At 35.9% G+C, this 126,457-nt stretch overlaps 5 protein-coding genes across 5 annotated transcripts in view; 3 read left to right on the forward strand and 2 right to left on the reverse strand.

Annotated features, from left to right (window-relative positions):
• The first annotated feature begins 254 nt into the window (after positions 1-254).
• LOC128998314 (39S ribosomal protein L32, mitochondrial-like) lies at positions 255-9,103 on the forward strand. The gene is made up of 4 exons (XM_054424402.1): positions 255-531; positions 3,217-3,462; positions 5,214-5,356; positions 8,742-9,103. Exons 1-4 carry the CDS (start codon positions 441-443, stop codon positions 8,859-8,861), a joined length of 600 nt encoding a protein of 199 aa, XP_054280377.1. The 5' UTR covers positions 255-440; the 3' UTR covers positions 8,862-9,103.
• Positions 9,104-15,313: 6,210 nt separating this feature from the next.
• LOC128998289 (uncharacterized) lies at positions 15,314-23,854 on the reverse strand. The gene is made up of 2 exons (XM_054424363.1): positions 23,763-23,854; positions 15,314-17,512 (listed from the first exon to the last, which is right to left on the reverse strand). The coding sequence occupies exon 2, from the start codon at positions 17,510-17,512 to the stop codon at positions 15,962-15,964; it is 1,551 nt and encodes a 516-aa protein (XP_054280338.1). The 5' UTR covers positions 23,763-23,854; the 3' UTR covers positions 15,314-15,961.
• Positions 23,855-31,485: 7,631 nt separating this feature from the next.
• On the forward strand, positions 31,486-69,059 carry LOC128998092 (protein artichoke-like). The gene is made up of 9 exons (XM_054424086.1): positions 31,486-31,586; positions 54,184-54,425; positions 55,821-56,056; positions 56,504-56,603; positions 59,801-59,971; positions 60,694-60,812; positions 61,651-61,797; positions 63,317-63,556; positions 64,213-69,059. Exons 1-9 carry the CDS (start codon positions 31,576-31,578, stop codon positions 66,934-66,936), a joined length of 3,990 nt encoding a protein of 1,329 aa, XP_054280061.1. The 5' UTR covers positions 31,486-31,575; the 3' UTR covers positions 66,937-69,059.
• A 462-nt stretch (positions 69,060-69,521) lies between these two features.
• On the reverse strand, positions 69,522-77,775 carry LOC128998128 (uncharacterized). Its single transcript, XM_054424127.1, has 6 exons — positions 77,698-77,775; positions 75,267-75,407; positions 72,988-73,084; positions 71,607-71,723; positions 69,976-70,117; positions 69,522-69,650 (listed from the first exon to the last, which is right to left on the reverse strand). Exons 1-6 carry the CDS (start codon positions 77,759-77,761, stop codon positions 69,522-69,524), a joined length of 690 nt encoding a protein of 229 aa, XP_054280102.1. The 5' UTR covers positions 77,762-77,775.
• Positions 77,776-92,770: 14,995 nt separating this feature from the next.
• The window catches only part of LOC128997925 (acetylcholine receptor subunit alpha-like), a 135,308-nt gene continuing 101,621 nt past the window's right edge, over positions 92,771-126,457 (forward strand). Inside the window, exon 1 of the mRNA XM_054423758.1 lies at positions 92,771-92,829. The gene's annotated coding sequence lies outside the window, so the exon portion shown is untranslated. The remainder of the gene's footprint in view (positions 92,830-126,457) is intronic.

Here is a 126,457-nt window from a genome sequence, read left to right on the forward strand (position 1 = left end):
ATTTCCTTTTAGAGATCCTTTTCTTTATAGCTAACTAAATATTACAGAACAAATCAGTGTTCACTGTCTACATTTATGTCTGTAAATAACAAAATGAAATGTGTTAATATCATTATCCTAATAAAAATATCAAATAAACAACAAAAAAAACTATGGATAACCACAAAAAGTTAACAGTGGGGCCTCATGACTTTTAATCAAGGCCACCACAATTGTTGTATGTAGAAAAAAACAAAAACTGCAAGGTGAGTTGTCTGCTGGTCTGCTTCCGAGTACCTCCTCAAAATTTGACGTTAACCTCAAAATCAAAATTTTAATGGGAATTGGAAAGGCGTTCCGGTTGAGTGTTAAGTAGTTTCTATTCTAGTTTAGTTTATTTTAGACCTAAACTTGTATGTGTTTCCACTCTTAATTCGCAATAAAAAATTATTACATTCATAATGCTAGCTAGGTCTTTAAATTACATGCGACAGTGCATTTTCAACTTTGAAAGCAATGCGTTAGCTTTACTAGGACTTCAGCGACCTCCAGGTAATAAATCTCAATCCATATTTGGGGTACAGTTTCTTAACTGGGCTATGCTAATATCGATTGAAACTATCGATTCGATTAGTAAACCTTCATGCGACTTTTTCATCATCAGCAAGTTTGGTTGGTTAGGTTAGGTTATAATAGTTTAATTTTATAATAGAGATATTAAAAAATATCGATTATTAATCAATATTTTCAATTCGATAGATTCAATCAATATTAGCATAGCCCAGTTAAAAAACTGTACCCTTAATTGGTTATCTACATGTGAAAAGGGTTCATTCAAATTCAAAGATTGGTAGGTAGTATTATAGGCCTACTTAGGAGGTTATAACCTTAACCTATTGACCTGTTCAATTCCTGCTCTGGACTACGGACGGAAACTACAAGTATTACAAGTAAGTTAGTAATGGACTTCTGTAGAAAGTGATGTGGTAGATAACTTAATTCTTCATCAGGTAAGTTAGGCCTACATTTCCGCAGAGAACCTAGGCTAGATATAATTTTGGATGGAATTTTAATTCAATATAACATAAATATTGGGCTGCACTTTACTTTAGGTCCTACACTCATTCGAATGAAAACATTGATCGATATATCGATTATTCAATATCGGTGTATCTTTTGTTTAGTTAGGTAAGGTTAACATAACCTATATCGACCTAATATCAAAAAATCAATATTTTCATTCGGTTGTTTGTGTAGGACCTAAAGTGAAGTGCAGCCAAATATTGAGTAAAATATTTTATCAGATTTCATTAGGCATTGATTTTCCGTTAGGGCTGTCTGCCTTTTTTTTACAGTGTGCTAGGGTAGACGTTGAGTTAGGCTAGTTTAGTTCTATTTGATTGGGGAAAGAGAAGATGAAAATGGGGTTTTATCCCCGAAACTATAGTCATCCACGACAATATAGGACTGGTTGACGACAGGTTAGTAACCTCATTTTATGTCAATAAATCAATCCTGGAGGCAAATTATCTAGCCTAAATCAAATCAAATCAAATCAAATCTTTATTGTCAGAACATTTTACAATGCATAGCAGTGTAAACTAGTTATAATAAATATAACTAGGCTATAAAACAGTCCACAGATAATCACAGACATTTTTAGTTATACTTTAGGCTACGGTCATTAACATTAAGGAAAAACTCATTTATGTCATATGGACTAATACTAATCAAAAGGTGCTTAACGTTCCTCTTATAACAGTTAAATTCTAAACATTTAGGCTATAATAAGAGGGTAGAGAATTTACAGTTTTTTACCATTTCAACAAAACAATTCAGAGCAATTTTTAACTTAAGTTACACTGGGAAATTCTAAGTGAGTTACAGTCTCTAGTGAAATATTTTTTAACATTTTTATTTGTAGGTATAGTATGTAAATTTCTTTTAATAAACAACAGACATTCAAAAATATGTTCGGCAAAAACTTCAGTGCGTGTGGACGGGTCACTACTAACCGAACTAAAGCATACTTGTACCGGCTATTGGCAGTGCTGAGGTAGGGGTGAGTGAGTAGCAAGACACAAATGTTTTCACAAAAGTACCCCCGCCAACCCCCTCGCCTAGACCCAACCAGATCTGGTCGCGTGCACGGAAACTTTGGCCGAACTGTACATTGCAGGTACAGTGAGTATGTTGAATTTCCTAAACAATGGCTTACTGTGAGTCCTCATGTCAACATTTACTATGTATGTATGTAGCCTTGGTAGTTATTAGTTATTATTACAAATTATGTGTAATTATGTAAATTAACTTAGTTAATTATATGGTAGGCCTGGCCTAGGCTATGTCAAAGGCTTCTAGAAATGCAAATAGGCCTAATGCACGTGTCTCATTGTTGAGCCTCCTGATGTTTTTAAATTTGACATACAAATATTTACTCTGCATCCTTTTGCCGCTTTTTGAAGTAAATAGAATATATGTGTTAACACACAGAACTTTCTAACTTCCATAACTTGTCTTTCTTATTTTATAGTTTAGGCCTACCTAGAATATATTATATTAGGTATTTTTATCAATCATTCTATAGAATTTATGAAATAGGCCTTCACACATAAACATGTACACGAAGAACCACACTTACCTGTAAATGTCACTCTTTTGACTCTGTGGTACTCAACTTATCGCTAAGTCGCATAGCTATATATTTTGACTACAGTATGTCATTGGGGACTACTCCAACTAAAAGTCAAAACATTACTGCTCAATGAAATGAAATGAAATGAATGAAATGAGGTTGTTGTTCTTATGACCCGATCATGCGGGTTCGTGAACTCATTCAAGTTTATTCAGCACTACACATTTATGCCAAATTTCATCAAAATTGGACCAAAATGACTTGAGTTATCATGTTCATGGACATATAAAACGATAACATCAAAATTAAAAAGTAAACCAGTCTTGGATCTAGATCTTTCCTTGCTGTAGGAAAGCTTCTTCTCCTTTTGAAAAAGATCTGAGGGAATAGGCCTAATAATAAGACCTGTCCTATTCTTTAGGGTATATGAATTAAAACTGGTTACATCTTAGTTGAAGCATTAGTTTTAATTTATTTAACGATATTCATTTACAACTATGTATAGCCTACTATGGATAATGATTCTTGACTATTACTATAGAGAAATTCACTAAAAGGTGTGAATGTCTAATGGATAATACTACAGAAACTTAATTTTTCAGATGGATTCAGTGTAGTACCGATTGGCGAATGCTATCCTCAAAACAACACTCAATCTCTGGGTTTGATTCATGACATCCTGAATGACTCTATTCTATGGGCAGTGCCGAAGAAGAGGAGATCAGTTGAAAAGAGGCTAAACAGGAAATATGGATGGCCCGACCAAGTTTGGAAGCCTCTGGTTCCCAAGAAAAATCTTTTAGTGTGCAAAAACTGTGGTAGTAATCATGAAGCTGGCTTTTTATGTCGTAAGTGCATTGATTAAAAATAATCTTAATAAAAAAATATTAGATATGCATAAACCGTACAATTGAACCTGTAAAGGAGGTTTTTATCTGAAGTTGCTGATCATTAGATTGTGTTTGGGCTATATGACATCTTTCCCACTGACTGGATAAAAATTACTCTGTGTACAGTAGCCTAACACCCATAAACTCGGCCGAAATTTAATCACAGAAAAATTAGAACTCTCAAAAATTCAGGGTAAAAATCTGCTCAGTCTGTAGGTTTCCTACACCGGGGGTATTTTACATTAGTGTCTGTTTAATGTTAACTTGTATTTGTTAACACTAAGGCACGTCGCACACTGAATCCACTCAGTTCAGTCCGTTCCACAAATTTCAAAAACCATGTAACGTATTCAAACGTAGAGCCGCACACTGTGTCCGCTTAGTTCGGTCCGCTCCGTCCGTCTCAGCCAGTTTTTGGTAAGCGAGCGTATTGGACGGAAGCGACGGATGGAACGGAGGTGCCGTGCATGTGCACTGCATAGTAAACAGCGGTCAGTCTTGTGCAACTGACCTCGGGAGGTCTGACACATGTTCGTAGTAGGCCTACTGTGTGATATTTATTAACGGAAAGTAAATAAAAGAAACGTCTTATAACACTTAATACATATATTTACGCTTATACTGTTACTCATAAGATGGTAAATATACAAAAAAGATGGTAAGTGGTGATCAATTTCGATGATTGAAGTGTCCAATCGAAATCGATCACCACTTACCATCTTTTTTTGTATACTTGTGAGTAACAGTATAAGCATAAATATATGTTTTAAGTGTTATAAGACGTTTCTTTTATTTACTTTCCGTAAATTTAATAACACGTACAATGCTGATCAAAAGTTATATTTATTAAATATGAGTTTAAGGATTACTACAACATTACAATGAAGGAGGTCGCGTAGGAAGAAATTTCATTGATACATTAAAAATATATTAATACATTGAAAATACATTGCTACTGTGAATCCATAATCGTCTCTTTTTCCTTACAACTTTATCATCCTCTTCTGCAGCTAGTGCTAATGTGATTACAGCAATTCCTTCGTCACTACTGGTGGAACTCATAACAACTAGGAAATCTCAACACAAATAATTTACTTGTGAACTATGTCACTGGCAGTTGGCGCTCAAAAACAACTGAACCGAGCGGACCGAACTGACGCAGTGTGTGGGAAAACTGCCGGAACTGAGCTGACTGACCTGAGCTGAGCTGAGCGGACTGAACTGAGCGGACTTAGTGTTAGGCCTATTCGTAGTTATGATGTCTGACAATATCATATGTAATATAGTTGCCATGTGACAATACAAAGCATGAATCTTAATTGGGCAATCAGATATTTTAGATCACAAAAACAATACTTTGTCTGATTTTGAAAAAGGTATGATATACCTAAATTTAAGAAAATCGTCAATGTCAATGATTACTCGTTAATCAGTCTTGTTCGATATTACCTGTAGATATTGACTAGAGTAGTGTTGAAAGCTAAGTATTGTATCAAACACTACCAAAACTTGCTTTTTAGTAAAGATATTTATTTAGAATCCATGAAACAGAAACTAAACAGAATTATACAGTCCACGGAACTTATTGTAGATGCTCTTTTCTCTACCTCCATCATAGTTCATGCGACCACTGAAAGCTGAAACCAGGGTCTTATTGTGAAGTTACCGAGACAGAATGTAGTTGCTACATTACATTGTTTCTGTTACAGCCACTTGTTATTCCAAAGTCAAAGAAGAGACGGAGGCGATTCACCAAGCAATTGAAGCTGAGCTAGGCTTGAACCCATTGGACAAAGATGTTGTTGTTCTATATCAGGGAGAGAAGGATGGAGTACCAGATGAGTTTCACAAGGTAAATGTCATTATGTTAATTTTTTATAAATTCTAAAACATCAAGTAGAAATACAAACCCCTAGGGCAGCAGTTCCCAAACTTGTTGGCCTGGTGACCCACCACCACCTTGGAATTTTTGGATCATCTTCAAATGGTCCAAAATTTTTTGGTCTAACATTTATATTGCCGTTCGTTTGGTCCAAAATCGTTTGGCCCAACAGTTAAAAATTCGTTCGTTTGGTCCATAATCGTTTTATCCAATTGCATTTGGTCCAAAATCGTTTGGTCCAACAGTTAAAAACTCATTTGTTTGGTCCAAAATCGTTTTATCCAACACTTTAATCCCGGTACGAGTTTGTTTGGTCCAACAGTATAAACTATTGCGTCCCTCACATTGAAGGCGTTCAAATATCTGCCGTCGTAATCAATAATAATATTAATACAATTTTTGCTTTAAACATGCCGACTTTCGATGTTTTAAAGGTTATAGACACCATGTTTTGTAGTATTCAAACCACTAAAGCGTACATAAGCAGACTTAAAACTCAATAGTGTATCATACGGTTGGAAATCTTATAAATTAACAGTTTTTATCACATTTGGCAACCTTCTAATATACAGAGTGTATAGAAATTCAGTAGACCAAAGTGTTTTAAATTTTTATCATACACCTTAATTTTTATTGTTGTATCTAGGTATTTACAATGCAGTGTTTACTATTGACCCTCCATCGTTGTCTATAATTCTTAATCAAATGTTTGAAATAGAATATGAAAATTACATTAATAGCACTCATATTTTCTGGGTGTCCACAATTTCCTGGTAAAATGTTGGTCTAACAGAATTATATATAAGGATCTTATTTTCTTATGTTAAAATTGATGTTCTTCTGTAGGGCCTATAATGTCATGTTTAGCAATATAACGTTCCATTACGAATTTAATTGTATATTCTTGATATTACAGTAACTCTTTCAATGATTTCTTATTGCATTATGCATTATATCTATTGTATCGGTTGGTGTCTGCCTTTTTTACTACTCTTGACTAGATGATATCGTTGGTATTCTTGGGACTATTTCTACTTCAAACTTATCACTTATGATTGTTCCTTCGATGTTTTTTATATTCAGTCTGGTTCCTTTGCACAGCTTGGGTGGACCTAAGTTTCACATTAGTATTATTGGCATTCCTTCTTTTAGTGACAGTAATGTGGTTGGTTTAGTTTATGAAAAATTGCGAGGCATTTGTATATCTGAGATAGCACGCACAATTATTTTTCACAATTTATATTACATTGTGTGGGTATAGAACAAAGGATAACAATATTAAAGAATTACCATCCCTTTCATTGTTTATAATAGTGCGATTATAAACATACCAAACTTAACACTAACTTGGCTTTTGGAATCAATAGGGTACATACATACATAAATAAATACATACCTCCTCTATTATAATTATAGTTAGTTAAGATAATACCATTGACAATACGCCACAACAAATACAAACTCTTTTCTTTTCAATAATTTATTCTTGGTTCTCATGGGGAATAAACATAACATTTTGGGAAGTTTTACAAAAAGGATATATCTTCACTAAAAATTCACGTTATATATTTGTATTATTAACTACATGATTGTTACAAATACCATGACAAACACACAACAATCATAGATTGAATTTAATATACAGACAAATTAAATAAACCATCTGTTTAACATTAAATGCTAACTCAAAGCAAAGTCAATGTTTATCCACAAATCTAGGGAATTAAAACGCGTTGTTTTAAGATTGACTGGGGATAAAAAGTAAACAGGACACAAGCACATAATATATAAATAAATATATGTATATGTACGTGTATATAAATGCAAATATCAATTATTTAGAAACATAACACAAAACAACAAATGGGCCTCGGAAGGCAGGCGGTTGGGTTGACGATGTGACTGCAATTATTTGAACGCCTTCAATGTGAGGGACGCAATAGTTCATACTGTTGGACCAAACGAACTCGTATTAGAGTGTTGGACCAAACAAACTGTTTTACAACTGTTGGACCAAACGATTTTGGACCAAATGAAATACTCCCCAACTGGAGGATAAAACGATTTTGGACCAAATGAAATACTCCCCAACTGGAGGATAAAACGATTTTGGACCAAATGAAATACTCCCGAATTTTTCTCGCGACTCTTAGAGTACACGATGTTTTTCACGTGTCCTGTAAGAAAAATCACTTGAAATTAGGCCAAAGTCTGGACTTCTAAGGCAAGACTGTCTTACCTTTGCAAAATTGTTACCTCCGATACAGGTGGTCTTTCTAAAGTCTTCAGTTTTAGTACTGATCCTGTTTCTACGAACTGTTTCTCCAACAATTGATGTTGTTTTTATGAAATGGCTTTGTTAAATAATTTTCTAAAAGTCCTTTGAACTAAAAATCTGACCTTAATTCACTTAACAATAGCATACAATAGCACTTGACCTTCTTTTGATCAGAAAACATGTTTTAGATAAAAATTAAAAATGTTGACTTTTGAGTAACAGCAAAGTGTCATGGACAACAATTAAATAGGCTAGATGTTTCCAAGACACTGTTACAAAACTATTAAAGCCAAAGAATTCAGTTGTACCAACCTAATTTTTCTACCTCACCTGTTCATTTTGGTCTAAAGACATTATTTAGGAAAACCCTGTATTAGAGCATTATTCACACCCAAAAAGTCCGAAAACTATTAGTATTTTAGTATTTAACATTTCTAATTTGAAACCAAAATAAGTTATTACGTTATAGAGTGAGTATTCTGAAAATATTTTAATGTACAGCTTAATGTTACAGCTTCGAGTCCTTAAAAATTTGTTTAGGCTACAGTATTTTTATTTTTAATAGGTAAAAATATGAGCCTTCATAAAGCCTAAATAAGGTAAATATATTTACCTTACGGACAAAATAGATGAAAATGCACATAAATAAACACATAACACATATACAATTCTCAGAGCTACAACTCAATCTTCAACAGTAGAGTCTTTTAAGTTTTTGTAGGTTGGCCTACAACATTACAGATATTATCAATCTACCAAACATATTTTTAGTGCACAACAATTTTTCATTAGTGGTTGGTTACATATTCAAGTGATTTAAAAACTAAGTTTGTATAAAAATCCAAAATAAACTATTGTTGTATTGTTCCATGGATGTACAATACATTGACAGTTAACTATTTTTTATTGTGATACTAGTACATACCTCTGGTTGAGAAATACCGGTATATTGAATTGAGCTAATGGTATCATCATATGATATTACTAAATCATTCACCAACTTCACATAACAGAAGTTAAGTAAGCTAAGTATAAAATCCACGTCATTGTAATTAAATTTTTGTTTTTTTATTTTAGGGGAAAAGAATCATTGAAATGAAAAAGGAACGTCCTCCTTGGTTCAGTAAAAATTTGCTTGAAAAGACCACCAAAGGCCTCGCCACCACTACAAGCGTGAAACCCACGGATTTGGCGTAGTTATACAGTTAGTTTAGATAGATTATGTTGCATTATTGTTGTTTTCGGTAATGATGATTTGGGAGCGAGCTGGTTTAGTGGTAGAGTGCGGAACTTTGGTCACCGAGGAAGTGATATTGCCGCGACCCCTTCTACACCTAGCCTGAAGTAATGGGAAAATTCCAGGCTACAAGCTAGAATAATAAAAATTATACATTTATAAATACATGCAGATTATCATTGTGAAAAAAACTATCTATTGTTTATCCTTTTCATTTAGTTTTTAAATTTTAATTTGTTGATAACTTTTAACACACTAAATTTGCAACTCAAGATTCATATAAAATTCTAGATGAAAAAAATAAACATATTGTTTTTGAAATGGGATTGAAGGAAGAAGAATGACAAAAGACAAAATATTTCAAGGACCAAGCTAAAATAAAGAATCTTGACCTGGGAGAAAGTTAGAAGCAGGAAGAGAAGGATCTCCCAACTTCTGTTGGTGTAGTTCTTATGACAAGCTGTGGAAGACTGGGGTTCTATTTTAACTTGGGAATCTGCACATAGGGGTAGTTTTGGATTCAGATCAGAAAGTAACAGAGATATTGCATTGGCGCCGATTAGGGCGTTGCTATCACCACCATCTTAGTTTTAGAATATTCCTACACTCAGTACGAATCCAGCTATGCTATCTCTTGCACTTTGTCTGCAGTGGAGTGTCATTGTAAAAACCCCCAGTTGTGAGGTGGGCTCTGTCATCAGATTTTGTGTGCGAATTGAAAATTTTTTTCTAGATTTGTGCTGTTTACGGGAAAGGAGTGATGGAAAGAGATTGAGGCTGTTTGTGAACTTAACAACTATCTGAACAAATGTTAAAGATTATGATCACAGTGTTAGGCCTAGTCTTAGTGGCTTTTGAACTAGTAGGGAAAGTCAAAGACAAAATCTGTGAAAATTCCCGTTTCACATTAAGGAAGTTGTGGAACATTTTCTCAAAATTTTACACAGTTTAGTACATATAATTATGCAATACACTTGGTGACCACAGATTTTGTGTCCAGTAGGTTCCTAAGATCTTAACAGACAATCACAAAAAACAGAGACTTGCACTGAGATTCCTGGAATACTGGCAAAAGTGAAAACCGAGTTTTAAGCCATTTTGAAAGTTACTGCACGATCTCTCACTCGGCCTTCACTCATTACTCCTTTGCTGTAAAAATCCCAAACCTGGTGATAATTTTTACTTTCTCCCTATACATAGTATATGGAGAAAGTATCATATTCTTTAAAATTTTTGAGTTTTGAGTGGATATATCCGTATAGGTCCCCCTGAACCCAAAAAAGTGGCTTGGATGTGTACAGAGCTACCACCAGAGCTTGGGCCACACCCGTAGTCCAATTTCAATGGAATTTGGTATGTAGATACTAATCAATTATTATCATTTTTCAAAATTTTTATTTTTAATGATAATTTTCCCATAAAATAACGAGAAATTGGATTTTCTCAAAATTGGCCCGAACAATGTTGATACAAATTTACTAATTTAGTATGTTATATTCCTTTAAATTCTGAACAAAATGGTACAGATCCCATTTCCACAAAAATTATGGTTTCAAAATTATTGTAACTCATGTTATTTTCCCATAAAATAACAAAAAATCAGATTTTAGAAAAAAAATAGTTTTGATTAAAATTAATGTGTTATGGTCCTTAGAATTCTAAACAAAATAGTGCAACCCCCCCATTGCTGTAGCAATCACGGTTAAAAAGTTATTGCAACTTTTATGATTTTAACCTATAAAATATCATAGTTACTCCCACCGCTTGCCCACGATAAAGGTTGTTGACAAGGGAGAAAGTATGTGTCAGATTGCTGATACCGTTTATTAATATTGTGTAAATTTCTGCAAACTAAAATCACAGAGCCCACCTCACAAATGGCAGTACGAGTACAGTACAACGAATGACTACACTCATCTGCAGACAAAGTACCAAAGATATGTTGCACATGCTCCAATGCGAATCATGTGTTACATTGTGGATGGCCCTCTTAACACATTCTCTACGGATATAAAAATTCTTTCACCACAGACCAGCGTCAACTATGGTTGAAGTTTTTAAGGGTTATTTATATTACGATTTATATAACAGTCTTGGTTGTTAGTTGTAGGTCTAATGGAATAGCCCCTAAATATGCTGTTGCCATGGTTTCCTTCCTTATAGGTGATTTTTTTCCATACAACTAACAGCATTTCTTTTTTAGATATAAATATCTAGAGGTCTTGATTCCTTAGTTGACTCAGCCCTCTTCAAGTGCTTTGGCGTGTGTTTGTTTATTATAACATTTTTTGTGTTTTATGTCATGGATAAAGATTGACATACTTCTAATGGATAACGACATCAAAACAGAACGAAATAAGTGATGGATTGATGTCAACTATACTTGTCATAAAACTTATAAAAACAAAATACATGATTGAATTTATTATTGCAAATTTAATGTAAATAAATATTATTTAGACCCTAATTGATCAGAAAAACTAATTGAAAAAAACTGGTCTGTGGGTACGTTTAGTTCGATAAGCTTGGTCCAAAAGGGAAATATGACCTGCAAGTTAGAAAAAGGACTTGGGAAAGTCTGACGTCAAATATTGTTGTCAAATATTGTCAAACTTTCATTGTTTTATTAAAACAGTTCTTGTTTTGTCCATCAGATGCACAGTTCAGGCGGAATTCAATGTTTTATAACAGATGCTAGACCATAAATTACAACGTCATGTTAGCCGATAAGTTAGTATAAGCAAACGGGTTACACTACTGGATCAAGTAGCCAGTCATATTTCTCTACATCTGATGTATTGTTACATTGTGGTTTTTTGTGGGAAATAAACTTCATTATTCATTTATTCATATCGGTGATGGGTAGTGAATGTGAATAATTATTTTAAAACTGAAATAAATCAAACTGGTATTATGTTTTTTGTGTAAAAACTAATAAGAAACGGATGACAAACATAGATACTTGGTAGGGTTGGTCGGATCACAAAATTTCAGCAAATTTTATGTGAAAAAATGTATATATGTGTTATTCTTAGTTTGTTGGCTACTCATCACTAAATTAGAACTAAACACAATTTAATTAAACAATTTGGAGGTATATTTTGAGTTTTCATCAAAACCCATCTTCAGCTCAAAGATGGGTTTTGATTAAAACTCGAAATATTCCTCCACATTCTTTAAGTAAATTGTGAATAATTTTAATTTAGTGATGAGTAGCCAACAAACTAAGAATAACATTGAAAATGCCATCACGAAAAAAACATACCGGAATGAATTAATATATATATATTTATATATTAGTGCTGGCATTACATTTGATTTGGGATTCTATTGGGACTGGATTCGTTCCCACTGGCAAATGTGGTTATGATGTCTTGGGAAACTATAATATATCCAGTGCCAATAAAATCCCAAATCATTTTTGTTCACCCATTGTTGGTTATTACTTAAAGAACTTTGCTACAAAGACTAGGAGAATTGATTCTGTTTATCATCATTATTGCCATCTGCAATGATTTTCACTCAAGATAAAAAAAAACAAGAGGCTAAGTTTCCCGTGGGAAGAAAATCCCGTCCCAAAAATGAGGAAACAAAGAAACATTTTGTCTTGTCCCAATTTAATGATACAATACCATCCATCCTTAGATAGCATTGATTTGTATGTGTGCTGTGTGATTTGGGTTTATTCTTATTTAGAATTTGTTTTCAATTCTTAATGTAAGTGAAAACACCTTCTTAAATAAGTTTAAAATGAGCGATTCCAAATAAAATGTGGTGCCCTGGATGTGATTAACCTTTCAAAATATTAGCCATATATTTTGGCAAATTAAAGTCAAAATTAAAGGCAAAATATTAGCCACTCTAAATAATGCAATCAACGAAACTTAAACTTTCAACCACTTAAGTGAGTATAACTCATCAAAACAACTGAAAGCTGTACTTGACATTTGCTAGGAGTCTACTACGTTTGGGCTTAGGGTTGGACGGGTGTTACTACGGTAAACCATCAGGTCTTTTGAGCTGAAGACAACACAACTGTCTGTTAAAGAGGAAAACAAACAATAAAGACTCAGGTGGAATTTGACTAGTTGGGTGAATTGTTTGGGAGTTACACTTTTAACAAGTTTTTTGTATGAATTCGGACTTAAATACTCGCAATATAAAGGAGAGGCATGATAAAGGTAGTAACTTGATAATAGTTATATTTAAATCATTAATAATTTTACCTTCGACCGTTTTTTTAAGTAGCCGTTTCAGTTCAGTTCTTAGAATTGAAAATATTCACATAACAGCATTTTTTTACTTACATAACAGCATAGTTTTATTTAACAACACGGGTAACGGACCAATGAGGTTCAAGGATTGAGAGAGAAGAAGTAAAAATGTAATGCTTCAAACTTCAGCTAATCAGCTGTTTACCAATTTAATTGTTAACAAATGGTGCAATTAATTAGTGATTGGTACAATGAGTCATCGGTTGCATCAATGTCAGTGGTAATGTGAGGTTATAAACGAAACATAACCTCTCTCAGATGTTTCGAGTAGTGATTATTAGTAATTTAAAACTGGTTGTAGGTAAAGTAGTGTACCCAACTCGCATACATAGTGTTAACGACACTACAACATTTTAACTTGCTGATTGAAAATTACATTACAGGGTTGTTGTTTACCAAGTCCTTTGCAGTGGCCGTTCTAGGACCTTGTCAAGGGAGGGATACCCAGTGCTTGGGGGTATGTAAGAAATGAGGGGGAAAAATTTGGTTTTTTTAAAGCTGTTTGGTGACTTTCTAAAGCTACTTTTAACACCTAATTAGTAATAATGTATAAAAAAATGTCTGTTTATATGACAAAGTTTGTGTTTAACTTTTTTCCAGGGTCCAAAAGCCCCCCCCCCCACCCGAGAACCGTCACTGTCCCTATGTATTATGTAGGCTCCAGTAAGTAAGCAGCCAGGATTGGTCGAGTCACGCCACAGATATGACATTATTTCATGGGGAGGGAGCAGCTATTAACATGGTTTCTGGACTTACCTATCTACTCAGAGATACACCGAATGAGGCTCCTCAGGACTTACTGGCATCATTTGTTGGTAAACAGAATTACACCATTTTCAGCCCTTTAGTATAAACTTTAGCGTAATCTTCAGTCAACTTACGATGAATGTCAGCATCGGATATATGTTTCTTGTAGTCAAAAATGTATTTCTGACTATATTTCACATGCGGGTAAAGATTCAATTGTATAAAATTGTAGTAAAACAATTTTACTACAGTGAAATGTCAGCTACAGAGCTGCAAATGGTGTCATTCTGTTGACAAAAGATGCCAGTAAGTGGCGAGGTACCTTATTGCAGTGTACTCTCAAACTACAGAGCTATACACAAAAATATCCCCCGTAAAATGAACGACCTGTAGATAAAAAAATTGTAAATATATCAATTGAGTGACTAATAAGATGAGGATGAAATAAACCAAGCTTATTTTGCTTATGTGCAATATTTGACTCCCTTTAAAAATATTCGCTGGTGCAGGGATTATCTGTTTGCTGTTAGCCACTCTGGAACCTTTGAACGTAATTCAAACATAAATTTTAAAAGTACTCCACTGAGGATCAATTTGTCAATGTTGTCAGGATCAATTTTACCACAGATATTTGTTCAACCAACCACATATTTTAAAACTCACGTGATTTTAACAACAGTTGCACATCAGCATTTCACAAGATGGACAAATTTGGAACATCATGACCTCAGCTACATACTGTAAATCACTAATCAGTAATTACTAAAAAAAAAAAAAAAAAACGGTAACAATATTCATTAAGTGTTTATTTGACCTATTATGTTTTAATTTTGATTTGAAGCCAAAACAGGAGAAGGAGGATATTCTACAAAGTACATGGTAAAATTCATGTCTTCTGGTGTGGCAACTTCCTGTTCTAAAACTGCATACTTTTGCCACTTAAAAAGTAGTCACTATTTTTACTACATATGGTAATTGGACTGTTTTCTCCTAAATGTATCAAAGGTGTAGGCTATTCTCAGAAGATCTAGACAAAGTATTTATGTTCTAGTTCATAAATTCTACAAAGGTTATTTTTACATCTTCAACTTTTTTTGTATTGATACCACCCATATGATCTGTGGACGGATTCAACATGGTTTATTATATATTTGAGTGTTTGCTCAAGTAACCAAACTCCACGGACTCCACTTGTCTTCGGCAATTTAATGTTACTGTTTTCCTAGAAGCGGAGCGGAATGCCATGTTAATTTCAATTCCGCTCCCCGCGTTCCTCTCTCCGCTCGCCGACTACGCACCTAGGAAAACCCAGCTTTAGAAAATGTGTAAAAAGTTAAACATTGTTGGATTTTTTAAATTTAATTTAATCTTTTATAAAACATTATCAATAGAATAGTTTGTATCGTATCTCAGTTGAAACAGCCACAATGGATGATATTTCAGGATGATGTATTGAAACCCTTAACACTTTCTTGATCAAAGCCTTTAAATGTAGTTCTAAATTATTTCATTTACAGTAGAACCTCATTAATCCGAACCTCCGTAATCCGAACGCCTTATTGTTGTACTCTATACACAGTACAGTTAGTAGTTCTTTATTGTATACTGTATTTAATATACAGTAATGTTTATTCACTATGTTTACTACTGTATTAAATAACCAATTTATTTTACTTTATAAAGCATTTTTTCACTTTTCCTGTAACAAATTACGATCCGTTTTAGCTATTATTATGTAAAACAACAATGTGTTCTGTAATCCAAACTATTCAATAGTCCAAACTACCCCCTATCCTAATTAGTTCGGATTAAAGAGGTTCTACTGTACAAGTACCGTTGGGATTACTTAAGGGGTGGGTTCAAAGAGTAGTAGTTTTTTTTTTTACTGTATGCTTTATCAAGTTTTATAGTTTGTAATAAAGTAAAAATCACAGCTCATATCAAGCGAATTCGTTTAACCACTAGGTTACTTTTAATCACAGTTGTGTTCTGAACTTATTACAGACTTGAGCGAGATTAAAACTTGCCAAACTTATTGGTCACCAAAAACTATCAACGTATATCATATTGGGTCGGTACAGTGGGTGTACCAAAGTAAGCAGTTTTGGAGGAACTCTACAGTCTTTCATGAATGTGAATTTTGTTCGTCTCACTGATCGAAAACATCTGTCCAATCTTACAGGTTTAGGTTTATTTAAAAAATCCCAGATTTCATAAGAAGTTATAAGTACATCTTCAAAGCTCCTCTTGGTACCTTTATATTTGCTTTCCAAAAGTAAAAGATGGTCATTGACCAGAGTCAGGGTTTTAAGACGATTTCTAGACGGGTGGAGTTTACTTGCAAATGACTCTTGGGTCAATATATCAAACACTCTCACTTCACTGTTCAAATCTATAAAAGCAAATTTAGATCCCGAAGAGGATATTTTTTCAGGATCATAAATATTGTAGGTACTTGTTTGTAGAAGGCACTTATTTGAGTGTAAATCATAAAAGTGAAACACACAATCTCTTTCTTGAGAACTAAGAAGCTCACAGAACACCAAAACTTCTCCTGCAACTGCGCTCCAAATTACCGGAGACATTGTTTTTACATAAAAATTAGAGTATTCGAACCTCTTCATGTCGAAAGCCCGTACTCTTGACTTCTTCACAGTTACAGAAGTCATAACATCATAAGTCTGAGTAATGATCAGGAAATCAGATATCCCGTGAGTCAAAGAAATGGTCCCGACAGTTTCAAAAGGACTTTCTTTTGATTCAAACACACAGTGATCATTGACTTTAACAGATTTCTCCATGTCCCACACATGAACCGACGGTGAGAACTGTTGAGACACATGGATGGCCATGTAAGTGACAGCGAACAGCAGGTTTTCTACGACTCGCACTTCACACACACTTCCTGATGGTAACTGAGGTAGTCTTTTGGGAACAAAGAACGGATGAGTATGCACGACCGAGAGAGTGCATAAGAAACTGATCTTGTAGTGGGGAGGGCTGAAGTCATAAACTGATATCAAATTGTTGACGATGAAAAGAAGTCTCTGACCACTTAGGTGAAGATTGAATCTCACAGCCTCGTTTTGCACAGCTTCTTCAATGAATTTAGAAATATCGTACATTTTCATACTCGTCTGTAAACAGGGAAAGTCTTTTAAACTCCACACCTGTAGTCTCAGCCCTTCTCTGGAGGTGCAACAAAGGAACATCCAGTGATTACCACGAGTATCAACGCCTTCTTTCATATACAGGCAAACATTGCCATGTATTTCTGCTTCTTCGGAAGAGAATCTGACTTTTTCCCAATTCTTCATGATGTAAGACTCCTTCAGGAAGTTGACTCTCCATTCGCAGAGAGGCTCGAGATCCACACCTTCTACGAAGGGAACCTGAAAGCTCGGTTTGACCGTGTTTGATTCATCCTTGTAGAACTCAGGGCCGAAGGAGCAATATCTTCTCCACACTCTGTCCAGGTTGAAAGCCCTTCGCCAGCTGCGATTGACCCCTGAGCAAGCTGCTATGTCCCTCGCCCCCAGCAGGTCTGCGATGGCAGCAACCATCTCTGAGGGTAGCTGACTTAGCTCCATCTACAAATAAGTACAGTAAACAAAGTAAGTTTGATCTGTACCAAGTGAATAGGTAAATAGTCAAACATTTATGAAAACCAAAATCGAGTAAATCTTTGTAGTACGTAATTAAAAATGCCCTTGCTTTTCCAAAAACACTGAAGAATTCATAATGAAAATATTAATCAACATTGTTCAGTGGAAGTAAATTGTGCATTTTCTGAATGGGAATATATAGTTTTGAGAATATTTTGTCGCACGTTTTTTTGGGCAACATTTTATATCTTTTTCAATCCCGTGTACCTTTTTTTTTGTTTGGATAACCTACAGCTTAAAATGAGCTCCAACCACAATACTTCCTATTAAATGGTCGCCGGTTCAACCCTGAGAGAAAGTCAGAACAAAAGTCACCTTCACCATTAAGGGGGCACTCCACCTAAAAAAATGTTCTGTTTGCAATAAATAAATTTATTTTTATATTTAAGATTCAAGTATGGTTAAAGATAATTTTATATGATGATCGCCTCCCCTCCCTTGGGGCGGGTTTTTTTTTCTAAAAACAGACGTTTACAGGAACAGATATATCTGGATATAGGTGTATGATAATTTAGTAATTATTTTTTTAAATGTAATGAGTACATGTACATCTACAAACTGTAATATGTGAATTGCCAAACAAAAAATATTTCTATAAAGAAATCTTATTGTAATTTTTTTTTCACAATTGTTTATTTGTCACAACATTTTTCCCCTGAACTTGTCTTATTCCATGCTACAGTTTGTATAATAAAATGTCCCCTTAAAAAAAAAAAAAATATATATATATATATATATTGTATTATGTATGGTATATCAGAACTTGAGATATGTCTTTTTCCGGACCTGAATACATAAAAAATCTAACTTTTGGCACTAGCCATGGAAACATATAATTATTACAAAGTTTAAAGGGGGAACTCCACCAAAATAAAATAATGATCTATTACATAATATTTAAAATGTTTTTATTGAATAAAAAAAAAATGTAATACAAAATTTAGCCATATCCCGCAGTGGGAGGGGGATCGTAAAAATGGGAATTCTTTAATGAGTGCTATTTAGTAAAAAAAAAATTATCTGTCATACATGTAAATGTCCAGGAAAAACTGTTGCACACCTTTGTGGTAAATAACTGAAATTTGATAAATTTTGTGGAATTCTTAGTTTTTTGGGTGAAGTTCCCCCTTAAATCTCCATTTTGTAATTAAACTAACCGTTAAGTGGTATAGTGTCCACCACCAAATTAGAATATTTAATCATCAGTAGTCCTAAACGTGATCAAAAACAGTTATTTAAAATATCACTACCTAAAGATTATATACTATTACTTTCTCCCCCTATACCATAGTATATGGAGAAAGTATTATTTTCGTCAAAATTTTTGAGTTTGAGTTTTGAGCGGATATATTCGTTCTGGATCCTCCTGGACCCAAAAAAGTGGTTTTTGAAGTGATGTCTGTGTGTGTGTGTCTGGATGTGTACAGAGCTAGAGACTACACCTCTGGTCCGATTTCGATGAAATTTGGTATGTAGGTTCTAATCCGTGGTATCTCCAGGCATTTTTTTGAAATTTTGATTTTTAATTGGGATTTTCCCATAAAAAAACCGTAAAAATCAGATTTTCTTAAAAATGGCCCGATAAATGTTAGTATGTTGTAGTTGTAGCCCTTTAAATTCTGAACAAAATGGTACAAATCCCATTTCTGTAAAAATTATGGTTTTAAAGTTATTGTAAATTATGATATTTTCCCATAAAATAACGAAAAATACGATTTTAGAAAAAAATCTGGTTTTAATTTAACATAGTATGATGTCGTACACATAGTATGATGTCATGGTCCTTACAATTTTGATAGTTTTTTTTTAATTTTTTAGAAATTTTGATTTTTAATGGGGATTTTCCCATAAAATAACGGAAAAATAGGATTTTCCCTAAAATGGCCTGAACGATTTTGATAAAAATTTATTATGTTATTTTCCTTAATATTCTGAACAAAATGGTACAAATCCCATTTTTGTAAATCTCATTTTTGTAAATATTATGGTTCAAAAGTTATTGTAAATGATGTTATTTTCCCATAAAAACGCAATAAAATAACGGAGAAATCGGATTTTCCCAAAAATAGCCAGAGCGATTTTGATAAAAATGTTTATGTTATAGTCTTTAAATTCTGAAGAAAATTGTACAAATCCCATTTCCGTATATTTACTCTCACCGCTTACACATGGTAAAGGTTGTTGACAAACTTATGGGAGAAAGTATGTGTCAGAATGCTGATCCCGTTTATTTTTACAATTGAACTCAAATGAATACCACTGTGTAAGCACAACTATAGTGCTCAATAATGTTATTAAAAGATGGTAGCCTTCTTTCTAAATCTTCAGAAATATATTTGAAATATTTATGGACTACCTGTACCTCTTCTTACTAAATATAGATTACATTATTTCTTCATAGGCCTATCTGTTTTAAATATACTATAATATGTATAAGGAATATATTATACCCCCAAATATATTATACAGGGTGAGTTTCTACTTAGCGTGTTAACTTCGCCAGTAGGTTCTACTCACTAAAAGGAACAAAAAAGGTCCTATAAACCCATGTCCGGTTTTCAACCGTTTGGCTGTAATAGGGGATTTTGTGTTTTTCTTATTTTATTAGACTTTGCTCCACAATTTATGTAATAAAAACTTAACCAATTACTTTAGAGAGTTATAGTTAAAATCATTGGAAAGAATATTAAATTTGCTATAAATCAAAGGTTTCATTCAAGAATTATGCCATTACATAGTCCACGTTATATCCAAAATAAAGTAAAAATGTCATTAAATTAATTAATTACGATAATTTTCATGAGCCCACTTTGATACATAAACCTTCATCTATGCAATGTTGAAATGCATAAAAAACTTGGCCATTTAATAATCTTTCAAATGATCTGCTATTCAATACTATTATTGATATAAACCACTGAGAAATTACTAATAAACTACAATAAAACACGGTTTACAGATTTTGTTTTTGCACAGTTTTACTGTTGATAATAATTACTGTATACTCCATGTTGTATTTTATTGAACAATCTGATAAGATTTGTACATTATTTTAACTTTTAAATATTTATTAAAATGATCTGAATTAATAAAATGTATAAACTCAAGGTTTTTCACATTTTCAAAGATAGTGTATTTGATTCTTAAATGCTGTAAATTAGTTTTACCTTGTGCTTTATTAAGTCAGCTTTTATTGATTTGTCATCTATAGCTAGATAACTCAGCTGCTTAAACATACCTTGTTGAGTAATTTGCTGTTTTAACTTTATATTTCCAAGTCAATTAAGAGTTTTTCAACATTTATTAAACTACTAGCTGTACCCGCGGGCTTCGCCCCGTTTAACTTCATAAGTATTCGCATGGCTCATTCACGTCCTGGTTGGAGCTCGTTTGCTGCGCTCACTTGCCTTCAGGTTAGCTCGTTCGCTACGCTAACTCGCTAACTACAGAGCCCGAAAGGGTTTTTGAGATAAGAATATGCTTTAATGTTAATCGGGAATGTGAGCTATCATCATGCCAAATTTCAGCCCAATCCGTCCAGTAGTTTATGCGTGATTGAGCAACACACACACACACACACACAAACATACACACAAACTCACAAACTTTCAGATTTATAATATTAGTAAGATGGAGTCTTTTACCAATCAAGAGTATGCTAACATGATGAATACAGTAATTATTATTAACAGTAAAAACTGTGTCAAAACAAAATCTGTAGACCGTGTTTTATTGTAGTTTATTAGTAATTTCTCAGTGGTTTATATCAATAATAGTATTGAATAGCATATCATTTGAAAGATTATTAAATGGCCAAGTTTTTTATGCATTTCAACATTGCATAGATGAAGGTTTATGTATCAAAGTGGGCTCATGAAAATTATCGTAATTAATTAATTTAATGACATTTTTACTTTATTTTGGATATAACGTGGACTATGTAATGGCATAATTCTTGAATGAAACCTTTGATTTATAGCAAATTTAATATTCTTTCCAATGATTTTAACTATAACTCTCTAAAGTAATTGGTTAAGTTTTTATTACATAAATTGTGGAGCAAAGTCTAATAAAATAAGAAAAACACAAAATCCCCTATTACAGCCAAACGGTTGAAAATCGGACATGGGTTTATATGAACTTTTTTGTTCCTTTTAGTGAGTAGAACCTACTGGAGAAGTTAACACGGTCAGTAGAAACTCACCCTGTATTAATATACATTATTAGGAATATATTATTTTCTGCAATATAGTATCCCTCCAGATCAATAGTAAAATCATATAAACAACTGAAATTGATTTTATACGTATAAGGTATTCCTATAATGGTAATTACACAGGATAACATGTTTGCACTAAAACAACTAAATTGAAATGAAAGGAGGGAAGAAACAAAAGAAAATGAGGGTCTTGGAGAGGGGGTTAGGTATTCCTCAGTCCAATGTTCCTAGCCCCCAAGGTTAGAGACCTTATTTGGAACTCATGGTCAACCAGTAAAACTGTTTTTTACCATTCTACCAATAATTTGTTTCTTTATAATTAGGTCTCAATTTCTTTCTTTTGTCAACTTATTGTTTTTGGCCTGTTTGGGTTGGATTTTTCTTCTTTGTGTTATGTTCAGCTTAAGTGTCCTAGGTTAGTTGGGATGGTAATAAAGGAAGCTCCTCAATAAGCTAATTGTTTACTAAACTCTTGAAAGTTCTGAACATATATGATTGAAACTATAGGGTTTGCGTTTTCAAAATGATTAGATGTTAGGGTTGTTTAAACTCCCACATGTTACATATTTTGTCATCGTATAGAATTTAGGAAGGAGTTTCCCAATTACAACTCACAAAAAAACTTATTGTAGACTAATAATGTTTACAAATACTGTTGGAGATTGGAAACAATGTTGAATCATAATGGTATAACTGATCAAGCTATACTAATTCTACTATACTAAACTAATACACTACTCTACAGATACCGGTAGTAGCAAGTGTCCCAAACAACATTTTTTTGTGAGGACCTTTTTTAAGGGTGATCAGAGGAGAAAACATATAAAGCAAAAGCATATACATTTTGGAAAGCTTTACACTGACTGAACTAAAGATTTAATATTTTATGTAGAAAACTTTAAACGGCCCAAACAGGTTGTTTGATTGTTAAATGGAGTCGCTGAGTGTGTAAAATGTATAGTATTTGTTTGATTGTTGTGAACTGCAAGGTATGAACGGTATTTTACTGGTATTCATGTTGTTTTAAAATAGGGATTTATAAAAACAAAAAATAAGTAAGAGCTTTAGTGGACTGTAAAATTGTGTATATTAAGAAAACAATGAATAGAACAGATCATTTCAAATACAAATGTCAACATAGAGGAAACAAGTAATTATGGAAGTATGGCAAAGAGTATAACACATGTAGTGAGAAGAGAGATGTCTACCATAGTCAAAAACCATACAAAACATTACTATCTCCAATAAGACTGCAAACATAATTGAAAATAGCTTGGTATTGTGCCATAGTCTACAACTTTTTTTACTGCGTAGAGTTTGATTTTTGAACTTCCAATATCTTAAAAATGGCCATGTGTATTAATATCCATTGACTAGGAATTCTAAATATCAAATATCTCAGTACCTATATACTTTTTTTGTCCTAGGACGCTGGCACGAGTCTTGGATTGTTTTTCACATTACTTCAGGCTAGATCTAGGGGTTGCGGCATTATCACTTATATAAAATCTATTGGTATCTTGGCGGGGCTCGAACCCGGGACCTCAGGGACTAAAGTTCCGTGCTCTAACCACTGCGCCAACTCACTCCCCATCTCAGTATATACTGTTGTAACTAAAATCTAATTACCTAATTCATTCATGAGACTCCAAGGAGTGTCAATTAAGTTGTTTTTCATAGGTAGCTATTTGTTTAAAACTTAAAAGGTGTTACATTAATCATAAAAGATTTTGTTAATGTTTGACCAACATCCCTTGCCCAGTACAAAATTTATAAGTCGACTACACTAATGTAGAATTTAAACTAAACAATATTCACAAACTAATGTCAATATTTTGTATAGGATAGAAAATAACGCACATATATAGAATATAAATAATATAAACGTTTAAAGATTTACATAGCCAATAATAGAAAAGTCTTAGCTTAAGACATCAAAGTAATGACAAAACTTACCACACAAAATTCAAATGTCGCTCAGGATGGTCCCTCGTGCCGGATGGCACTCGAAGCGCCTGAACGCGTCTGGGCTAAACCTCGCCTTCCCCCCTCTCCGGCTCTGGTAACCTTCAATTCAATGTCTTCCTGGTCAGCGATCGCGAGCCAGGACCTTATAGCCTTTCTGCGCACCTGCCGTTATATGTTTGTTCTCTAACGTACGGGTAGTTTATAATGGCGTACTACGATTTACGATAACCACTTTACCGGACATCATAATTCCAATTTGTTCAATAATAGATCGGTTCGAATGTGTATATTACAAATAAACTGCGAAAAGTCTTATCTTCGTCTGATGAACTCTCTTTTTCAAATAGTTATTGTCAATATTGTTTTCACTATAAGCTATAGTAAATAATTAATTGCCAGTATGGTAGGCATATAATAATAATATATGCTACCCAAAACGTTTTTGCAATGTTTATTTATCTCAGATCTCATGGATCAAACTGCCTTTACGGATTTTTGAATATCAAATTATATATTCTCTTCGATGAGAACTAAAAGACCTTAATCCACACACGACCCGTGTCTGTTCTTTTCTAACTAGCGTTTCGACTCAAAGCCATTATAAGCCCAAGGATTGATTAATGCATACAGTTTTTGTTTTGTTGTATCGTTAACATAAATGACTCGAGAATTCACTTTCTTACCAACCCGTCTGCCCTTATAGCATTATTTACTAAAGGTACAGTTAAAAATAATTTCTAAAGTTCCTTTCTCACCAGCAGCCTTCAAAAAATGCGCTCAACTACAAATCAAAAAAATCAAATCAAAATCTGCTTTATTTCCAAAAATTTTTTACAATATATACATGTACAAAATACGAACAATAGTCCCGCATAGGCCGTAAAAGACCTGTGCGCGGGACGAGCTCTATTACAAATTAGAAATATTCTTAAAAAATTAAAACTAAATTAATCAAAATACTATTTACAACTAAGCTATGAGACAGCTACAGGAACAGTTAATGCTAAATAAAATAAAAGGTAGTTGAGTGAATGGAGTTGCAGTTACTGATATATGTACGCTAAATATTGTTTGGTGTATTTGTGTATAATTATTGTTAGGTATTGTATACTGAACCGATAAGTGTCTCAGACTGATCGAGCCCAATCTCCGACAGCCAACTGCTTACCGAACGTTTATAAATTGGAAGAGATACCTGTAGATCTCTAATCTCTGATGGTATATTCCTATACAAAAAATTCGCAATATAAAAAGCATTAGTAAGGTTTGCTGACTTGAAAACTCGGGGTACCTGCATACCTACAAACAAACAAACGGACTGCGAAGATTGCGTATCGTGCGCCGTTGGGCCGTCTCTCCTAGCCTTCAGCATCAGACATTTTTAATGTTGGTGGTCAGGGTTAGAATAGAACAGGGCTTTAGAAGGGCTGATATTCAACTACGCCGATATTAAAAATCCGTTTTCCCCGAGATCTCCTTTCCCATCAAAGACAGTCGGCCAGAGGGTCCGGCTCAAAAGTCCATTACCCGTTTTGGTAAGGGTGTGAACTCAGGGTCCCCGGACTATTCACTTGGAGACAATAAAGATAAAATAGATGATTAAGATTAAGAGGGACAAAAGTTGACAACAGACTGCCTAGCGCTTTATCGGAAGTGCAATTAACCACCAAATGAACCTTTTACTACGAGTACAGAACATATTTTAATAGTACAGATTTAGTAAAAGAGTTGCACGTTACAATGAAGAGTGTCACATTTCTTTTGTGGCCCACTTACTAACTTTAGTCACAGTTCTACTGCCTTAGTTTTTTTGATAATACTGTGATTTACAGAAACCATTGGTAAAGGTGTTTACGCCACACTATATTATTTTAACGTACTTCCCACGCAAGCATTTAGTCCAGAAAACAGCTGTTTGCCGCCAGCTTATTCAAATGGGGTTTCATTGCGTACTACTGTACTGCAATGAGTTTTACCGGACACCAATCAGCTGATTATACTGTATTTAGGTGGCAATGAGTGGTTATAAACAAAAACATAACCTCTCTTAGAGGTTATGACTAGTGATGTTTAGACCTTTAGTTGGTGGAAATATATATGGATTTGTACAGATTTAGTAGTATGGTGTAAACTATCGTACGTAACTCGTACAAAATTTGTGTACCGGACTCGTATGGTAATCCCGTAGTCGACTTCGTCTCGCACGGGAACGACCACACTCGTCCGGTAAACACTTATTTTCAGGACTAGTAACGTAATATACTATTTCAGACCCCCAAGTAGTATGTTTAACAACACTGTTGAAATAAAAGTACCCACCACATAACTCTGTTTTTAAAACTTTTAATTTTAAAATTGCGTTTGTACGAATAATAAAACATATGACTTGTAAGCAAATAAACTAACAATGAGGACTAAATAGGCGGATTATTTAAATCATCAGTTTTACCAGTAGCACTTAATCTAAAAAAAAAATGTAAAAGTGGAAAGTTTTGATGCAAAATAAATGAAAAACAACTCACCGTTGCACTGTGGGAATAATTGTTAGTACACAAAGTGTGTGTGATGTGGCACTGACTTCCTAAAACAAATAGGCGTCGCTGACCGCGGTATTTCGAGATAACTCTTCGAGTCTTATTTACTTCATTGTTGTAGATGTCTCCGAATCGAATACTGGTGGTATTGGTGGTACGATGAAAATATTTCAAATGCTTGGAAAAACAATCTGCAAAAGTGTATTTAACATAATCTACATTACTTTTTTATATTTTGTTCAATTCACTCTTGCTGCAATAACTTTCATTGAAAGAAATCAAATAAATAATTATATATTGCAAAAAAATCTCATCTTACTCTTATATTAACTCATTAAACCCTTCTGTACAGTATTTAACTCAAATTACCTTCAGAAGTTTCCATCGTCAGATTATCAGACCAAATAGAACACAAATGATTCCACGGCTGTTGGCTGGGCTTGGCCTGATTGTTTGGCTTTTACTTGTTAATTAATTAGTTTGTGAAACGTTACCAATTATTCGAGTGATGCTACGAGCGCAGCGAGTCAAACTTTACCAATTTGTATTTTCGTTTCAGTGAAAGTGAACGTTGGATTTACCAGTTGTATAACGAAAAAGGTTGAATGTTCGTATGTACCTGGATGACAATTAAAAATATATTATTGTAAATTTAGTTCAATATGTGGGTATTCAACCTACAATTGATATTTAATTAAAAAAGTTGTTAGAGTTGCTTCAATTATTAAAAACTCGTGTTCATCACACTGCATCAAAAACAGCTGGTTTCCATCATGAATCTGCTGGAGTCGAACACATCGGCTGTACATTTTTATTAGTGTGAAATTCGGCTCCTGGATTTTCCGTAAAATTCTTCTCGATGAAAATATTTATTATTTTTATTAAAGTAAATATCGTGTGTGTTACCATCGTATTATATGTATGCTTCACTGTAATGAAGGCCTACTCCTATATACAAACTTAGACCAATTGAAATGTAATAGAATTTCAATAGTAAAATATAAATTTGTTACTGTAAGTAACCGTAACAGTTGTTCGTATGTACTGCAATTGCAAAACAAGACGAACCCCATTGTGGGAGCTAATTTATAAGGCCAAACAATGTAGGAAACATACATTTTTTATAATTTAGCCCGAAGAGTGGTGCGGTATGACGAAAATTAATGTAGTTCATCAGACCGGCAACAGTGTCTTTTTGACCCCTAGTGTCGCTTTTGTTCCGCGGTTGAAGGCTTATTTCTTCAGTCACTTTTTCGGGGGTCAGCAGGTAGATTTCGGGGACGGCCGGAATTTCTAATCAAACCTAACCTATGAAAAAAATAATTAGGGATAGAGCGAAAAAGAGGATTTGGGGGAGGGATAGTACAGACCCCTCTCTCACGGAACCAGAAATATATGTCCACGGAACAAAATTTCTGTTTCGGCCTGTCTTAAAGTCTACCTGCTGACCCCCGGAACAAAAGTGATGTGAAGAAATTAGCCTTAAACAGCGGAACAAAAGTGATGCAGCCTTCGACCCTGGCTCAAACTCGGACCGTAGTGTCGAAATATACTATTAAATGGATAGGGTCCTTAAAAGGGTTACGAGTATTATTCTATAGACGCACGCACTTTTTATTGTATACGAGTGGTACATTTTCCTGCTTGGTCTGGCGAGCGAATGGCTGCATCTTGGGGAGTTCGTCGCCGTGCCTACAGAATTGGGCTGTTGACGCTCGAACAGAGAGTAGAGAGAGAGGATTTCTGCTTTGACATTCGAGATGTTGGCCATTTGTTTGACCACATCAAAAGATTTAAGTAGATCGTAAGCATGTAGACCTGTCCCCAAATTACACCGTTTTGGCTACGACACCCACAATAAACGACCAAAAGAATTAAAAAAAGAAAGCCTCTATAAATCGTAATAACCTCAATGGATATATATATATATATAACATAATTAAACATACTAACTCAGCACCATAAATGATTTTTTTATTTATAAATGACATGTTTCGTGCTTAGGACAAGAGTATCACATTTAGGATGCTGAGTTAGTATGTTTAATTTAATATTTACGATAGTAGCACTTTATCTAGATATATCCATATTGTTCTTGAGGATTTCTTGAGAGAATCATAAAAAATGAAACATGAACTAGTGTAAATTTTCGCTTAATACAAACGTTTTCAAGCAGAGAGAAAATAATGAAATGTACAAATGAACAAAATAAATAAACAGGAACAGTTTACAAATAGTTTAATTTTGAGAGCATGTGATTGAGTACAGATCAAAGAAAAGAAAATAATCCTAAAAAAAGAAAATTAAAATCCAGCTGAGTTGAATCACTTTTTTACTATCTTAAATTTAAACCAGGGTGGAACTTTGTTTTAAGTATTAACTGGTGAGCCAATTCAGAATTTCTTAAGACCACTTGGTTGCATTTAGGGTATTGATGTGGGCTTACTTTGTAAGGGGATTTAAGGGTATAGCCGCCTTCAAAATGTTGGTTGTGGTAAGTGGCATGGTTATAGATTGGTTTTCTTTCGTACCACATCAATACGATGGCCTCTCATTCGAACTCGTCTGGCCAATGTATTCTTTTGGACAATGTTTACACGATAGTTGATAAATCACATTGTGAATTTCACAAGTTCATCTACCAACAATCGGATAAGCATTGTTTGTAACTTTGCTATCAAATTCAGTTGTACAACTCATAATTTTGCAAATACGACATCGGGGCTTGTAATGGTTCACAGCCGTGTTTAGAATAATTGTTTGAAAGCCAAAAAATTTCAATTTTTGGTCTCACGTATATATTTTTTTAAACATCGTGGCCTTTTAAAAATAACACGTGATGTGGTGATCTGGAAAATACATTTTCAGTACTGGGGGAAGATTTCAAAATATTGAATGCTACTTTCATTACACTGTTAATCTTTTGTAGCCCAGGATACTATTGAGTAATACATTTGTGATCACTTGAAAAACTATTATCTTGATTGAGTTTTTATCTGATGAATGAAGCGATATAATTTGAATTGAATTGAATTGAAAAATTCTTTATTGTTCTTTTCAAATACAACAGGTACAATACAATACATATTTATAAACTAAGGTTGTACATAAGTATTACATGTTATTGTATTTATTCGAATATAAACTAAAAACACAATACTCTTCACAACATAAATCTAACTAATTATTTTATTAAATGACGAACAATAAAGCCCTGAGGTTACAGAACCTGTGCGGGAAACATACATTTTTGGTAGTTGGAGCAACTCGTGGTTGGAAAATCCAGCCCGTCACCATTACCACAGGATTTTTATTACAAATTTAAAACAATATATAAAACTAGGCTTCAAACAATAGCTTTAACACAGCAACCTATCACAAGAAAACCTTATCTACCTATCTATTTGAAAACTGACCCTATACTGTCAACCTTCGTGATTACAGTACTATTTTGGAGTGTCCTGAACTTACAGCTTATTTGAACATAACGAGCATCCCTGACTTAATAAGTGCAAGATTATTAAAAATAACTATGATGTATTGTTAGACCAATGAGGTAAAAAATGTGTTTATACTATCTATTTCGAGCAAGTAGTTTCGTGTTAATTTGCTGAATACATTAACGTTTTCACTTGCTTTGATGGGCTCGGGAAGAAGGTTATAAAATGTGGGAGCCAAATATAAGAAGAATTTTTTAAATATTGTTAGTCTAGGTTTAGGTACATAGACGTTGTTTTTACTTCTTAGTCTAGTATGACTTGGATTTGTTCTATCAGTACCACATCTATTGAAATATATTTTCAGAACTTTGTAAACATATAGATTCCTGATAGGTAATATTTCAATAATTTTGAAAAGTGGGGGATGAAGGTTCAGTTTTGGTTTTCTTTAGCATTATCCTGATGAAAGATTTTTGTAAAGTAATGATTGGTTTTAGGCTGGTAAAATATGTTCCACCCCATATTTCTATTCCATAATCTATTTTAGAGTTGATAAATGTGAAATAAATTGTTCTCATCATTTCTTGGTTACCTAACTGAACTCAAGCCAAATCACTGTTTCAGATTCAGATTCAGATTCAGAAACACTTTATTCAAGATTTACATTTTACAAATATAAATGCAGAATGGCGTCAATAAATACAATTAATTCTATAAAATATTATCAAAATGCTCACTAAATGAGTAGTAACATTTGCTTATTATAAATATTTTCAATTTCTTTTAAATGTCTTAATATTATTAATTTCCATTATTTCTTTAGGCAGAGAATAAAAAAACCTAGTACCTGCAGCAGTGGGTTTTTTATTATAAAACTCTAAACTATGCCTCTGGATGGCTGGGTAGTTCCGATGCCGAGTATTATAATTATGTGTCATTCCCAATTTCGGAAGTGTATGTGTATTCATTTCACTTTTTAGATTAATTATAGTTTTATAAATATATAATCCATACACTGTAAAGATATTTAATTTCGCAAAATAATGTTTTGCCGATTGGTTTTCTCCTAAGTTTAACATGATACGTATGGCTCTCTTTTGTAAAATTAATATACTATCTAAATTTTGAATGGTTGTTGCACCATATAGTTCAATGCCGAATGCAATATGTGAGTTTATGTGAGCATAGTAAACCTTCAGTAAAACATTCAACGAGCAGAGCTTAGACAAGTTGTGCAGGATAAATAGACCTGAACAAATTTTACTTTTTAGTTTATCAATGTGGTACAACCAAGATAAATGTTGATCAATTATTAGTCCTAAGAATTTAGTTTGAGTCACTTGAGTTAAGTAATTGTTATCAATTTTTAAATGAGGTTTTAAAGGTTTTTTATAAATATTTTTGTTCAAGGTATCCAGTTAACTAACGTTCTGCCAAAGATGATCCGCCGGGGCTCACAACCTCACAGCCGCCCTATATTCAGAGTTTTTGTATTCTCGATTTTATCATTTGAAACGTTCTTCATTTTCGTGTAACCAGACCCGGTGTTGTTTCGTCGTCTCAAGAAGACTAGCGGTATCCCCCTCTCCCTCCCTCACTCACTCACTCTCTCTCTCTCTTTCTCTCTCTCTCTCTCTCTCTCTCTCTCTCTCTCTATCGCGCGCCTCCCCCTTGACCACAGATACCTCTGTGCTCAGACCCTGTCTCTTGAGTCTTGAGCTGTAGTCTGTAGTCACTAGTCAGTGTTGGGAACGGGACGCGAGTGTGCCTCACTAAACATGCAGTAGTGTAGAAGTGTCTATCTGGAATATACCAAACATCGCCAACATGTGGATCAGGTAAAAGATTTGCTTCCAAAATACGGATATCAAATCAAATACGATTAGTAATTGCTTCATGTTAGGGATCGGTGTTTTTGAGTACTGTCGCAGAAAACATACTACGTGGTACCGTCTGTTAACTCGATATATCCTTATTAAAATTTAAAAGATTCAATTTATGGAACTAAGGACAAAATATTTTTTTTTATTTGCTACAGCCTAATGCAGCTTCTGCTGTATCTTACTTAGTATATATTATTAATTTATTGGCTGGACGGATACGTAGTAACCTCCCTCCTCAATTGCGTATAATAGAGTAAAGTTAAATGAGAGAACTTCGCTATAAAAAATATACTTTTCCGCACACGACATAGTAAATAAGTTAAATAGGTAAATATGAAGCAAATGCCTCTCCGTTTAGTCATTATTTGTTTAACACACAACCAAAGTTTATAGTGACTAGTAACGAATAATTAATCGAATCAATCTTTGCAGTATAATCCGATGTATTTTGTTCTCGACGAAATCACCGCAATCGTTGCCCGTGGTAACATGACTATAATTCTATAGAATGCGATTTAAAAATTAACTAAATAAACACTCAATGGTGGAAACGACTAATTAATAATGGTACCTAAATACTACCCGTAATATGCAAATTAATTACAATAATATAGGTGCTTTGATTTAGTTTTAGGGGCGGTGGTATTCCGTAGAAGCTGTCAACACTATAAGCACATATTTAAGGTTTATAAGCGGTGAGTAGGAACAGGAAGTGACACATTGGAAAAGCGAGTTTAGCATCGTCCGTAAACCTTTGCTACAATCACCCACTGCAGTTGTGAATTTTTACTTTACATAACCGCCATTGAAGCGCCGTCAATGAGTGGAAACCTTGTTTGTAAGCTATTGGCGACGATCATTAATAAGTTTAAGTTTCCCAGCCTTATAAAACACTGATTCAAGGTCTTCTTTCTGGTTATCAAAACCCAAGAACAATTTTATACACAAAGAATCTCTGGTTCCTGACCTGGATGATGCCTAGTTATTTAATTTCATTTTCGGTTACACTATTATTATTCCACTTGCGATTAAATAAACCGTTACGTAAAAAAAATTTTTAAATCTCACTTGGATGGGATTTGTCTTCAAAACGTCATCGGAAATGGTTGCGGTATTTGTAAACATATCAATGACATCTAGGAAAATAATCTTTATCCGAACAGCTGTTCATTATTTCAAAGATGATTATGTGATAAAAATTAAAAAATTGGACGAAAACTTGACAAAAATCGCACAAAACTGCATTTTTGAACGTCCGTAATTTTATTTAAAAAGTAGTGAGGCCATATTTTAATGGCTAAAGACACTCTCGCCAATCCAGTGAATACATTAAAATGACTTGGATCTTGATAGGTACTCTCGTTTTTCTGGAGAAGATTGCGTAAAATACCATTTACAGACAGACAGAAAGACAGAAATTTAGATGTGACTTGTTTCGGCTTCTTTAATTTATAGAACGTAAAAATAACCTAAAAATTTATGATTCTGAGCAATGTACAGACAAAACTCTAATTTTATTTATATAGATGTCAATCGCAATACAGTTGGTTAGTTATGTTTAGTTTCACTGTTCACTAACGTAAATCTAAAATACTTTGGCTCATTGACTGGGTTAAGTTTTCTTCGGAGAGTAAACACATTCCATCCCAGCTGTGAAATGCCTCTTATGGTATATCACCTTCAATCTAATGTAGCTATCTCGTCAACAGTAGAAACAGAGAAAGCAGTTTCCAATCTGTAACGCTGGATACTAAAGGTCGCCTTCGTCGGGTCCAGTCTCGACATTCAGTCAGAGACGCAGAAAGTATAATGTGTGGAGATTGAGAAATGTGATCAAAGTTGAGGTCCTTGATAATCGTGATCACCGAAGCCACAATGCACATTTGATTACAAAAAGCTGAATCAATCCAAATATTCTTTTATTTAGGGCGTTCCCTAAATGTTGGGTTACAGCTTGGATTTCAGTTGGGGCATCAAGAGATCTTTTTACACGTCTGTTTTTGAATCAGTAGCACTTCTCACTTGCAGCGGTTGTTTAATGTGGAACTTTGATCAAGTCAAGTCTTCAAGAAAAAACAAACATTTTACCAAGGTTTTTTTGATGGTTGGGAAAAGCTTTGCTATTTGTTTGTAGTTGAAGTAGGCCCTCTGCAGATGAAGTATGCCCTCTCTGCAGCTGTAGTAGGCCTCCTGCGGCTGAAGTAGGCCCCCTGCAGCTGAAGTAGGCCCCCTGCAGCTGATGTAGGCCCACTGCAGCTGATGTAGGCCCTCTGCAGCTGAAGTAGGCCCCCTGCAGCTGAAGTAGGCCCACTGCAGCTGAAGTAGCCCCCCTGAAGCTGAAGTAGGCCCTCTGCAGCTGAAGTAGGCCCCCTACAGCTGAAGTAGGCCCACTGCAGCTGAAGTAGCCCCCCTGAAGCTGAAGTAGGCCCTCTGCAGCTGAAGTAGGCCCCCTACAGCTGAAGTAGGCCCTCTCTGCGGTTGTAGAAGCCCTCTGCAGCTGAAGTAGCCCCCCTGAAGCTGAAGTAGGCCCCCTGCAGCTGAAGTAGGCCCCCTGCAGCTGATGTAGGCCCACTGCAGCTGAAGTAGGCCCTCTGCAGCTGAAGTAGGCCCCCTGCAGCTGAAGTAGGCCCACTGCAGCTGAAGTAGGCCCCCTGCAGCTGAAGTAGGCCCACTGCAGCTGAAGTAGCCCCCCTGAAGCTGAAGTAGGCCCTCTGCAGCTGAAGTAGGCCCCCTACAGCTGAAGTAGGCCCTCTCTGCGGTTGTAGAAGCCCTCTGCAGCTGAAGTAGGCCCTCATACAAATAATCATCCACGATTCGTCATATCCTTTCATTCTCAGACATTGCGATGAATCGAACTGCTTCTCAGATGACACGATTTCCTTCCGGGAACAACCGGACCTCATTTCCGGCAAAATTCCTATGGTATTTATTCGGGAAGAATTCGCTTAAGGATTCTATTTATTTGGGGAAACGTGTAGTGGAGAAATATGGGTGTTCCCGGGTTTAACGTAGTTTGCAAAATCGCTTCACTTGAAAGAATTGTGCAGGGAATTAAATTCATATAATATTTGTATTAAAATAGTCGTGATTTAGGCTCGTGGGGCTTACTACAATTAAGAAGCCATACATTGTGTTTTCACAACTTAATCATCCTTCCCTCTATATGTGGATGGTTCGGGCGTTAAATTGAATGAGTTCTTAGAATATGCACTTGTACTTGTACAACTATTCGACAAGCATCACTCTGAAATACATCTACCGTACCACACCGATAAGCCTGTAGCTTATATTCAACTTATATTACCTACACAGATGAAAGGAAAACGGCCCTAAACATAGCACTCTCTTATGCCTTAACTGAAAACTCGACATCAAATCGAGCTACACACATGTGGATGAGTCCCCCTGGATTAATTTCTTTTTAATCAAGAATATTAAAATCAGAAACGTAAATTAGAATGTACAATGTGTGTGTGTGTGGGGGGGGGGGTTGGAAATGTTCTTAATTCCTTTGATTAATTTGTTGGAATGTTTCCTAGTCACAAATGATATGGTAAAACGGATGCATATAATGATTACACAACAAACAATGAGCCTATTAGTTTAAGCTACATCTGATGGAACTGTCGTTCGTTTGATTTAAAATTTTAAAATTGGACAGCTGAGGTTTCAATAGAGTCAAAGTTTATTTGAACGACTAAATACTCAAATCCATTATAGAGGTTAAAAAACTGAGTTTTAGTTACAAAAACCAAAATCCGCAAAGGGTAATACGATAGTTATATATCATATATGAATAAGAAGCCATCATTATTTTGAATTCATAAGTTAACGCGCTTCGTGAAAGTATGCACTGTTGGTCCATACTGCCCTGAAGTATGTTGCCGCCGTAACCATGGCGATGGTGATTTGGTGATAGCGGTACAAGTACCGTACCAGCTGTGGGCTTTCTCTTATTATTTCCGTCGATGCGGGTATTGTAGAATCATATGGCCTACATTAGAGATCACAGGACGTAGTATATTGTTGCCGAAACATCTACTACTACATTGGCAGAGGTGTATGGCTGATTTGCATGGGTCCAGAATAGGAGTAACATTTCTTGACCTTGAAACCATTTATTCCTGCGAATATGAGACGATTAAGCAATTAAAAACTACCATCTTCTGAGTTGGCATAATGGCTATAAAATATTCGTCCCAAATAATAATCAATTTTCACAGCATTAAAAAATAACACGAAATAAAAGCAACATTCAGAGCTAAGTTATGTTAGCTAACATATGTTTTAATGTGTTTTTTGTAGATTGCCTTTAACCCTTTATCCAGCATTACAAGTATAAATACTTAATACAGTACAAGCTCGATGTCCGTGCGTAGCCGGGCTACTTTCTTTACTTTGGATAGTAAAATAATAACTTGCGATGTGTTTGTAATTGAAAGATCGTAAGTTACATGAATGAACATTACAAGAGAAATCCGTTCTACGACTGTGAATATGCCAAGTAGTATTATAAAAATCACTCAAAACAGGATTTTTAAAATGTTCAATGGAAGGAAATTGCGTTTCATAGTTTGGGACTCGCATTTTTTAAACTAGATTTTTTATTACACTCTTTAGTCTTTATTGAGGCGATAATATAGATGTGTATTACTGTGTAAATTCTTTGCAAGTGAATCAATGATTAAGATTTTATAACTTGTCCTTGTCAATTCTGAGAAATCCTTCCTGGAAAAGATTAACAATGTTAGTCACCTAATATTATTTGTCCTCGATGTGTCAAATAGCAACAATAGTTGTTGTTGTAATAGGTGTTGGACTTTTCTTATTTTTCGTTATCATTAACTTACTTGTAGTTTGTAGTAATTGTTGTACATTTATTTTTCCAACTTCATTTCTATAACTAATTAAATGTGGATTTTCAGGTATGTGGCTAGGAAGGCCCTCGTGCAGTTACTGGTGATTCACAATTCTAAACCGATTTTCATCAACTGTTGGTTCGTATTTTATAAGTTGTAGTTGGATGACGTGATGCAAACTCAATTATATTAGTTGAGTTAATTGTTTCCCATGGCATTCCATGGAAGATCTTAAGACATAGTTTTTTACTCTTTGGATGTATTTTTCAATTTTTTACGGAATTTTTTCCTCGCGTCCCAGATGCCAATAGCCTCAACTAAGATCATGGTCCAGCCAGCCTCCAACATTCCCATTACAGAAACCTGTTTTGAGCCGCCGTTAGTCACATGTTGGTTGCCCTTGAACCTTATAAGATTGTTGTTTGGCGCCACTATTGGATTTAAAAATGCGTGCGAAATTCAACATTTCGAATAAGATGAACCATTTAACTAAACAAATGTATAGTTTTTCGTTAGTAGAAATACGATGAGTTTTTTTTTATTTTACTTCATATAGCCTATGAATTATTTTACTCGTCTAAGTATTTAAAAAAATATATAAGGTGAATCTTATATATATTTTAATTTTGTTGAAGCTCAATAATGGGTGCAGATATTAACGCCTTGCCTGCATTCATTTTTTCCGTCTTATAATAAACAAAAGAAAACACTTGGATTGTTAGATCTAATGTTGTATTTTCTCTACCTAGCTAGGGGTTGGAAATTTTTAGATTAGTGTACAGTGCTGAAATATAATATTGAAATACGAGTTTTTTTTGTTGTAAAAATTCTGTTTAATAATGATATAGACGCATCTGACTATTTTATTTGTACGACCGCAAAGATATTGTACAAAAAACTACGAGTTAAGCTAATCTGACGAAACATATACACTTTTATTGAATTTAATTTGAACCATTTAAGTTTTAAATGGCTTGTAGAATATTTCTAGTTCTTGGAAAATTTGATCGTGATAGCTTTCGAATTGCATTTTCCTGCTCACCTTTACTAAGTCTTCCACTGCCCATACTACCATTCTTAACTCAATTACTTTTATTCCCTGCCCATCAAATTTGTGTTATTGGACATTAAGATTTGGTAAATATAGGGTATTCGACCTCACATTTCTTCGAATGCTTCTAAGTGCCACAAAGGATATTGATCTAATTGAAGACTAATCTAAAGAATCTGTATGCCTCTTCTTCCCTGTCCTTACATCCCTACATAAAATAGTAAATGGAATTTGGGAGGATACTAATGTTTTAACAAAAATATATTTAAGAATAACCTGATACAGATTTGTTATTATCTCAAATTCGTTATCCAATATTTTGGCACAACTGGGAGATTGTATTTTATAGTTTGTAGCGTGCGGCCGCGGCCGCCTGAGACCGAGACAACGGCAACATGATAGAATACAAGGCCGGGCTTTCACTGCTCACAGCAAGGACATTGAAATGTCTTGGACCAGCCTACTCACCCTCCTCTGACACAAACTTATGTCACACAAAACCATTATCGTCCGTACAACTAGGAATGCCTTATTTCGTGGAGGTTCACATTTTAGCAAATTTACCTTTTAGGGAATAAGCTATTACCGTAGTACTCATGGTAAGACCTGGACCCGGGACCGATTTACTTTTTCGTTTTGAGGTCCCTAGAGGCCAAAAACACCATTCGCTCAAATTCATATATATGTGTCCGCTAGCGCGATTACTCGAGCGAGAATCATCCGATTTGATGAAGTTTGGTATAAACGTGTAAACCTACATTTATTCGAACGAGTTCGCGAACCAGCATGATCGAACTATGGGAACGGGTGTTTATGGGGGGTTTTATGGGATAAAAATTGGGGTTTCCCCTTTTCCCCCCCAAAAAAAAACAAAGAAATTTTCAAATTCTTTCCAAACCATATTGTAGAGCTTAACGAAACAAATAGTTTAGTATATTGAAGCGTTACTATGCGTCTAATGATTACGGAGAAAATTCCAAAATATTGTAAATTTAAAATTCCCATGTTATTCTTATGGAGAATAAGTAAACTGTTTTAGTTTGCTTGTTTATGAACATATTTTGATCAAATTTGGAAAATGTTTTTATTTCTTACTAAACTATTAACATTTTACAAAAAAATAAACACTTTTTTACCCTTGCTGTTGCAGCAAACATAAATACTCCTTAAACTAATTATTTAAATAGGTATTAAATGTGATATTTTTATGGAATCAGGCAAATGGGAATTCGCTTAGTCTGCAGGTTTACTGTGGCGGGGGTATTTTACAAAAATTTTCCTTCTTACTGAAAAAGGACTCTCGGAGCCGGATCTTTCCCGTTTAACGAAATATTTCCAAGGTAAATTCCCTACACACTCAGTGTAATTTTTTTTAATCTTTATAATAGGAAATTTAATTGTAAACTCATCTTTAAATATTTTATGTACAATACAGTGTATATTTGTATTATTTATGCCGGCATGCAGTATAGTAATGTTTTCTAAATAACCAGTTCCCGTTGAATGCTTCCCCTAATATATAACACGACAATAGTTTGTCTTACGCTCTCAAACTACTAAATTAAGTCTTTTAAACTCTTACCTACTCCTGTAATAGAAGTATATAACTGTGGGCAGGCTGTTCACTTGTTGGTCACTCCATTACAGCTATTTACCACCGGACGATCAATTCATGTCATGCCCATCAACAGCCACTCATCCATCATCTCGCCGATCCAACAACACAATAATATTTCTGCTCCACGATCTCTACATTGTAACATTTTATAGGAGTTTTAACATTTTACCCTATTATATACCGCCAACACATCTTTCTGTTTGTCTTAGAGGAGCATAATAGTACCGCGATTACAAGTTATGCTGCAGTTCCATGGTTTGTTAACTATTTTAACACACTTTTACACAGGAAGAAATGTAGTATATCCTTTGACTTAAAGAACATAAGAAAAACTGCCACTTTCTTAAATATTCGTGTATAATAGTTAATATTGAAGGATCATTGGTATTTACACACCAAGCAAGTATGAACGAGGGAGACCCAAGAAATCGGGCAAGGGAATATTTAATTTCGGTAGGTTTGGACAGAAGACTAAATAAATATATGTGTATCCTTTGGACACTCCTTTAGTGTTTGCGCCAGTGATATTTTTAATTAAATTGAGAGTATCACTAAACCTCTTATAGACGCGGCCCAAACCTTTAGATATTGAGCCTGTCCTGCCTACACCCAACATCACTAGGCTAGCAACACACCCACAGCAACAAACAGTGCATGGGTCTTCATTTTACAAATTGCCTCGGCTCAGAGTTCAAATATAGTGCGTTCAAACAGCCGTGGCACTTGAGGGATTAGGAGGCCCCAAGGGTTTCCATGGGGTGTCCTAATCCGTCAGGTGCCACGGCTGTCTGAACGGAGTATAGGTAGGTGTTTAAGGGTAGTATATAGGAGTCAGTGTTTAAGGCCGAAGATGTACAATTTCATAATATAAATCCTGTTGAGGAATAGAACAGCTGGGGAACATCAGAATTTGCTGGGTCAATGTGAAACTACATGAATCCAAAAACCCATAAACGTTTCTGTCTTCTATCTTAATCTTCCGTATAAAGTATTTTCCTCTTCAAGCTGTTACCTGCAGCATTTTCAAAGGACTGTATTTTCTCACTGTCCCACTATCCTTCGATACACCCGAATTTACTCCAATGCATATTCCTTGCACTCGTCTAGAATACGTGGACTTGGAGAAGGAGTTCTTCGTAAAGTCCACGTATTCTCTGGAAAAATACCCTCATGTCGCATCTTCCTTATTCGTAGAGACACTCCATCACCACATGTTGCGACGTCTCTTGCTCTCCACAGTGAGTCAGCGATCACCTTCCACGAGGTTGAAACTTTCCCGCTTCGCCTTCAAGTTGCCTTCACTGCGTCGTGTAGTTATCAGTTTGCCAATAGGACAGAGTTCTAAAAAAGCCACATTGGGATCTTTCCGACCACTGAAACATAACGACAACAATAAAAAGTTTCTCTTCCCATAGTACTCGTCCACCACCAATCTGCCAATCGCAAAGTGTTTCTCATCGGATCCTCTTTGGACTTCTTTGATGTCGAGTTTGTCTTCTTTGTCTCCTCTTCTTTTGAGTGTTTCTTCGACCACCAAGTTCATTGGGATAACTCCAGCAATTACTCTGACCGCTACGTGGAGCACCGTGCTGTGGCTGTAGGCCTTGATCACTCCCCCTACAGCATACTCCTCTGAAGACTCATTCATTTCGACTTCTCACCTCGTCTTCTCATTTGCTGATCCCAACACCATGGGTTCAAGCACACCGATAATATAATCTTAGGTTTTCGCATCTAAGCCCGCTGTTCACCTTGCCCATTTCCTTTAACTTCCCAAATGCCCGTATAGACTTCTCCATCACTTGGTCATAATGCCTGCAAACTTCAATCCATTTTCTTACTACCGCTACCACTAAATACTTCGTCTCATTCCAGCGTCGGATTTTCACATCTCGCATTTTAATGCGTATGAATCTTTCAACTAACCTTTCTTTCCACCATTATAATGATATCCCTCTATAAAGTTATCTTCCTTCCTTCTACCCACCTGGTGACGAGATGGCTTTTGTTGCTTTCCTCATGAGGGCAGGGCTTTATTTGGACTTCACCAAAAGCAGTCATCATCCGCATAGGCTCTCGCATACCTTCCTTGAAAGGCAGCCACAGAACGTATTAAAACAGAATGTTCCACAACATAGGGCCCAACACAGAACCTTGGCGAAATTCTTTTGGCTGGTCACTTATGTAGGGTTTATTTTGGTTTTATGTAGGATTTTGCTTTACTCGGGTCCTTTAACAATTCCTTTCTTCCACACGTCAGGAAACCTGCCTTCCGTCAGCGTCTTGTCGTACAGGTTCAACTGCGCGTCCTTGATCTTTCCAAACATCCCCATGACGACTTCTGTCTTGATTCCATCGAATCCTAGGGGGTTCATGTTTATCAGCAGTGCTACACATGCGGTTAGCTCTTCCTCCGTGAAATCTTCTTCATCTGGAGAGAGAGAGAGAGAGAGAGAGATAGATTCCGTTAGCCGTTACCTGTTTGCGTCATCATCCGCCGCTGGAGTGCTGATTGCTGGGTTGCTGGTTATCTAACACTCGCCAATCCGCATCTCAACCATAGCACACCCGTACACCTGTTATCTACTTTATACTAATTTATACTTTATACTTACGAAATAATAACAAACTAGACAAAGGTAGCAACTGGATTATGCAAATTTGACATTACATGTGTAAGTCAAATACCTGTAACAGTTAACTCTGTAGTAGCAAACGGTTTGATTTCATTCATAATATTTTATTACACTATATCACAGTAATAATCTCTACAGGTATCTCAACCATACCTTAAACAGTCAACTTTAGTAGATAACTATAAGATTGTATGTAATATTTAAGAATTGCAGCACTTGTAATGTCCGGAGACACTTTGTGGAATTACTTCGGCAGTAGAGAATATCAGTACCATGCATTAACGGGGCCTTCCATTATAAACACTATTATCTGGGGAGGAATTTAAATCAACTTAGCCAGACTATAGACGTTGAGATGGTCATAAGAATAGTCTTGAACACGTTATAGTTTGGAGGATTATTTAAATGAACTACTCGTTTTTCGTTGTTGATTTTTAAGATGTTTGCTGAAAGCTGGCACCACCAAAACGCTCGCGACAGTTAACAACATGACATGAACCAATTTTTACAACTGCTCCAAACAGAACTAGAGAACTCGAGTAGTTAAATTAACTCAGGTTACATGGAATTATATATTTAAGAGTCTTGATGATGAGAATACTGTACTATGAAGACAAAGATTATACAACTGTGGGGCTGAGTGCTTGCGTGATTATTAGATGCTTCCATCTACCAGCCAAGGTCACATAATTAGTCAGTCATTCCAGCCACAAGACCCAGACATAAAAGACATAGGTAGTAGGACAACTATGTTTAGCATGCCGGCATGCCTTAGGTTTTGTTTTGGTTACATTCTACCGCCGATTCCCTATGATACAGTTTAAAAAAGTATCCAGTAACAGATATTTAAAAGGTTACGTACTTCCGTCCGTCTTTAGTCTTGGACCTGCACCTAACCTATCGTATATCCGCATAATTAGTCTTGGACCACCAAGGTGGTATGTTTGTTCTTACCATTTTTTAATAGGTAAAGAGATGTTTAGTCTCTTTTAGTGAATTTCCCATATAGGGACTAAAATTTTACCGTAGGTCTCGAGGTAAACCTAGACCCGGGACCGATTTATTTTTCATCCCTAGAGGCCAAAAACACTATCTGTTCAAATGCATATATATGTGTCCGGTAGCATGATAACTTGGGTTGAATTGTTCGTCTTTGATAAAATTTTCTTAAACTTAAAAACTTAAGTTTATTCGAACGCGTTCACCTGTGTATACAAACGCACTCAGACCTTGAAGACAACGGTAATAGCTACTTGGTTGAACAGACAATTCTTAAATATTTAAAATTCATTATACCTCATTAAGTACATAATACTTTATAAAATAATGAAGATTATGATCTTCACCACCTGGTGATTGATTTCAACAACTACTGGTTTTACATTTTACAAAGGTGATACAGGAGGGAAAGTAAAGGGAAACACGAGAATCAAACCCGTGACCCTCAGACTAGTGGTTCTCTCATTACACTTGTCTTCTCCGCGAGCAAAAAGTTGTCAATTGAATCAACCCGTGAAAGTGGCTGCTTTCTAACGAAAGATCTTTCTGGGAATGGAAATCATTTGAGCCTTTGCTATTGAAACCATAGAGTATAATCGCCAGTATAACTTGTGGTAGAGAGACAGTTTGTAAACCCAACAGGGTTGAAATCCTCGATAGTGGAATCGATTGGGAATGATAAATACCCCCGCCGCAGCAAACCTGCAGACTAAGTGATTTTCTATTTGCACGAATGGCTTTAGACTTATTATTTCCTTAAACCTATCAGATTTATTCTCTGTTTGAAATTCATACAGTTAACAATTACTTATGTTTGCTGCTACAGAGACAATTTTGTGTTTCCTGATAAAATATTAAGAGCTTAGTTCTATATTTTTATCGTGTTGCCGAAACTCTAGCACACGCTCAACCTTAATTTTTCGATCTGAACCATTGTGTGCTGTAGTTTGGTTTCGTTAAAGTAGATTAATCCTTAATGCAGAATAAAAACATCTGCTATAGTTAGTTTTAATATTTTTGTTTTTATTTCACAACCTTTCTAAACGTAAAGTCCTTCCTTTCCGCTGGACTTCGAGATAAATTTTGCAATCGATATGACATTACTCGTATCAGAGTATAGGATTTCGTACAACGATCCATTTCATTAATGAGTTTAGTGTCTCCCCTTTTTTAAATATGAAATTCAATCAATTATTAAATATTTGATCGAAGAATGGCAGACGTCATATACTAGTGAAAATGACGTATTAAACGGATAGATAACGGATTTATAATTGTAATGTTGAGGAAATATAAAAAGAGAACCGCTAAACAACGCATTGTTATACGAACTTCCTTTCTCACCAAAGTGAAGTACAGTGATTAGCGTGGCGTTATGGCAATTCTGAGTCAATGTACCATCAAGAGGTCTTTAGCCCTTTAACCACAGCAGAGGTGGCTGTGCTTTAACACATCGAACGACCATCATGAGGTGTTAAACACACACGTTCGCTACCACAATAGTACAAATTTTTTTATTCATATAGACCAGTGACGCACATATGCGACGGCCAGTTTCTACCCATAGACTGCCGTCGCATATATGCGACGGCTAGTCACAGACGACTTATGTTTGCGTCGGTATTCCAATGTTATAAAAATGCTAATATAATTTGTTTAGTTATTATTAATTGATTATATAATTAATACATAATTAATGATAATTATAATATATAATTACATATTATATATATTAATAATATTAATTATTATTATTAATATATATAATATTTTTACGCGCGCCTATAGCCTACTCTAGGTATCTGGGAAGGTTTTACAGCGTGAGCGAGTGAAGAGTGAAAGAAATCAGTACGATCCTCATTTTGAGCAAATCGAACTTCAACAGCTCAATTTTCAATCAGCTACGATCCATTAAGTGTTGCAGACGGAAAGAGGACGGGAGGAAGTGGCAGATCTGTGTTGCTATGAGATTTGCGTTCGTGGCGGGTATATTTATGTGTTGGGTCCATGATCCATAAAATTGAATAATTATCGACAGAGAAAAACTCAGAAAAAGTGGTTGCTTGGTAACGCACCAACAACATGTTAGTGAACAAATACGAATATTGACCACTAGTAGCCTACATTTTCTTTTCGTAGTATCTTTAAATAAAACTAGAGTGTTCATACTGTGCTGAGAATTATATGTTGGGGATCGGTTCTTCAGCTGTGATTTGTGCAAAACAGTTTTTTCCAAGCCATCAACGGATTCGAAATGCATTCTGCTCCAACGAGTGTAATGGTTGAGTGCAGAGTGAAGCTCTCACAGTGTACTAATTCAAGTGTTTTCAAATGCAATTTCTATTGTCCGAATCGAAATAAAAAACTCAAACCTAATCAAATACAATGAAAAAGCGCTCAAATGCATCTTTAACTTGTCTATTATCTTTAAAAGTCCGGTATTCCTAAAAGAACAAAAAGAAAATGCAGATTCCTCTCGTCATGTGAAGCGATGCAGACGATTGACATCGGACACTAGAGGTCAATGGCCTTGAAGGTCAGCTGAGTTCTGAGTGACCACTGACCAGCTGGTGTTAGTAGTGGGCACAGCTAAAGCAGACAGTGAGGTATATAAACAATATATTTATTTAGAAACAAGAATGTATAAAAACTTGGAATCATACTTGTGCGTCATTGGAAGACCGAGTTGTTTGGTGGATTTGCACTCAACTTCTATAAGACAAGCGAATATGAGTTTGACTCAGGGAGTCCCCTTGAGTCACACACACCAACAACTCAACTGTTGTTTTATATACTACTTTAATAGTGACTTTTGTCATATTTTCCCACTTTAATAGATCTATTGAATGTTGTAGCTAGGTATTTGGAGAAATATCACTTATAAAGGTGGCTAGTTGAAGGATAAACTATTTAATTTTATTGTAAAACATCTTAATAGCAACCCCGCTGCAGTAAACCTGCAGACTAAGCGAATTTCAACTTGCCTGATAAGATTCCCTCAAATATTTCCTAAATCGTGTCACAATAATTCCCTATTTAAATAAAATTATAATGAGAAATAACCACTATCACTTATCTTGGCAATATTGGTGCTTGTTCTTCACCGGAATCACGACCAATGGCCGTCACGGCAAACTGCAAAACAACCCAACCTTGAACACGGGAAAGCGAACCTTCAAATGCACGTACAGTAACCATAACATTAGTCTTCTTCGAATGAAAAACACTCACGCCGCAGCAAACCTGCAGCCGTAGAGTATTTCTATTTGCCTGGATGTTTGCAAAAACTTTAAACATTTCAGATTTATTTTCGATTTGAATAAAAGGGTTTAACAAGTACTTAGGTTTGCTGCTACAGTGGAAAATATTGTTGTACAATGGTAATATTATAGTATGAAATTGAATCATTTACCAAATGTTATCAAAATATATTCATAGAAAATCAAACTTCAACAGATTATGCCTACTTTTCCTCTATAACAACAAGATGGTTTATTTAAATGTAAAGTTCTTGGAATTTCCTCCGTAACCTTTAACAGAATAAAAATTCTTCAATTTTCTAATTATTTGTTTTCTTAAGCACTATTATCCACATGATTACTATACAGATGATAATGTATTTTCATGTTTAAGGGTAAAAATGAAACAAAATATGTTTTGAAAGATTTCAAACCTCATAGAACTCCGTTTCCATTGCCCGATCTTGCGGGTTCGCGGACGTAATCAATCACATTCATGCCGATTTTCATCAAAATGGGAACAAAATAGCTTAAGTCATCATTACATATTTAAAACAGTTTGAGCGAATAGTGTTTTAATCAAAATAAAAGTAAATTAGTCCCGTGTCTATATCTTAGATTACCGACAACGAAAATAGCTTCTACCCTATAGGAGAAATTCGCATCACGTTAACTTGTTTGGTAGTCAACGTGATGATGATAGAGGGAGACACACTCTCAGGATATCCGACCTGTCAGATCCTCAGATTGGATTTGTTACAAGGACAGCAATTAAATACATCCTTGGTCCTTGAGTACAAACCAGAATCACGCGTGTTGCAGTGTTAAACCATGTTTATTTTATACTTATGACGGTATAATATCCGTAAATTATGTAGGACATTTTTACTAATGAGGTTTATACCATTGACTAATACATGGCGCTAATATGTCAAAACTTAACTTGGATAATGGGTATAACATATATATTTCTGTGAAATTAGTCGAGTTATGATCATTAAAACACGAGCATATAAAGTATAAACATACAGGGTGTTTCCAAACTCTCTCACGACACTCCGTGGTCACAAAATAAAATAAAAAACTCCCTGGTCATGTTCCTTTGGGTCAAAACAAACCATAAGTATCATATAAACATAGGCCCTATCTAGCTTCGTGTTCCGTCTGTCACTGTGTATGTATTTTTTACATAACTTTGAATCGATTTTGGGTGCCAACTTCAAACTTGGTACGTGTATGATGACTTAATAGGAACAATTTCTTGCAAAGTATCAAGTCTCTACTTTGTATAATTTCAAAATAGCGGCAATTTTAATTTTTCAAGGCCTTATAACTCAAAATTCATAGGATTTATAAAAAAGTTACAAGTGACGAAAAGGATATAAATATAATTCAATTTACAGAAATGTACAATTTCTATAGGGTCATAACACAAATAATGGAGAAAGTATAACTTATAATTAATTGAATTAATTATAAGGGGTAATTTATTGAATTTGCCAATTTTTTTAGTTTTAACTTCAGAACGTTTATCTCCCCCCCCCTTATTTGTGTTATGACCCATACAAATTGTACATTTCTGGAAAGAGAATTAAATTTCCATCCTTCACCTTGTCATTTATAACCTTTTTATAAATCCTATGGTTTTTGAGTTACTAAGCTTTGAAAAAAATGACCGCCATTTTGAAATTATACAAAGTAGAAACTTGATATTTTTCAAAGAATAGTTTCTATTAGTCATCATACACGTACCAAGTTTGACGTACCAACTGTACCTCAAGTGGTCTCAAAGTTGTGGCAAGTTATGCAAAAAATGCATACACACCGACAGATGGAAAACGAAGCGAGATAGGGCATATGTTTATACGATATACATATTTTTTGACCTAAGGAACGTGACCACAGAGTTTTGGGAGAGAGTTTCGTTACACCCTGTTCCCTGTATCCATACATTTTTTACGAATTGTGTTTTTTGCCTATCGTGACATCAAAACAAATAAGTTAATCGATGCCGGGTCTAGATCTTTCCATGAGACCTACGGTAACAGATTATTTCCTACATGGGACATTAGCCAAAAATACAATTCTTCGCACTCCTTTTTGTATCATACAAAACTTGCGATGACGACTGGAAAATGTATATGAATGTAAATTAAGTACTTGTTGTGAATTGACGTTACTTGAACTTGACAAGTAATCTCTAACTAGTGACCATGAGCAACCTGTTAGCCATAGCACAGGTGATCTACATACCAACAGAGTATAAAGAGGAAATATCACTTGCGAGAGAAAGCTTAATGTTGGTAATGCTCTGTAGTGGAAGTGGGTCGAACAATAAAACTATAGTTGACATATACTTCGAGGGTTCAAATCATTAATACAAATAAATTATTGCTTCTTAATACATTTATTCAGCAATCATCAGTTACTTTAAATGAGGGTTGGTGTACTAATATAAATCTAATCTAACTGTGTAGTCTTGTCTAATATCAAGCGTAACATAGAGTGAGAATGAGAGGGAAAGCAAAGGTTTTGGTTCCAAAGAAGTATGTGTAGTATTTTAATGAAAAGTTGTATTAGGGGATTACTGAATTTGATATTAAAAGCAGATCTTTCGAAATCTTCTGCTCTTTAATCTTGTGTTGTTGTGTTCATCTATTTTGTACCCCCAATCACTATAACAAGAAGTAGAACCTTGCCTGGGTCGCCGGAATTTTACCCCCTGGGCAAAGCTGACGTCACTATGACGTAGTAACCTGAGTGCTCTAAAGTTGGTTTGCGGGCGGAATATTACCCCGCGGATTTGGAAGTCGAATGAAAACAGACAGAGCATGATAAATTGGATTAGTAATAAAAACCGAAATTTTACCACCCGGAATTTTACCAACCGGAATTTCATTCCTGGCCGGATATATAAATTATTAAGAATGATTAATTTTCTTATTTCTATTTATTTTTCATTGTCAATATTTTAATATTAAGTAGCCTATCTTTATTTATTTATCTTGTAATCTCAACTAAGTAAACAGAATTCGTTGTTTAATTCTGGTCATATAAACCGACAGTTGGCTTCAATGATCGAATCCCGATACTCGAATCCCAAAATTAAAATTAAAAACCTGTTCGATTATAAATAAATTAAGATAGGCTACTTAACAATTAAATGTTTACTATTAAATTAAAACTGAATGAAGAGAATTAACCGATCCCACTAATTTATATATTTGACCAGGGGGTAAAATTCTGGGGTTAAAAATCCGGGCCGTACATTTTGAGCTTATCTCATGGAGGGGGTAAAAGTCCGGGGAGTAAAATTCCAGCCAGTACACTCCAGGTTTTTATAATTTGATGTGTACTGATAAAATTCACAACCGTGAAAATATACGTTTAATTCCGCGGTTAATCCGTCGAACTGATGTCGCGAAACTCAAAAGTTCGCGGCCGGAATTTTACCCCCTGGTTTGTGACGTCACGTTTGCCCAGCGGGTAAAATTCCAGGGGGGATAAAAATCCGCTACCCCCCTTGCCTGACTCCCGACCAACGTCAGACTCAATATTTGAGAGCAACCCTATCCCTTTCCGCGGGTTCTGTTGTGTTGGTAGGAAAAAGACAAATTCCCGAAGGATACGCGAGTGACACACCGTATATTACCACAATGGGCTTCAGGCAGTGTAGCATTATAGCACAACCATCGCCAAAACACACCCCAAACACATCACTCCTGTCTTATTAAATGTTTTAAACTTTTAAAAGTAATTGTTAGAATACAAATTGGACGAATGGTAACCCACTCACTCTTTGGCAGTTTCTTGTAGCTGACAATGGACTTGGGTCCCTTCACCCAGTTGCAGAGGTTGGCCTACATTTATAGAGGTATGAAACCACAGTACCACAGTACCACTGTACCACTGTATTACAGACCCGCTATCTCCGCGCCATTCTCAATCCTTAATGAGACCCCTCGCTCAGTCGCTCAGTCGACCGTCACGATTCTAATTTTACCAGTTTAGAATGTTATTATAACTAACTGTACTGAAAGTTGAATTTGGCTCATTTCACAAACAATGAGTACCTATTTGCGTTACTCTGAAGAGAGGCTTTAAGGTAAATATTATTTTTTGAATTTTTTATTATTTATCCCAGTTATAAAGCTTTTATTTCTGGACAGAATTATATATAACACTTTGCTACTAAACAGATTTTACTCGTGTTAAAAATCTTAAACAAATGCATACCTACGAGAACTTTTAATTTTATCAATTCGTTTTCTTTTAAAATAAGGTTTATGTTTTGAAATATTTGTATACCTATTTGATAAATGTGTAAGTTACCTTGGTGATGGGAACAGCAATAGCTTCGAAAGAAAGAAATTAAACTTGAAGAAGCTATGGAGGAAACCCCTTCGTATGGTGCTGGAATGTTTTAGGAGGCAAAACAACGTATATTTTCTATAACCCTAGGCCTAAGTTATACGCTGTTTTCCGCAAATAGTTATTTTTTAATGTTAATGTACCTTTTCTCAGGAACTGATAGTGTTAGAGAGTTCAAATGTTTACACAACATGTAACAAATAGTTTTACACACAATGAGCTTTTTAGGGGCTAATTCCACCTTACTTGATTAAAAAAAATAATAATTATAAAAACCACAAGAAATTATAAAATGTTTAATACCTCAAAAATATTTATCCAAGCTATTTATTAGTTTAAAAGCCTGAAAAAAACTCAGGCCAAGTATTAAAGGTATACAAAGAATAGACAACAAATTCAGAGTGATAAGCCATATCGTTTTTCCAAAAACTTACCTTTCGTTAGCATTACAGAAATAGGAATTCCGCCTCCCCTTAAAAAAGTTGTTACTCACATAGGTTTTATGCGCTAAACTTGAATTATTTCTAGAATTTTCTGGCTGGAAATTACACAGCAGCATGTGAAGAATTTTGGCACATCACAAATCTATTGCCATTTCAAGCAATACATTTTGTAAACATTGCTGACTGGTTATTCGCTATTTCCACGACATGAATTGAGTTTTATAATCAATCACTTCGTTTAAATAACCATAACAATTGCTGCAACATTAGTCGGTCATGCCTCGGATTCAATGTTGAAGAACGTTTTGCTTTCGAATAATATGAAAAATATTCCTGAAACAAAACACTAAGTGTTACATTTAAACAGTAACGATTCTAAACGTCCACATCATTTCACCAACTAGTTCTGAGCCTGTGAACCGTTTACTGCCTCCACTCTGTTCTGAGAACTTGAGCTTCCTTTGACCAAGAACGCGGTGGGACAGGATGGGATAACAGTACAAAGATCGACCTCTGTCTGTCCGTTACAGCAAGTTGGTGTGTTATGTGACCGTGTCGTGCCATCTCGGACAAGTGCTATCTCGGCCAAGTGCTATCTCGGCCAAATTCTCGGAACGAAGGGTGGTGAGTTAATCCCCTACCACCGACTAGTGCTATCTTGTCCAAAAACTGTTCATTGATAGTCTTATATATTATCAAGTCAGTCCAATAATATAACGTACAACAATAATGTAAATTAACGCTGTTGGCAAATAGGACTAAACAATAAAAACTACACAAGGTGTAAAACTGAAACAACCATAAAATTCAGCATGAGATCTATTCTCTAGAATGTTTTGACTCATTCTCAGCGATCTAACAGCCAAATTCCACATTACTAAAAAGGTTTGATTTTAAAACACAAACCAAGTCTGGAAATGCAAAATGCGGCATTTGGGCCCTGTAAATTTATTTACATATTTTAAACAATTACATAATATTTACAAAATGATATTATAACTATGTGAAATATAGCTGCCGCATATGCATATGTCATCATGCTTTCCGTGTCTTGTTTAATCCATTTTGATAAAGTAAGGAACATTCCTCAAAAACTTTTTAATGTCCCCAGAAACCTCAAACTGCTCTGTAGCTCTTTCCTATGCGCGTGTCCATCAAAAATATACTTCTTCTTTCTCTTTACTCCTTCTAAATTCAAGCCCAAACGAGATATAAAACAAACAAATTGGTTCAGCACTTAAAAAGTAATAAGAGATTTTTAAACCCATATTTTTTCCGAAAAAAAAGCTCAAAAGACTTCAAAGAGTATATACAAATATTTTTCGCTTACACAGCGGTTAATCTCTTCTAAGACTAAATAAACTCAAAAAGTATATGTGATAATTTTTTAAATGATTTTTTTTAAATCACTAGTTTTAGTAAGAAACAAAATTCAAAATAATACTTGAAAATTCTAAGAGCAAATTTGTAGATACTACAACATCTAGCATTTGTGAGATACTGTGTAACCGTTGTGAGATAAAGGAAGTTGGACAAACACAAAGAAATGAAAAATTAAATCCAAAGAACACATCTCGCTTGAGTAGGGTATTAAAAGTGAGTGCAATTTAAAATTTTGTTTTCAATTAAATCATAAATGCTAGTCACATTATTTTTAACCACAAATCAGCACCTCTCCTAAACCGATCCAGGATGATCATAACAATTAGTTCAAGAAACGTTCAGGAAACATCCAAATCAGGCTATTATGTTGTATAAAAGAGACTCTTCAACACTGATAACTCGGAAATCGTAGATCGTTCACTCAAAATTGTTTTATTCCTCTTTCTCAGACGAACAAAATGAGCCTTCGCATAATGCTCAAAGTCTTATGGTTCAATTTATACAAATTGTAGTAGGACGCGGAATTTCTAGGAACAGCCTAGAAACATTCAAAATTGAAAACATGTCGTCTTTAAAAATGGCCAAGATAGCACCAATTTTAGTGTGTTTAATCAACTGTAAATATGCACTGGCCGAGATAGCACTCATTTCTTAGGAAATTCGGCTTTGGCCGAGATAGCACTTGGCCGAGATGGCACTACATCGGACCGACTGTCACCTCGAGCTCTCAATATGACGAATATTGTACTTTACCATTTGCATATCATGGCTGGTCGATTGTTCGTGAGGGATCCTTCTTTCAACAATATAAAGATACATTTATTTAGAAAATCTGTTTGACAATAACTAGTCAGTATTTTTGTGTCAAACATAACAAAGAGGGAGACGTAGTTCCCCGGCCCGGCAATACTTGTATAGTCAAAGGTTCACACAGTCTTAAAGTTGACTGAACTCGTATTTGGCAGCCCAATACAGACGGTACAGTTATTAATTATAACAGCCAGTGGTGGTTCTAGGACCTTGTCAAGGGGGGGGCTACCGGGGGGCTTGGGGGGGGGGGGGTCCGGGGGTAATACATTTAATACCTTTACAGGCTGCAGTGGTGATTTGTTTGATCCCTTTGCATTTACACAATATATATATATCCATTTTTGTATTCTAGATAACACTTTGAGCTTATGGTGGGTTTCAAACCATTCATAAGGGCCATGGCATTTTCATACAAAAACAATGCTGACACCCGGGATTTCCAGGATCCCCCTCCTGCCCTCTAACCACTCGGCCATCAAATTATCATACAACTAGAATTTACTTTATCTCCATAAGAATAAAATGACAATTATAAATGTGCAGTTTATTTTTTTATATTTTACATAACCTTTGATTGTCAACACCGTTTCAATACCTATACAAAATTATTATTTCTAAGCTCTACATGATGTCTGTTATAAACATTGGACGATTTCCTGTTTTAAGGGTAAACAATTGATAAAAAAAAAACTATTTTTGAGCAGTTCTCATGACCTTATTTTACTGGTTTTTGAATTCATTCAATATTCAAGTGTATCCAGCCCTACACGTTCATTCCAAATTTCATAAAAATCAGACACAAATTAACTGCTGAAGTTATTGTATTCACGGACACACACATACATAAATATACCCTAACAAACAGTGTTTTAGTTTCTGTGTACATCAAAATGAAAAAGTGAATCAGTCCCGGGTCTAGGCTTTACCTTCCCACCTATGGTAATGGCTTCTTTCATTAGGGAAATTCACTGATTCACTATAAGGAAAACTCACACTAAAAGAAATTGATACATTTTCATCTTTAAATATTATTTATTATTATTTATTATTATTTTTTTTACTTTTTCTTACATTTAACTGCTTGTAGCATTTCTCCTTGGATTGATATGGATTCAAGAGGTGTTTCTGATGTCTTGTCCACAGATGGCTAGTGATCAGCTTTGTAGTGGCAGCTATCAGAGCAGATGGTTGTGCCAGGATTCACCGTGAGCTTCGCTATCCCTGTCGCTGTCAAGAGCTTCAGGAAGGAGATCTTGGTCTAGACTGTGACAGAGTTGTGTTCCCAGGAGATTTCCCTGCTCTGCCATACCGAGCTCCTGTGGTCGCCTTCTCTCAGAGATGGGTTGGTCATCAGAACCTTCCGACTCAAGCATTTGCTCAAGCTGGTCAGTCTTAAATTAGTATGATACAAATACGATCAATATACAATACTCGTTAGCTGTTTTAAACTATCTCATGTTAAACAAAGTTATTTCATAGTTGAAGTCTCAAGTTTGATATGACGTTCTTCCTGATTTAGCATTGAGTTAGCTAGGATAATTTAAACATTTTTGAAGATTTTTGATGAATATTTAGGCGGGTTACACACCGGTGTCGCGGATATTATGTCACCGATATTTCTGATGTCACGGACATGATGTCTGTGACATGTAATAAAATGCAACCATGGGAGAAGGGACACGTGCTGGCGACATGAGAGGGAATCAGTTCAGTTTTTCATCAGTTTCAATGATGTCATCCTCTGAAGAAGATGGTGTGTTGTTGCTGCTGATGCTACGGAGACGAAGACAACGACGAATAGTAAATGTGAGAAGAGAGTTCTGGACCCATCCTTATTGGAAGGATAATCAGTTGTCCAGTCAATTCACATTGACTCTAGTATAATATAACCACTCGAGTAAACCCACCACTCAACTCACAAAACAAAACAGAAGTACCAAGACCAAGTGACAGTGCCGAAACTACTAGAAACGTGTTATGCGCATGCGCGGGCCCAAGAGACACGAGACATGTCTGTCCAAACACCGACCGGTTGGTTCGCTCGAGACACGAGTCGCAAACAACGTGTCCGCGACACTGGTGTGTAAAGCTCCATAAGATAACATAGGTTGGTTTTCGAGGGGCATGTCGTGGATACGATCAATATCAGCGACATCATATCCGCGACACCGGTGTGTAACCCGCCTTAGATGAACAGGACACATACTAAGAGCAAGAGGAGAAAAAGAATCAAACCTAAATAAACTAAAGACCCAGAAGAAGATGTTAACCAGGCGATGCAGCCAAGTACAGCAGATAGAGGTACTTGGTTACAAAAGTCCCTTGTAGTAAGAACGTACGTAAGCGGGTTCTCTGTATTGAGTGGTCATAAAATCTAGGATTTCAAATTTAATCACAATACATATTTGTTCTTGATCGGTACCAACAAACTGTTTTACTGAGAGACTAAAGTAAATGTTAAGTTAGTAGTCGTTTGTGAAGTCATTCAATAGATTGATGGATTTCCAAGGACTTATTTAGTATCTTATTTGACTACAGAATCACCGATCGTTTTATTTGACACATTATCATTATACATACACAGGTTAAATGTGTCTGTCCATGAACAGGCTTCGAGGTAAAAAGAGGATATCCTTAAAATTTTGGTTAAACCTTATATAGTGTGAACAATATTTATCCTCATGAGAATGCATGTTATAGGCTTCTTCGTAGGGTTTGTATGCATATTTTCCACCCACATAGTTATCTTTGTTTGTAATTATAATCATGCTGCTCCCTAGGATGGCCGCTAAGAGTGCTGGATTTCTCTGGGAACTCGCTCCGTCGCCTTACAGACAGATTGTTGCCTAGTCTGCAAGAGTTGCATCTGGCAGACAACCTGTTGGGAGACAGTCTGAACCCCATCTTCAGCAGCAGTGAGCTTCATGGGCTGGATCAGCTTAGAGTACTCAACTTGGCCGGAAACCAGATCAAAGGCATTGAGGAAGGCCTTTTGAAGGGATGTGACAATTTAATGGTGAGCTGTAAACGTATTAGGTACAGGAGCAGCTGAGTTTTGTGGAATTCTGTGACATCTTGTATTTTTTGTTTTAAGGATTTTTACGTATTACACAAGCTATTACAATACTCTGCTGTCCAAAAATTAAGGTCAGTGCGGTGAGACTTCTAGATGTTGACTGCCACTAAGACTTGTGGTCAACAAGTTTTTTTATGGACATGACGTTATATTTTATACCAAATTAATAAATTTAAAAACAATTTGTAATATTACATTAAGTTAAACATTTTCTTGTTATATACTTCAAATCAAGGGTTTTAAAAACGTTGAAAAATATTTAATGAACATGTAGGTAGCTTGTTCAAGAATGAGTATTAAAACGGTCTCCCAGATAAATTATGGGTATTATATGGATTTCTTCTTCCTATGTCCATTAAGTTGTAATTCACTTTGACTATTTTTCAGGAGTTGTGGTTGGACCGTAACAGTCTCACAGCAATCCCAAGTTCATCTCTCAATGGACCAAAATCTTTAAGAGTACTTTCCCTAAGGAAAAATAGAATCAGTAAGTAAATTGATAAACTATTATTAAATGCTGTGAGTTATACTAAAGCATTATGTTGCACCCTCCTGACATTTTAAACCCAAACAGTACTCTAAAGATGTGCTTTTTATGAAAACTTCTTTAGACTAATCCTCAGTGACGCAAGGATGGGTCGCCTGAGCCAACAAAAAAATACTAACAAGTTGTAATTGGGTGAATAATAAAAGGGGAAATTTCATATTCTTTATATATAATATTTCAAACGTCTGACCTCCAAAGCGGAACATTTAGGCGAACCCATGGCTGACTAAGGGGACAGCAGGACAAACTTGCTGTAAAGCGGGACGTATGGCCACGTTAAGAATACTGAGATTCACAAACATGGTTTCATGTACATGATTTTAGACTAAATTATAAAACTCGATGATTTGTTTAGTTTAAAGGCAACATACAGGCAGTATATAGGCTACACAGCTATCTATCTGCCAACACTGCATACATTCCGTACTCGGAGCAAATTACAAATATTTTCAGAGACGAAATTATGAAAGTCATAAAACGGTGACAGTAGGTTAATTACTGTCACAGCGAAAATGTAGTTATTTGCTGCAATGTAAGAGTCGTTAAGTTGAGAGTGGCTCTTCATATTTCATATAGCCAGTGCTAGATTTGTAAACAATGAGGTGCCAGAACCGTAACCTAATTTAATTAGTACCTATTTATGCCAATATTTTTATCTTTCCAAAAGAGAGGTACAGGAACTCCTTTCCGCTGCGTTCCCCCGCAAGTCGAGCACTGCATATAGCACACAACATGGTCTTATTGGTATGTGTTAGTTCCATCTGACAGCTTCAAATTGTGGCTGGTTCATTTCACACTTTAAGCTCCTTTACTGTCACTAGCAACCACCTGTTTACGTTTTATTCTTTGTTTCTTTTGTTAGCCACGGGAACACTTTGATATGTGGTAGAACTTGTTTTGAGGAGAATATTTTGAAAAATAAGGAAGATATGACTTTTTCCCTAGACATTGCGTATCGCTTCAAATTGACTAGCACTTTTCAGTATGGCATTGACCATAAAGTAAACGTCATATCACATCTTGCAGTAAAGAGCCATCCAACTATGACATGGTAACCATGGCCGTATTTACAATGTATGAGAGGCCCCTACCAGCCCACTCTAGAGAGGCCTTGTATTCTGATTCTTCGGTAGCTGGGGTTTAGAAATACACGTGGTATTGCTTCAACTTGATGAACACAAACCTTTTTTTCTATGATTCGATCGAGGAATAGACCCAGCAGATTAGGTAATAAATAATTTAATCAATTATATTTTTGATAATATTAGGGGACCTTTTTACTTCAGGTCGAGTCAAAAATGTAAACCTTCAGGTCTTGGGCGAAAATCAGGTTGCTTTGAGAGTATTTTATTTAAATACCATTTATTTTACTATGATTGGGTTGAATGCAACAAATTCGAGAGCTCAAAACTAAGTTGAAAATTAACAACACTGTCCTCGGTCACAAGGAATTTCTAAACGTACCCTGGGGTTGCGGTGAAATTGTGGACGTCTGCTGCGATCTCGGAGGAATTTTGAAAGACTCTTACGTTCACAGCAACATAGTGAACATCTTTTGTAATCGTGATGGCACATTTTACATCTCCTAGAGTCACAACAAAATTGTGAACGTCTTCCACAGTTACAGGAACATCATCTTTGTCTCCCGTGGTCTCGACTGAATAGTGAATATGTTTCCGCAGCAAAATTGTGAACATCTTCCGTGTTTGCAAAGGGATAATCCTCATCTTCCTTGACCACAGCGAAATCATGGCACTCTTGTGGTTGTGGAAAAATTGTGATTTTTGATTGTGCAATCTTCACAGATGCATTTAGCAATTAGGAAGATAAAAGCTAGGCTCAAAATTTAAACATCTAACAGATTAGTTATTTGAGAAATTAATTATCCTAAATAAATAAATATCCGTTGAGGCCCCCCTAGAAAGAGCTCGGAATTTTGGTTAATTGGTTTTAATTCAATATTTTTACATACGACCGTGTTTTAAACTTACCTTATTTTCAATTCAATTTTTAGAACAGAAAAGATTCCCTTTAACGCATTGTTCACTTACTTTACAGTACTAGTGTGGTAAATTAATGGGCCAATAGGTTTCATGGATTGAGAGAAAAGAAGTACAATCGTAATTGATTTAACTTAAAATTGCAACGACTAATTTAATTGTTGATCTGCCAATTTCCGCCAGAAACTCGCACATTTTTTCCTTAATCCAAGGTGAACTGAATGATTTGTTCATCAACAGTTAAGTAGGGCGATTGAAAGACATTTTTATAATGTCAGATAATTCTAGTGAAACAGACAACATAGAAGTAAGTGCTCAAAGGGTTTGTAATAATATTTTACCACCTTAATCAAGTTAGGAGTTTGTTCCTTCCCTAAAAAAAATAACAGATAGGGTATGGGTAATGCAGTTCTGCAAACAATATAAAAGCGTGGTACTGTAGGACGTAGGTAAAGTAGTATAAGCAATTCACGTAATTGGCTTTTACGACACTTGCCATAGCGAGCTGCTTAAATTTCTCTTTGTGTCGTGAAGTTTACGTGATTATTGCGTAAACTGTATATTCTCTTCTGTATTGTTATATAATTAGTGTTTTTAATGTGTAATTAGAGAAAGAATGTTTTGATTTGCATAGCCCAAAACTCGATATAATCTATTATTTCTGTAATTGTACTCCAGTCCCGAGGAAGAGTAGTCAGGATAAATACAGAATTTGTTAAGAGAGGGCACAAGTCTAGCTAATCCAACTATTTGTTCTCTAAGCAGGCCCACGGTGTGCATGTGATGCACTTTGGGCCTAAGTGAGCCCCTGTCCACCTACCTTGTGTGAGAATTTTTCTCTTCCTTGAGCCCCCAATGGAGGTAAAACCTCTATTTTATTAAAGCAGCCCTGTCTCTAGGATGATCAAACAGTTATTGCATATTCTTCGCTCATGACAAAATAGATGAAAACTATGTTACACTATAGAATCCTTTCAATCTCACATAACAAAAGAGGTTATTTCGCTTTAAAAAGTCTGCTACCAGCAAACTAATGTTTAAAAGTTACAGTTATGTAAACTCTCAGTTTCTATCATTGTGTAATTGGATATCAAAGGCAGGCAGTGGTGAAGACCTGATTCTATATTTCTGCCTCAGGTGCCATACCAGACAGTGCATTCATCTCCCAACAGAGTCTAGAGCGACTGGACCTTAGCAGCAACCGGCTGAGTGTCATTGAGGGAGGCTCGTTCCGAGGGCTGGACCACTTGCTCAAACTCAATCTTGGCCACAATAGACTCAAAAGACTCAACAGTGATGTGTTTTTGGGTAAGATCACACTATTTTCCCTGTCTATTTTTCACATACTTGTTATATCCATGTGTTAAAAAATTGCCATTTATAAAACAAAATCATCCCTTTTGAATGTGAAAAATAACCGTGTATTGCCATCGCTTGGTTCAGCGTAATGTTTTGAAAAGTCAAACGTGCTAACAATGATGAAACAGCTGATGACTGTTGAATTGCATTTAAAAAAAACTTGAAGATATGAGCTTTGAAATCAGCCATGGTTGACTTTTCGATGATCCTTGGTAACACGCATATTAGGCTGTAAATTTTATCTTCAATATCTGTAGTAAATTCTTAAGTTGGTCAGGACACATATGAATAGACATGTGTCCTGACCAACTTAAGAATTTACTACAGATATTGAAGTATATTATATTATGTAATGTATATCTTCAGGCTTAAGATTGAAAAATAATTTTTTTTTGTCTTTTTGGCATGTTAAGGGTACTTAAAAATGATATACAGAGTTCAAACCAGTAATATTATAAGTAGTGCCTTAGTTCAATGAGTTATAACACTTCCACTTCAGAGTAATCAGAACTATTTAGTTCCTAGGGTCCATTGAATGTTAGTTTCATTTTTAGAACTTTCTTCATTTATGTCAAGGCTGAACTTGTCTCTACATAATATTGAAATGAATTACTTTGAAACAAGGATAATTATTGTAATAAATATGCTAAGAAAAATGTTGTGGGTTTCAGGAGCAGAAAATGTTGATTCATTAGATTTGTCAGATAACTTCCTAACAGAACTTCCGACCGTTGCTGTGAAAGCTTTTGTTGGACTTAGACATCTTAATTTATCTTCCAATTTGATCGAGGTAAGTCTAATTTCCCCTTATACTCCTTCTGATGCCGCTTATTTTTTAACAAAGTTCTTTCTTCAGATAGCTTGCTACGGTACTCTATCACTCGGTTGATTGTATAAAAACCCCCTACTATTCTCAGAAAAAATCATTCATCACATCAGAAAAAATAGCAAAGAATGGATGACGTTAAGCTGCAAGAAAGATTGAGGAAGAAACTTTTGGGAACGAGAATAAAATAATGCTGGATGTCCATCAGACTTACCTACACTGAAACATGTTTTGACTTGAACAACTGTATAGCTCTGTTGATGCCAATACTAATCAGTTATAGCTGGTTATCAAGAATCAAACATTTTTTTAAGACAACTATTTCTCTAGGAATTTCTTGCCTTTCAAGAATCAAGAATCAAGAGGTTATCAGATATTTCAACTATTTACATCAGCTCCTCCAAACAGAATAAGAAGAATACAGTATTTATTTCACAGGCCTTGGGCTTGTGTGTTGGACTACAACACAACAATGTGCGACTTTGATAAATTATTATTGACAGAACTGAGACACAAACCCATGACAACGCTACCGTAATAATTCTAAACATTCAATAACTCAACCAACTGAACCAACAAATTAGCAATAGGTAGCAAATCACTCACAAAACAATGATCAATGTCTGATTGATCAGTCAGGTTAAAGGTGTAGCTATAGTTTTAAAATATAGATATAATTATGTTAAATAACATCAATAAAATTTGGTCAACATTTAATACAACTACTTCCCAGAAATTTTAAATAACACAAAAGAATGGAAATTACCTTTTAAATTTTATTTAAGTCATTGTTTTCTTGCAGAAGCTAGACGATACGAACCTTGCAACAGTGGCAGGGCTAGAATCTCTAGATCTGAGTAGAAACAACATCGCCAACATTGCTCCAGGAACCTTCCTTGGGCTTAGAAAGCTGAGAAACCTGGACCTCAGTGTCAACACTCTCAGAACTGTAAGAACTGTTTAAGCTTTTGTCCCAAATAGTTAGTGAGTTGAAATGTTTCCGTCACTATGAGCTGGGTCCACATAGAGACGTTTCTTTGTAAATGTGTGAGGTTAAACCATAAAGATCAAACAGTGGAATCTGTGTTACGATCTTTATAATACAAAGTGTGAAGGGTAAGAGTGAATTCAAACTATTTGTCAATGCAAATTGTCACGTAGAATAGATCAAGAACAGTAGCACTTCTAAGAGGATGGAAAAAAGTAATATTTACATAATTATTTTGTGCTCTAACGAGGCTACAAGCTAGTACACAGTTTGATTTTCAAACATACAACATCTTTATGATGTTTTTGTCGAAAAAAAAAACAGAAATAAAACAAGTAATTAGGCTATCCTTAAAATATATCCTTCCTGAACTCTAGTGGAAAATTAGCAAACTATTTTGTGTGGTACAGTGTGTTGATTAGTGCTGCCATCAAGTGGAAGACTTTTGAAACTACTTTATCCGGGGATCCACTTTCTCTTTCTCTTTTCCAATCATGACTTGAAGCAAGCAACATGTCCAGAGTTCTTCACTATTGTATATAATTTAAATGTAAAGTAAATTCAAGTAGTGTTTTCTCTTTTTATGTTATTAAGGGTCCTTAAATGCAAAGTGTGAAAGTGTGTAAGATCTCTGAAGGTTTTCTCTTCAGAGTGAACTGTGAACAATAACTATTCCTTTTTTAATTCAGACAAATCTAAAGACTATGTGGCCACTTCCCATCTCTTTCTTTTCCTAAAGCCTCAAACATAAAAATAATTGGCAAAATAATGATACTAAGCTATATAATATGTAATAAATTCAAAATAGTATATTAAAATAAGAATAATGATGTAAATTTGACTAATGTTAAAAGTAGAGTAAAATATATGTGTATTGACCACATATCGATTTTCATGGCAAACCCTCAAGTCACTGAACTCCTAATACGAATACAGTCCACTCATGTCATGTCAATTTTATTTTTTGGGCATTGGTCCAAACAACAAGCCTTATATTTATGACATCCACATAGAAGACTGTTAATCTGACCCTTGACTTGTAAGTTATTTCTCGATGACTTACATCAGATAATCATTATAAGTTGTATTATGAGCTTTAATTAATTGGTCCGTTCCACAGAAGAAACATTGGAATCTACCATTTTATTCTGTATTTGATTCAGTTTTCATTGTATTTACTCCAAACGTTGTTTTATGTTAAAAAGGAATTGACTTAATTTTAGAATTCAAATTTTTTTTTATTGCTTTTGGAATAGCCTACAATTATTTAGTTTAGAGCTTAACTTGATTTAATTTGTGTGCTGAGAATTAAAAAGTGCAGTGACTTAGAACAATTTTTAGAATACCCATAGACTGCTGATATTGTTAACTCTTCCCCCCCTGATCACGGATTTGTAGTCTATTCGGGAGAATAATTCCTTGTACTAACAATGTATTGTAATGCTTGTTTTTATTTAATGGAATACACTTGACTTGACAGGTAGAAGATGATGCTTTTGAAGGTTTGGACAACCTGGAGACTTTGTCTTTGCAAGATAACAACATTCTACTTGTGCCTGCAAGTGCTCTTGGACGACTTCCAAGGCTTACAGAACTCAAGCTGGACTTTAACAGAGTTGCAGCTCTCTCCATAGACATACTGAGAGCTGTGGCTGACCGAGTCACCCATCTTGGACTCAGTCGAAATGTTGTTCGAGAACTTCCCAATGATGCCTTCCAGGTAAGTTTTGTCTTGAATCTTAAGTTTCTAAGAGAACTTGACAATTGTCAACTAGTAAGTGAAAGAAGTAAGTGAAAGGAGAGCAGTTAGTTTCTACAATCATTAAGGTGGCGAAATTGGGATCAATTAAGCAAATTTTTTACTTTAATTTAACATTCTTTTACAGACAATTTGGTCCCATATCAGTTGGGCATGGCAGTTGAATGAATTAGCAATGATATATGTCTTCTATACACAAATAATACACTATGTCATAAGCTATTTTACCAAATGTAAACAAATAAATCACTATCCACTTTACTGAAAGTTGTCTTCAGTTGTTGGATGCAGGGTTGATATAGAAAAAAATTAATAGGTTGCACACTTCATTTTAGCAAATCACAGGCTTCAATATACATATTAAGTGTTGCAATTGAACGTTAAAAAAATAATGATCGTAAGGAAATCATAAAATTACATTTACAAGGGTGGTTAGAAAAAAATAATTGAAGAGAAGTCCTGACAAACAGAAAAACACAACATAGTACAGCAGCAGGCTGTTCAGGGACCTACAAATGTTTTAGATCAACTAAGGTTGAACCTTTCTTAATTCTAAAATACACATCTGGAAAAAATTCATATTGGGTGGATTAATGAAAAGCAATAACTTTTTTCAGGACTTCAAACAAATGCAGTCTCTTGATCTCAGTGGAAATCTACTCTTAACATTAGAATCACCAACCTTCTCAGGACTTGAAGAGACTTTGGAAGTCCTCATAGTGAGAAGCAACCGGATATCTTCTCTACCTTTCAAGCCCCTTGCGCTCACTAATCTCCTACACTTGGATCTTTCTAACAACTTAATCAGCGATGTACCTCGTCCCTCGTTCTCTATGATTCCATCATTGACTCATCTCAACATCAGTCGGAATCCACAACTAGGGAGTGTACCCTCAACTGCCTTCCATCCCCTTACAAAACTGGAAGTTCTGGATTTATGTCAGACTACCATAAAGGTCCTTGCTCCAGAATTGCTGATGCGATTAGTTTCATTAAAATGGTTATCTCTGTCGGATAATCTAATACAAGATATAACAGAATCAGTCTTCCAAAATTTGGCTAACCTCACATACCTAGATCTTTCAAATAATCACATCAGTAATATAAGGACAGGATCCTTTTCTCAGGTTACTCAATTGAGGAAGCTTAACCTTAAGGGAAACCGACTGACCTCATTCAAAGGTGAATTGTTTGTCACTCGTAGAAGCAATGGCACTCTTTTAGAAGAATTGAATTTGAATGACAATGAATTGAGTTACTTATTCCCTTCCTCATTTCGTGTTCATCCGAGGCTAAAGTCACTTTCTGCTGCTAGAAATAAGTTTAATTTCTTCCCAGCTGAGCTTATTCTGACTCTAAACTTTTTGCAAGAAGTTGATCTCAGTTCAAATTTGCTTAAAGGTCTGGAAGAATTTGATTTTGGTAGGTTGCCACGTCTAAGAATTTTGAATCTAAATCATAATCAGCTTGAATCTATCAGTGAAACTGCCTTCCACAACTCTACTCAACTTCAGATTATTGATTTGGCTGGAAATAAGCTTGAAAGATTGGGTGAAAGAACATTCCAAGGGTTAGGAAGACTGAAACTGCTAAATCTACGAGACAATCTTCTTTCTGAGCTGCCTGAATCAATTTTCGAAAGATCTAGGTTGCGTATGCTTGAAAATATTGATTTGTCCGGGAACCAATTTGAAACTGCTCCATTAAAGACATTACAACGGCAATATTTCTTTTTGATGTCAGTAGATCTTTCAAGAAATAAACTTAGAGAAATTCCACCTGATGATAGTATTATGGTGAACATAAAAAAGTTGGACTTATCATTCAACCCTTTATCACAAGAAGCGATTAATAACGTGCTTGGAGAACCAAAAACAGTGAGAGAACTCAATATGGCAGGTACTGGAATAAACCATGTGTCCGTTTTGGAGACTCCATTCTTACACCATTTGAATCTTTCATATAATTCAATTGCCGATTTGCCAGAAAAAGTATTTGAAAGATCCACATTACTCGAAGTCCTAGATCTATCACATAACAAAATATCAGATATCAGTGGTTCTCTGAATCAAGTTTGGCCCAAGCTCAGGAATCTTCAATCTGTTGATCTATCTGCCAACCCTTTGAAGAGTATTGTCCAAGGTGATTTAGACGAGCTAGAATCTTTGAGAAAACTAAAAATATCCATGTTAGAAGAGTGCACTCGCTTGGAAAAGATGGCTTTTCGTAAATTGGGAGATCTTGCTGAACTAGAAGCTTACGGATATCCTAAGCTGGGATATCTAGATGTAACCGGACTATTGCATAGTTTACCAGCTCTTGAAGTTTTAGATGTGGAGGTAAAAGATTCTGCTGTAGGAAGTGATCAACTATCTGCTGCGATGAACCCAAGGCTTGCAAGGTTGGGGATCAGAGGATCCCGAGTACAGAGTATCTCCTCAGGGGCTCTTGCTGGCCTTAAATCTCCTGAAATATCTATCGAGCTGAGAAACACATCCCTGAACTCTCTCCCACCTGCACTGCTTATTCCACTGCCGAGATCATCTAAAGTCAAGCTAGACATAACAGGAAGTCAACTCACCACACTTACTCCTCAGTTCCTATCAGCTTTGGACGATCGTCGAGGAGATTTGACCTTGGTAGGACTTTCTACCAACCCAATTCTTTGTGATTGTGGTGTCAGAGCACTCAGAAGATCACCATTGGCTCACGGTATAAACTGTTCATCCCCAGCAAACCTCGCTGGTAGAATCCTTGTGGAGATTGCTGATGACGAACTGACCTGTGATCCCCACAGACCAACAACTACGATGCGAGCCCCAATTACTATTCTGAAAACTAGTAGAACAACTCCTAGAATAACAACTGAGCCAGAAATAATCTGGTCTCTTCCATCCACTACGATGTCTAATAACAAAATTTTGGTGACCAACAAGGCACCTAACATGGTGATGAATAATATTAATAATGATGATAAATTGATCATAAGTATTGTTGGAGGAGTTGTTGCCTTCATTTTAGTTCTAATCATCATAATCTGCGTTGTCAGACTGAGGTGGAGTGACAATCAATATAGAGGTGGTCCATTAGCCACAGTTCCTTCGTTGATGCAGCCTCACTGCAACAACCCTGCATGTCCCTGTCCCAAGATGCCCATCTACTCAGTCCCCCCTCTCTACGGTCCCAATCCCGGATATGCTGCCACACTTCCCCACAAGATGGGACCTCCCTCCTCGATATCACCAGGTCTAAGGGCATCATATTCCACTTTAGGAAGGGTCCAAAACCAGCCCTTCTACGTCTCTTTTCCTCCAGATGAAAAAGAAATGAGTCTAAGGTAACGACTCTCCAACTTTGTTAATAGACTGTTGAATATTTCACTCTATCCTTCTCTTCAAAGATGCTTATCAGATAATGTATATAGTTCAGTCATAGCTATTCTTGAAGTAGTTCTGAAGTGCATTATTTAGACGATAGTGAGATAAGAATTTGGAATGAGTATTTTTTTCAATTAGAAATGAGCATTTAAGGGGAAAAACAAAACAAACCATTGCAAATTATTCCTTATTGAATCCAAAAAAATTTGAAAAGAAACTAACTTTAAGCTTGATAATGATATAAATTATTACATTGATGTTAAGATGATATAGGCCCATATTTGATCTGGTTGGTTGAAAATGCTTTTTTGATTTTTTTAAACGGATATTTATGTAACAGAAGCGGGCATTTAACTTATTGTGTTTTATTGTATTTTGCTCTGGCTCAATCTTTAGATGATTCCCAGTAATTTTTTTATCTCATAATTGAATTGAAAAAGCAATAATCTACATACCCCAATGTGGCTTTAGCTGGGCATTGTAAATAGCATACATTGTGAGTATTTGCAGCTGCAGTTTGCTATCCCTAAATTCATTGTAAAAAGACAAAACTGAGAATATTCGTTGTAGAATATTTTGAGATTCTAACCAATAAACATATTTTGATAGTTCCCTTATCTCAGTGTTGCTGAGAGAGGCTCAATTAGAACATTAAATTACGTCACATGCGTTTATGATCAAGTCACTATATCTCATGTGAACAGGACTTATTGGCCTTGGTCTTTTGGTAAACTTTTAAGTTATGATATTTATACTTATACTTATACTTCTATGAACTAGAACTATAAGGCCGGCCACACCGTAACGGTTGAGTCTAGACAAGGTGATGTGAAGCAAGTCGGGCAAAAGGTGAGGCAAGTCAAGATTCCAAAGTTCTAGGCAATGTGATGTGAAGTCAGACACCTATATAGCAGAAGGCGAGGCAAGTCAAGGTTCCAAAATTTTGGCGTAGTTTGTATAAATCACTTTGTTTTATATCGATGGTCGTTTGTTAATTACTTCCTGATATCACCTTCAACATTTGACTTTGTACAAGTATCACAGTTTGGAGGAGAGCCACAGATGGGGGTTGGAACGGGGGTCTCTTTAACTAAACAATGTGTGAAAGCTAATCTAGTGATTTAAAACAAGATGTTAGACACTTCAGCTGGGTACTTGACGCATTTAATCAAATGAGTTTTTTGTGTTCTATATGAAACCATAAACCGAGTTTGGTTTTGAAACTATATCAACTAAGGTACAGAATGATGGAAATTCGTGCATGCCCGACGGTCAATGACTGTTGACAAAGTAAAATCTTTAAATGCTTCCCTTTTTGATGAAAGGCAATTTTCCGCCCCATCTCGCCTTGCTTTCCATGTCGCTCAAGAAGCCTTTAGGCAAAATCCCTTTCCTCACCTTACCTTGGCTGTTGCAGTGTTTAGCCGGCCTAATGGTTTGCAATGTCTGTTTTTGTAAATATAAACTATATTTATATTGTATCAATATAGTTTTAGAGATTGTACATACGATCTTTTGTATATTTATTACATTGCTGCAACATGTTTAAATATAGTTTTTGTTATAAAAAAATAAAAAAAATCACATCTTGTGTAGTTACAAATTTAAGAGAGGAATAAGAATATTTAAGAGAGGAATATTTGTTATGAACTAAACAATAAGCAGTGAATTTGTATTACGTGCACAACACATAAGCAAGTGATGATTAATGTAGACAATACATTTTTATCCGTGTAAATACAGTAAATACATTACGATTTAATGTATTTACAGTAGTAACATATCCAAGGCTATGTAAAAGGAAACAATCTTTAATAGAAAAATTATAAATGTCTAAATAAAAAGTATAAAAGAAATTAAGCAAAACTCAATAAAAGCCTCAAAAATGTTTTTGGACTCAAACACATTTTATTGCTACTCTACAATTTGTTGTACATACTGTTTATATTCTTAGATCTATAAGATTTTATACAATTTTGTGTTAGTTTTGTTGCACTTAAAAGCTGCGCATTTTTGGATGCAATGACCTTAACACACTACGGAACTTTTGTAAGGGAGGGGAGAAAAATATATAGTATCCAAATTTACAGTTGTTTAATATAACCCTCATTCTAATAGATGATCAAATTAATCATTTTGTGTAAGATCCAATATTTCAATACTTTTGTTAATTAAAGATGCATTAGGCTGCAGTGATATACTAAAAGTAGGTTGTTAATATACTATAGTAATTATCTACAATATATTACGATTTTAAGATACTTTTCCTCTTTTTTTAATAAAGAAAACATTCATACAGTATAACATTATTTATGATGATTAAAACTGCAATGTGATATTTTTTCAGTTTTCTTGGTAGGGTAAAGTATTGTATAAACAAATCAAGAAATAAACCTTCAGGATTATATGTTGTCTACAGTTGCTGTGAAATGTTGTGAAATAAGTAATGAGGAAAACACTTACTGTTTATTAATTTTGTGCCATTGATTTTTAATTTTAATTACCGAGTATTTTATATATTATTTTGATTTTAACAAGTAACAAATTAATTATATGTGTAATTCAGTGTTTGTGAGAACTATTAAATGGGAGGGAAGTGTGAAGTTCTCTTCATACGCAGTGACCCTGGCTGTCCCTACTGCTTCAATATAGCTGGGAGGAGGCTCACAAAGTTCATTCTATAACAACATCTGGCCATCAGGGTGTGCAAAACAAAACCATCGTTTGGACAGGAAAACACATTTAAAATAGTTTATTAGCAGTAGACCTTACATGTGAGGATCTTGATCTGGCGTGGATTGAGTATGAAGATTACCAAATCATTCTAAATATGGTTTTGAACTATTTCAATCCTTAACTACTTAAAACTATTTTGACAAAAAATCCAGGTGGGGTTTAATATAAAAGAATAACTTGAACTTTATCAACATTTGATAGAGGAACTAGAGTGAGAATTTTTAAAATTCCAATATTTACCCTTTGATCTGCACTGAACCTACTCACCACATGTTTGGTAGGTTGAGACCACTCGGCACTATACGGAGGAGGACGATCTTGTAGCTGCATTAACACCAGCCTTTGTATAGAGTTGAGACTGAGAATGCTATCAGAGTTATGGCGCAAGTTTCGTCTCACCACACTTCGCCTGAAAAGATAGACTATGATTACAATCAGAATTTGGTTTTTCCCAGGTTTTATGGTAGGAATCCTTTCCGTGACTTCATCAGGTTCAGATAAAGCCCTTATGTTTGTTTCAAGGTGGTTCCAAAACCTTCTGTCAACAAACATAACCTTGCTTTTGCTGAACATTTAATAAAAGACAAACACGAGTACAAAGACATCAACACTAATTAGAGGTTTTAAGTTCCCAGGGAGAGGAAGGTTTTAACACTTTTGAGGAGTATGCAATTTACAAGGCCAGCAAAAATACCCCCAACGCACATCCTCAACGGAAAATTTGAATATAATAATACAGTAGACTCCCTGTTATCCGGACTCCTCGGGACCGAGGCCATTCCAGATAACTGTTTTTCCGGTTAAACCGATGTCCCTAAAAACTCGTTAAAATGGACCGTTTACTGTGATATTTGACTTAAATTGTATTTAGACACGTGATCACTGGTCTCAAATATTTCCCACGAGTACAGTCGTTTCAGTACCGCCCACTTCCTTCTGATCTAGTCCGGTTAAACCAATGTGCTGATAAAAATTGTCCGAGTAAAGAGATGTCATTTCCGACAAGTGTAGTCCCGTTAAACCGATGTCCGGTTAAAAGGTGTCCGGATTAGATTGAGTCTACTGTATATTGTATGGGCCAGTCCTAAAGATCAATGTAATATCAACAGATGATAGCTTTGGAAAATAGAAAACTAATATTCTTTTAACATATTTGTTGAGAATAGTACAGTATCATATTTACAGGTGGTTTACAGAAACATTTCATATTTTAAGGTCATGAGATGAATTCACAGACTCAAGCTCTCTAGCAGCCAGTCTGTGAGTTTTGACTTGAAAGTGATTGGATGAATTATTCTGTTGTTTAAGTTGTTCTGGAAGGAGGTTAAAGTATTTAGATCCTTTATAGGATGGTTTTCTTTTATAAGTGATAGCTTGTGGATTGGAAGGGCAAGATCTAATGCATGTCTGGTGTTGTAGGCAGGGGCGTCACATGAAAAAAAAATTGGGTGGGAAGACATTTAGAATTTCCCAACTATTTATTGCGGATTCCCCAACTATATTACATGGATTTCCAAACTCAAACTGTATTAGGTACTCAGATTTCCCAACTAATTAATATTAAGCTTTAACAGTAAGAAGGATAGTCCTATTTTACCTTTAAAGCCTCTAGAAAGCTACATATACAAATAACTAGAAAGAATTCTTGCATTATATTGATTTGACTGTCAATCTTAATTGTTGATATTGTCTTAAGTGCCTAAACAAATGTTCACACTATATCTAATATATAAATCTATATAGGAATACTTATCAACAACAAAAGTTCACTTGATAGAATCAAAATAATTTTCATTCTATATTATGAGACCATAACATGAATGTGTGTTGCATCCATTAGATCCATAGGTCCCTAACTAGGCCTTTGATTAGACATTCAAACAACGTTAGGACTTCACCTTGAACAAGCTTTCCAAAAGAGAATGAACAAGATGGTAGCTGTGAGCATCAATGTAACTGCAAGAATGCATTGAGCCACATGTTGAAATCTCTCTCGATCTGCTGCTGATATTGTCCTGGAAAAATATAGTTAACTTATTTAGAAAATGTAACATATATATAATTATACATTAAACAGGCTAAGCAAAAGAGAGCCAATGTCTTAGAGCAGCCAATCTGGACTCCACTGGGATTTCAGTGTGTCAACAATCAGACTTAAATCCACTAATAGATAAAGGTAAAATTCAGCTCAAGGTAGTTGCCATTTTTTAATGACCATCTTTTTTCAGTAAAATTCAATTGATAAAGGAGAAAAATGACTATATCAGTCTCTTGATCAATGTATGTGAAAGTTTTACTTTTTGAGCTTATAACATTTGGAATGTTGTAATTCGTTAAGCACCAAGGGACAGTGCATACAGTTCTATTTATGTTTTTGTTGTTTGTGATTTTCTAGCTATAGCTGCGTTTGTGTACCAAACTTGTTATAATAAGATTTGCCTTGAGTTTAGTTAGCCTGAGTTCTTGTAGGTAAGATTTTAGTGTCACCCTATGCATTTTGCCACCTCGTATGGCATCTTTAGGGGTCTTCTTGTGAATTCATCTTATCACTAACACTACAGTCTATGTTTACAAACATATTTACACATACACGGTCACTAGTATCGTGGTTGGGTCGATTGGACAACGCAACGACAGAATCAGGGAACTCAGACAACAACAACAAAGGTAAATCTAGTATGGCTCAAGTTATTGAAACTGGGATGACAAAAAATCTTCATGCTAATAGTTCATGCCGGTATACTGTGTGACTCTTTCCCTCACCTCGCACACTACTCCATGTAATCTACCGGTAAACAAAGCATTACCTTTATGGTGACTTATTAGTCTGGGGAAAGGTAACTTTTAACTGAAGCTGATCAAGAACAGACTCCAAACCTATATACCTCTAACTAGAAGACAAGCAAAACTTTTGGCCTTGCTTAGTGTAGAATACTATAGATAATTCAACCATGAGAACATCATAAGCGCCATCATTACGAAGAAGCTTAGACGGAAACCAATAAGCAAGAATGACTGAAACATTGCATTTATGGCTATTTAATATTGACTTGTACTATTCCTGTTGTTTGTTGGTCATGTTTACCCACACCACAGATGGAGCTTAGGGGACTAGCCGGCCCTGGCTGCAGCCTAGAGAACTTAGATATAATCTGAGACCAACGTAGTGTTTCTTGCTTTGTGCACTACCATTCTAGACCCCCCCCCCTACAGGAGGATTAGTCTAAGAGGGAAGCACTGCTATAGATGATCATAACTATAGTTGGAAAAAGAGCTTACCAGCAATAGTCGCTGTATATGCACATACAAACCCCTTTGTGACAGATCAGGTAGTCTTGGTTGCAGCATTGAGAGTCAGAGCAGCTCTCCCCAATACCTGAGATACAATATCAATGATTGAATTTGTCCATAGCCTACACATGATAATAAAACATCAGGGGTGAACAGTGTACATCTTGCTTGGAAGAATAAAACAAAAATCAATATGATCTGAAACGATGTAGATCTTTACCTAATTTTAATTTAAACTTTTTTTTTTTTTTTTTTTTAAAGAGGTTGGCGGCCTCTTTTAACCTTGTATTTGCCCGTCCACATAGACTAAGCGCCCGTGCGTGGATCGTTTACAGCAAAGCAAGGAGTGAGCCGGTACAGTACAAAGGTGAACTGTACTGATAAAATGTTATCGGCAGTGACCAGGATCCGAACCCACGACACTACTGCCTTGGGCCCGAAGTCCGCGACGCTACCGACTGAGCCACCGACTCACTAAACCTAAAAACTATAAACTATAAACTATAAACTAAACCTGATAAAATAATTTAATATTTAACTTTAAATTATATAGGCTAACACTGACCATTTACTTAAGCAACCCTGCATGAAACCCCTCTATCACCCCCTACCCCTCTATCAGACCCTCTATCAGAATCTTGCTATACAGTGTATGTAAAGAGTCAAGTATCCGATCAATTATTTCTTTTATTATCATGAACTATTATTAGGAAATTAGTATGAATCCTATTGTCCTTTATTTTTTTTAAATGTCCTTTTATTAATTTGAAAACCCTAAAAAGTATATACTTTTCTCACATTCACTCCCATATTTCATTCGGTTTAGCATTACATGGGTCAACAAAAATATTAAATTTGGATACCAGTCTGAAGGGACAAAAAGATGCTTTCAGAATTATGCTTAAGCTTAAACGAGATGATTCGGCAAAAAAACGTTTTAAGAAATTACAAATTTTTACAGTTTATGGGCAATATATTTATGAAACAATTCTTATCGCAAAAAAAAAATGAATCCGAGCAAGTAATAAATTCAGTGCATTCTTATAATTTCAGGAGGAGAAGGGAGTTTGTCCAGCCTCACAAATTAAAATTTTTTGAAAAAAACCCTCATATGCTGGTAGCAATTTTCTAAAATTTTTCCCTGAATTCATAAAAAAATAAACAAACCTATCTAAATTCAAGATAATTCTAAAAGAGCATATATAATAAATCTATCATTATATTCTTTTCGATTAATTTTCCACCTGTTTGAATATGAATATATTTGAACCACTTATGTCTTTTCTTTTACTATTATTTAATTTTTTTCTTTTTAACTGTATCCCAATAAAATATGTTTTTTTCTTTGCATAGGCATATATATGTTTCTTGTTTATTCAATTCCACATTTCTTAAAAAATTATTTAAATTGCAGGGCATTGGATTCGTCTATTGCAGCATTATTATGTATATTTACCTCTTTAGTAGAGGTTCCTGCCTGAGTAGTCAATGAGCTTTTGTCCCACAAACATGGTTTGTCTTTGACCAGTTCTATTATAACTTGTCCGTATCAATCGTCATAGAAAAAAAATCTAATTGTAGACGCTAAAAACTCAAACTTGTATCAAAATCTCCAGAAATTCCGAAAGAAGTGGCTCCATCCGTGCGGTCTGACTGTTATATGTCTCTCACGAGACTGCTTCTGTCATCCCCTGGAAAAACAAATATATATACATCTAATAACACTTGTAATAATATATTTACACTTATACTGTTGACTTACAAGACGGTAAATACAATTAAAAAGTTGGTAAGATGATGATTGGAGTGTCCAATCGAAATCGATCACCACTTACCAACTTTTAAATGTATTTACCGTCTTGTAAGTCTACAGTATAATTATATTATTACAAGTGTTATTAGTCGTATATATTTTTGTTTTTTCAGGTAATTTAATAACACGTACGATGCTGATCGAGAAGTTATTCTGTCATCCCCTCCAACGTTGCTTAACTTTGCCCGGTTCAGCCGCAACATGGCATGGCCTAACCGCCCAGGCGTCTAAACTTTGTGTCGTTCGTGTGTGGCCTCCCATTTGATTTAATGTTTTGTCGCAGCATGCGGATAAACCATGTCTCGTCCTAAAATAAAAAGTTTAGCGATTCGTATAATCTGTGACAAGGAGTTAACTACGTCTTTTGAGTAAAGAAATAATAAAGTGTGTAATCTCTAGTAGGAAACTTGTTTCTGTCAGAAGTATCCAACTTACGAATGTTGATGTGACTAACCTGGGCACTCAGTGCAGGTTGTGCTGTTGGCGAGATAGTACAAGTTCTGACAGTCACAATTGCCTTGGTCACATACGCTGTGTACTCCCCACGTTGACTGACAGACAGACTCATTGCTGCACAACACTGTGCTCTCATTGGCTGCAACAGCAACCAACACATCACACTCCTATGCAACATCCTCCAGAGAACACCTATCTTTAGTAATACCAATAAATAAATGTGCACTAATGTAACATTGATGGTAAAATGGCTGAGACCATCTTGTTGCTACAAACTTAAAAAATGGATTGCAAAAGCTAAAAACTGGTACCAGTATTTCTTAACAAAATTATTAAACATAATAATGACGAGGGTCCAGAAAGGTTATATAGGCAACTCACAAGTCCAGCAAGCCTACATAGAAAAAACACAAGTCCAGCAAGCCTACATAGGCAACACACAAGTCCAGCAAGGCTACAATGGCAACACAAAAGTCCAGCAAGGTTACATTGGCAACACACAAGTCCAGCAAGGCTACATTGGCAACACACAAGTCCAGCAAGCCTACATAGGCAACACACCAGTCCAGCAAGCCTACATAGGCAACACACCAGTCCAGCAAGGCTACATTAGCAACACACAAGTCCAGCAAGGCTACATTGGCAACACACAAGTCCAGAAAGGCTACATTGGCAACACACAAGTCCATTTAGGTTACATAGGCAACACACAAGTCCAGCAAGGTTACATAGGCAACACACAAGTCCAGCAAGGCTTCATAGGCAACTCACAAGTCCAGCAAGGCTACATTGGCAACACACAAGTCCATTAAGGTTACATAGGCAACACACAAGTCCAGCAAGGTTACATAGGCAACACACAAGTCCAGCAAGGCTTCATAGGCAACTCACAAGTCCAGCAAGGCAACTCACAAGTCCAGCAAGGCAACACACAAGTCCAGCAAGGCTACATTGGCAACACACAAGTCCAGCAAGGTTACATAGGCAACACACAAGTCCAGCAAGGCTGCATTGGCAACACACAAGTCCAGCAAGGCTTCATAATCATCTTAAAAGTCATTGAAATATTGTCTGTCCGATTATCTTTAACTCACTTTGCTTGGTAAATTTTCATTAATTTTCCAGACAATTTAAAAAGTTTGTTCAGGTCTTCTGTTTATAATTAATGCTTAACTTTGATTAATTCCATTTGACAACATTTCAGTTTTATTTAAGCACAGAATTGAAATGGGAAAACAAATAAGGCTTTCAGTGGAGGAACATCTGTAATACAGACAAGAATCTTTTGGTTTGTGTATTGTGTATAGATGGACATACTGACCTACAGCTCAAGTTAGGCTCCATACCACCAGGTATAGGCATTGCCACATAACTAAAAGCCACTAAAAGCCATTGATGATTGCTGGGTTCTGACCAAAGTTCCGTGCTCTTAACATTAGACCACCCTTGTCCCAGTTTATTTGCCTTCAAACACAAAACTCCCTTGGACTCCAAAAAAGTATAAAGTAAGTATATAGTTCAATTACATTGTTTCTGTCAAAATATCAAATTTTCTTGCTCGCAATGTATAAAACTGTAATCTAATTCTAATGTGAAATAAATAAAAACGAATAAACATCTATTATTATTAAATAATAAATCCCTGCCACAGCAAACCTGCTGAGATTACGAGAATTTCCATTTGTCTGATAGGATTTTTACTAAAATCTATTTAAATATCATTTGGTAATTAGTACTTAGGTTTGCTGTTACAAGGAAGGTAATAAATTGAGTTTTTATTAAGGCATTAATAGCTTAATATAAAATAAATAAATTTGCAAAGTTTGATAAAAATATATTCATAAACAAACAAGCTAGAACAGTTTACTTATTCCACATAAGAACAACATGAGAATTATTTTTTTTGTTTCTTCCGTGGTCAATTTTCAAGCTTTTTAAAACGGATTAGCAAAAAATTGGGAAATTTTATGTTTTGAAGGTCTCCCATGGTCTGATCCAGCATGTAGGTTTACACATTTGTACAGAAATTAATCTAAATTGGCTGTGTTTTGCTCGAGTTATCGTGCTAGTGGACACACACACAAACAAATATATATATTTGTTTAGCCATTTCTATTTTATTAGTTTTTGCACCCATGAGGGCTAAAATAACTAAATAAATATACATATACATTACGAAATCAAAGTGAACAAGTAAATCGGTCCCGGTTCCAGGTTTTACAATGAGCTCAAGGATTAATAGCTTATTCCCTATATGGGAAATTCGCCAAAATGTGTCTATTCATCTGCAAAATAATTATTCAACTCCGCTATTCCTTAAATTACAATAAAACTCAGACCTATCATCATTAGACCTATAGATCAAAAGACCTGACAATTACGCATTTACCTCAATTTCAATCGTCTAGAACTATAAGCTTACTACTTACTGTCGGATACAAGTCGAAGAAGACACAAGCACAAGAGCGAAACATACATCCGCACCTCCCGCATTCTAGACTGGCTGAAATAACATTTCAAGTACCATTGATAAGATACTACTATCTTTGCTAATATGTCAAATTGTCCCTATAACCTTTTACTCTTAAACAAATCAATGAACGACTGCATATAAAACAAAAGGCGTCTCAAACAACGGCAAATTTGTACTGGAAAGGCTAGACAAAGATTTACGGGTCAGCCATAAGGGAATAATCTAAAAATATATATAATACACAAAATTTATAGAGAACGTTCTGTAAATGTTAATCAAGTGATTCAATGCGCAGTTGGTGCAAGTCGCTAACCGAGGATCATCCGTGACTGTGGAGTCGGTAACTACACAGCATCGACAGAACTCAAATCAACACTCATAGCAAACCGTGCATTAATACACTAGTGTACCGGTTGCTAGGTATTACAGGCGTTATTTTTAAACAAATAACCGTCATAATTCCTGATGAATTTAAAAGATTCGACTCAAAGATTATGGAAAAACCCAAGATGTACATAACACATCGATATAACCAACATTTCTTATAAATATCTTATCATTTTCAATAGCTGATCTTTTTTTTTACTCGTAGCCGCATTAGGTTGTCCATAATAACGATTATAAAAAAAACAATATTTCTATTTATTCTCCTTGGTGGTGTTCTATGACTTTCCTATGTTTCCATAGTTTGCAAATCGGCTCTTTCAATGAATACTAAGAAATGTAGCACAGTGTTGATTCAGATTTCTTTATGTATATAAAACTATCCAGGCTCTCACTTTTTTTCATTGTAATATTTACACAAACCCAAATTCAAATGGTAAATATTTAATTTCAACCAAGTCAGTAAATGTGTGTAGCAAACTGTTAAATTAACAAACTTATTGACTGTTTACAATCAACATATGCTCTTCTTCTTACTTTTAATTTTTGACAGCTGCAGTTTCATAACAATATTTGTTTCTCATGTTAATCTTATGGAGAAATACGAAACTTTAAAGGACCCAAGGGCCTCATTCTCTAACTATTTCCTTAAAAAGAAAGTTTCCTGCACAACTTCACGTTACGCTTTTTCCAATGAGACCAAAAACATGTCAATCGGTTCAGTAGTTTCGGAGGAGTAATTGTCACAAAAAACCTGCTTGCGTATTGAATAAGTATAGATAGATATGGCTGTTTAATTTACGTACTGGTACTGCCAAAGTACATCAGCTTTAAATGCTTAAAATTATATTTTAGAGTGGTGGGGCAATAAATAAACAAATATGACGATTTTGAATGGTCACATGAGTTACGTATCTTGGTTGCAGAATGGGCTAGGTCTACTGATCGTAATGTTACTGGTTTAATTATAAGACAAGCGAAAAGAACATTTAAGGTTTAATATCATAACAACCGAACATTTTATTGGAACGTATTCTTTTTGATCCTTGATTGTTTTACATATTTTGGACCGGATCTTAATAGACCTTTTAACAACTTTATATGAGTACAGCAAATGTAGACTCCGAGCCACCGACTTGTGTCATTATTATTTGTAGTGATGATTGGGAATTGAACCGGACTCTCCAAAACAAAAGTGCCCCGATATAAGCCAGCCGAACTTCAACAAATAAATCAGCACCTTAAGCCATTTATTTCTCATTTAGTGTTTCCCATACCTTTCTCCAAACTTTTAACCGATGTCGTGATAAATAAAATACCAAGCCCCCTATTATAAATTCTTATAACAATGCATTACTTATTATTTGAACCTATATAAATAAGAAACAAGGTGAAATAAACTAATCAAGACGTTTTGCAGTTAGAAACTTGTCAAGGTTCAAACAAAATCCAGATGTGTTTAAACTTACTGTAAAAACAGCAATGCTTTGCCAATACATCCAACTCTTACACAAGATTGAGGAGGGGGACACGAAGAAACCTAAAGAGAATAAAGCATTATAAGAAGTAGATTCCGGAAGTAGGAAACGGGCCAGGTACACCACCGGAAGTAAAGCCATGTTTACGGCTTAAGGGAAACGGAAATACATAAATCATGGGACGTCCCTGCATACACAACTGGAAATTGGGCTTTGGCACTAACAGAAAGCTGTTATGCGGGAAATGTTGATCATATGTGTTTGCAGTGTTGACAGATAGTTATTGAACTATGTGTTTCATATTTTTGTTACTTAAAATATATTTTAGGATTAATTTCCGCTTAAACTACATAAATAATTTTTTTATACTTAAGATACCGGTACTGCTTTTTACTCCGTATCTTCCGTTCCTTGTTTCCTAAGTTTAGTAAAATAGTTTAAGTGACAATTTATCAACGTAATTTTACCAAATAATCACGGATTTATAATATACTAAATTAATATCTCCACCAGCCTCTGACAGACAGAGGCTTGAGAGTTTTAAATAATCAACTACACGTACGGAATAAAAGTTATATTAAAAACTAGCAGAGTACCCGTCCTTCGTACGGGGTTGATGGTGCTTTTTGAAATCTGAAATGAAAAACAGTGTAAAATCAGATTTAATTCCAATAAATGTACCTATCAAAAAGTTTAACTTACTAATTACATAAAAAAAACATTTTCAAACAATAAAACAAATAAAACACCCAAAACTTTTACTTACTTTTAAATGATAAAATCAAACATAGACAAACAATAATTTACAACATCTGGTTAATATTACGGCTTGAATGAAAAGAAACATGTGATCGTGCTTCTAAAAAGCATTGCTCACTTAGCATTGATTATACAAATATTTCATTTTATACTATGTGAAAAAAAAAAACATTGACACTCTTACTACTAAAACAAACAGAAATATACTTAGCCCTACTATTTATAGCTCCTACTATTCATGCACCAAAGGCAATTGTACAAACTTAGTTTTTTATTGTTGTTTTTAAATTGAAATACAACAGATATACAATCTCACTTATTTCATAAAATCAATGATCAATGAATCATCAAATATAAGAATAAATTAACATGTCACTTGATTGTAGAGAATATTATATGCCTATTTATAAACCAGCTGTGGAATTGTGAATTAATGTGGTTTGACAGTTCAGCTTGTTTACATTTGGGTGGCATAGCAAATTGCAAACATTGTGTGTGTTCTCATGGCAGCCATGGAGACCAATCAATATTTACTTTTAAAATCCTCACCTTAGAACTTTTAAAACCAAAGGAGCAAAGCCCACGGTCAGTATCGAAGTGTGAAAAGTCCTATAAAGGTCCTTGGTATGGTAGCTATATTTTTGTATAATTTAAGCCCTGTCAGTTAAGTAGTTTATGCGCCTATTAGTAACAAACATACAGACAGACACGACTAGATTTGTATATAATAGTATAGATTAATGAAATTTGTAGCAGAATGAGAGATCGTACGTTCTATATAATAATTAGAGTCAGATTCCAACCTGTCAGATTCGGAACGTTGCAAAGTACCCCACGACCACGACCACGACCACGACCACGACCACGACCACGACCACGACCACGACCACGACCACGACCGATTCCTTGTATCAGCTGATCATCAATAATTCGTCCGTCAACATTTGGGTTATTTTGGCGTCGATCCAGTGTGTAAGTCTAGTGCAATACGGTTGGCTTAGAACGGTACGCATAAACATATATTGCGAATGTGTGTTTATTTTAATTTGAGTTTGATCCCGAGTTTGTGTTACTTTGTACATAGCCTAAACTACGGCTATGGTACATCACAATCGTATATATTTATATTTTAAGGTATTGTATTTCATTTCTTTATTTGTAAAATTCAAAAATTATATAATTCATAAGCAAATTTAAAGTTTTAAATACAAATCGGAGTTATTAGTGATTATATTTCAACAAATAAGCGGGTTTGTGTCTCCAAACTCTAAAGTGGATTTAAAAATTAATAACTAACCGAGCCAATAATAAAATATTGAAACTTGTGGTAAAATCAATACTGTCAACCATTATAGGCCTATTAAAAGATTAGGCAATGCGGTTTATTTGACTGAGATACTAGATAAACAATTGGGGCATTAGTGAATATTTATGTTAAGTTTGAAAATCTTTAGGTATAGATTATAGATTAACCATTCAAGAGGTTCAAGTGAGTGGTTGGAATTGAAAACTCTTTACAGAAGCCATTATAGACGACGGGTTTGAAGGTTTGGCCCATTTAAATGACAATAAACAGCTAAATTATATTGCCACTAATTCGCCAACTGATCAGATAAGTAATTAGCTTATACTATCAATTTAATAAGCCCAGAAAGAAAAGTCGAGTTTGATTTATAAAATGTGCATTTAGAAGGTTTTTGAAAAAAATAAACGTATTGAAAATACCAAATTAATTCATGTCAGCATTCATCTGTAGGAAACGCAACATGACCGAAAATAGTCGAAATTCAATTTAAACTATAGAACAATTATTTATTTATCATATAATAAAGACATCTCATGAAAAATAGAAACCTTCGAATAGCCTACAAAGAAGTTCATCTTTAAAGACAGTCCACCCTATTTTGTAAAGAATTAAACTGAAATGTGATCATGGCCTAATAGCAGAAACATGTTAGTTTGTTTAAAGAAATTAAACTGTAGTAAATGTTCAGATTTCTGACTTATTTCTTAATGACACTAGTAGCCCTCAACAATGAACAGTGATATATATACATTAAATCCCTTTGTTGTATATGTATATAAAACCTTGTGATACATATATAGACGGTTCATTAATTTATCTACTTCAACGGCTAGCAGTCAATGTAAAAAAGACAACTTAATTTTAGTAATTAAATGACGGCACTAATTATTGGATGGACATGTGGGCAAAAGGTTGGTTACAAACAGTTATTGGCCAATGGCCACCGATGGGCCATTTACAGGTTTGATTAACATCCCGTACCTGGGTTACGATTACCATTACCGTGTAAAGGGTTCCTGCATTGCTCGGAATAGCGATGATTTACCAAACTAAAAGAGATTACGTTTCTTGTTTAACCATAACAAGAGATGTAATTATTTTGAATACTTAATAATGAACACTCATATTGGTTTTGATGTTTGTAAGGGAACGTAATTTTGCCAGAAAAGTTCCCCCGGTGAAAGTAAACGAAATTTCGAAAAATACTTATTCGGTTTTGAACAAGTAGTATAGAGTACAGATAAAACAATGTCGATTATATAAAAGCAGAGGAATGAAAAAGAAATACCAATGCAAACAGCAGTATGTTTCCAGTTTACTGCGTGGTCATAATTTACATTAATTTAATATGATATTCATTTTTAATAATTATTAGCCCCTGGTTACCGATTAATACTTAAGGTTTTTACTTACCCTTACCTTACCCTCTGGTGCTACAGCCCACGGTGGCCTCCATCACAATTATACAGACTGTCCCAAAAGTCCCGGACCGGTTTAATATTTTCTAAACGACAACAGATAAATCAATAAGATTTTGCACATCAACACCACACTTAAAAATCTACTTTTTTAAGGAACTATCAATTTTCTGTCATATCATGGGGACGTCCCACGAGGAGTCAGAAGGAAATCTTAAATAGGAGCATAGATCAATATGCACATCAGTTTAAAGGGCTTACCTAGCAGAGTTCAATGCCGGAAACCGCGCCTCGAAAGGATCACCCGTTACAAAATGGCGGCCGTTCAAAGATTTCTTGAACCTGCCATTTTGAATCTTTGAACGACTGCCATTTTTTACTCAGGCGTTCTTTTGAGCTTGAATTTACGGCATTGTAATCTACTAGTGAAGACCTTTAATTTGATGTGCATATCGACCTATGCTTACGTTAAACATTTTTTTCCGATTCCTAGGGCTGTGCCCCCAAATGCAAATCAAATGAATCTTTGAACCACTGTCATTCTTGACTCGGTTGTCCGTTTGAGTTCAAATTTGCAGCATTATATTCTGCTAGTAAAGACCTTTAATTTGATGTACATGTCAACCTATGCTTCTATTTAAGATTTCCTTCTGACTCCTTGCGGGACGTCCCCATGATGTGAGAGAAAATTTATATTTCCATAAAAAAGTAGATTTTTAGGTGTGATGTTGATGTACCAAATCTTATTGGTTTATCTGTTGTCGTTTAGAAAATATTAAACCGGTCCGGGACTTTTGGGACAGTATGTATAATATAAATAAATAAATAGCGAAATTGAATTATAACAGCTGAAAGCTGAATTATCATTAAAGGGTGGAATCAGCTGTCAAAGTCAGGCGCTTTCGTAGACAATACAAAAACTTGGAAATTGGTTAGCCAAGTAATATTAACTCCATTAAAATAGCTGACAAACTTAATGTTATATCCTTTCCTTTTCCCGTACGGCGACAGAGACTAGAGCATGAACCAAAGTCGTGAATCAAAAACAAACGGAAGATTCCGTAAACATTGTATTGTATTCAATGAAGTAAACAAACATATTTTGTAAGATATTTAAGTCTCATTATTGTTTTTACTCTCCTTTTTCACTTCATAAACACCGTTAAAAGTTCATACCCTACCTCACTTAGCTGAATTGCAATGACATCTTAAAAGTAACCGTCAATTTTGACGGTTTTAACCTACTTTTTTAACATTTGATTTGAACAAATTCCAAACCAATTTGCTCGTTGTCGGCGATTCCATCGGCATTGGTATTTGAAAGTGTCATCAGAGTTATGGTAATGCCCGTGTAACGGCGAGGTATTGGCCAACATCAGCGATCTCAGGATAACGTTCTGCAGGACCCACCTTCATTTGGCACACATTCCTCCCCTCTGAACACCATTAACTCCGTGGAAATTATTCTTTTTACACGTTTATTCTGTAAAAGGTTTTAGGTAATATGTGTTAATTTATTTGAATACATTTATTTATATAGGGCTCTGTATTAATAAATATATTAATACTCATAGCCTACCGCTTTACATAATGATAAAACCTTTTATAGTTATAGTTATCTTTTATAGTTATTTTTATAGTTGAGCGGACAATCTATCGAACTTATGAAATCGAAGATGATACAAAAATTGAAATAATTTATAATGTGAAAAGTATAATATTTTTTCATTATAACATTTTTTAAGTTATTAGCGTTAATTAGATTTTGTTAATTAATATAAGTGGTGTATTAATATAAATAGGGAGTTTTTGGCCTCTGGGGACCTCAAAACGAAAAAAGTAAATCGGTCCCTGGTCTAGGTCTTACCCTGAGACCAACGGTAATAGCTTATTCCATAGGCCTATATGAAACATTTGCTAACAGAGTTACAACTTTAACTAATTTGAGGAGGAGGATCGAAATCGATCACCACTTACCATCTTTTTTGTATATTTACCGTCTTGTGAGTATATGTTTTAAGTGTTATAAGACGTTTCTTTTATTTACTTTCCGTAAATTTAATAACACGTACAATGCTGATCAAGAAGTTATTTATATAACCATCTCAAACTTTAAGGGTGATACTTAAAAGTTTTATAATTATAAAGAAAAGTAATTTCCCAAATAAGGAAAGATAAGCCAGAGCTTTTTTGATGAAAATACTGTACACAAAATATACGAAGCCTTTGAGAGGCAGGGAAGAAATAACCTGCGATATTGCAGAAATATAATATTTGTTTTTACGTCTGAAGATTGTAATATTAGTTTCATTATTTGGTTTCATTTGCCAAAACTCCCTCACAACGTTTGTTTGACACTGTAGGGAAGCAATCTGTACGTTTGTTTTAACGTTGTTCACCCTCTGAAATCATTTATTCATTGTAAACAACAGCGATAAAAACAAAATAATTTGCGAACAAACTATAACCTATAACTTTAATTTAATTTCACTCATTTCTAACAAAAAATAAATTAAGTAGTTATAGTACAAAATCCTGTACGTTATAAACAAACATTTTAAAATTGCAGTTAGACCATGAGAAATAAAATATTAGGCCCACAGTGTATAATATAATTAATATAATAATTTAATATAATATATAATAATATAATAATTAATATAATAATATAAAAAATGATGCAATTACTATAAAACACACAGATAAAAACTGGGAACTTGGAACACTAAAGACGAAAATGCGCACAACTAATACTAGTAAGCAAGTAAAATGGTTCCAACTTGCAATATTTAACTAAATGATTCATATTGAACGATGTAAAGAAGTTTACGAAACGATCGTGTAAATATTCTTATCGCGAGTTGCATAAATTTATTTACCTACGACCGTTTAACATTACTAACAATCACTACTCATAACTTCTAAGAGAGGTTATGTTTTCGTTTATAACCTCTCATTGCCACTGACAGTGGTGCAACGACTCATTGTGCCAACCACTACTACTTTACTACACTACCGTAGTTGGCACGATAAAACTTCGACCCGGTGAATAACCATACATGTATGTTATTTAAGTAAGAGGTGGTGTAGGTCGGGCCGGGTCGGGCACGTTAAAGTCAGTGGATGGAAATCATTTGTTGAGCAAAATTGAGCATGTCGGGTAGTTCGCTTAGTTCAGCAGCATCCACAATAGGCTACAGACTGTCTCACTCGGCAAAGTGTCAAAGCGATGTTTTGACACATTGGCGTGAATCACTCCATCATACTTGCACATTACTATTACAAAAGGGCCTTTTCATCGTGTATCTAGACGTAACATTGGGGAATAAATCATCTGGGAAATTAGTATACACATGGTCAATTAAAGTTATTGAACCTCTCTGTTCTCTTGTATCATTTTCAATTATCACCCAGGCGTTTGATGTCATCATGTTTGTGAAATTACATTTTGAGGACAGATCCAAATGTCAACATGTCCTAACAATTACAATGTCAATACCTTGATTACACCATCCAGGCATACAGTAAAGAGATCATCACAGAACATATTTCATTCCTGGAACTAAGATGACATGTAAACATGTAAAAAATTAAATAACTCAACATTACATTAAAAAGTTAATTGTCTAAAATGTAAACCCACATCTATTCCTGAAATAAGGACCCATGCTTATATCAACGTTGCACGTACTACGCAGTATTAACTGTAAGTTGTATACTTCAATGATGGGATTTGAGAAGGATTCAGTGCGAATGCTTACATAAATTATTACATAAAAGATAACGACGTACGCAAAAACGATTATTTTCATCAGTTTCAGTACATTTTTGAAACCAATATATTGAAAAGCTTAGTCAACTCATAAGATTAAAAGTTTTGATCTATCTTCACAACAAAGTCAAGGACAACTTAAAACTTGCGGTTGAACTTTGGTAAACACATTATCTGTAAACAAGTTTGACATTTCAACATTTTGCAATTTATGAAGGGGTCATTTTTGAAAGTACAGGTATTTCTGGGCATTTACGTAGTGTAGTGATTCATATAAGAACCAAATGTTATTCATATTGGACTCATGCCTTGAAAATCTTTGCAAAATAAATGAGTTAAGTTAACTTTTACCGTTGTCAATCCTGGAAGATGAGGAGTTTGTCTCACCAAAGTCGCGGTGAACGTGTGCAGTTCCCTTGGTCGTCATAATGGCCAGGAAGATGAAAACACGAAGAGACTTACAAATAGTATACACTATACACTAAAGACTGGCATAATCAATAGTCATTAATCAAGTACGGCTAACTCGGCGCTTGTAAGTATGTGATGCTAGATATAGCTATCACGATTAGTTAAATGACTACTAACCTAACCTAACGTAACCTTATAATATTGGGAGAGCTACTCAAATTGTGTATCAATGAAGCATGTTCTATAATTTAGGCGTGCCATCAAGAGTTAAAAAAGGAGTGGCGGACTCATGAATATTAGCGTTTCAAGAGTGGCCGAGGATCTGCATACGTTTGTCATGCTAATTCATGTTTGACAGAGCAACTGACCTTACGCTTAAACGAATAAAAATCTTTTGATAATTACATACAGAGTATTTTCATCCGTGTATCTTATTTTAAATAAGATAGTTTACCATCATTGTTTTCTTTATGAATTTTATTAGACTTTTTGCGATACTTAATAAGGAATAGCCGGATTTATTGTATAACGATTGTTACAACTAACTGTAAAAATGTAAAATATGAAGGTATGTTCACCATTTGTAATATCAAATCGAATCAAAAGTAAGAATATCCCCGACTGCTTTCGACTAATCCTCGTTCAATTTCTGCTGTGGCTAGCACAGCGAGATTTACATAGTAATAAAGTGCATAAGTGGATTATTGTATGTATCACAGAAAGTAATTTTAAACATACAGTATACACGTGTTAGCTTCAAGTGTCCCAAAACCACCATCATGAGTTATCTCATGAAAGTATAACTAAAAGTATAAACAAGTTTATTGTTTTAGTATTTTGATACACTATACGTAAATATATATAAATGGGATGTATTGCGACAAGATTTTCACGGAGTTAATGGTGTTCAGAGGGGAGGAATGTGTGCCAAATGAAGGTGGGTCCTGCGGAACGTTATCCTGAGATCGCTGATGTTGGCCAATACCTCGCCGTTACACGGGCATTACCATAACTCTGATGACACTTTCAAATACCAATGCCGATGGAATCGCCCACCATAAACAGTTTGCTTTTTAGATATAAAAGTTAGGGTACTTTTTATGTTAAACCCGTCGATGTAAAGGCGGATTGGTCCCCTGGTAGTAAGGCAAGGTACAATCCGACCAATCATCGTAAGTTATTAGGTGAGTTTCGACAAACGCTTCGTTATTAATTGAATCATTATAACCATTGACTATTAGATACTGAAGTAGACGTCCAATCTATATGAATCAGCTGTAGCCAACTTTTTGTTAAAAAAGAACATAGTTGTGTGAGCCAGGCACAGAAAGACTAAAACTCTATTTTCTACCGTATTATTCGTTGCTGGCCAAGTTCATGGGTCATAACAGTTGCTATAGCTCACACAATAAGTCATTCCATTAGTTTTAATTGATAAAAAAGATCGTGTATTCGACAGACATCAGGAAAATAGTTGATTAGCCTCCGGATTACTGTACTATACTTAAAATGGTTTACAATACCTGCATATAGTAATCCTTTGTTGCTGATTTTGACAACTAGCTTCGGTTCTTCCGAACCATCAGGCCTCAAGGTGTATGGTAATCACTTCATTCGAAGGTCGTTAACGAACAGAGTTCAATAAATAAAACATATACAAAACACGATAACACGGGACGGACACATATTACAAAAAACACGAAAAACAAGAAGGGACATTGACAATCGATCGTGACCGGGCTGAGGTAAAGTCTAGACCCATAACACTGTTTGCGACCTTCGAATGAAGCGATTACTTGACACCTTGAGGCCTGATGATGGTTCAGAAGAACCGAAACTAGTTGCCAAAATCAGCAACAAAGGATTACTATATGCAGGTAATGTAAACCATTTTAATAAATTAGTAATTTAGATCAGCACAATCTGTTGGTGGCTCACATCAACTACAACGATTTTGGTTAAAAAAACTGGTTACAAATTTAACATGGGGATGGAATGTCTAGTTGTATTAGTGAAATATTTTAACACTTTAAAAAGATACGTAGTATTTTGAGAATTTCCTTACTGACTCTTTTGGTTTAAGACACCAGTTGATTTCTACTCTTGTATTTCCTCTGATGATTGTGCTATCGTGTCTTATTGAGATATTATTAATGAACTGACCAAAGAAGGTAAAAATGTCGTTGAAACAATACCAATTGATAGTGAAACAAAACAATCAGTGTAGAGTGTCATGAACTGAAATTATACTATTCTAAAGTACTGTATTACTTAAAAAGTAATGGTAAAATAACAGTAAACCTTTTTGAAATAAGAATGTTATGAAGTATAATAGATTTTTTTGTGGGTGTTTTGTATAGTGGTTGAACCAAAATAGATTTTCATTTTGTGAAACATTGTAAAGTTGTGGAGTCTGTCCTGGCAGAAGAGTGGACCTTCAGTCCAAGCCACAGGCTGTAAAGAAATTATAAATTAGGCCTATACAATTTTAAACTGACTAATGAACTTCATAAGTATTTAGCAGCTGAATCAACGCTCTTTGGCGAGAGAAACATAGTTTGTATTACGTCTAATATGTTTTGATTCATTATACAAAACATGTTATGGTATTGGTTTTTTTTTAATTCGTGAGGAGAGGAATTATTTTTAAAATACAATAGTTTTTTACAGGCTTGTTAATCCTTGATATCAATTATAACAATTTCGCAACGGTTTACCAAATAAGGAACAACAGGTTTCAAAATTCAAAATTCAAATTCAAATATATTTATTTAGGATATTACAAGCATGGCCTCACCAAGTTTACAAAACTTGTCGGCGAGGACCAATAGATCCAAAAAAATTACAGACAAAGTTTACAGATTTTTCTCTTTTTCTTTTGTTTTGTTTTCTAAGTACAAAGAATTATGAAAACTAGTTCTAAGGCGGTTCGTGGCAGGCACTTATTAATAGCAAGAGTGTTTTGGCAGCTAAACTTAATTCTAAAAGCGTTAAAAAGAAGTGTAAAGAAGAAACAATAAATTCAATAGGTTTAATTATTGATTTAACCATAAAAGTACTATAACATGTTTGAAACGTCTATACTCTAATTTGCACAATTCTGTAATTTATGTATTTACAGATTAAGACAGAATTGTCGACGAGGCAGCAGCTCTTGAGACGGAATATATTAGAAAATGTCCGTCAGCAACGAAACTTGTCGGAGGCTCGGGTTGTGAATGAACTGCATTAATGCTTCTCCCCATTATAAAAATATTTAAAAATAGTATTGCTACGTTTAAAAAAGGTATATAGCAGATACCACACTCAAATTTACACTTTCTTATAAATAATTCAAATAAATGATAGCTCACTTAATCGTACTAAAGAATAAAACATTCTTGTTGAACGGAATGGTAAATTATAAACTTAAATTTACTTTGAACTTACTTATAGACATATGTACAATACGCGGTGATAAGAAAAAATCCAAACTAAATGGAAGACATTCATCGATTATTCACAACAACGAAAATTATACTGTACTTTGAAAAATATCCGAAAAAAACCTTTCAGATATAAATAATTTTCTTAAAGTAAGTTTACGTATGCTACAGGATAAATACTAACTTGAAATCTAAAACAATATTTTAATACCCCCGCCGCAGCAAACCTGCTGACTAAGCGAATTTCCATTTGCCTGATTGGATTTACACTAAAATGTCTACTTAAAAATATAAAATTTATTTCCTATTTAAATAGAATCCTATACTCTAATATGAACAAGGTTTGCTTGTATGTATGCCGATGTCTACATTGTTGAAATTTATAAAAGCAAGCTGGTCATTTTTTAAATAACCTCCAACCCTTCCGAGGTGACGCAAAAACAGGTCTGCAAGAAACCCCACTATGAAGATATCATTTGTGTTTATATTTTGTTGATTTGATTAACAAATGTGGCATTTTGCAGGCCCAGGTCGATATCTGCTTCGGTTTATTTTATGAGCTGTTGATATTTTTATTTTAGTTTCGATATTGACCGCTGGCAGTTATAATATTCGTCATGTTTCAACAAAAGATATATTAACAATCTGCATTGTTACCTGTACTTGGCAATATAAAACTCATTATTAAATACGTTATAATATAAATTTTAATGATTGATTTTTAGGCTAACAGTTGAATTTAATAACTTTGTGTTTATTTTATGGTGCGGCAATCGTTGTGATTAGTTCTCTCGCCAAGAGGCCTAGTGTCACTCCAGTGTCAGGGGTCATGTTAATTTCGTTCTTTTGCAACTAAAACATTGCGTAATAAAATAGTATTAATTTTTATTTTTGTAACTTTGATTAATAAACTTATAATTCTTGAAAATAATTAATAAATTAAAACGCAACAACGTTCAGCACGAATGCCTTTTAACAAGACGATAAATCCTCCACTTCGACCTGTTTAAATGCACCTCGGGGACTCATCGCTTAGTAGCTTATTATCTGTTGAGGAAACACTTGTTAAACGATAATATTCAATGTTTACTTTTAAAGCAGTAACTAAAATAAAATACTCGACGTTATTTGCGCAGTTTGAGGCTAATTTAAGGTATTATCTAAATGTGAAAAGTTCGAGTGACGGGTTAATTTCGTTGAAGGAACATAGCTAGTAGAATGCGTTACCTTGTATTTAGTAGTGGTTTGAACTGGATATGAAATTAACAAAGTCCTTTACAGGCTGTTTAGAACTGGGTCTCTCCAAAATGCTTCGGATTTGATTGCTAACGATAAGCCAATATCGCCTCTTTAAAAGTAATTTAAATTTTATGTGAGTTTTCCATGGCTTTAGTGTTAAGTTTGCATCAATTAGATTAATCTTTTTAGATATCAGTTGGGTTTGGGGAACATTCTCAATTATACTTTCTTGTAACTTCATCTTTGCTTTTTTATAAAAGTAAAAAAATGCCGAATCTACTAAAAAAACTGCAAAATAAAATAAAATCATTCATAGAATCAGCCATGCCCCAGGTCTCAAGTGCCTGATTAAAGGGACTTTTGCTTTCTTTTTAAATTTTTCTTGTGCAATAGTTTTGTGGCTGGTTATTTTGAGAATTCAAATCGCTTATGGTCTTAACATTTAAAACGAGTGGTTAATGATCAGAACGACAGTTCTCAATTATCTCGAATCAATCAAAGATCTGCAAAGATGTACAAGCGGATTTTTTTTGAGTTGATGGTTTGATTGGTTTCAATTAAACTTTTGGAGACCTCATAACATTGCAAAAATGTTCTGAGGTAAGATCACACTTTTGCAGAAATTTAGTGTTAAATCGCTACAAAGAATAATTTAATTTGCAAGTTTTAGGACTCCCTTATCCATTAATTGGCCTGTATATATATAGGTATAATGCACGTGACACGTTTGGTCCATTGGTCTGGTAGGGGGAGGTTGAGTTGGGTGGGGGGGGGGCGACCCCGGGCGGTAACGGGTGCAGATTGCGCATGTCCCATCGTCTCAGATCAGTACGTATGTAGCATCTGTACTGGTGTGTGCGAGTGTATTGTGATAGGACCAAACTCGAGGTTTAAAGGTGAGCCATTCTCATCTTACATATCCTTGTTACATGTGATTTTTTTTTTTAATATTACGTTAAAGAGTTTGGGATGTTCGATTTCTGTCATGAAACCTAGATAAAAACTCACCTTCTCTCATACGCTCGGTCGTAATGAGATAGAATCATTCGCTTGGAGTTTAATATTCGAGAAATCGTTTTTAAATACTTACACGAAATATAAAAAGTGCAAAACACTCGGTGGTCTACAATATCGTTGAGTAGTTTTAGAGGATTTCACAGGGTTGGGCCGATGAGGTAAGCCGTAAGGGATGAGTCTATGTATAAGTAAGTAGGAACCTCCCGAAATTTGTATGATAAGCCTTTTGAGTTCGGGTCGAAATTGAAAAACAGCTCGAAACGTAAAAACTGCCTGTCATGTTATGATTGAGATTCTGTCGCAGATGCAGCTATTGTCTGGTCATCTATGTAATACATTGGTGACCTTATTAGTACAAAATCACACCGAATTAAATAGGTTGACCCATAATTGTTAAAATTCGTGCTTTAAAATTTTAAAAACGAAAATGTATGCTACAATTTTCCGGCCTGTGATATAAAGTCAAAACTTATAAACTAGCAGAATAAGGTGTTCATAAATAACAACTACAGGATATCCCCTTTCAAAAATAAATACCACATAGTAAAATCTTCACTCTGTTATTTGAAATCAATCCTGTATATTTTCTTATTATATTTCATCAAACACAACAATAAACCACACAAACTTTGCTTACATATCAATATTTTGTTCAATAGTTTCTTGTGTTCAATAGTTAATTTATTTTTCTAATTAATTCTATCTTTAACCATTACAACTTCGATTGAACAATATGCATAAAGCAAGACGTAGGCATAGTCCTTGTAGCTATAATAAATTAATTCTAAAATACGAAACCTGAAGCAAAAGTGATAGAATCATAGGAGACGAAAGATCACTACGCTAGATCACTACGCGTTCACTACTAGGAGACTTAAGTGTATAAAAATCAAGTCGAAGCTAAATTATAAACTTTTAAACCTCAATCATTTGATTCAGTAGATTCAATGTTTACTGTGGTTGTATTGTTTTAAAAGTTTTTATTGTTTCAAACTACACTGTTCTATAAAACAATCGAACTCGCAGATGCAAGTATATGTTTGTCAAGCATAACCTTTTACACAAATTCCGGATTTAGAAGAATGCAGAAAATACATATAGCCTGCATTCATCTAAATAAAACAATATGCCACAGGGTATTTACTTAATTTATAGTCAATGTTTACATTGCATTTTAATTTGAGAGGAAACGTTCCAAATTATTTTAATTCGTTACTAATAGCCCACAAGGAAATCGAATTTTTATATTACAGGACTAAGCGTCAGCATCTAGTCGACCAATACACATGAACTTCGAGACGTTAAATCATACTTTTATACAATATCTTATAAGCCAGTACTTTTAAAACCAAATAGGGAAAATATTGTATAGCTCGTGTAGTGATTTTATATTTTAATATTAAATAATAAGGAAATAGATTTCATTTCAAAATTAACTATAATCATCTGTACCCGTAAAAAATGGTGTAGTTTTTTACTCCGTGTCACTAAGGTGTCCTTGTTATTAGTTTAAGATAATTCTTAAATTCTGTAGTACATTTAATATTTTCAACTGATGAGGCTCCTGAGGAAAACCTAGTTCTTACTAATCATGACGTTTTTATATGCAACAATTTCTTAAATACAATAATCAGTGTATATGCCTATTTAATTGGTTTTAATATCTTTACAGCTAAAAGTGTGACAGTTTTAAATAAATACCTACATAAGATTAGAAAAAAACATAAAGTTTTTGTTATTTTATAAATACGCAGAACAGGTAAAACGTGCACAGTTGAAGGTCAAATAAAAAGACAGCTTATTTACTAATATCAGATATAAAATAACCAAGTATCGTCGTAATTTCCTTAATATCCCAATAAATAAGACTGTTTAGCAAAAAACAAAAAAAGAAATCTAATAACAATATGGTACATACTAATAAATAACTGATTCAAATTAATCATGAAGTGGATTTTCAACAGCTAATTAATAATGTCATCACATATTTGAATTGTAAAACTATGATTTTGGTATGTTTTGTGGTATTATTGAAATTATTACTACTAAATTATTTATTATCCGATTTCAGTGAATAAGATGTGTCGTTTGATTTGAATTTAAACTTCATTTTATATCTAATATTAATAATAATTTATATATCTAACGGTTTTAATTGGATTTACCATTAATATTTGTAAATTACAGCAATTTTAAAGAAGAAGCCGGTCGCCTTGTATTGTGAAACAATCGGGAAACAAATCAATTGACAATGAACAATAAATACTAAATAAGAAATCGTCTATAAATATAATCAAGCGTGTATGGATATCAAAATATGATTCGTATATTCCTTATAAATAGTTCTCACCCTCTACGATTTACTTACGTATTTTAAGCACTACTAGTTACAGTTTTCATCAAATAAAGTTGAAGTCTGGCTGCACTTTTTTGTTTTGTATGTATGTGAATTATTAGAGCGTTCATAGAAATTAAATTTCATAGACAGTTTTCAAGGCAAGCAGGATAATTTAATTCACTAATTGTATTCAAACATTAACATTTATTATAACTTAGCGTTAAATTCTGCCCTAATTTCCAACCCGTTCTTTCAAAGAGCTAGGGGCGTCAAAATCTAAGACAGCGGGGTATTACTCATAAAACTTGGACCACTTAAGTAAGTAATCGTCAGTGAAATCTGTGTTAGGCCAAGCTGTGTTTGTACTGTATTAACCCTACAGTAGTACCGTTTCCTGGAAAAATACTGTCGAAACAAATAAATATTTTGTTAAAAGAACCCCTAGACAAATCACACCAAGATTTTTCGTTTAGATGAAATGAATTCTCCGTTATCTATCTAGGTTTCAAGAGCGTGTAGTTTTGAGCCCTTAAAAAACTATGCAGTTGCCGAAATTAATAGTTTAATCTTACAATCATTTGAAGGAGATTATATGTATTTGCATTTAGTGGATACAAATAAAAACCGAGATGAAATAGTCCCTGGTAGGAATCAGGTAAAATTTGTTAACACCTTTGAACCTCCTGGATTTTCACTACACAGATAATACACATTCAAAGTTGGAAACTCAATATTGTTCCTGCAAAATCTCTGCAAATTCCCAGTTTTTCCCTATGAGTTTTTTCCCTATTTTATTTTTCCCTATTTTTCCCTATTTTTTTATTTTTCCCTATGATAAATCATGTGGACTATCATTAAAATAGCAGGAATTTATTGAAGACTACCCCTTTTTCAGTTAAGTGCAAAAGTTACATAGTGAATGAGCTGAATGCACCTGTGATTTCAACCTCTTACGGTAAGACAGTTAATAAAGTATAAAATAATTATATTTCTCACTCTTTTTATTGTTTGACTTATTAACCACTGTGTTGTAACTTATTATAAAGTAATGGATTAGAACAAAAACTATTTTAAAATTGGATCTACAATGTTTTCATTACTTAACTTTAGATTAATGACCATTGATTAAGGATTCCATAAGAACCCTTATAATACGATATCATTGCAAATTGAAGGAGATGAAACAGTGAAAACCAAATTAAAACGAGTTTTGTCAGAGTAAACACTGCAATTTTAATCGTTCAATCAACCCTTTTCAATCATCATTTTGATTGATTTCCGATGACGAAATGTTAATTTATTGTTCACTCCTATCATCAATCTTTATTTTAAGTATGATGGCAGTTTCATGTATATAACAATGCAGATTTAGTTTACTTAGTCAGCAACTAAAATTCTCATTACAGTACTGAATCATTTCATTTGCTCAGCCTCTTGTTTAAAATTACCTTCCCTTAAAACATACTAGCATAGGCAATAGAGTAGGAATATTTTTTGCAACAGTAGCCTACACAGTCTCTTTATAATACATATCTACATATCTAACTATGCTAAAACAAACTGCATTCTAATATTTAGTTTTTCCAGTAGCCATTTTGTGTTAGGTTAATGTTTTACACATTTTTCAAGTCCGTATTAAAACATGTTCTCGTCGCAAACGATGTTTCACGGATAACGACAATCTTAAAAATAATTTCTTTTCAAGGATTTGCTAGCTCCATTCCGAATACGCCTTTGCCGATCAGCTGATCGTCATTTCGTCAATGTAAACTGGAATAAGAGACTCGTCAAATTGTACCTACACTACATATTCACATTATTTACTACTCCAGTCGTTTCGACCATACTACGATTGTTCCGTAGCATGGGCGGATATGTCTAGTACTGTAAATAATATAATTTGTGAAATACCAATATGACGAGGCTCTTGCCCAAAGACCAAGAATTTAGTCATGACACTTACCGTAGGTCTACTGAAGACTACTAATCAATGTATAGAGTGAAATCGCGTTTATATTTACATTGTGTTTGAGCCTGCACACTAGTGCTATTGTGGATAGTGTCAATTGGCGGGTCATCTTATACTCAAGTGACGAATTTTACCCCTTAAGATCTGGCTCCTTATACACTATAATTCTGCCATATTTACCGCGCAACCTACACTATTCCACTTGTTTTTTATTATCAACCATCAAAGTTTTCCCCAGTACTCATTTTGTTCTTAAAAAATAGAAGGGTTGCAAATGTACAGTTTTCAGTCCAATGTAATAGCAAAGTCTCTGGGAAGGATTAAGTTTGAGATTCAGTTAGTAAAGAAATGACACTGCTACGTTAACATGGGACGATTAAGAGCCGACCCTCTTATCTCGATCATTTCCACACTCACCTAAGGGAATATATTTATCACCCTCTCCACACTTAAAGTCGTTCAAGCAAAGGTGCCTACTGTTAAGATTTTGTAAAATAAAGTAAATATTTTCGTCCACAAATGTATTACCACTAAAATAAACGGCATCAACAATCTGACACATATTTTCTCCCATTAGCTTAGTATTTAACATGAATTTTAAACTATAATTAAGGCAACGAACTATAAGTCCACGTACTAATGTTTCATATTTACATATCTTATGTTTCATGTTTAATGGAAATCATCACACAATATATTAATGGTTTGGTTTCAAACATTTAACAAAAAAACTCTTCAAAGTGCATTTTTCAAGTTCAAATGTGCGAGTTAAAAACTTTATCTTCTTAACAGGAATTAACGAATATGCCTGATAGCAAAACTTGGTCTAACTGTGGAATTTCATTCATATAACATTTGAAAGAGTATACTGCACTATGTGTACGTGAAATGTACTAAAAGATATAAGGAGAGGGCGAATGTTGGATGGGAGGGGGTAGCTTTTGTGTCTCGAGCACTCTTTTCGAAACAGTCTGGAAAAACCTTTTATAAATATGTTACAATAGAAACCTTCATTCAGTATAAAAGTCCCTTCCTTATTGTCCCTCAGCCCTACAAAATAATTCCAAGATCAGTTTAGAATTTTATTCATTTCTAATATACTCAATACTCAGTACTTACGTACGTTGCTCTGTAACTAATTTCTCAGAAAATCGTTACCCGCTGAAAGAAGATGTTAATGTTGTAAATCCTTTGCTGATGGACAAAAACAACTGCAATACATGTAACTCCAGGTAAACATATATTATTGCAAATAAACTACCGGTACTGAAGTTAATTACGTAATTAAAAAGAAAACACATTTTTATATTTTATACGCCCCGCCTAAGTATGGGAGCTGTCAGTACATGTATATTATAGCTCAGTTTTAACACATTTAATAATTATATAAAATAGCCTCACTTTAGATCAAAAGATTAATAACAAAAAAACAAGCTTAATAACTCAAATTATTATTTTTTTTAGGCAATGCTTGATCCACATCTTTGAGGTGCCGATTCTCTATTTAATGTTGAGTTACATAAATTTCAAAGCTATGTCCACTCCCACCATTGCATCATTTTAGTTGAAGATCCAGTAAAATATATTCAGGATGTATACTATATATTAGTACCTGATTTTCAGCATCATGCCATCAGTTAGTATACTATATCGAATCAAAACATTAGTACACATTATTAGAGACAGGGTTTTGTATTAAGGTTATCCTCAAGACATTAAATGTCAAATTGAATTTAAAAACTGTTTATTCCATGATATGTTATTTTTGTTAATTAATTTCTAACAAAGCTCAGACTTAGTTACATATAATATTTATTAAGTAATATTAATTAATATTATAGTTATATAATAATAATTAATTTACGGCTGCAAAATAATTATTAAGTTAGATAATTGCAGAAAACGTAACACTTTTAATATTGAAATACCCCCGCCGCAGGAAACCTGCAGACTAAGCAAATTTCAACTTGTCTAATTACATTATTACTAAAATATTTCCATAAATAAGACATATTTATTCACAATTTTAATAAAATTAGATTTAACGAGTGCTTAGGTTTGCTGCTACGAGGACGGTAAAAAGTGTTTTTTGGCCATACGTAAATAGTATAAGATGAAATAAATAAATTCGCCAAATTTTTTCAACATACAGGGTGATTTGTACTCAGTGTGACAACATTTTTTTGGTGTAAGTACAAAGTAAATGAAGTGTGATGATGCATATCAAATGTTCCAAGTCTCAAAATTAGCGTCCCAAAAAATTATTTTATGTTTATCAAAAATAACCATGCTTTTAAACTAATACAGCGATTTCTCAATTACCTGTATATGGATTTGAGTAGATAATGTCATTTTCGTGTTCTACATTAAATTTTGAACAAGAATAATGGAAAATTATGGAAGATCAGTTGTAAAAACTCCATTGTAAATAGATTCAAAGATAAAAATTAAGACATTTGATAAAAATTTAAAAAACAATGGTCCATTGCATTTTTCACACCCTGTATAAAAGAAAGTGTCGGAATATGTTAAAAACTGCGCCATTTTATAAGCTTTCCAACCATGTGCTACACTATTGAGGTTTAGATATTTTTTTGTTTGTAAGAGTGGTTTGAATACCAGAAAACAGGGAACTTTTTACTGTTTTTACTGTTCAACCTGAATCAAAAATACAACTTTTGCTTAATACATGCCGACTTTCTATGTTTTAAATGTTAAATACACCATGCTTTGCAGTCTTCAAACAATTAAAGCGTATATAAGCAGACATAAACCTCAATAGTGTAGCATATCGTTGGAAAGCTTATAAAATGGTGCAGTTTTTATCATATTCCGACACTTTCTTGTGTACAGGGTGTGAAAAATGCAATAGACCATTGTTTTTAAAATTTTTATCAAACATCTTAATTTTTATCTTTGAATCTATTTACAATGGAGTTTTTACGACTGATCCTCCGTCTTTTTCTACCATTCTTGTTCAAAATTTAATGTAGAACACGAAAATGACATTATCTACTCAAATCCATATACAGGTAATTGATAAATCGCTGTATTAAGTTTAAAAACATGGTTATTTTTGAAAAGCATAAAATAATTTTTTGGGACGCTAATTTTGAGACTTGGAACATTTGATATGCATCATCACACTTCATTTACTTTGTACTTACACCAAAAAAATTTTGTCACACTAAGTACAAATCACCCTGTATATCCATAAACAAGTAAACTACAACAGTTTTAATTTTCTCCATAAGAATAACATGGTAATTTTAAAATACACTATTTTCTAATTTTATCCGTGACCGTTAGGCATACAACAGCGCTTCAATATACTGAATTATTTCTTTTTTTAAGCTCTAAAAAACGGTCTAAAAAGAAATTTAAAATTCTTTTGTTATTAGGGTCAAAACTGGAAAAAACCCATTTTTACCCCATAAAACACCCCACAAACCCACGTTCCTATGGCCTGGTTTGCGAACTCCTTTGAATAAACGTAGGTTTACATGTTTTTACAAAATTCCATCAAAATCTGATCATTTTTTTGTCTCGAGTTATCGCGCTAACGGACACACACACACACATATATATATAAACACAATTTGGGAGACGTACTGTCTAGGTTTAAACTTTACTGACTAAACTGATCTATATTAATTGCTTTTGCACAGAAGACTGTACTCATTTTTAAACCCGTACTCTGAAATATGTGTTCATGTTATTTAATTTTTATTGTTGTATTTATTGTATTTATATTTATTGTTTTTTTTATGAAATGTTATTTGTTATTGTTTATTCTTAGTTATCTTCTTAGTTCAATTTATGTAAATTGTGATGTTGTGTGTACCAAGAAGACTGTATGGGCTTTCTGAATGCACTTAAGCTTAAATTCTGCATTGTAATTGGATACTATGCCTGTAATGTAGCATTGTTATCTAAATAAGTAAAAATAAAAAAATACACATTACAGAAATCAGAAAATTTGTATTGTTTCATATTCATTAACAATTACATGAACACAAATTACACAACACAAATAAACAAGAAAATTGCTTTGTCCGGACAGCAGCGATCTATAAATAGTCGTCTAATTTATATCAGTGTTTTTTGTTTATGGAGTAATATAGTGAACATTGCAATCGCCTTTCATTACAGTCACTTGTTTAGAATATTTATCTTTAAATGTAAATTTAATTTGTATTAGACCAATATACAATACAATTGATTCAAATTCATACCCGTGTGAACCCAAGCTAGTAATATACGAATGTAAGGAATAAAAAGTTGTTGAAATGTGGACTAATAAAGACTAAAGTAGCAAAATTAGCGATTCAATTAAATTTGGATTTATATTCTCTCATTTTCAAATATACTCTAACCTATCCAAGTTCTGAGCTTTCAAGGTTTTTGACAAATTGCATATTTAGACTTTGACTTATTTCTGATTAGCATTAATAATAATTAGAAGGATCTTGAAAGATATGCATAGGTGCTACAAGAACTAAAACCGGAATGATGTAAAACTAACCCATTAAAATAACTTCTTTGCTAGCACTTTTAGTTTAGATTAAGTGTAAATATACTCTCAAATTCCAAATGAATTAGGATTATTTATCAATTCATAGTGATCAGCATTCGGGGAAAAGGTATCATCAAAAGGCATTTTCATTTTTAAATAAGTCCTAGATAATTATAAGATACGCAAGACTACAAACGCAGTGTCACCAGAGTCACCATAAATATCCGACATTGCCCATTTTATTGGCTGTAAAATATAAACATCTACCTCATACAATAGAAAGGAATGACGGTTTGGTTTACGGTGCTTTCTTCTTCTTAGGGTATAAAGCTTTCGCAGATGCGTTCTTTTATGTGAATCCTGGACCATAAATTCATACGTGTCAGTAATCAGAGCGAAATTACTAAGTTGAATGTGGTTAAATGTCGTAAAAGCAATCGCTATTAAGTTTCAGTTCATATATTTACGTTTCATTTAATGAATGTTATTGTTCTTAGATCTGTAGGCAATTCAATGAAGTGAACAGGTTAATTGATCGGATACAGAAAAGTAAGTGAAGTTCATTGAGATCAGAACACGTGTGCAAACTTTGTAACCTCATCACGTGATAGCTTCCCAGCATATTTTAGCCAAACCTACCAAGGTTTATTCTAAAAACACCATAAATGTTTTTTTTAATTAAACATATTGAGATTTAAGCTCATGAGCTGCCATTATGGTTACGAAATAACAAAGTAAATGTAAACAAAGAATCATAACATATGTTCATAGCATCAGAGCATATCGTCAAATCAATTTTTATCTAAATAGGCTTGTAGACTCGATAGGGAGAGTTTTAAACAAAAACGAGAACAGTAAATTATAAGTGAATGGAAAGATTTAAGAAGATTGCTTGTAATGGTGGGTTTAAAATTGATGAACTACTCGTATCATGTGGTATTATTGATCAAGTTTTGTTATGTTGTAAATGTCCATTTCCTATCCTGCGACTGTTACGACTCTAGCCGCGCGTCTAGAGCCGTACGGCTGGAGACGCTTGTCTCAATTCCTATGCCGCGACTCCTACGACTAGTGACTATTGAAATTGCACTACTGACCGTCATGGAATAAGCATAGTTGGCAGCGAATATATTACTTGGAGAAAAGGAGGAAAAGGAATTAATTATTAATGTGCATGGTAAAAAAACAATGAACAACCTAATCCATTGTTCACGGTACGGTGAAAATAGGGGTTTCAGAGTATTCTTATTCAGATACATCTTCTTCAAGTACTGGGGGTGAACGTATGGGTGGTGACGAACCAGTTCCATCAACTTTGAATCATATATGAAGGTACATACCTCAAAATTCGTATGTATAAACTATAAATTCGTTACAGCCGCGCGGCTGTAGACGCTCGATTGGAAACGGTTGCATTTACTTTGCATTAAAGCAGTCAATTTTTTTAGCCACGCGGCTTGAGCCGCGCGACTAGAGTCGTAACAGTCGCACTATAGGAAATGGACCTTAATCTATTTAATATCAAGTCGTTACAAAATTAAAAACTGCAAACAAAAATAACCCTCATTTTACATGCTTATTATTCGTCATTATCATAGAAAACAATGACTTATTTTTTAAACTCAAACGTGGTATTGTTGTTTTCAACATTTTACATACAAGAAGTAATATGGTTTACATATCCGACCTGGCATTGGTTGTAGGTCCAATGCCTATGGATTGTGATGGAATTAAAATAAACTTATCGTTCATTTATTCGGTTGCCATTTCGAGTATGTAAAGTGGTGAGTGACAAGTAGGGCAAAGTAAAATGCTGAGAAATCAGTTCTTTCACTTTGTACGACAACTGTGAGTAAACTTGTGTTTTGTTCAATCTTGTTTATGATAATAAAGTAGATTTGTTCAGTTTATGAGAATAACTATTAGGGCTACAGGCAATTGAGGATGTTTTATTTGACAGAGTTATACATTTAAACGTTAGAAAATAAATATGTCTGTTAACGAGCTGAATTAGTATGCAAGTTGGACGGGGCGAACGACCTTAGCGTGTTACTTGCCCACTCCACAGTCCTCATGCCATCCTTACTGATAACTAGTTATGCCATAACATTACACTGCAGTCTATCTGCATAACAATGACTAGAAACTACTTTTAAATTAAGTAAACAGTCTCAAAAGTATATAACACATTTTACATTTTTGAATTGTAATAAATAACGGTGTATATTTCTTATGTTGTTGCAGAATTCTGCCTTTTGTGACAAGTGATCAAGAAATAACCAACCATGATGTTGTAATTAAATATATATGGACGAAACGATAAGTTTGTAGCTATGCATGCGTGTTCGTGTGAGCGGTCTGAAATGGGTATTAATTAGTGTGAAATACGTGATGGTAAATTCGTTGATCAAGAACCAAACTGATATCTGCAGTGAACGACTCGTTATGGCTGGAAGCTTGTAATAAGAATCTTCATTCACTAGGTAGCTTCGATAACTTGTATAACAAATGGGGATATTATATTGGCGATTTAGATAGCGATGAAATGGCTGCGCCTCTCCTCTCTCGGTCTTTCAGTTCTCTCTTCACAATTCTTTCCTTCTTTTCTTTAAAATCTCAATATATATAAATATACGTTGATAAAAGCCGGGATCAGGACGCGATTAGAAAAACGATGAATGCATTTTTTTGTGATTTATTGATTGAGTGTAATTACTGGAAATGTTTGAATCCAAAGAGAGGGTTGAAAATGAGGTGAGAATTGTTATTGAAACAGTAATTCTGGATAAACTTTATGTGTAGAGGAAGCTCAGCGAGGAATGCCAGATCTGTAGCGGATGTCTCAGGAACTGATGGAAAGTTGAAGACCGAGAGAGGAACTAAGAGAGAAGAGCTAGACGCCCTAAGAAATCTGACGTGGAGGAAAGGATAGAGAACATTCAAGGAATATGACGATGCTCTGAGAAACATAGTTGGATTAATGTCACAAATTCGAGGAATTGGGCAAAGCCAACAATTATTACAAACATTATTCACGACATATCCATGCAGGAAACGATCATGAAAGTGACAGAATTTCACGCGCGGTCGAGATCAGGAGTGAAGGAATTAAGGAAGGATCACCGAGGTATTTCACAAGTATTTATACAACAGCAAAACATCCAAAGATAACTGAAGTTAAGTTGCTTGCTCCCTTCGAGGTAGAGAAAATGTCGATGAACAAAAAATAGATTGACTTGAGGTTAGAGGAATGATAAAACACACGGAATGAAGTTCAAAGCTGAAAACGAAGAGGGTGTGAAAAATGCGACGAAGCAAAAATCGTTCTCTGATATGTGTAAAGTAGTAAAAATAGTTCCACATAATAATTCATTGTCTTATTGCTGGATATTGACTTTTATTAATATGAATTTGAAGATTACCTTGTAAAATTCATAGAAATCTAATTGAACTAAATGTTTCGTAGCGACTAGCACATTTTCAAGTACATCTCTTCTACGATTTATCAAACATAAAATTTAAAACTATTGCTCACAACCACGATTACTAGAAAAAACCCGGTATGGATCATAAACATAAACAAAATGACGTTGTTGGCCCGAATCCTATACTAATAGCATTGAACATATGTTTTAGCAGTTCCATTTAACCAATGTTAAATCATGTTTATTTTCGGGCCAAAAACGTAATTTGTTGATGTTTATGATCCATACCGGGTTTTTTCTAGTAATCGTGCTCACAACCTTAAATTAACTTTAAAATCTTACAAGTGAGGTTATAAACACTGAAGCTACAATACTTGAGCCCTGAGCCCCGTACGAGGAACATAACGATATAATTGTTAGTTTATGACAAACTGACCAGAAACATACACCTTAAGGCCTATAAAAATAAAATAAATATAAAACAAACCTTACGTTTTTTGTTTTTTTTTCTTTCTACTCGATACGCTATAGCAAAATTGTTCAATTTGAACTTAGTTTGTTTTCGTGTTCTCTGCCTAGAAGTAATTCCTCCCACGCATGTAATTTTTATGTCTCCATAAACGTATTAATGAATATGGAAACAGCTAAATATCCTGGGATATTCTGGTAAAGTATATGCCGAATTCCAATCAAGATTTCCAGGAACACAGCATGATGATCACCTACAGTAATCTCCTGTAAAAATGTCTGTAGCTGCCTAATGGCAATAAATGTACCTTGTAATTGCAGTAAACGTAAAGATTGTTGTACTATATTTTTAATATTCTTACAATGACTTTTAATACAAATTTGACGCTTAGGTGTGTAAAAGGGACTTATTCTTCCAAAATTCTGTCAACTGCAAGAAAACAAGAGCATTTATGGCGTCGTGGTTTTGTAACATTATGTTTTACTTGGTTACAATTAATTACTTGGTGACCAATCACAGTACGTTTTTGAAAAATATGTTAAAAACAACTAAAATTACAAACCAACATTGTTTCTATTTAGGCATTTATAGCAGTAAAGATTATAATTTTAGAGTAAATAATACTTTTTAAACCTGCTAGGCAGGTGCTAAAGATGATATTGTGGCCAAAGTATTGAGGACAACGAGCCTAAATTATAGAAACGCTATAGACTTTCTTCATGGTTACTTAGCAAAGTCTCATAACAAAAATTAAGTATAACAAAAACTGTGATATTGTAACTATTGAGTTCCCTGGGTCTGGAGTCATCAATGGGCAAATGCTGGTCGTCTCATTGACGGCCAATGTGTAATATTGCAGTTCGGAATGCATCACTAAGACTTTAAAGGATATCTAATTAAAGATGTTTAGGTGGACCGAAAAATATCGGTTTGACCTGACAAATCCATCTACATGTTTGAACCAATTTCCATTGAACGTGCAATGACAAAATACTTATGGCATATACACTAATCAAAGTACACTGTTTTGTTTGACTACAGTAAGAGGATTATTCCTTAGAAAAGGAATTACGAATTAATATTACAGAGTATTTTAAATTTTTAATTATAAAACAACTTTTTACTTTTAAAATAAGTGTTTTCTATTACTTTACGTAATTATACAATCAAAAACGTGTACATTATAAAAATTTAATGGTACGTTAAGAACAGATTTGCACCATCACTGTTTTTTACATACAAGGCGATAAATAAATTGTACGAGTGGTGATAGATTGTTTAAAACAAACATTTTTCTAAACTCTAAAATAATAATTTATGGTTATTCACACTGTCCCTCTAAAGTGAGAATAATCTTATTTGAATTGTAGAACTTTCTCCAAAATCCCCACGCGATAGTCTTATTTATTTAAGTGCAATATTGTTAATGCAATACACATTAAAAATGCAGTGCTAAGCATCGACGATAAGAACCTCCATTTTTCAAAGATAGATCAGTCAAAGTGATAAATTATACTGTAGGCCCTGTCCATAGCCTAACAGGCACCAGCAGCTTTAATATACTTAAGCCTAGAGTGATAAATGCACTGTTTTAAAGTATTATTTAAGAGTATTCACAAACATTTTGAAATTTATTAGCCCAAGGTTAAATATATAAAATAACCCCCCGCAGCAAAACTGCAAATGAGGCGAATTTCCATTTGCCTGATTGAATTTTCACTAAAATATCTCTTTAAAAATATCATTTGTGTCCTATTGAAAGACGGTAATAGCTCATTTCCGGGAGCAGGTATTACCAAGAGACCTACAGTAATAGCTCATTTCTAGGTGCAGGTATTACCAAGAGACCCATGGTAATAGCTCATTCCCAGGTGCAGGTATTACCAAGAGACCCATGGTAATAGCTCATTCCCAGGTGCAGGTATTACCAAGAGAACCACGGTAATAGCTCATTTCTAGGTGCAGGTCTTACCAAGAGACCCATGGTAATAGCTCATTCCCAGGTGCAGGTATTACCAAGAGACCCATGGTAATAGCTCATTCCCAGGTGCAGGTATTACCAAGAGAACCACGGTAATAGCTCATTTCTAGGTGCAGGTCTTACCAAGAGACCCATGGTAATAGCTCATTCCCAGGTGCAGGTATTACCAAGAGACCCATGGTAATAGCTCATTCCCAGGTGCAGGGATTACCAAGAGACCCATGGTAATAGCTCATTCCCAGGTGCAGGTATTACCAAGAGACCCACGGTAATAGCTCATTTCTAGGTGCAGGTATTACCAAGAGACCCATGGTAATAGCTCATTCCCAGGTGCAGGTATTACCAAGAGACCCATGGTAATAGCTCATTCCCAGGTGCAGGTATTACCAAGAGAACCACGGCAATAGCTCATTTCTAGGTGCAGGTATTACCAAGAGACCCATGGTAATAGCTCATTCCCAGGTGCAGGTATTACCAAGAGAACCATGGTAATAGCTCATTTCTAGGTGCAGGTCTTACCAAGAGACCCATGGTAATAGCTCATTCCCAGGTGCAGGTATTACCAAGAGACCCATGGTAATAGCTCATTTCTAGGTGCAGGTATTACCAAGAGAACCACGGTAATAGCTCATTTCTAGGTGCAGGTATTACCAAGAGAACCACGGTAATAGCTCATTCCCAGGTGCAGGTCTTACCAAGAGAACCACGGTAATAGCTCATTTCTAGGTGCAGGTATTACCAAGAGAACCACGGTAATAGCTCATTCCCAGATGCAGGAGGAAATTCCTTTTCTAAATTTTTACGAAACCTTTCGTTTAGATAAATTTAATAACAGATTGTGCGTGTAATTCGCTTTTCATTATAAAATAATTTCTAAGCTTACAAAAAGTCATTACATGATAATATTGTTGTCAAATCTTTTAAATCCTATACTCTTATATGAACAATAATTGCTTGTGTATTTTAAACACGACCCAGCAGAGCGATCAGAACTCTTATACTGACTACTGAGGTTTTAGTTACAAACATCCCTTCTGAACAGTCGTTGTGATCCACACAAAATTTAGTACGGTCATAGTAACCAATTATTGGAGTATCTTAAACAGTAGCCTACAAATCGGGCTTCAGGGCTTTGTCCTACGTAGGGTATACCTTTAACATGACAATGTTATTTTTTTAATACATGTTTTATTTGGTTTAGTCTGTGTAATGTATGTTGTATAACAGGTCGTAATACTTAAGGGGGGGGGGGGGAATTCTACATTAGTGGTAAACCTAGCCTAGGAAGAGAACAAGCTGTAGGTCGTATAGAGTGCTAACCTATGAATGACCTAGGGATACCCTCTCTTTTGGCAAAAACATTTGTAACCGATATGGTGTTTTTGTGTACGAAACAGCTGATAACCCAATTTTCTGGAACCCCCAATTTTTATTACAAACCTTGCCCAAAGGTGACATTCGGTCTAGGACCTAGGGCGTCGGTCAAAATCGCGTACATATTAACGAAACAGTGGGTGGCATGCACGTATTTTGTCGAGCTATAAATTGAAATAGGTATCACTGGTGGAAATTACACGTGTTGGAGTATATCTGTGACGATGGTAAAACTTGCGTCGTATATAGTTCCACTTTTGGCGATGTTGCAGGTGGTTATAAAAACAACAAATTATCCACTGCTAGTCGGCTCCTGAGCGGCAGACTTGTTTTGTCGCCTAGCCATGAACGCAATCGTAAATGTCATAGTGAAATGTGTCGGCCACTCCAGTTAACTTTGCTCCAATAATATTTAGTACTAGGTGTAACCTAGTCATGTCGGAAAGGTATTGTATCACGCTGCAAAACCTCGAAACATTGAAAAAGTTAATCAAAAGATTAAAGTTGTGACCTTTTAACGTTTTTACAGAATCCCTTCTTATGAAAGTAGTTATGGTTCAAACGTATTAACACAGTTCGTGTTGACACGACCACCTTCGTAAATTATACAAAGTAATCCTCCAAATAGGGTTCATACAAAAAACTGACAATTCTCTAATGAGTTCATTGATCCTACAAAAAGATTCAAAAGACTCCAGTCTAATATTGGGTTCATTTAATGCGAATTGGGAAAATCTCCAAACATCTTTACAACTATTCGAGTGCACAAAATAATTGCAATTTTGAATCTGCGCATTTCATTCAATGCGTGAATAGTATTTATTTTATTCATATTGGTTATATTTTGCTGTACGTATCTGGGTAAAACGGTATTAAAAGCGTCATTGATAAAAACAACTAACAAGCTCAAGCTTATTTCACCGCAGCCCAATAGTGTTTTTCTATTTATTTATTCCCGCAAACGTTGCAACTATCCATATTATACATAATATAAACAAACGAATTGTGACAATATACACAAGCACGATACCATACACTAAGGAGGCAGTTCAGTTATTCAGTTACTGGTCCAAACCCAAATAATCCTGCAAGTTTTAGGGTAAAAGAACAGTATTTTGATAATTCCTGATGTAGTGAATTTGAAATCTATAAAAATAAATAAATTATAAAACTAAATAAATATATTGATCAGGGGTTGGCGAAGACAAAATGTAATATATCGGCGTGTTCTCACCGAGCACGACTATCTACCTCTCAGCCGCTCAGGACAGCTCGTGTTTCGTGTGTTGTCGGCGTGTTCTCACCTAGCGCGACTATCTACCTCTCAGCCGCTCAGGACAGCTCGTGTTGCGTGTGTTGTCGGCGTGTTCTCACCGAGCGCGACTATCTACCTCTCAGCCGCTCAGGACAGCTGGTGTTGCGTGTGTTGTCGGCGTGTTCTCACCGAGCACGACTATCTACCTCTCAGCCGCTCAGGACAGCTCGTGTTGCGTGTGTTGTCGGCGTGTTCTCACCGAGCGCGACTATCTACCTCTCAGCCGCTCAGGACAGCTCGTGTTGCGTGTGTTGTCGGCGTGTTCTCACCGAGCGCGACTATCTACCTCTCAGCCGCTCAGGACAGCTGGTGTTGCGTGTGTTGTCGGCGTGTTCTCACCGAGCGCGACTATCTACCTCTCAGCCGCTCAGGACAGCTCGTGTTGCGTGTGTTGTCGGCGTGTTCTCACCGAGCGCGACTATCTACCTCTCAGCCGCTCAGGACAGCTCGTGTTGCGTGTGTTGTCGGCGTGTTCTCACCGAGCGCGACTATCTACCTCTCAGCCGCTCAGGACAGCTGGTGTTGCGTGTGTTGTCGGCGTGTTCTCACCGAGCACGACTATCTACCTCTCAGCCGCTCAGGACAGCTCGTGTTGCGTGTGTTGTCGGCGTGTTCTCACCGAGCGCGACTATCTACCTCTCAGCCGCTCAGGACAGCTCGTGTTGCGTGTGTTGTCGGCGTGTTCTCACCGAGCACGACTATCTACCTCTCAGCCGCTCAGGACAGCTGGTGTTGCGTGTGTTGTCGGCGTGTTCTCACCGAGCACGACTATCTACCTCTCAGCCGCTCAGGACAGCTCGTGTTGCGTGTGTTGTCGGCGTGTTCTCACCGAGCGCGACTATCTACCTCTCAGCCACTCAGGACAGCTGGTGTTGCGTGTGTTGTCGGCGTGTTCTCACCGAGCACGACTATCTACCTCTCAGCCGCTCAGGACAGCTCGTGTTGCGTGTGTTGTCGGCGTGTTCTCACCGAGCGCGACTATCTACCTCTCAGCCGCTCAGGACAGCTGGTGTTGCGTGTGTTGTCGGCGTGTTCTCACCGAGCACGACTATCTACCTCTCAGCCGCTCAGGACAGCTCGTGTTGCGTGTGTTGTCGGCGTGTTCTCACCGAGCACGACTATCTACCTCTCAGCCGCTCAGGACAGCTGGTGTTGCGTGTGTTGTCGGCGTGTTCTCACCGAGCGCGACTATCTACCTCTCAGCCACTCAGGACAGCTGGTGTTGCGTGTGTTGTCGGCGTGTTCTCACCGAGCACGACTATCTACCTCTCAGCCACTCAGGACAGCTCGTGTTGCGTGTGTTGTCGGCGTGTTCTCACCTAGCGCGACTATCTACCTCTCAGCCGCTCAGGACAGCTGGTGTTGCGTGTGTTGTCGGCGTGTTCTCACCGAGCGCGACTATCTACCTCTCAGCCACTCAGGACAGCTGGTGTTGCGTGTGTTGTCGGCGTGTTCTCACCGAGCACGACTATCTACCTCTCAGCCGCTCAGGACAGCTCGTGTTGCGTGTGTTGTCGGCGTGTTCTCACCGAGCACGACTATCTACCTCTCAGCCGCTCAGGACAGCTGGTGTTGCGTGTGTTGTCGGCGTGTTCTCACCGAGCGCGACTATCTACCTCTCAGCCGCTCAGGACAGCTGGTGTTGCGTGTGTTGTCGGCGTGTTCTCACCGAGCACGACTATCTACCTCTCAGCCACTCAGGACAGCTGGTGTTGCGTGTGTTGTCGGCGTGTTCTCACCGAGCGCGACTATCTACCTCTCAGCCGCTCAGGACAGCTGGTGTTGCGTGTGTTGTCGGCGTGTTCTCACCGAGCGCGACTATCTACCTCTCAGCCACTCAGGACAGCTGGTGTTGCGTGTGTTGTCGGCGTGTTCTCACCGAGCACGACTATCTACCTCTCAGCCGCTCAGGACAGCTCGTGTTGCGTGTGTTGTCGGCGTGTTCTCACCTAGCGCGACTATCTACCTCTCAGCCGCTCAGGACAGCTCGTGTTGCGTGTGTTGTCGGCGTGTTCTCACCGAGCGCGACTATCTACCTCTCAGCCGCTCAGGACAGCTGGTGTTGCGTGTGTTGTCGGCGTGTTCTCACCGAGCGCGACTATCTACCTCTCAGCCGCTCAGGACAGCTGGTGTTGCGTGTGTTGTCGGCGTGTTCTCACCGAGCGCGACTATCTACCTCTCAGCCGCTCAGGACAGCTCGTGTTGCGTGTGTTGTCGGCGTGTTCTCACCGAGCGCGACTATCTACCTCTCAGCCGCTCAGGACAGCTGGTGTTGCGTGTGTTGTCGGCGTGTTCTCACCGAGCGCGACTATCTACCTCTCAGCCGCTCAGGACAGCTGGTGTTGCGTGTGTTGTCGGCGTGTTCTCACCGAGCACGACTATCTACCTCTCAGCCGCTCAGGACAGCTGGTGTTGCGTGTGTTGTCGGCGTGTTCTCACCGAGCACGACTATCTACCTCTCAGCCACTCAGGACAGCTCGTGTTGCGTGTGTTGTCGGCGTGTTCTCACCGAGCACGACTATCTACCTCTCAGCCGCTCAGGACAGCTCGTGTTGCGTGTGTTGTCGGCGTGTTCTCACCGAGCGCGACTATCTACCTCTCAGCCACTCAGGACAGCTCGTGTTGCGTGTGTTGTCGGCGTGTTCTCACCTAGCGCGACTATCTACCTCTCAGCCGCTCAGGACAGCTCGTGTTGCGTGTGTTGTCGGCGTGTTCTCACCTAGCGCGACTATCTACCTCTCAGCCGCTCAGGACAGCTCGTGTTGCGTGTGTTGTCGGCGTGTTCTCACCGAGCGCGACTATCTACCTCTCAGCCACTCAGGACAGCTCGTGTTGCGTGTGTTGTCGGCGTGTTCTCACCGAGCACGACTATCTACCTCTCAGCCACTCAGGACAGCTCGTGTTGCGTGTGTTGTCGGCGTGTTCTCACCGAGCGCGACTATCTACCTCTCAGCCGCTCAGGACAGCTGGTGTTGCGTGTGTTGTCGGCGTGTTCTCACCGAGCACGACTATCTACCTCTCAGCCGCTCAGGACAGCTCGTGTTGCGTGTGTTGTCGGCGTGTTCTCACCGAGCACGACTATCTACCTCTCAGCCGCTCAGGACAGCTCGTGTTGCGTGTGTTGTCGGCGTGTTCTCACCGAGCACGACTATCTACCTCTCAGCCGCTCAGGACAGCTGGTGTTGCGTGTGTTGTCGGCGTGTTCTCACCGAGCACGACTATCTACCTCTCAGCCGCTCAGGACAGCTCGTGTTGCGTGTGTTGTCGGCGTGTTCTCACCGAGCGCGACTATCTACCTCTCAGCCGCTCAGGACAGCTCGTGTTGCGTGTGTTGTTGGCGTGTTCTCACCTAGCGCGACTATCTACCTCTCAGCCGCTCAGGAGGAAGAGTAACTTTCTACAAACACGCAATCCTCAAGTTTAGTAACACGCTTATATAGACCCCAGAGACTATAAAGTCAATAAGAGCCACAGGGGTGGGTAAACTAGCTCTTCTATCTCTTCATTATCAAATCCTTTATTATAAAGTTCTACAGCTATATTATGTTCAAAGTTCTTTTGAATAAAATTCCGAAAAAGAAACTAGACGTTTTAAGAGCATGCATTTTCTCAAATTAGATGATTCATTACTTTCTTTGGTTGTAAGACACTCATCTTCACGGAATATTCTGAATGGAAAATTATGATAATTATTAATAATAATTTTAAAACTTACCATATTAGCCATATTTTAGCTTGGGCTGAAGGCCTGAATAAATTGACACACAAAGGACGGTGTTGACGTCAATGAACAAAGGAATGTTTGTTTAGGTTAACCTATGATACACCAGAACCTACATATGACCTATAACTCATGATACCTATCATGCTAAATATTTTATTCACATTAAGCTTTTATGACTTCTTAAGATATCCTAAGATCTTAATGGAAATAAAGTCTTCAAGATCAAAATTAAACTCATTTATGTCTATAGGTCCAACATCCAAAAATAAGGTTGATATTGGGCAAAGTTAATACAATAAGGTGATTAAATTTTACAATTGACAAATTAGTCGATTCATGAACCTGAGACTTTAAACTCTGTGAAATTTATAATTAATAATACCTGTACGTACAAAAACCCGGTTAAACAACATAACTCAAAGACTCGGTAATGAATGCAAAATATGACTAAGCTCCCATTTCAGCCTGTTTCCAAATCCCCTCATTTATTTTTAACTTTTGACAAATTTTACAATCAATCTAGAGAATAGACTGAAAATAACTACATAATATTCATACTTGTAAAAATACACTATGTACTTGGTAAAACATTAGGGTAAAAATATTATACTCTCCCTTACAGCAGTTACAAGGTAAGATTACCCTAAAGAGCAGTTTGTTTACTTGCAACTTAATAGGTATCGTACACGAGCACTACATTTAATGCAAAGTTAATATCCACTTGCAAAGAGCAATTTATCTATTAGACACTTAACACGCATTACAAATTACTTTAAAAAATGTTTATACTGTATGTGAGTTACTATGTATCGACGGTACACTATGTTACTTGGACACCCTGGTAATAGGGAGTTACTTATATGTATCGACGGTACACCGTGTTACTTCGACAACCTGCTAGTCTGGTAATAGCATAGGGAGTAACTTATATGTATCGACGGTACACCATGTTACTGCGACCACCTGCTAGTCTGGTAATAGGGAGTTACTTATACGTATCGGTGGTACACCATGTTACTTCGTCAACCTGCTAGTCTGGTAATAGGGAGTAACTTATGCGTATCGACGGTACACCATATGTTACTTCGACAACCTGCTAGTCTGGTAATAGGGAGTTACTTATACGTATCGACGGTACACCATGTTACTTCGACTACCTGCTAGTCTGGTAATAGGGAGGTACTTATACGTATCGACGGTACACCATGTTACTTCGACAACCTGCTAGTCTGGTAATAGGGAGTAACTTACACGTATCGACGGTACACCATGTTACTTCGACAACCTGCTAGTCTGGTAATAGGGAGTTACTTATACGTATCGACGGTACACCATGTTACTTCGACAACCTGCTAGTCTGGTAATAGGGAGTTACTTATGCGTATCGACGGTACACCATGTTACTTCGACAACCTGCTAGTCTGGTAATAGGGAGTTACTTATACGTATCGACGGTACACCATGTTACTTCGACTACCTGCTAGTCTGGTAATAGGGAGGTACTTATACGTATCGACGGTACACCATGTTACTTCGACAACCTGCTAGTCTGGTAATAGGGAGTAACTTACACGTATCGACTGTACACCATGTTACTTCGACAACCTGCTAGTCTGGTAATAGGGAGTTACTTATACGTATCGACGGTACACCATGTTACTTCGACAACCTGCTAGTCTGGTAATAGGGAGTTACTTATACGTATCGACGGTACACCATGTTACTTCGACAACCTGCTAGTCTGGTTATAGGGAGGTACTTATACGTATCGACGGTACACCATGTTACTTCGATTAAGGCCTGCCCAAACTGCCGCGGTACGCGGTCTGCGGTACGGGTATTTTACCGCCTTGACAGATGCACCGCTAGCTGTATGGTAGGGTGCCCACACTGCCGCGGTAAGCGGTACTGGGCGTAACTCAATATTTGCAATTGAGTGCTAGGTGTGTTGTGTGTCTGGAACATGTAAAGCAGCGACTACCTGCCCGATTCGGTCCGGTTCGGTCCGGTCCTCCAAAATGCGGAACAATGCTTCCCATGTTTTAAATGGAGGCGGCTACACTTACCCGATTCTGTCCGGTACGGTCCGGTTCGGCGCGGAACAATCCTCCAGGGAGCATTCATCCGAATTTGGCGGAAGCACTCTAGGGGCGGACCGGAGTATGTAACCAATGAATAATTGAATTGACATGTACATTATTGATGTTTTATATACTGCTACTTCATTGTTTGAAATGGAAGTATAAATCTAAATTATAATATAAACATGCCACTTCTACATTGTTTGAAATGGGTATACAAATTTAAAAGTTTGTAAACTAATTGATTTCAGATAGATCATTTAAAATGAAAATCGATAATAATTTTTACGTGCAAACATTTATTCATACAGTACAGTTAGGTGTTATAGCAAATTAGGTTGCAAAGTTGTGAAAATAGACCTGACATTATTTTGGCAACAAGCAGTGTAATTTTTCATTCTGATGGTGATAAAAATTACTATAAACATATAACATGTACAGTTTTTATTTTGTTTTTTATTAAAAACATGATATCGTACACAATATGTAGCTACCTCATATGGCAGGACCGGACCGGACTGAAACGATTCGTACAAGTGTAGCCACCCAACACAAATTAGAATCTGGCAAGTGTAGCCAGATTGGCCAGGTGACCAATCAGCTTAACCAACCTGGTTAAGCTTAAGCCAGGTTGGCTTAAGATGTACCTCCCACGATTTAGCTTAAGATGTATTCGTCTTCAGACGATGAAAAACAATTGTTATTGATCACTAGAGCTGATGTTGAAGATCGTAGAACTCGGAAATGGGTGCATGAAATGAACCAAAAGATAATGGAACTTGGTTCACCTAGTTCCTTTAGCAATGATATCCCAGATGCGTTCCTTCTTCTTTATGTTTTTATAGTCCTTGTGACTAAGGTCATACAACACTGGGTACGGATACAGTTGCTATTAAACAATCCGTAGACATGATGCTCAACACTGACTCACAACTGATCTACACTTACACTGAGAATATGCGTACCGCTGAAATACCGCGCAGCAAAAATGGAGCATGCAGCATTTTTGCGACACGAGGGTAAATTTTACCTTACCGGTGGCGGTATACCGCGCCAGTGTGGGCGCTCCCATTAGGTCACGTCGTTCTAAAATACCCGGCGCTTTACCCTTACCGCATACCGCGGCAGTTTGGGCGGGCCTTTAACCTACTAGACCGGTCTTACCATGAGACCTCCTACGCTATTAGCTTTTTCGTAATATGCGAAATTCACTAAACTTGATGATTTTAAGAAAATAATATCAAGAGTACATTTCCTATGGTGAAAACGACAAACTACACCAAGTAAGTAAAAAGTTATCGTATAAAAATTGCTGGATTATCACGAGTTAAGTTGTATAATAAGTCAACATAAGGTGCATTGTGTAACAACATCATCTTTAGTAACAAAATAATATATGAATATTCCTTACAATGTAATCGGTTATATAACAAATTTATGCAATTATTTGTGCAAAAGTAGTTTATGTAGTGCATTATTTTAACAGTGAAAATATTTTGGAAATCCGCAAAAGAGGGATAAAAATATGTTTTTTTATAAATATAATCCATTCTTTCAACCAATACACAAGGTTGTACACAAGCACACATTACATAGGTCAGACTCTGGTTACACATTCAGGGTGAACAAAGGGGACACATAAGCGCTGTACAGGTGAACAAGGCTCATGTACCTAGTGATACACTAAAAACCTTGAAACCTTTAAACCTTGATTTGTCATCAGTGGCCCTGAGGATGGCGCTCTGCATCGAGGCCGAAACGTCGGTGAAGAGCTGTGTTTCATTGACGACCGTGCCAATCGTCACCAGAAGACCACGATTCTACAAAAGCTACCTTGAAGGCCTATCCAGGAAGGGGCTTTTGCTGTTACAAGATCATTGAATGCCATAGAAAAAACATGTGTGTTACTAAAGGTCTTAATGGGGTGTGGTGGGGGCGTGTATACTATTAAAGGTCACATTGGTCGGAGCCGAGACGTGTGTACTGTATCATTAAAGGTAGTGGCGCTATCGATTCAGCTCTTGTCTTTAGAGTCGCCCCAAACAACTCCCCCTTTTCAACCTGAAATGGCCTTCTTCATCTTACTACTTTGCCCAATCTAAATTCCCTCTGGTTATTTAATAACAACACTTTCTTATTTACTGCTTTATAGGAAGTGCAACGCGAATATTTACCAAATCAACAATTTATTACAACCTTGCGTGATACCGATATTTATACATCATTATTTGGAAATGGCACCTTTAGAAATTACGAAAACCCCGAATGACTAATTTACTCGTACACTTAGCCTACTTGAGAAAGGAAATTTTTTCACCGTATTCAAAAGCCTAAATGATCTTACCATGCTTATGAAAAAAACTATTGAAAACTCATAAGGCGAATCTGAAAACCAACTATAGTTGATAAACCAATTAGGTCAGGTAGTTAGCCAATGCTGATTGTTTTTCCTACTGAAGCGATTCGGTAAAACCTTCCTATTAAAACTAAATGAATATTATGGCACAGCCAGGCAAGTGCGTCAGGTGACGCCGTTTTATCCGCGTGAACAGCAATGTAGCTACAGCTGTGTGCTGCAGGTGTTGCCTACATCAGTGTCAGGTGACACAGTTTTATCCGCGTGAACAGCAATGTAGCTACAGCTGTGTGCTGCAGGTGTTGCCTACATCAGTGTCAGGTGACACAGTTTTATCCGCGTGAACAGCAATGTAGCTACAGCTGTGTGCTGCAGGTGTTGCCTACATCAGTGTCAGGTGACACAGTTTTATCCGCGTGAACAGCAATGTAGCTACAGCTGTGCGCTGCAGGTGTTGCCCACAACAGCGTCAGGTGACACAGTTTTATCCGCGTGAACAGCAATGTAGCTACAGCTGTGTGCTGCAGGTGTTGCCTACATCAGTGTCAGGTGACACAGTTTTATCCGCGTGAACAGCAATGTAGCTACAGCTGTGTGCTGCAGGTGTTGCCTACATCAGTGTCAGGTGACACAGTTTTATCCGCGTAAACAGCAATGTAGCTACAGCTGTGCGCTGCAGGTGTTGCCTACAACAGCGTCATGTTACGCCGTTTTATCCGCGTGAACAGCAATGTAGCTACAGCTGAGTGCTGCAGGTGTTGCCTACAACAGCGTCAGGTGACGCCGTTTTATCCGCGTGAACAACAATGTAGCCACAGCTGAGTGCTGCAGGTGTTGCCTACAACAGCGTCATGTGACACAGTTTTATCCGCGTGAACAACAATGTAGCCACAGCTGAGTGCTGCAGGTGTTGCCTACAACAGCGTCATGTGACACAGTTTTATCCGCGTGAACAACAATGTAGCTACAGCTGAGTGCTGCAGGTGTTGCCTACAACAGCGTCAGGTGACGCCGTTTTATCCGCGTGAACAACAATGTAGCCACAGCTGTGTGCTGCAGGTGTTGCCTACAACAGCGTCAGGTGACACAGTTTTATCCGCGTGAACAACAATGTAGCCACAGCTGAGTGCTGCAGGTGTTGCCTACAACAGCGTCATGTTACGCCGTTTTATCCGCGTGAACAGCAATGTAGCTACAGCTGAGTGCTGCAGGTGTTGCCTACATCAGCGTCATGTGACACAGTTTTATCCGCGTGAACAACAATGTAGCTACAGCTGAGTGCTGCAGGTGTTGCCTACAACAGCGTCAGGTGACGCCGTTTTATCCGCGTGAACAACAATGTAGCCACAGCTGTGCGCTGCAGGTGTTGCCCACAACAGCGTCAGGTGACACAGTTTTATCCGCGTAAACAGCAATGTAGCTACAGCTGTGCGCTGCAGGTGTTGCCCACAACAGCGTCAGGTGACACAGTTTTATCCGCGTGAACAGCAATGTAGCTACAGCTGTGCGCTGCAGGTGTTGCCCACAACAGCGTCAGGTGACACAGTTTTATCCGCGTGAACAGCAATGTAGCTACAGCTGTGTGCTGCAGGTGTTGCCTACATCAGCGTCAGGTGACACAGTTTTATCCGCGTGAACAGCAATGTAGCTACAGCTGTGTACTGCAGGTGTTGCCTGCAACAGCGTCAGGTGACACAGTTTTATCCGCGTGAACAGCAATGTAGCTACAGCTGTGCGCTGCAGGTGTTGCCTACATCAGTGTCAGGTGACGCCGTTTTATCCGCGTGAACAGCAATGTAGCTACAGCTGTGTACTGCAGGTGTTGCCTGCAACAGCGTCAGGTGACACAGTTTTATCCGCGTGAACAGCAATGTAGCTACAGCTGTGTACTGCAGGTGTTGCCTACATCAGCGTCAGGTGACACAGTTTTATCCGCGTGAACAGCAATGTAGCTACAGCTGTGCGCTGCAGGTGTTGCCTACATCAGTGTCAGGTGACACAGTTTTATCCGCGTGAACAACAATGTAGCTACAGCTGTGTGCTGCAGGTGTTGCCTACATAATTTGTACGGGCGTTGGCCTGGTCCTGCTCCTGATTACAAATATTATAGGTTAGGTTTAATTTTAGTTGTTAATCTATGTCAGGTCCAATATTATCCAAATGTTATTTTGTTTTTTAAATATTGGAATGACACATTGTATAGTATGTGCAAAGAGCTGCAATTTGGTTGTATAGAATATCACTGTTTTTTTAATCCTAGGTCAGAGACAAGATTTTAGAGGTATAGTATCTCACAGGTTTAGTGCACGTCTAAAACTTGGGATTGGAGTACTGTATTTTCATTAACAGTTATTTTTAAGCCTTTAGAGGCTTAAATAGATGCTCGTAAAACATCAAACCTGTAATATTATTTTCCTACCACTGAATGTAAATGATCACATTGCAACACCTGTAAACAGTGCGCAAAATAGCTAATTTTCATTTCATTCATTCTCGGTTGCGTTCCCGCTCGCTAAATCATGTGATTTACAAGTTAGCGTTCATATAAAACACTAAATAACTTCTTGATCAGCATTGTACTTTTATTAAATTTACGGAAAGTAAATAAAAGAAGAAACGAATTATTACACTTAAAACATATATTTACGCTTATACTGTTACTCACAAGACGGTAAATATACAAAAAAGGCGGTAAATGGTGATCGATTTCGATTGGACATTCCAATCATCATCAGACCCAATATGCGAATGAATAAAACACTAACATCCGGAAAGTAGGTTACACAACATATACAAGCAAGTTATACATATCCTTAAAAAAACAAATATTAACTAAATAACATTTATATACAAATAAAAACTTAATGTGTTTATTATGATAGTGGAAATAGGTGGTATGAAACGGATAATATGTTGGTAGGAAAATCTAGAGTTTACTCTAGCATGCCTAGAAGAGGCCCAGCAGAAACTCATTGGTCACTCCCAATTGCCTAGTGCGATGCCAGGATGACAAGAAATAAAATTCCAGAAATAGAAGTTAAACAATTTTAATACATCAATCAATAATCAAGAGTGAACAATATTCCGTTATCAATATTCAATAACTAAACAATTAATCAATAATCATAATAATAATAATCAATAATAAATCAATAATATGCGCTGCATATCAGACCCCCTGATAATCTCAGGTAAAACATTAATAGAACCCAAATTAGCAAGTACGCTTTCACTGGTAGTACTTGACCCTTTAAAAAAAAAACACATATTTACAAAATTACAACTAGGCATTTACAAATTTATATGGAAGCAGTCACGAGACAAGTTCAAAATGAGGTTACAAAACAAGAAACAAGTTACATGAAAATCAAAGTGTAGTCAGAAATACAAGTTAGGCCTACATATCAAAATACAAATGCATAAGGAGTAGTTACTTTTAGATAGGCCTAAGAAAAGTGAACAACTTAACAAGATATCCAGTTAGATTTGAAATTAAAGAAAATTGAGACAAATGCAGTCCAGCCTGCCCTAAAAGAAATATTACAAGGAATTTAAAACAAGAATCAAGGATGGGCCTATTTAATAGCCTGGTACAAATCTAAGAGCATGAATAATTAAATTTAACAATTGAACATGAAATCATACCAGACAAATTTACAATAAACACAGTACACAGTTACAATGAATTTAAAACTAAACTATAACCGAGCCACCAAGATCATATCCCTTAACGACAGTCCATTTGCTAAACTTATTATTTAATTTTTGTTTTGTGTTTTTTTTTTTATTTTAAATAAAATGATATATTAATCAAGGTAGGTTAGGCCTAAATTTAAAATAGTTTCCTTAGATAGACAGATTAATTCCGAAGGCTTTAGATCAACATAGTTTAGATCGGGTTTCGAGGTTATCGCACTTTCCACTGGTCCGCTCAGCATAAGTCCAGTCCCCACTTCCAGCACTGCCCCAAAATGAAATTACTCCAAGAGGATAAATAGGGAAAAGGTCCCCAACCTGATGTCAGAATAACCAGTCTATGAGTAAAACTCTTTAAAACAGAATTGGAAATAGGCCGGTACAAAATTTAAATGTTGATTCAAGGTAAACTGCAGTTGAAGAATTTAAAGTCGGTTTGGCGTTATAGATTGAGTCTCTAGGTAACTGTTGTTTGATTGATGATCCTGTTGCATGCTTAAAAATGGTTGTAAATGACCTTAGTGTAGAAGTGAAGAATTGACTCTGGAGAGCAGGGCAGCGGAGCCAGCGGGTTCCAAGATCAGCCGACACCTGCCCGACACTGCTTCATGATCAGACCCATCGTGGCACAGGCCCTCGAAACATCTGACAGAGTGTGGGGTGCTGGCCGTTCCGCTAGGTCATCTTATGTTGGAGTCCGGCACAACCTCCCCCCCTTAAGCCACAACACACCTTCAGGACAACACAGTTCAAACACAAAAGCTTGGTTCTTCAGAATCGGAAACTTCTCTCACTTTACAAAATTTTCAATGGAGAACGGTGTCACTCCACAGTAGTAGTCGGCGCCGACTAGATGAAACAGGTGAAACATAGAGAAACAAAATGAGAGAAGACAGGCGTTTATACTCAGAAGGTGATCAGTCTTCCTCGTTTAACTCCTCCCGATCTTCGGTTTCTGAACCATCTTCATGAACTCCCCTGAAGGGCTTGAGCTGACTGATGTGAGCTCTGCACACAAACTGACCCGAAACTGGATCCACTAATCTCACACTCACAGGTGACAAAAACTTGGCGATGCGATGAGGACCACTCCACCGGTAGCACAGCTTCGCTGCCCGCTTCTGAACAGCAGAACTGAGTGGATGTGTCCGACAGTACACCATGTCTCCGACTTGAAAGGGGTTGGGAAGTCTTCCTCGATTGTACTTCAGTCTCTTCTTCTCATGTGAGCGAATTAGATTCTGTCTAGCCTCTGCCCAAACATGACCTATGTCATTCGAAGGAGAACTCGGCAGAAGATCTTCAATTTTCCAGACGTTGGTCAAGGGATCCCTAGGTCGATTCCCAAACATGACCTCGAAAGGCACAGACTTATGACTTTCATGATGAGCAGAGTTGAACGCATTTTGAAGCCATCCAAGATTCTCATCCCATGTATTTTGCTTCTCCGCATGGTAGGCGATCAGAGCTGACCGTAGGTTTCTATTGAACCTCTCTGCATGAGATGGCTGAGGATAGTACGGTGAAGTCGTGACATGCTGAATTCCGAGACTAACACACATTCTTTGGAAGATATGAGAAGTAAACTGCGTTCCGTTATCTGACACAATGGTCGCCGGTAGACCAAAATGCTGGAAAATGTGGGTCTTGAGTGCCTGGATGGTAGTGGTAGATGTAGCTTGCCGAAGGGGTATTAGCCACACAAATTTGGAGAAGGCGTCGACACAGACCAGAAGCATAGTATTTCCAGACCGACTCCTCGGAAATTTCCCTACAAAATCAATAAAGATTTTTTCCATAGGGCGCTCAGCCACCTCTGAAGCAAGGAATCCCAGTTTTGTATTCTGCGCTGGTTTACTGAGTGAACAAAGTTGGCAGGACCTCACTCGCTGTGCTATGTCTCTATCCATCCCCTTCCAAATGAAAGACTTTCGAATTTTTCCTATGGTTTTATGTATTCCAAGGTGACCTCCTTACCAAATGCTCCAACCTCAATCGAAGACGGAAAACCACCCGAGAGCCCAAGTCAGGTTGGTCCCCCAAATCTTCAACCACGGAAATCAATTCAGAGGCCCGATCTTTACAAAGTTCAAATTCCCTTTCCTCATCCTCAAGTGGCACTGACTCTGTTGGCCTTGCTCCTCGTAGGAGGTTCCTAAGCTGCTTTCTCAATTCAACCACAGTAGGAGCGGGAGTCTCCCCTCGACACCTCACCTCAAACTGGAGCTCATCTCTGATCAAGAAATCAGGATTTATCTTCGCCATTGTTAGCTAACACTATTCACTAATCACTAAGCACAAGACAATTTACACTGAATCAAAAACAATCTACAAAACTTTCACAAATCACGTTAGATACTACTGAGGCTCCCTTTGCTTCACCAAGACCAAATAAATTCCTGCCCAGCCGCACCCCCACTTCAAAATCTAGACCTAAATCCGGAAACACAAAGGCCTAACACCTAGAAATAATAACAACAACATTTTCATGACATGACTACACCTAAAATCACAAAGAGATTAATGACAACAAAAAGGACAACTTACACAACTTATAAATTCACCAAGCTCACCAAGGATTACTTATACCAAATAAATTATCAGTCCTGCTCATAACCCGCTGACTTACCCCTTAACATAACTCTCAGGCGATGCCCGTATCACCCAAAACTCCTGCAACCAACCCTACAGCTAAAACTTTCCCGCCATCCGACAAACACCAGCCAACCGAGAGTGTACAGAGAAACCGCGCTCTGCTACCAATTGTAGCATGCCTAGAAGAGGCCCAGCAGAAACTCATTGGTCACTCCCAATTGCCTAGTGCGATGCCAGGATGACAAGAAATAAAATTCCAGAAATAGAAGTTAAACAATTTTAATACATCAATCAATAATCAAGAGTGAACAATATTCCGTTATCAATATTCAATAACTAAACAATTAATCAATAATCATAATAATAATAATCAATAATAAATCAATAATATGCGCTGCATATCAGACCCCCTGATAATCTCAGGTAAAACATTAATAGAACCCAAATTAGCAAGTACGCTTTCACTGGTAGTACTTGACCCTTTAAAAAAAAAAACACATATTTACAAAATTACAACTAGGCATTTACAAATTTATATGGAAGCAGTCACGAGACAAGTTCAAAATGAGGTTACAAAACAAGAAACAAGTTACATGAAAATCAAAGTGTAGTCAGAAATACAAGTTAGGCCTACATATCAAAATACAAATGCATAAGGAGTAGTTACTTTTAGATAGGCCTAAGAAAAGTGAACAACTTAACAAGATATCCAGTTAGATTTGAAATTAAAGAAAATTGAGACAAATGCAGTCCAGCCTGCCCTAAAAGAAATATTACAAGGAATTTAAAACAAGAATCAAGGATGGGCCTATTTAATAGCCTGGTACAAATCTAAGAGCATGAATAATTAAATTTAACAATTGAACATGAAATCATACCAGACAAATTTACAATAAACACAGTACACAGTTACAATGAATTTAAAACTAAACTATAACCGAGCCACCAAGATCATATCCCTTAACGACAGTCCATTTGCTAAACTTATTATTTAATTTTTGTTTTGTGTTTTTTTTTTTATTTTAAATAAAATGATATATTAATCAAGGTAGGTTAGGCCTAAATTTAAAATAGTTTCCTTAGATAGACAGATTAATTCCGAAGGCTTTAGATCAACATAGTTTAGATCGGGTTTCGAGGTTATCGCACTTTCCACTGGTCCGCTCAGCATAAGTCCAGTCCCCACTTCCAGCACTGCCCCAAAATGAAATTACTCCAAGAGGATAAATAGGGAAAAGGTCCCCAACCTGATGTCAGAATAACCAGTCTATGAGTAAAACTCTTTAAAACAGAATTGGAAATAGGCCGGTACAAAATTTAAATGTTGATTCAAGGTAAACTGCAGTTGAAGAATTTAAAGTCGGTTTGGCGTTATAGATTGAGTCTCTAGGTAACTGTTGTTTGATTGATGATCCTGTTGCATGCTTAAAAATGGTTGTAAATGACCTTAGTGTAGAAGTGAAGAATTGACTCTGGAGAGCAGGGCAGCGGAGCCAGCGGGTTCCAAGATCAGCCGACACCTGCCCGACACTGCTTCATGATCAGACCCATCGTGGCACAGGCCCTCGAAACATCTGACAGAGTGTGGGGTGCTGGCCGTTCCGCTAGGTCATCTTATGTTGGAGTCCGGCACAACCTCCCCCCCTTAAGCCACAACACACCTTCAGG

Source organism: Macrosteles quadrilineatus, unplaced genomic scaffold, assembly GCF_028750875.1.
Source record: "Macrosteles quadrilineatus isolate MER2022 unplaced genomic scaffold, UCM_ALF_1.0 Scaffold_7__1_contigs__length_78375512, whole genome shotgun sequence".
Classification (NCBI taxonomy): Eukaryota; Metazoa; Arthropoda; class Insecta; order Hemiptera; family Cicadellidae; genus Macrosteles; species Macrosteles quadrilineatus.

Excerpts from the sequence above, each read along its gene's own strand:
- LOC128998314 (XM_054424402.1), top strand. The coding sequence starts at position 441 with ATGCTAGCTAGGTCTTTAAATTACATGCGACAGTGCATTTTCAACTTT. Across the intron at positions 3,463-5,213 it reads TGAAGCTGGCTTTTTATGTC|CCACTTGTTATTCCAAAGTC; the intron begins GTAAGTGCATTG and ends TTTCTGTTACAG. Across the intron at positions 5,357-8,741 it reads TACCAGATGAGTTTCACAAG|GGGAAAAGAATCATTGAAAT; the intron begins GTAAATGTCATT and ends TTTTTATTTTAG.
- LOC128998289 (XM_054424363.1), bottom strand. The coding sequence starts at position 17,512 with ATGGAGCTAAGTCAGCTACCCTCAGAGATGGTTGCTGCCATCGCAGAC.
- LOC128998092 (XM_054424086.1), top strand. Across the intron at positions 54,426-55,820 it reads TCAAGCATTTGCTCAAGCTG|GATGGCCGCTAAGAGTGCTG; the intron begins GTCAGTCTTAAA and ends GCTGCTCCCTAG. Across the intron at positions 63,557-64,212 it reads TTCCCAATGATGCCTTCCAG|GACTTCAAACAAATGCAGTC; the intron begins GTAAGTTTTGTC and ends AACTTTTTTCAG.
- LOC128998128 (XM_054424127.1), bottom strand. The coding sequence starts at position 77,761 with ATGCGGGAGGTGCGGATGTATGTTTCGCTCTTGTGCTTGTGTCTTCTT. Across the intron at positions 73,085-75,266 it reads AACCTGCACTGAGTGCCCAG|GTATTGGGGAGAGCTGCTCT; the intron begins GTTAGTCACATC and ends ATTGTATCTCAG. Across the intron at positions 71,724-72,987 it reads ATATACAGCGACTATTGCTG|GACAATATCAGCAGCAGATC; the intron begins GTAAGCTCTTTT and ends ATATTTTTCCAG.